Raw genomic sequence first — 142,367 nt, forward strand, 5'->3', positions numbered from 1 at the left:
TAAAAATTGCATTTTGTATTAAGTTGTGTTGTCATTGACTAATATTTAAATTTCTTTGATGATCTGAAACATTTAAGTGTGTGTGACAAACATGCAAAAAAATTAAACAGGAAGGGGGCAAACACTTTTTCACACCATATATGGGTGTCTGGAAGGGATGAATTGAATTTACATGATTTTCTTTGGGAAAAATTGCCTCAGTTTTGGTGTATTTCTGTTTTTGTCTGACCTTTTGGAACAAATTAGTAATAAAAACCAATGTACCACTGTATGTTACTGAACGTCCTTGGTGCTGGAGCATATTATTAGTGCTAGTGTTAAATGACACACAAAAGCTAATAGAGGAGCATATTTGACCAGCACAAACAGCGAAAACAAGAGTGCTAAATGCCATCCTGTTGCCATCTTCCTTCTTTCCATCTAGCACAACTGGACACAGCAGGTGTATTGATTGTATTAATAATAACAAACCAACCGTGGCGTGTAAGAAATGCAAATCAACACCCACAGCTTGCTCTTTCTACCTTTGACTATTTGAAATGCACCATTCCTCTGATCCCTTCACGTACACGTTACCAAACCCCTTGGAGTCCAAAGAATCCTTTTCTATACACATCAGCCTGGAAAATCTTACTTCCCCATCACATGCATGAACATATTGTAAAAGGTGACATTTGGATGTAACATTAGAGATATTACATTATGGCTCACAAAAACTTGGTAGCATAATTTATTGCTGAATGGAAAAAGAATTGATATGAATTGATATTTTTCTAATATTTGTGATACTGAATCAACTCTCACAGTAAGATAAAACTACAACCGCATTGCTAAATTACTACCGCTATATGACAGTATCAATCTAAACTGAGCTTACAAACACAATATGTGAAAAAAAACGTAATACACTTAAAAAGAAAAAAAATCATGCAGCCTTAAGATACTGTACACCTGTTTGCCAATGTTTGCCCGATAGATTGTGCATAATGAGCATATATAATAAGCTGATTATTTCATCACAGGAAGAGAAAAATACTTAATTTAACACTTAAATACCAGATGTTAACGTTTTCATAACTAGAACATAAATTGCATCTGTTTTTGTAACTACAGAATCCAAACGGACTCGCTGCAGTCTCTCTGAGCATTGCGCCACCAAATGGAGAAGAGCGGAATACGAGTGAGTATAAAAGCCTCAGGACGCAGTCAGCATCAGAGGAGACAGAGGAGAGGGCTGCATGGCACACTTGTGAATGGATTCTTCTAGTTAGCCTAGTTAAAATACAAATTGCATTCATTTATCTCAAGATCACTCATTACAAATTACTTCCAAGGCTTAAGTGGTACAAGAAAGGGGTAATGGAGCTCTTTGTGCACGCTGCGCACTCTCGAAGTTAATGACAAGATGGGTGTCAACTTGTGGTAAAAGTGTCTCCATGCAAAGCAACAGCAGCTCTTTAGCGCCCATGGGTGCGCTGAGCGTGTGTGGGGGAGAGGAGGACGACCGCGAACTGTCCAAGTTGGTCAACCCGAACGCAGCGTCCAACCTGGCCGCCTTGAACCTGTCCCTCAACTGCTGGCTCCACATCCTCTCCAAGGAGTCCTCTATGGACCAGCATGGAGACAGCGCCAACATGGCGGTAAGTTTGCCTCCAAGATTGATATTTGGGTTTCATGTCATAAATCCAATTCAGTTTTTTATGTAAATATACCTATATCTGTCTTCATGAGATTTCCCATGTTCAATTTAAAATACTGTACTGCCTAATCCTCAATCTGGATTATATCTGGATAAAACTTTGACATGGCAAATTTTGTCAGTTGAGATATAATTGTCTAAAAAATGTCCAGTCAGTGCTGTTTTGGCAGCCATTTTATTTTTAGTCTTTTGGAAGAAAATGCTCCTTGTTTTAGTCGCACACAGTCAGTTCTATAGCTGATCGTTTTAGTCCCGTTTTAGGCGACGAAAACTACAAACATTCTAGGCTAGTTTTATAGCCAGTTCATCCATCCATCCATTCATTTTCTATGCCGCTTATCCTCACTAGGGTCGCGGGGGTATGCTGGAGCCTATCCCAGCTGACTTCGGGCGAGAGGCGGGTTACACCCTGGACTGGTTGCCAGTCAATCGCAGGGCACATATAGACAAAGATAATTTGTGGTTATGGTGATGGTTACCAACTAAAAAAATAATTTATGTCTTAATATTGGAAATTGGATGAGGAAAAAAACAAACAAAGAGGGGATACAATTATTCTCTCACTGTATACAAAGTACACCTCCTGTAAAGGTCTACGGGTGAATACAAAATCAAATGAAGGTATAGCATATCTTAAAATACATAATATACACATGCGTGTGTGTATATATTATATATATTACACATGTGTATTTATTCTGCACAAAACTTTGACAAAATACTTGCATGTTAAAAAATACAATTGCTTTAACTATCAAACAAGCTCTTTCTGAGCGATGGCCAAAATTATAATGTATCGGTACTGTTGAGTTTCTTTTGCGTGTGTGTTCCAACTTTATTTTAAGCGCACCATAGGGGCTGCATGACATCACTGACATACCCTTGTGACTTATGGCCCAAAGCTAGCAGACTCTACACATGATAAGAAAGCACATAAACCATCCATCCATTTTCTATACCGCTTCTCCTCTTTAGGGTCGTGGGGGCATGCTGGAGCCTATCCCAGCTGACTTCAGGCAACAGCCGGGGTACATCGTGGACTGGTCACCAGCCAATCGCAGGGCACATATAGACAAACAACCATTCACACTCACATTCATACCTATGGACAATTTAGAGTCGCCAAAGCACATAAACCCCACCTATTTAACACATCTCAACGTGCTGACAGAACATAAACACACAAAGAGATGATTTTTGTCCAAGTTTTGTCTTGTCAAGGAAAACTCACACGCGACTTGTCATGTTTTAGTCATCAAAGAGCCATGTTTAGCTTGTCACCGTCTCGTTTTTGTCATGAAAAAAAGCTTCGTCATCGAACTAATTTTGTTATCATCATTGTTGACGAAAACAACACTGTCTACAGTGAGATTTTGTTAACATCTTAAACTTAAAATGGTTTAATGTGAAATCAGGATCAAATCCGGATGAATCTTGGTTTCTGACCTTGTAGGTATACACTATATACATTTTATGTAGACGGGATAGGATTTTACAGGGCTTTAGGCAAAACATCTTATAGCATTGCCAATATTTATTTTGTCACCAAATGTGAAATCTGGATGAGATCTGGATTGAAGTCACATTTGGATTACTACAAAATGTATAATCTGGATCAAAACTGGGTGAAGCTTTACATGAAACTTGTTGATCCTGCATATGTATCACAAATTGAGTTCAAATCAAATGTGACTTGACAGATATATGGAATAGTTTACCCATGTAAACACTCCAAAGCCTCCCCAGTGGAGGTACGTAGGTTCATGTTGTGTTGTATCCTGTATCAGATGGTGAATATAAATGTGTTTGTGTGGCATTCCAGGTGCGAGTCCTCATCGCTCTTGTCTACCTGGTGGTGTGTGTCCTCGGGCTTGTGGGCAACCTCCTGGCACTCTTTCTGCTTCATTTCCGCCGTCGCGGTCACCACCACTCCTCCATTGACTGTTTCGTGATGAGCCTGGCACTCACCGATCTCCAGTTCGTCCTCACCTTGCCTTTCTGGGCCGTGGACACGGTGCTGGACTTCCGCTGGCCCTTTGGCAGAGTCATGTGCAAGATTGTGAGCTCGGTCACCACCATGAACATGTATGCCAGCGTCTTCTTTCTCACCGCCATGAGCGTGACCCGCTACCACTCGCTGGTCACCTCTCTGAAGATAGCCAGTCCAAGGATGGCTGCTGCTCGAGCCAAGTGGGCCAGTATGGCTATTTGGGTAGTGTCACTGGCGGCCACACTGCCACATTCCATCTACTCTACCACAGTTCAGGTTTGTTGACCTCAAAAGCATCCATCCTTCCATCCATCCATCTATCTATCCATGTTCTGTATCTCTAATCCAGTCGGGTTTTGACACTGGGAAGCTGGAGTATATACAGCTGACTTTGGACAAAAAGCTGAATAAAACCTGAATTGATCACTTCTCAATCACAGCAATTAATATCACGACTATTTCTACCACATGGTACAGTTTTGGAACGATTAATATGTTTCCACTGCATAGAATCCGTACATTGTACAGTTACGACATTTTTCATATAGAAGAAATGAAAGTGTTTTTTAATGGCATGGTTTGCGTTCTTGTCATCTTCTCTTGAGCGACCAATCAAAAGACTGCAGGGTGTTTAGCTCCACCCTTTCGGTACTGTACCGCTGCAGTTGGTACCCTCTAAAAAAAATTGGTACAGCACAGATCCATTATTTTGGTAGTCTTCGAGGGACATTTAACTACATTTTGTTGACCAGTTATGGGGAAAAAACAATATGGGACAAAAACTCTCTAAATATTCTGAACTCCTGTTTCCATGCATTGTATTGAGCAGAATAATGCTACCCGGAGGAGTTGCTATATGGTGGGTGTAGCTCTACTTCCATAGCTGCAACAACCAATGGATGAATCGATTAGCCAATTAATTGATAACTATTTTGGTGTTTGATTAATTGTGTTTTGATATATATAAATTTAATTCCAGCCTCTCAAATGTGAATATTTTTTAGTGTCCTTAATCATCCATGAAAGCAGCCCTGTTATCTTTATGTTTTAGGCAAAATAAGATATTCACACACATCAGCTTTGACCACTAACTGTTTGTGTTTGGTTTATATTGCTTTGGTCCATCTAGGGCAGGGTGCCCATTACGTCGATCGCAAGCTACCGGTCGATCGCAAAGGTAGTTTGGGTCGATCGTGCAAACATCACTTTGTAGATGTCTTATAACAGTCAGTCAGCTGACATTAAACTCTCCTCCTGATTCGCTATTGGCAAAGATGAAGTGGTGAACAGATGTCGCAAGCTACACACGGAGATGCAACATTGATCTTTATTATTCCGATTACGGATAGACTAACTCAGCGGTCAGATGCCTATATCTATACCAAAAGTTATCCGTTCACTTGTAGCGGCTAGAAATGTAGAAAAAAACTTGAATTGTTTGATGGCTTTGCTCCGCGTCCTGAAGTCCACTATAGAAACGTGTGTTTTCTGCACTTCTTTTTCTTAAAGTATGATTGAATTATTAATTGGAATATGTGCCCAAAGTGCTGAAACCTTCTCAATGTTGCCTTGACTTCGGCTGCATTGTCTTTTGCATAAGATAATAATCAGTTTATTTTGTTGTATATTTGTGATAGCAAATGCTAATGCAAGAACTGTGTGTCTAATGAACACTGCGTAGCTATTTTGACTGACATACTGTATTACCGGTACTCCGGGTTATGTGCACGACTATTGAGGAATTATGTGTAATTATCTTTATTGCCATACTAAATTGAATTGTGACTTACTGAATGACATCAACTACTTTGATTACCTGTAAACTTTGAAACTGTGAATCCATTCATCCATCTTCTATGCCGCTTATGGTCACAAGGGTCGTGGGTATGCTGGAGCCTATCCCAGCTGACTTCAGGCGAGAGGCGGTGTACACCCTGGACTGGTTGCCAATCAATCGCAGGGCACATATAGACAAACAATGGACAATTTAGAACCTAACATGCATGTTTTTGGAATCTGGGAGGAAACCGGAGTACCCGGAGAAAACCGGGAGAACATGCAAACTCCACACACAGATGCCCAACGGAGATTCGAAACCAGATCTTCCCGATGTCCTGACTGTGTGGCCAACATGCTAACCACTAGGCCACCATGCGGCCCTAAAAACTGTGAATATGAAATAGTAATCATTAGTATTTAGTATAGTAGTTTCAAAGTTTACCATTTAGATTTTATATACAGTCAAACTGGTCTATAACGGCCACTAGAGGGAGTCTGCAAAAGTGGCCGCTATAGACAGGCGGCCTCTATAGACAGGTTGGTGTCCAGTTTGAATGTTGACCAGTAGAGGGAAAAAAAAATTTAAAAAAGGGGGAAAAAAAAATAATGTTGACCAGTAGAGGGCACTGCGGACTGCAGATAAAAGTTGTACAGTACTACGAGGCTTGTTATTATCATGGTTCATGGTTTTAATCCATCCTGAACATGCATGAGTCAAACAGTAGCACATCACATAGTACAATTCACAATTTTGCATGTCCAAAAAGGAGTAGAAAGAAGCAAAGCTTATTTAATCCTACCCCTCATCAGTTTCACATCAGTTGCAATACATTTATTCACCTCTTGTTCTTCCAAGTGTACTTTGTAGGTCTACATGACAATGTAGTGCAATCATAGCCAAGGTTTTTACTTACTAAAAGGAAGCTAGAGGCTTAATAATAACTGATAGAATATATCCACGACCCACAGAACAAAGCTGTGCTAGTAATGTCTTACGCTTGTTTTTAATATTTTATTTTTTATACGGCAGTGTCATTACAGCTTTAGTTCATCAGGGAGTGACGGGAAGTGACGGTGGGCGTCCCGAGCAGGAGAGCTCGGCTCAGGCTCAGCTGTGAGTTTCGAGAGAGTTGGGAAGTGTGTTTATGTTGGCGTGGATGTAAAGTCCTGCAGCGTTCTCCGCTGTTAATAAAGCGATTAAAGTGCATCGGCGACGTGAGTCTCTCCTTCCCCACAACAAGCGGCATTACAGTATTGACACACATTGTGCACATTGTGTCACACCAGGAAATAAACGGTGTCACTTGTTACAGGCATTGGCTGGACAGCTATGTAGTGGGGCTTGTTTAACGGTTGCCTTGTGGGCAAGCAGGAAGGAGAGACGATGCTGAGAGATGTGTGTGTGTTCTGAGCTGCTGTCTGGTGGCCGCGTTCAATAAATAAAGTTGGCAGAAGCAACAGGAGAAGTTTCCTTCTTTGCTTCAGAGCTGAATAACACTGACAAGTTAACAGACTAGTAGCGAACGGAAAAGAAGACGGCTTTTTTTGTGTCGAATACAGAAGATGAGGACTTTGATGGATTTGTGGATGAGGATTGATGAAAAATAACGTGAGTACATTCTAAAATACTTCAATTAAGTACAACCGAACTCAGTTTTGCCCCCGCTGCCGCATGCATGCTCGCATATGTTTTTTTTTTTTTTTATTGTAGCGTCGCTGGGAGCACGTCCTGTTCCCAGCCTAATTTGCGGTAATGTTTTGGTGCAAATGCTCTTAAAGTTACATGTTTGACCAGGAAATAGCAAGCTCAAAAGAAGACGGCTTTTTTTATGTGGAACAACTGACAGTTTGTGTGGATCTTATGAATGATTGTGACTGAGCTAGGACTCAGTAATTAAAGTCTACACACGACGGCTTCATTGATTGAAAAACGAAACTTTTTTCGTGCATGAAGCTTCTACTTGAGTCGGTAATTTGGCCGCTATATGCGGTCAGATATTGACCAAGGGAGACAAAATGGGTGGCCGCTGGCTGCGTTGGACAGGTGACTGCTATACACAGGGTCTATAACATGTAAATTTGCTGGGGGGGATTTTTCAGTGGCTGCTATAGGCAGGTGGCTGTTCTATAAAGGTGGCTGCTAAGACAGGTTTGACTGTATATGTATGTTGTATGCATTATGGTAAGAGATAGATCATGTCGACTTGGAACTTGCATGCTGGAAAAGAGTATGCACCCGTGATATACATGTACAAAGCATATAAATACTCATATTTATAAATATAGTAAATATATGTATTTTCTATTTCAATTTTAAAAGTAGCTCACAGGCTGAAAAAGTGTGAGCACCCCTGAAATAAGGCCTAACCGGTTACTCCATTAATCAAAACAACAAGCTTCAGTATCAGCTACCGACTAAACAAATCGTTAGTGGTGGCCCTACGGACGTCATGTCCGTCTTGTAGTTGAAACTGCATCAACAGCGCCTCTGCTGGTTGCAGCCAAGTGGTGCTCTCAATTTTGTGTCTTCAAGATGCGCTTAAGTGTTCAATTTCACACATTGCTTAATTGATTATTGTATTAATGGATTCTTACCTTTTACATTTTTGACAATGGAAACGCAAAAAAGCCCAGCACACCTAACCAAGCTGGATTAAAGTAGACTTTATATGAAAACAGATGTGACTTACAGTAGGTGACCAATCATTGTTGTGTTCCCAGGTGTCTGCTGATGATGAGCTCTGCCTGGTGAGGTTCTCCGAATTAGATTCCGGTCACTGGGATCCTCAAGTTCTCCTCGGACTCTACCAAATGCAGAAAGTGCTTCTGGGATTTGTTGTTCCTTTGATCATCATCAGCGTGTGCTACCTCCTTCTCCTGAGGTTCATCCTGAACAGGCGTGTTGTGTGCAGCGTGATCGGCGGGGCTGCCGCACAGAGGTCCGAAGGCGAGCAAGGCCGCCACCGCCGCCGCTCCAAAGTCACCCGGTCTGTCACCATCGTAGTTCTGTCCTTCTTCATCTGCTGGCTGCCCAACCAGGCTCTGACCCTGTGGGGGATATTGATCAAGTTTGATCTGGTGCCCTTCAGCAAAGCCTTCTACAACGCTCAGGCCTATGCCTTCCCCCTGACCGTGTGCCTGGCCCAGGCAAACAGTTGCCTCAACCCAGTCCTCTACTGCCTCATCCGCCGGGAGTACCGCACTGGACTCAAGCAGCTTCTTCTGCGAGTGTCTCTCTCCATCCGGAACATTTTCACACATGCTGTGAGGGGGAAGAGAGTGGAGGAAGCACCCCCCAGTTTGGTGATGATACACAAAGACAACGTGTGATTTAGGGAAGGCGCCACAATACATCTCACACATCTCTCAAGGTGGACATATTCTATGATAAATAACATACAGTGGAACCTCCAAAGTTGAACACATCTGTTCAATGACACCAGATGACTTTCAAGTTAAAATCAAACTATTGTTTTTGTGAGTGAACTAAAAAACTATTACCACAATCAAATATTTTATAATAATATGTCAAAAGTATAAAGAGAGATAAATCACTGTGTAATACAACTAAAACAAAGTAAAACTGCTCATTTTTATGGTCACGTTCATGCTAGCTTGGAGCTTTTACGTTCACATCTGCTCAGTTAAATGAATTTGTGGATGTACAATCGGCACTCGTCACTTTGTGGTTCGAACATCGCTCCCTCACCATCGCAGTTTTTCAAAAATGAATGAATGAATTAATGATTGCTGTTTCGTGGTTGACTATTATTGTTTAACAAATATTGAATGACACGTCAGTCATAGTATTCTGGTCACTGGACGTCAGCAATGTTACATTGAAGAGTTCTCTTCTCATTCCGTGTGCAAGTACTGTAGTACGTTTTTGGCTTCTTACTTTGTCGTTCTTCCCCACTCTGTTTGAAACCCTTTCTTCAGTTCAGAATAAATAAATTTGAGACTAACTAGTTAACTAACTAGTTAAGCATGCTGATGCTTAAAGCTGCTGCCGTCTCATGTGTCCCTGCAGTGATCCCGTAGATTGTGATGTAAACAAAGAATAATAGGAGTGTAAAGGTGACTGTACGGGTGTTATATCATCTCTACAGGACTAAAATAATGGTAAAAACTGTTTTTAGAAAGTCATGAAAAGGTTTTCCATGGTCTAACTGCAAAAAATATTCCATTTATTAATATTTAATCCTACTTCATGAAATTCACTTATCGCGATCGGGTCTGAAGTTAAACCAGGGATGACTGTAGTCGATATTTAAAAGTTCCATGTCAGTTTCTATGGTTATCATCATTCTTTTTTTCACTGGTATCTTTCTGTGGCATCATAAGTTGCTCCTGGTACCTGTTGGTACAATACTTTAAAGTGGCAAATTAACTCATGAATGTTAAAAAGTGAGAAAAGCAAAACCCTTTTTTATCCTTGTTGCGAGACGTAGGCGAGAACGGGGTTGGTTGTCGCACTTCTTACTTTCGTGTGAATTTCTCATCATAGAAAACATCTTTCAGCAACCATTCCGATATTAAATTGAAGCTGAAGTTGTTGAAATATGTGTTTGTAATTAACTACAAAGAAAGACACTAACCTTGCTAACAACAAAGCTAACAACAGTGTCGAACCAGCTAGCTAATAACAATCTAAAGTTAAACAAAAGCTTTCCCTTCACACTTTTTCTGTTTAAGTTTAAAACCCCTCAAAGACAAATACCGAGGAGCTGACTATTTACAATTTGACATGAAAAACACAAAAAGTCCTCTCATCTCAAGTTCAGCTTCAGAGAAGATTTTGTAGGTTGGCTCTGATCTCAATTCCACAGATTTTCATACCACAATTTGAGAAGTTTGAACCTCCGTTTGGAGTGCGTGCGTGGGTTTTGTACGGGTACACCGATTTCCTCCCAGATTCCAAAAATATGCATGTATGTTGAATTGGCGACTCTAAATTGTCCATAGTTATGAATGTGAGTGTGGTTATTTGTCTATATCAGTCTATATCTGTATCTATATCACTGTGGGTTCCCTTAGCAGCTCCTTCAGCAGCAGACTGTTACACCCACGGTGTAAGAAGGAGAGGTTCCGCAGGTCCTTCATACCGACCGCTGTCAGGCTCTACAACACCTGCACCACCTGAACCATGTTGTAGTCACGATGCTTTACTTTACTGTTCTCTTTACTTGTCTTGCTTGCTTGCTGCTGTAACAAGTAAATTTCCCCGCTGTGGGATCAATAAAGTACATACAATACAATACAATACAATATGTGCCCTGCGATTGGCTGGTGACCAGTCCGGGGTGTACCCCGCCTCTCGCCCAAAGTCAGCTGGGATAGGCTCCAGCTTACCTGTGACCCTAGTGAGGAAAAGCGGCATCGAAGATGGATGGATGGATTTAAGAAACAGTGTCTTGTGGTGGCGAATATGAGCGTGACAACCATGCCGTGTGGCAATGAATCCCGTTCTGCCTGATGCATGATGATGGTTTTAATACCAGGTTTTGTTCGACTTGTGATGCATATTTTTCCAGAAAAAAAGCTTGGTTGAACTTGGTTGACATTTGAGTTTCAACTATATGTTTTTCTGTCATTTTTTCCCCAGCCTCCAGATAAAAAAAAAAAATAGGCCTAATCAAACAGTGCAATCACTTTTACCGCTTCAACCAATCAATGCAGTAAAACGTGATTTGCTTTTAATTGAGACTTTTCCTCTCTAGCGCCCACGCAAGTAACCACGATGAAAATTGCCTCCCATTGTGCTTTTATTGTGTGACCTACTATTTGACCTCACACTCCTCTAATGCACCATCATTTACTGTAACGCCAGCATACTGGTATGCGCCATGCCCATGTCCCTGCGAGTGTGCAGCACTGTAATTTTGTTCTGTAAAAACATATGTACCGTGACATGAAATAAAAACACGGGACAAAAGCGTGTCGTGATGAAAAGCGATCTGTCACATCAGCAGCCAGTAAATGATGAAAGAGGAGCAAAATGAGTCGAGCCGTGCTCAAGGCTATGATGTTTTCTGCCCTTTCAAGTCAGAATATGAATCATTTTCTGCTTGTACATATAGAGCTTGCGATGTAAATATCACAAATACACGTATCACACCTCAGACCCCCGCATCATGATTGCATGCACCATGGAGGCAATTATCCTGAAAAACAGAAACACGATCATTCAGCACAGGAGAACATGACGAGGGTCACTGATGACATGCAGCCAGCATGGGATTGATTGCTGCTCAGAGACTGCAGATGACGTCTCTACGTGTAAACCGTACAGGGTGTAGTGTGCCTTTTGCTCACAATCACATGGGGTAGGCTCCGGCTTCTCTATGACACTGAACAGTATAAGCATTATAAAAAAATAGATGAATTAATGAATTAAAAAAAAAAACAATGTGCCTCACCTCCCTGTAAAGATACTTCATAATCTGCACAGTTGCAATTTCAATGTCAGAGCTCTTGCCAGCACATGTTTCAATTCTCCACATTATTATTCATTTTCATCTTCAGGGAACTACTTTGTGCAGAGAACCACCAGAGGAAATACATCTCATCCTTTACATGTCAAGTTATAGGACATGGACAGGTCAGCTGACCTGAAAATTTCCCAGGAGGAGCTTGTTGAAAGTGATGAGCATCCATGGAGGCACAGACTGTCAATCACACTTGATGATGAGGAGAAAAAAAAACATCGTTCCATTCATTTTGAGCCACAAAGTGGTTTATTTGGCCCTGACACTTACACTGCATTACGTGGCTACCTCTAATTCTTGAAGTATCTCACATACATGAATATACAATGTTCCTATAGGAAATAATGAACATGGACACATCCAATCTACTAGACCTGTACTAGAAGCACATGCAATGTGTGGATTTAACTGTCAAACGAGTATTTTCTCTGCGACATATTTTGCAATCAAGCAAAAATGCGACAAACACGGCAAAATGTTGGAAGAGAGTACCACAAGCTACCCAGCATGCCTTGCAGCTGGAATATATGGGTGTTTTATAGGCATGGGTATTATGTGTAGATATTTATTTGTATGCCCACATGGTGCAGAAGGTAGGTTACTTTGTGTGTTGTGCGTGTTGTGTTGTTTGGATCGCTTTTTTGTACAAGTTACAGATTGTATCTGACTATTTTGGTCACTCAAGTGTGTCACAATAGCACTGAAAGTCATGTTGCCAGCTAGAGTTTCGATGGTAAAGGTTTAAAAAAAAAAAAAGAATGTGGAAATGCCCGGTGGGCCGGATTACGACTTTTGGCGGGCCTGATGTGGCCCCGGGCCGCAGTTTGCCCACCCCTGATCTAAACTAAACTTACTTCAACAAGTGTTTTGCCACCACATAAGTGTAGCAGTTACTGGCAAAGAGGGAAACAACCCCAAAACAAACACTGACCTATTTCAACTTATTGTGACATAAGAAAACTAGTCTCGTCGCTCAGTACAATACACTCCTGATAAAAAAATTTTGAGACCCGTTGAAAAATTGCAGGAATTCACATTTTGTACTGTTGGATCTTAAGGAGCTTCTAAATAGAGCTTCAAAATGCATAAAGAAGAAATGGGAGTGAGTCAAAGAAACACTTTGAGTAAGCAATTTATTGAAAACAACCATTAAACTGAAATAGGCTGTTGAGCAGCTCATCAAAAGTTCAAGATGATAGCTATAAAAAACCCAGAACACGCTGGATAGTCCAAAAGAGTGACGTTATTCCACTGAAAGAAGTCCTTTGTCAGGTGGACACTGTCAACTGCAGCGTTGTCCTATTGAAATGTCCTTCAGTCATGTGGGATGCCCCCTGCAACATCTCCACATAATCAAACACCGTTTGACACCCCTGCACAACCTGAAGCTCCATTGTTCCATTAAAGGAAAAAGCACCTCAGATCATGATGGCGCCTCCTCTACTGTGCCGTGTGGAAAACATTTCAGGTGGGATCTCCTTGTCATACCAGTAACGTTGGAAGCCATCAGGACCCTCAAGGTTGCATTTTTTTTCCACATTTCAGTGTCCCATGTTTGGTGCTCCTCTGCAAATTCCAAACAGACAATTTTGTGGCGTTGAAAGAGACGAGGCCTTTTGAAAATGTTTTTGTTGTTAAAGCCCTTCTCTCGCAGATGCCGTTTGATGGATGTTGCACTGCACTCGGCCCCAATACCAACCTTAATTTGGGCCGCGGATTGTCCTGTGTCTTGACGGACAGCCAATAGGATTCCTGGGCTCAGGGCCGGTGACATTTTTTTGGGTCTAACACTTGACTTTTTTATTCTATAACGCTTGAGATCTTTTAAGAATTTTACTGCGTCCAACCTCAGAGTTGCGGGAGGCCTTGCTTATGCAGCTCAGGCAGCTTTGACATCAAGAAATGACATTGAATCCTCATTTTTTGCCAAGATTTTGGCTTTTAAAGGCTGTGGTCTTAAACTTGATGAAAATCGTATTTCACTTTAATCGTTGTTTGCAAAATACTGCTTACTAAATTTTTTTTTTTTTAAATCTCACTCCCATTTCTTCCTTTTGCGTTTTGAAGCTCTACTTAGAACTTTCTTAACGTCCAACAGTGCAAATCGTAAATTCTTGCAATTTTTCAACTAGTCTTTAAACTTTTGATCAGGAGTGTATGTGCAAAACAACAATAATTACATGCACAGACTAATTTCATTAAGCGTATGTGACGGTAAATAGCATGTAGCTGAAAGCATAATGGCTAATGGTGTTGATGAACTTTACCAATGACACATTTTCACAGCACTGAAAACCCATTTCCTCTCGTCCTTCTTTGGAGTAGAGCCGCTGCTCCTCCACATTGAGAGGAGTCAGTTGAGGTGGCTAAGACATCTGTTCAGGATGCCTGGGCACGTCAGGGGAAACTCAGGACACTTTGGAGAGAATATGTTTCTCAACTGGCCTGGGAATGCCTTGGGAGAATCGGAAAAAAATAGCCGGGGAGAAGGAAGTATGGGCTTCTCTGCTTAGACTGCTGCACTCGCGACCCGACTCCGGATAAGCGTAAAAAGATGGATGGATGGATGAAAACCCATTTCACCACCAAAGTTTAGGGCTTTTTTTTTGGAATATGGAAGGAAACCGGAGTACCCAGAGAAAAGTTGAGTGGGGATTCCCCCCGAAAATTAGGCTTTATCGTTATTTTTGTACTTCGCATACTGCTTTATCATGATCGTTAGACTTTCCCATTGGTGTTAAATTGGGGCAGCAGTGGCTCAGAAGGTAGAGCAGGTCGTCCAGAAAGGTTGGCGGTTCGATCCTCGCACCCTCCATCCTGTCACTGTTGTTGTATCCTTGGGCAAGACACTTTACCCACCTTGCCTCCAGTGCTGTCCACATTGGTGTGTGAATGTGAATGGATATTTGGAGGTGGTTGGAGAGGCCGTAGGCGTGAATTGTAAGCCAAATTTCAATCAGTCTACCCCAGGGAAGCCGCAGCTACAGATGTAGTTTACCACCACCAGTGTGTGACTGAGAAGTGAATGAATAATGGGTTCACTTCACTGTGAAGCGGTTTGGGTACTTTGCGCTATATAAAATCTAATCCATTATTATTACTATCATTATAAATTAATATGCAGCCTTAAGCCATAGCCATCGTGAGTGGACACAAAAAGTGAAGCTCAAATTCAACCCACTGAAAAGGAAGGATGCCAACATAAGACTGGAATAAAAGATTTGAGTGTTCATGTGAAACTTTATCAAAATGTGACCATGTAAAATACACACTTTTGACGTGGGATTACTATAAAATTAATTAACCATACAATTACAGTATGTTCGATATTTCCAGTTAATTAACATAAAAGGTTTATGTCTTCTGCGATTGGCTGGCGACCAGTCTAGGGTGTTCCCCGCCTGTAGCCCGAAGTCGGCTGGGATGGGCTCCAGCATATCCTCGAGACCCTAGTGAGGATAAGGGGTATATAAAACGGATGGATGGATGGTTTATGTTTTTAAGTCTGCACCAGTAGTGGGTACATGGCTTCAGGTCAAATGTCTGAAGGTGAACTTGACTGTAAAATATTTGGGAACCACTGCTCTAGTATACACCTTTCTAATAGGTAACGTTTAGTCTGTCTGCAGCACTGGATGTTCTTGTCTACTTCACCGGATGATAAGCAGCACTTAGAGAGAATAAAAGTATAAATACTTTTAATATAAATATATATTAAAATATAATATAATAAATATAAATAAATATAAAAGTAGCAGCAAGGTTAATGCATTCAGAGACACTGCGTGCAATGGCCCATTTTCTGTACATGGCAGACAGGTGATTGTGATTTATCTATTTATCTTGGCTTAACGGAACTAAGCATTTGAGATACAGCTGCAGTGCATCGCCTCACACAAGCATCGGTGGTCCCATCATGTTAACGCTTCAAAAAGTAAGGACGTGCTCTACATGCTTTCATTCTCATCATCGGCGCAGAGAATTGTCATGTGATATCAGTGCATAAAGAGCATGTCAACGCTGACCTAAGATGTTAATGAGGTCCCACGGTAGTATAAATCATATCATTATGTAGAATCCAGATGAATAATTTCCTTTATAATGTTGCCTTTCAACTGAAAGTAGGCCACTTCTCCCTGACAATTTACAGCACGGATGTCCAAACTTTTCCCAGCACGGGCCACATACCGTAGAATCAAATGACACATGGGTCCACTTTGATATTTGACATTTTGTAAAACAACGCATGTAAAAGTTACAGTATATATATATATTTCAAGATTCAGTTCCAGATGACAAAGTGTATTAGTACTTTTTCTCCACTGCTTGTTTGTTTTTTATTTGTATTTTTGCTGTTTTTCAATTTGAGTTTTTTTTCATAACACTGTGACTTTATTCCCACAATATTCTAACCTTTTTTTTTTTCCAAGAATTGCAATTTTATTTTGTTTTGTTAATAATATGGCCAAAATTGTTGGGCAAATTATTGTGAAAATTATTTTTTCCCCCTCATACTATTACGACGTTATGCTCATAAATCTTTTTTGCCGTGAACGTTACAATTTTTTACATTAACATTATGGCCTTATCCGAATGCTTTTGTTAGTTTTCTTGTTTAATTGTATTTTTTTTTAAAAGGTGCAGAGCCAAAAAAAAAACAAAACAAAAAAAACTCAGTCACGGGCCACACTTTGGACCCCCCTGATTTACAGACAGTAGGCTGTAAAACAAACTTATGCTACAAAGGTTATGCTTGGAATTATTGTCAAAACACAGGTGTATAAAAAAAACAAAAAAACATTCTCCCTGAGATTTTAAAAAATGTCATTTAGCAACAACAATGGTCTATTTACAACATGAAGTAACATAATAGTACAGGATCCTACTGTGCACATACAGTACGTCATTCATACAAGGAGACGCTGAGCTGTTTCTTTACCAGAGGGCCAAAAACTAGAACGCAATGTTAAAAATATACATTTTAATAACGTACTGACACCTCGCTGCAGCTTATTAAAAGGTTTATTTACAACCATGTGTTCTAGATTTTTAAAACCGTCATGGCACAAGAAACATGCTGGCAGATCTCTGACCACATATCTAAAAATTTCAAAGTTGTTTTCGCCTTGCTTGAGTGTCGTTTTGTGAGGCTTCGAGCTGAGGAGTCTTCGTTTAAGTGGTGCTGCTCAAAGAGTGGAAATCGACAAAGAAGGTTCAACCAAAAAGAAGTCGTGGACAAAAAAAAAGGAACGAAAAGAAGCATCCTCTGTAGCGCCGGTCAAACTGGTGACCCTCTTGTGTAAAACTTTCTTTTTGGAGGCATGACAGTTTTGGTGAGGAAAGTACCTGAGGCTATTTGTTGTCACATATCCCTATTGGAGGATCTGCCCTCTCCCTCTTTACAGACACAGTTTCTTCTTTGATGGTGTCTCGGTCTTCTGGACACTCTGCTGTTCTCTTTCTCCCCTCCTTCATGAGTTCACCTTTGACGTTCACATCCGCAGTAAGAGCGTGCTGAGGCTTAATGTCGGCAGCGCCTACGGGTCCGGCGATGGAGCTCTCGCACACGGTTGGCCCCTCCCACTTTGGGATGTCCAAGCCTAGACGCTCCATGAGCTGCTTCATGACCTCGTCTACATAGCCGCGGATAAGCAAGTGTGCATGCTTGTCCTGCAAGACACCCAATGGGAGTGTAATGAGCACACATTTTGTAACCAATTTCGGATTTCATGCAAATGTCAGATACAAATTAAGACACAAGTTGTAGGACTTTTTTCCAGGATTTTGGAGTGTTTCTGTGGGAATTGTTGTCCATTCAGTCAGAAAATCATTTGTGAGGTCAGAGGTCACTTATGTTGGACCTGAGAGGGGAACTCTTGTTTTATAATCTACGTACTAGTTAATCCCAAAAGGTGTTTGATGGGTTTTAGGGCTCCAGTTCTTCCACACCGTACTGCTCCGACCATGTATTTATGGACCTTGCTTTCATGCTGGAACAGAAAAGGACCTTCCTCAAAGTGTTCCCACAAAGTTGGAAGCATGCCATACATTGCAAAAGTCTCTCCATTTGTTGTTTTAGCAAATCCATCATGACCATGGGTATAGTTATCACAGTCTCTTCATTACAATAAATACTACATAAGTCATGTTCTGTTCACGCTAATATACGTAGATGGTCCTCACATTACGTACAAGTTCTGATCCTACACTGTGATGTAAGTCAAGTTTTAGTGTCGGATTCTATACCTAAATTAACTCCTACATCACTAGTACTTTACACAGAACACATGAACATACAAATACAGTAATAAAAATGTGAAATACAAGAATTAAATTAAACATTAATTTTAAAAAAGGAGAACAACTCCTTACCTTTACTCTGTGGCTTATTGGAAGGAGGAAGTGGAAGAGGCAGGAGAACAAATAAAATAATGAGCCCACTGCGCTGCTTAGTTATTAATGTCGCCTTCATAGGAGCAGATGCTTTAACATGCTGAAGGATGCAATCTTTATCCTTAATGATGGTTGTGATAGTCGAACGTTTAACACCAAAAGTGCTGCCAATATTGGTGTGTGTTTCTCCGCTTTCAGGGGTGTGGTGTTCATTTTCACTTCCATTTTAAAGTGATGTTATTCACTCTTTGTAGATTTGAATGATGCATCCACAGTGCGTGAGATGAACACACGCATCCTTGCAGTGTGCAGCGCGTATTCATCCTCTGTGCGTGCTGAAACTAGTTCTCAAGTGAGTCCAGTCTTTATGGACCAAAATAACGCGTACGTAACCACAAAACACCAAAACTCGGAAAGCCGTAACTAGAGGACCACCTGTAGTATCTTTTATATGACACCAGTTTTTGCAGAAATGCTTACTGCAATGGCTGAAACGACATCAGGATCATTAAAGCTGGACAACAAAACCAAAAAAATAACACCTCTATTGGGTAAATAGTGTCAAATATTTAGTGTTAACTTCCCCAAACACATGCATCTGCCCTACTAATTTTCACTAAATTTCTTCTACGATAAAGTCCAATCTTGTGGAGGGAATTAAAGGTCTACTCCATCATTATTAAATTTGTTCACGCTTTCGTCCATATATTTCCCACACAGTATTTAAAGTGTGCAGAAAGTACAGGAATGAGCATACATGCTTGGTTGGCTGCAGGTTGACAATGACCACTTTCCCGCCTTTGCGTTTGGTGACGAGTGGAAGGTCTCCGCTGGGTTTTATCTGCAGGGAGGTACCCAGCGTCAGTGCCAGGTCTGCTAGTCTAGTGCATACAAAACACAGCAGGTGTTTGACAGAATTCTCATTTAACTCATATGGAACAGCATAGTTGAATAAGCCAACACAGCAACACAGTTGGAACACTATGCAGACCACACACTTCATTTTTATGAACTTGCTGGAGCGTGAATCATCTTCTTCGGCAAGTACAGTAAATGGTAATCAAGTATTTAATGAGTCACTGACTGAGTACATCGAGATGGAACAAACACATAGTTCACTGTGCCCACTCAGCACACAATAAAACCATTACCTGAAGAAAAGCTGGAATGGAAATACAGTATTGAGATGGCAAATGGGGACATTAAAGGACACTTATGTATCCATTAACACCAAAGAGGCTTTTTACAGTAAATATGCACGTATTTGCTGTTGAGTCCCAAGGTGGACTGTGGTTTAAATGCATCTGAGGAAAAACAAACTTTACCTGCTTGCATTGTCTGCTTTGTTCAGATCTCTGTCAGGAAGAGCATCCTCCCAGTCCAGTATAGTACTGATGAACTTCCCTCTGTGGTCATAAAGAACACACAAAACACGCTGATCAAGATGTGAACAGCTTCATTCATAACATAGATAATAATGGGTGTGTGTGTGTTTACCTGCAGGCTCTGAGCCCCCTGGAGCGCACCACATCGCAGTAACGTCCTGTTGGTTTGAGCCCCATCACACCGATCACCTTTTCCCTGACATACTGCCTGGGAAAGCACAAAGCCTCACTATTTATTTAAGATATAACATAAAATCTTCACATTGGAGTACAAAAAGAAATCTATCTGCTATCTATCTAGCCATCTATATGTGTTACACAGCAGCCAAATGACAGATTGTTTGTTTGATCAGTCATATACAGAGAAATTACCCCAAAGAAACAGGGAGTTCTTAAAATTGGAAAAATCTGAGAATGTGTGGTGTGTGTTAACGTACCTGCCACACTTCTCACACTCCTCCACAAACATGTTTCCATGAAGCTCTGACAACAAATCCCTATTAGGAGCAGAGACAACTTTCACTTAGATCAGTGTCTGACATGTACATTGTCAAGCTCTACGTGGACGGTAGGCTCTGTGATAAATATTGGGCCAATAGGTTTCATTACTATGCTCCACATGGCAGATTGCGGCAACCATTCTCACGTTTCAATGACTTTCTCTTGCAGACGTGACAAGGCTGTGTTATTAGAAAGGACAGAACAAAAATGGACTGGAGGGAAGCAGATGTATGGAAGTGCTTCCAGGGAGAGCAGGTCTTCCATTACAGGCTGGATGGTTAGATTGAGTGGGAAATTGGATTTGCTGCTTGGGGTCAGTGCATTGCCATGGCAAAAAAAGTTGGAGAAAATATTTTCCATTTTCCATTTTCCTCTCATCCTTTTTGGCCACTGAAGCAGTTAAATTGAGGAACCGGCTTTGTAAACAAAATAAAAATAAAACACTCTAAATTGCTATATATTGGACTATATATTGGACTCAAATTAAAATTTCATTCCAGTTAAAATCGACAAAGCACATTTTGTTACAATTAAATGACCTTTGACAGATAAAAGATGAGTATTATTTCATTTTTTATCAAGTCTATGACATCATCAATTTTATAACCTAAACATAATGGAAACACCTACTAAATCATGAAAAGGTTTCTGGCAAAACCCCATTTTACGCTGCCTTCTAGAGATGGTATTTATCTGTGTCATCGTTCTGTATGGTACTGCTGTGGAAATATGTACCGCCAGTATCCCACCTTCGGAGGCAGCAGAGGTACACGGTGCCTGTGTAAAACGAAATGGCGGTACAACTCCCTTCTCTTGCCTGTCATGTTGAAAGTAATGTCACAGTCTGGCTGATATGTCTGATGTCGTTGCATAAAAGTGCACACAGATGCAGTAATATCCCGCCTTTGCTGGGTTCTGTGTAACAAGAAAAGACAACTTATTTCTGGATCTTCTGCTATTGGTATGGCTAGTTTGTGGGACTTCTGCTTAAGAGGCTCCTAACAACACTAAAAGTAGTTATTAACAAACATGGATGTCTAGCATAGCCACTAAAACATGATGAACATTACAAGAAAATACAACAAAGGGGACTCTCTGAAATGAGTAAATTACCTACAATATGTATTTTTAAAAAATTGTTTGCTGATCGTGTAGTGGTGCTAAGCAAAGTCACCTTGGGAAGCCGGATCGCACATGTAAGCCGTCCACATTCTGGCTGATGAGATACTTCAGGTATCCGGCCTGCTGGAGGCCGAGCAGAGCCATGTGAGTCAAGCTGGGCCGGGCCTCTTCAAACGTGGTGTCAAAGTGAGGTGACTCGCCCTTTTCCTCCAGTGTCCACACACCCTTTGGACCCCTGAGAGAAAATAAGACTGTCATGATATTTTGCTTATCATAATGATAGTATCACAATGCTACAGTATGTCCCATGAATTCACCAAATCAAATGTTTTGATCTTTTTTTTTTGTCTCCCACAACGTCCATAAAAATTACATACACATTCGTCATGGCCAATTATGGTATGCAAAATCAACAATGACGTCATGTAGCAAGGCAAAACCGCCACCACAAACAGATTGCAGTCCTGTGGAAAACACTGAACTGCGATTCTTTGTTAATCAATAAATCGCTGATTATGTCTGAATGTACAGTATGTATTAAATAACAATTTCAAAATACTATTAGGATTTCTGTTTTCTGCAATTGGGCTTTGACCTATTTTTTTTTCTTTTAACTTCTCTTTCTATGTCTAACAATAGTCCTATTCCAATTTGAGTACTGACCATAAATAAATGAAAGAGGCAAGTGGAATGTCTTGCATTTCAAAGAAAAATGTCAATATTTTGCTGTAGTATATGGATAATTTATGACATATCAATATTTTCTCTCGTTTCTCTCACGTAAGTAATGGGCATCTCAACTGAATACAGTGTACTGTAACATCCCCCGGAGGTGGAATTTATTACAAAACATATCTTAATGCCGCAGAAGAAGAATTCATCATACAAATCCTCAAAGTACAACCCTGTTGATGTCATTTATTACTGCTTGTCACCACAGAAGAAATGCTGCAATGACGAGCTGTGAAGCTTTGCATTCATATGATTTGGAGATTTTAGTAATATGAATCTTGATTTGGGTCTGCTACAGCAATGTTTATTAAGTATTTATTAAGCCAAGGCACATATGGTGGTATTTGACATTACAAAAATCACACAGCACACCATCAAGCGAGCCTTGACTTATTCTCTTGTATATAAATCCAATACATTTAAATTCTGTACATACTGTACATACTAGGGGTACAACATACCAGGTGGAATCACTGTGCTAGAGTGTGTGTCTCCCCATCAGCAGCAATAGGAATCTAGACTATCATTAGACAACCTGATTGCTTTAATAATGATGTTGCCTTCCAAAAGGTTGATCCAGCAAGCAAGCAAACAAGTCATATTAAATGGTCCAGTTTGAGCATTATTGGTGCACGAAAAATGGTAAAATATGAATAAATGAGTGCAGATTCATTACAAATGCACATTTTCAAACGTAACAGAGGGGTCAATAAAATGCCCTGGTGGTTTAGCAGGTATTTTCAATCGATGATTTGTGTGAATGTGTGCTTCCTTATCAAAGCGGTGCTGGTTTTGAAAATCTACCACCCTCATCTGTTCAAACTATTGCACTACAAGAGAAGACATAACTCATTTTAACCACAAGATTTTTGGTTTTCTTGCATTGTAACATCACAATCAAACACATTTAACATTTGCATGACAAAAATGTTGTGTTAGGTTTTAATTCTACAAAAAGAAAAACAATCTGACAACTTCATTACTACAAATAGTTTAAATCAATTATTTCTGGCAATTAACTGTTGTAAATGTCAATGTCCAAACATGTGAAGCTGTATACATAATTGCAAAGAACGTGACAACAGAAAATTATTTTTAGTGCAGTCAAGAAATTTTACAAAATAAATGATCTGTAATAAATTGATTTCATTAATCTATTTTAACCTCTCCTAAAAATGGCCAACGAAAGCCCGAACCTTGACGCATTTTTATTTAAATTCATTACATTATTGTGGCAGATCAAAATATTGATATATAAAAACAAATGTGGCTTTATAAAGTTTCGACCAGCAGGCGGGAATATTGCTGTGTTCTTCTGTCAATCTCCAAATTAGGTTAAAATAAGTAAAACATTAAGTCCTCAAGTTAACCCATCAAAAAGCATTAAGAACACTTTTCTGAGCAGTACAAGTATCCACTGACCTCCGGTTATAGCAGTGGTTCTCAATTATTTTTTGGAATGCAACAAAATGCACAGCATTTAAGCATACAAGTGTATTCTAGAGTCAAAGCACTGGGTTATAGCAACACAGCTGGGCGAATTCTCCACCAAAATCTTAAGTATGTTTTTCTTTTCACCGTTGCACATTTTGCCGATTATGGTCATCGCTGTTGTCCTGCACATTGGTTTGTATGATGAGTCTTTGGACGCAATTTATCCCCTCGTCTACTGCCATGTTTATTGGCCAGCAGTTCACCGCTATCCACTTGGTAAGAACATTCGTCAGCCCGTCCGTTGCGGACTTGCTGAAACGCAGGGCGTGCTCTTCGAGTTTAGCTTGGCGAACAACGTTGTTATGGGTCGCAAAATTTCTAATGTTTTCGCTGTTCATGTTAGTTGTGGCTGCACTCGTGAGTGGGTGCTTTGCGTTGATGTGGCAGGCCAACGCCTTACGAAGATGTACTGTATCACTCTACTCTATGTTGCAATCGGAGTGTTTTTGAAATGTAAATTTCCCATTCATTGGTCCAACAACTCCCACATACTAATCCATTTCCATGTCTCATCTGAGCTGAGATTAAAAATTCAATTAACAAAATAAAAATACAGTCAAACTTGTCTATAGCGGCCACTAGAGGGAATCTGCAAAAGTGGCCGCTATAGACAGGTGGCCTCTATAGACAGGTTGGCATCCAGTTTGAATGTTGACCAGTAGAGGAAAAAAAGGAAAAAAAAGGGGGGAAAAATAATAATGTTGACCAGTAGAGGGCACTGTGGACTGCGGATAAAAGTTGTACAGCACTACTAGGCTTGTTATTATCATGGTTCATGGTTTTAATCCTGAACATGCATGAGTCAAACAGTAGCACATCTCATAGTACAATTCACAATTTTGCATGTCCAAAAAGGAGTAGGAAGAAGCAAAGCTTATTTAATCCTACCCCTCATCAGTTTCACATCAGTTGCAATACATTTATTCACCTCTTGTTCTTCCAAGTGTACTTTGTAGGTCTACATGACAATGTAGTGCAATCATAGCCAAGGTTTTTACTTACTAAGAAGCTAGAGGCTTAATAATAACTGATAGAATATATCCACGACCCACAGAACAAAGCTGTGCTAGTAATGTCTTACGCTTGTTTTTTATATTTTACTTTTTATACGGCAGTGTCACTACAGCTTTAGTTCGTCAGGAAGTGACGGGAAGGGACGGTGGGCGTCCCGAGCAGGAGAGCTAGGCTCAGTGCTAGCTGTGAGTTTCGAGAGAGTTGGGAAGTGTGTTTATGTTGGGGTGGATGTAAAGTCCTGCAGTGTTCTCCGCTGTTAATAAAGCGATTAAAGTGCATCGGCAAAGTGAGTCTCTCCTTCCCCACAACAAGCGGCATTACAGTATTGACCAGTGCACACCGGGAAATAAACGGTGTCATTTCTTACAGGCATTGGCTGGACAGCTATGTAGTTGGGCTTGTTTAACCTTTGCCTTGTGGGCAAGCAGGAAGGAGAGACGATGCTGAGCGATGTGTGTGTGTTCTGAGCTGCTGTCTGGTGGACGCGTTCAGTAAATAAAGTTGGCAGAAGCAACAGGAGAAGTGTCCTTCTTTGCTTCGGAGGTGAATAACACTGACAAGTTAACAAACTAGTAGCGATGGAAAAGAAGACGGCTTTTTTTGTGTCGAATACAGAAGATGAGGACTTTGATGGATTTGTGGATGAGGATTGATGAAAAATAACGTGAGTACATTCTAAAATACTTCAATTAAGTACAACCGAACTCAGTTTTGCCCCTGCTGCCGCATGCATGCTCGCATATGTTTTTTTTTTTATTGTAGCGTCGCTGGGAGCACGTCCTGTTCCCAGCCTAATTTGCGGTAATGCTTTGGTGCAAATGCTCTTAAAGTTACATGTTTGACCAGGAAATAGCAAGCTCAAAAGAAGACGGCTTTTTTATGTGGAACAACTGACAGTTTGTGTGGATCTTGTGAATGATTGTGACTGAGCTAGGACTCAGTAATTAAAGTCTACACACGACGGCTTCATTGATTGAAAAACAAAACTTTTTCGTGCATGAAGCTTCTACTTGAGTTGGTAATTTGGCCGCTATATGCAGTCAGATATTGACCAAGGGAGACAAAATGGGTGGCCGCTGGCCGCGTTGGACAGGTGACTGCTATACACAGGGTCTATATTATGTAAATTTGCTGTGGGGGATTCTTCAATGGCTGCTATAGGCAGGTGGCCGTTCTATAAAGGTGGCCGCTAAGACAGGTTTGACTGTACTCACTATGACTGTAATTAATTAAAATACAATCAATGCTTTAATTGGACATCCCTATTTTTTAATTTCTTAGTAAAGAAATAATAAAATCTTATAATAATGGCCTAAATAGATGGGGGCATGTAAAAAAAAAAAAAAAAAAAAAAAAAAAAAAAAATCAAATTATCAAGTACTGTTATCCAGTATCTTATGTCGCAAGTCTGTAACAAATTCCCTTCCTCTCAATTAATTGCAATAGGTCTGTCATATTTGCAGCTACACCTTCTATGTTTTTTTTTTAATATTCATTGATAAATGTCCAGCGGACCAGATTAATGGGCGCCATCCACAGGAGGTATCGCCTCTACTCCATTAATTTTCAATGGAACCTGCGCGACAGGGCGATTATCGCGTCACTTTCCAGCCAACTGACACGCAAAATTTGTGCGTGTTAAAGTCTGTGTTCGTGCGTCGCTGGTTTGCGATGCGATCTCAGAATGCTGAAAATTTGTTTAACTTTTCATTGCTGTCGCACAGACGAGGACCAATCAGCGGGAGTTTCATTGATCGACCAATGAGCGGACAGGATGCTAATCAGTTTGCTGTACTTTCGCTATTTGACATTTCTAAAAAAAGAATATAGAGATATAAAGAAAAAAGCGGCATGGGAAGTCGGCGGTACTAGAGTAAACATATCGGGCAAGTTTACATTCATTTTACACTGACATTTATGTAACTTTATCTTCAATACTAGTAAGATCCGGTACTAGCAAGAGTACTCAATCAACACCATCCCTTCCACATCTGACAACCAATGAAAACCGTGGGAGACTCGTACAATTCGCTCTGGATGTGAACACGTTGCTCTCGGGTGTCAAGGGTCACAGACGCTCGTCGCCTACCGTGTGCATGGTGTGCTATGCGTTGGGGATGAGTTTAGTCAATCGGAGTCATTTGTCGCTTCCCACGCTTGGCAGGGCCGATGTTCCCCGCTGGCAGATTGCCTACTCCTGAAATAGAAATTTAATAACTAAGGTGATTATTTCTTACCTGAAATCAGGAATGCCTGCTGAAGTGCTGATTCCTGCTCCAGAGTGCACAACCATATACTTTGACTCTTTTATAAGCTGAGCGAGGATCTCCACCTTTGCTTTCAGCTCCTCGGGGTTATCAAATACCTGTTATAACGTGATTAAAAAAAACATGGCTTTGGTCACAGAAGTGGTGTAAAATGTTAAAGACTACAAAAGAGTCATGACAAAACTATGTAATGTTTTATACACATATCGTTTAGAAGCGGGGTGCAGAGTACAGCACCGCGCCAAAAAAACAACTCAGGAACGTTCTGGTGTAGACAGGGTCTAAGCCTCCCCTCTGAGAATAATACAACAGGGTTGGGCCACGCTTTCTCGCTTTTTCTGATCATCCCAATCTCTGTTTCCGCTATCAATGTAGGAATTTACAGTAATAATCACTTATTTGACTTTGGGTTTAAAAATAACCGAAGTTATTTTAGAAAGTTTGAACAATGGTTTTCTTTATTTTTTGGATATCCAGTCTAAAAATAGTACAGGGATTTTATATGTGCTTTTAAGATTTATATTCATACTACACCGTATTTTGTAATACAGAAAAGTAAAGTCATTAGGGCATAAACTGTAATCCGAATATATGTTGGAATACTACCTTGTGTACAACATTATTGTTTCACAGGTTGGCTCATTCGAAACCGTGAGATGTTAATGTGCACGATGTTAGCATCCATAGTCACCTTCTGATTGTATCCGTTTTGGCCTCCCCCCCCGAGTATATACATTTAATTTTAAAGTATTTATCCATGACAACTCTGACCCAGCATAAAGCCAAGTTGCTAATGCTATCTTGCTAGCTAAAACGGATCGTTAGGAAGCTAACGACCCGCAAGTGTGGTAGAATATTACCTCTGGAAGTCCGCACACGCCCTTGTCTGCGTACGGTGAGAGGCCAGCAGCATAATTCACAGACATAGCAGTTTTTTTTTAAAAGGAGCTTCTTTGTTAAAATCTATTCGGAAGACAGACAGGGATTTTCCCCTAAACGTCGCTTCTACTGACGTCATCACTTTGCGCCAAACAAGGTGCGTTAATACAGAATGGAGAAAATTGAAAAACGATGTTAATTCTTTACTCCACGTAAACTTCGTTCCAATAAATCTTTATTTTTCCACTTTTAAATAGCCAAAATAATAAAAAATAAACAGGTGAATAAAATAAGGTGATCATCCATACAGCTACATGTGCATATCAATCATGGTGTCTCTAACTCTGAAAAAGATCCACTATGTCGAATGCAATTGAATAATCCTGAGAAATTCAGTGTGAAATCCAATTGAGCAGATGGAACAATCAATACTGGTGATGAAAAATACATACGAAGAAACACAGAACACTAAAAAATATATCAAAATACATCAACTCACCACTAACACAAACAGTAAAATAAAATATGGTGGCATTGTTCTTTTTCACATCCAGACTTCCAAGGCTGAATATCCTTTATAGTCCTGACTGACACTGCAACATCATTGCTTGGACATCTTTTCTACACAAGATGTCAAACCTAATAATCTCATTACATAAAACATTCTCAAGCAAGGCTGCAGGCATTAAGTCTAACCACAAAGAAATCGACTAATATTGCTCGCAAAAAGCAGAAATCGAAAGACAAGAAAACGACATACTTCCCATGGGCATTAAAAAAAATTAGTCAGGCGTTTCACCCGAGGAGAAACAACTGTGATCAGTAAATACTAACCCCTCCCGCAGAACCTCGGTAATCCTACACAATCTTAATCTGGTGACTGTAAATGTAATTCATTCCCCACTCAAAATGACAAATACTCACCCAACAGTAACCAAGGGAGACACAGCAAAGATCATTTTCTTGATAGTAAAATTGTTAAACGACAGTTTGACCCAGCCAGCTAGTTGGTCTGCTGTCCACTTTGCTTGATTCTCTAATCACGCGCGTTGTTACGGTCAGACGATTGTTTGCAAACTGTTCTCCCGTAAAAGAGACAAAAAATTATTCCAATGTGCTCTGGCATGCAGACTATGACGCTTGGGGAACGTCCAAATCCATGTATTATTTGTAGTCCACTTTACCAGAAAGTCACTGAGACTAAACACTGGTAAGCAAAAACCACAATCAGGAAGGGAAAATCGTTGCAATGAAAGAAGTTGCAAATGTGTTCGCATCAGTGCAAAGTGGCATCAATCCCACATGACCTTTTACATTAGAAGTGATATTTAGTTTGTCTTTTTGATTCCATGTGAAAATGAAAAGATTACATTTTCTTGCTGGTGCAAATCCACATCAGCCCATCAATTCAGCTTTAACAAAGAGAACACAAGCTAAGGTAAAATTAGCTCATTTCATTGGTTTACAAACAGGAGGCGTCAAATATTTCTTCTCACTTGTAGACCTCAAGACTTCTCAGATGACCCTGGCAGTAAAAAGGGACATCGCATGTGTCAGCAAAGATTGGTCAAGCTGGAGAAAAGGCATGTCATGACTCCTCGTTGCCCGAGTCATCTTCATCATAGCAGCAGTCGCCATCACCATCCTCAACATCGTCATCATCGTAATAATAGTCATAGAAGAGGTCAGAGCCCTCATCGGGAGGTGGGGCACGTGTGCGGACGCAATACTCTGCCAGCGTGGTGGGCACCTTCACGCCGTCGCGCTCGGCCTCAGCCTTGGTGGCCAATACTTGTTTTCTGCGGGATATTAAATTACATTGTTAAAAGAAAATTGCACTTTTTTGGGGAATTTTGCCCATCATACACAATCCTTATGTGAAACATAAACACACGTCTTTCCCTTTTCTGTGTATTCTAAACAGAGGAAAAACAGTTAGCATGAGGGAGCTAACAATGCACTTAATGGGACACACCTATTTCGACTATAAAGCCATTTCAAAAACCTTCCACAACGTTTTAGTTTTATATACATGCTGTGACTATGTCCTAACAGGAATATTCATGACAACATGCAATACTTAAAAGTATTTTGCCATATTTTGATCATTTTAAACATTAAGGAACTTCTGTTTTTTTCAGGTGTTTTTCACTCTTTAGAACAGGGGTCGCCAACGTGGTGCCCGCGGGCACCAGGTAGCCCCCCACGACCACATGAGGTGCCCGCAAGCCTGCTTTTCATTCAGGTTTTCAGTTAATCATGAAAGAACAGTAGAAAGAAATGCATTCTGAAATACAAAATGTGAGTTGTGGACACCAGCATTTTGTTAATGTTCTGGTAAAACAAGCATATTCGCTTTGTTTGGGTTTAAAATAAGCTCTGAAAATAAATGTTACAAAAATGAGTAGCTCTTGGCCATTTTCATTTTGTGAAAGTAGCTCTCACAAGGAAAAATGTTGGTGACCCCTAATTTAGAACGTGCAGAAGAGAAAGACAAGTGTGGTCATGTTTAAAGGGGTAGTTCGGATTTTTTGACATGAAGTTGCATGACAACAGTGTACTGTAAATGAACTTTCACTTGTATAGCGTTTTTCTACATTTAAAAAGGCACTCTAAAAGCGCTTTAACACCGTTACCACATTTACCCACTGATGATGCAGCATCAGGAGCTACGGAGGGTTCAGTATCTTGCCCAAGGATACTTCGACATGGCCATGGGAGGACGGAGGATCGAACCTGCAACCTTCAGGTTGGGAGACGACCCCCCCCCCCCAGTGTAGTGCATCAACAGTTACTTCCCACATGATCCATGAGCACAGTTCTGATGGAATTTCAGTGAAGAGGAACAATGTTCCGGTTAGTTACTGGGGCCTCTTCAGTAAAGAGTTTGGCTTCTTAAAACAATGTGCGTTCAAAAGAGCAATACATTTACATCACAAAAATGCTTCCTCGAAAAAAATCAGACCTCACAAATCGCTCTGCATTACTTTTCTCTTTCGTCATATCACTGCACACTGTCGCCTGTCTATTGTTGTGTATGTGATGAAGCTGGCTGCGACACGCTGCATCTTCATTCGCTGCGCGAGCATCGCAGCCCTCTTTTTTAAGTACGTGTTCCACAGCGGATGAAGATCTGAGCGTCATAGCCATCTTCATCATATACACAAGAATAGACAGGCGACAGCGCGCAGTGATGCGACAAAAGACAAAAGTCACGCCGAGCGATTTGTGAGGTCTGATTTTTTTGAGGAGGCATTTTTGTGATGCAAATGTATTACTCTTTTGAACGCATATTGCTTTGAGAAGTCAAACTCTTTATGTATGTGGCCCCACCAACTAACCGGAAGTACGTTCCTCTTCACTGAAATCCGACCAGAACCGGGCTCACAGGACCAAATGAGGGTAAGTCACTGTTGATGCACTACACTGCTGATGGGGATGTCATACATCTTCATGTCAAAAAATCCTTACCATCCCTTTTGTTTCACAGAGTACCAGTTTCCTGTGAGAAAATTCATGCCACAAATGGCAATTCCAGAACTTTACACAGTGTACCAGATGACATATTAAAGAAAATCTTTGTTATTTATCGTTATTATTATTATTATTATTATTATTATATATTATAATTACATTAGCGGTTAATTTGGTCTCAAAATAATGTTAATGCCACAAACAAAACTCAGTCGCCTGTGAGTGCCCATGTATGGGCGAGCGGCCCACAGCAGCACTCGCTGGTCGTTGAGAAGAGCAATACGTGCTTTCATTTCAGAGTCTCCAAACAATTCCTCACTACATTTGTCACAAGTCGCTTTTGTGAAAAAGAGTGTCTAAAGAAGGGGTCCGATTACTCACTAAATATAGCGACAACGTCACTAAGTTGGCAACAGCAATCTCTCCTGCTCCGTCGTCCTCTTATTCTCTGGCAGACCACATGTGTTACAATGTGTTTATGAGCGAGGACAAACAGGTTGCACCAAATCTATTTGTGACTTCTAAAATGTATTTATGTTGGGTCTTCACAAATGAATATAAGGGAAACACCGTGATAATACAGTGCTAAGACATTCAGGTTTTCTCTATTCATTTTAAATGACTGACAGTGTAGCTGTTTACCTGATGATCTCAACATATTCACGGTCTTTGCCCTTACTATCCCTCCATTTCCGGTACATGACGGAGGCGTCCACGTTGGCAGGAGAGAAGGTATTTGGCTCATTCAGCAGTGAGATTACACTCAGCAAAATAGTCCTAAAAAGGCACAAAATGGGGGTCACACAATCAGAGACTGCTGCACAAGCTTATAGAATAATTTAAAACACATTGCAAGCCTGCAAATCAGGTATCAAAGAAAGTAGACAGCAGTTTTTGAAGACAAATCCTACTACAAACTATAAAATGACACATCAAGGCTGTGGGGTTCTACACAAAATGACAATGAATGGACATGCGTTATGGCTCCTCTGTATGATATTGCTAGTAATAAAAGAAGCACAGAATCCACATTGCATTGTGTGTGCATTTAATTCTAAGGCCCTTTTTGACCATAATAATAATAAAAATAAAATAATGGTATGTGCACCACAAAGGCAGCTGTGTTTGACTAAATTGCCATCAAGTAATTGTTATTTTTTGAATGTCATTTTTAAATGCTGAATGTTTTGAACTCCTTTTGCGGTCTACAGAGAGATGTGCCACAGTTTGGTTGTACTCAGCTCTCATAGCTGGTGAGATGTTGCGCTTCTTTAGACAGCCAACTAGTTGAGACTGAGTCATCAGCACCTTTGCTGGTTGTAGCCAAGTAGTGTACTCCATTTTGCCTGAATTGCAACATCAATTCCACACAACGGTTGACTGACATTTAGACTTGCGTGGCAGCTCTGAAAGTTAAGATGTTACTCAAAACCATTGAACAATATTTTAAGATTGCGACGGCTTGACTCTGGAACAGACTATTTTTTAGTATAATATAATAATTGATCCCTATGGGAAAATTTGTTTTGAAACCAGAATCCCACAACGGATTCTGTTCAACTCAGGAAGTTCTGATGTATTGTGCAGTGAAATTGAAGAAGTTTGCTGAGAGACACAGATCACATTTCGGCAAATGGTGTCGGGTCAACGTGCGCCTCTTGAGAAAAAAACAATGTCATGTGATAAGTGTATGAGTCAAGATGGCGACAGATATTGAAGACGACTGCTTACCGGACATTCTGAGTGGGATTCCATCTCTCTGATGGCAGTTCTCCACTTTGTGGGTCGTCCACTGGAGGGTGCAATATAGAAATACACACATCTCCGTTCTGAAAGAGGAAATTTATCATTGATTGATTTGTCATGTCACCTTCAAAAGCTTGATAAGCTTGACACATTGTGGTGCCTGCAGAGTCAGGAGATCAAGTGTTCCTATCCCGCCTTCCTCATGCATGCGTGTATGCATTTTCTCCAGAAGCTCCGGCTTCCTCGCACATCCCCAAAGCATGCATGTTAGGCTAATTAGAGACTGTAATTTACCCATAGTTATGAATGTGACTGGTTATTTGTTTGTATGTACCCTATGATTGACTGGCGACCAGTCCAGAGTGTACTCTGCCTCTCGCCCAAAGTCAGCTGGGATAGGCTCCAGCTCACCTGTGACCCTCAGTACAAGCGGTATAGAAAATTAATGAATTAAATTAAACGTGTTTTACTTCACCTCATAAATGTTGGGATGCCACATTTTGGTGAGGAACCTGAAGGAAGGTGGGGAATAAGGGTAGTCCATGGGGAACTTGATCCGAGCCTAGCACAAACACACCAAAATAGGACAACAGTCATACAGTTTTTCTGCTTAATGCCCTACAATATTTGGTACCTTAAAATAGCCACCCTCATAGTGAGTATTGGGGGGTCCAAAAATGGCCACTTCCCAGTTGTACATATCAGCTTCGTCCACCAGTGTTATTTTAAATCCCTCGACGGGTTCCTCCTGAAGACTCTTCATTTCCAGCATGAGAGCTTTCTGTGAACTGGCGACATGAGAGCAATCGTGCTGCGCCATTATTGACACTTGGCTTCCTGAGGTTTTCTCCAATCGACAGCTGACTCGTTTGTTTACAGCAACGCGGCTAAATTTGACGCACTCGTCGAACAAGCTGACACTGAGTTTGTCGATGTACGGATACAATGAAAAAAGGCCAAACTAGCCACGCTCGCACCGGAGCCAAACGCGGCTTGATGAGTTGCAAAAGCTTATCAATTATTGTGTCTCCACTCTCTCTGTGTCGTAAACTAAACAAACCATTGCGGCAATTCAGCAGCCGTAGTCTACCTGGCAAAGAAGCCACGGATATAAGCCGAAAATCTACTGATAGCTGCTGGCTAAATAAGCAAGCTAACGAGGACTACCTCCCAACCAGCTGGAGCCGACTTTACCTTGGCGCGAACAGATTACAACGACCCGCTGCTGGGAAACAAGTGACAGGTTTAAAGAGAAAACGCAGCAACAAATTTCAAACTATTATAAACTACATAATAAACGCCCAGAGCCGTGATGTCAGGCGTCCAGTGTAAAGAATGTTGTTGAATAAGTCCTTTCTCCCCCTGAAAACAGGCAATTGTGCAATGTGCTGCAGTGGGATTTGTAGTCCAGTTGTTGTTTGTAAACATTGCCTTCATGGCGACAAGCAATAAACAATCCAAGTACAAACACCAAGAAATTGGCATGTTATATATCATAAAATGAAACACATTTAAAGCGAGCGGGGTTTGCTTTGTGTTATGTTTTTTTTCAGCAGGGGAAAAATGCATTGAACTACATTCACCAGTATACGCTACGTCACACCAACGCGAGTGTTGTTTGCGTTTCCGAAAAGCCGCGCTGACCTAGTTTCACAATGAAATCCTTTTAATTTTATAATGCCAATAGATGTTGTCGATTTGATTTTGGGCGTGTAATGGTGTAAAAACACAACAGCAGACGAAATAATAATTTTAATTTAAATAGTGAAGCTCTATGTGACGTATATATTATGAGCCACTATTAGAAGTAGTACCTCTTTAGCTGCCCCTCTTTTGCCTGAGTAAAACACGTAACACCGCATGTTGCGTAAAATGAGTTTTTGCATTAAGAATGTACATTTGTATTAGTGTATTAAACGGTGCTATATCTGCTTTAGCTAGAACAGACAGAGTGGAAAAAAACATTTGGTACATCCTATTCATGCGACATAGTCGTCCCAGGACCCCGAGTAACCACAAGTTCGTCATGGGTTCGAAATCAAGACGAAGGTCTCGTTCCTTGTCCAGAAGTCGGACTCGGGACCGACGAAATAAATCCAGAATAAACAGGTCGCGATCCCCAGAGGGAAGAGCGCATTGCCAACTATCAGACACAAAACGATCCGCTCGGGGCCGCGGACGAGCCGATAGCCGTGACTCCGGCAGCAGCTCTCCAGACAAACGGCGGCCTCAACATCGGGGCCGTTCAAGTTCCAAAAGTAGCTCGGAGAGCGAAAGTGGACGAAGATTACACCGTGTCAGGAGCAATTCAAAGACCGCGTCATCAAGGTAACGATATCAGTGTCCTAGTAGTTAATATCATCTCCTGTTGTCGACTAGGCATTTCTGCTAATAAGCATATCGGCTACCCCCTCATTGTTTTGAATTCCTACATTCATGAACGTATCGATAGGTTGTCAGTTGTCTACAGATAATGTTATATGAAACAATAAGTAAAATAAAATGAAATAATAAATAAACCTAACTGTAAAGGTAATTCAATGTTTTCTCCAGTTCGGATTCAGATCATCATAAAGAGAGAGGGAGAAAAAGCGACATGCAGGTCCGAAGAGGAACATCTCAAGACAGAAGGAAGGGGAAGTCGTCTTCTTCAGACTCTCGGGATGGAAGCAGTGAAAGAGAGAGAGGAAGACAGAGAAGCCTCAGCCGAGGCAGAGACAGAGACAGAGAAAAAAATTCAGAGAGAGGTAGAAAAAGGAAGAGTCAAGAACGAGAGCGAGGGAGGAGTGAGAAAGACAGAAGCAGACGTCAATCCAGTTCAGCAGACTCCTCTGACAGCTCAGGCTCCGATCAGGGGAGCCGAACGGTCAAAGAGAAGGAAGACAAGAAAAAACAAAAGGAGATGATGAAGGCCCTAGAAACACCAGAAGAGAAGAGGGCCAGAAGGTTGGCAAAGAAAGAGGCGAAGGAGAAGAAGAGGAGGGAGAAGATGGGCTGGAGTGAAGAGTACATGGGATACACTAATGCAGACAATCCTTTTGGTGATAATAACTTATTGGGCACATTTAAGTGGCAAAAGGTAAGTTCAACACTCGATTAGTTTCAAAATATTGGTATGTAATATAATACAAATATAGTAAAATATAGTCAATCGTGTTCCTACTTTCGTCAGGCTCTGGATAAGAAAGGTATTGGCCACCTTGGAGAGAAAGAGCTCAAGGACAGGAACAAACGCATACAGGAGGAGAATCGCAGAGAGCTCCAGAAGGTATGAGCAATGATATATAAGTATCCGCGCGTTAAACCAGTGAGCAGATGTATTACATCGTGAGAAAACTGTAATTATTTTTCTATTATAGGAACTATATTTTAAGAGTATATTAACAGTATATTTAGTTAAATTTGCAAGCTATAAGTCAACACAAACATTCTACTATTGTAACCACTGTGTGCGTCTGCACTGTAGGTAAAACAGCTGCGACTGGAGCGTGAGCGAGAGAAGGCAATGAGGGAGACGGAGCTGGAGATGCTGCAGAGAGAAAAAGAAGCGGAGCATTTCAAGACGTGGGCCGAACAGGAAGACAACTTCCATCTGCATCAAGCCAAACTGCGGTATGTGACTGTCAACACAGAAGGAAAGTGTACTATTTTGACAAAAGTCAATTGATAATGCGTGCGTGTGTGTTTGTCCAGGTCTAAGATTAGAATCCGTGATGGCCGTGCAAAGCCTATCGACCTTTTGGCAAAGTACATCAGTGCAGAAGATGATGATCTTGCTGTTGAAATGCATGAACCGTACACCTTCCTCAATGGGCTGACAGTCACAGACATGGATGACCTATTAGAGGACATTAAGGTGCGTGCTTACGGCAGAGTTTCGAATGAGTGTGTTCGTGTTCCAGATGTACCTCCGGGAATATCGACTCATCGGCGCATGTGTCGTGGTGGTGTGCGTATCGCTTTAAGAAAAAGTCCCCTGACCGATACAGTTGCTGTTTCGCCAGTCACTGAGGCGCCAAACTGTGTTTACTTGTCTAAGGAAGCGAGTCTGACTTCTGTCATCGGGGTGCAACGTCTCTGCAATAAGAACAAATCTTTTGAAGCACAATTATTCTATTTAATCCAGTGTGACACTGCAACTAAAAGAAAAGAAAGATTTCCGCCCTGAGATCCATTTTGATCTTATATTGGCAAATAAGCTATTTGGTTTTATTTCCTTTAATTCCTTATTTCATCCTGTTCCTCTGAAACAGTTCATCTCCTCTTGAGCTAACAGAATTCATCTGCATTTCAGTGACCCTTAGTTGAAAATATTTGGTTTATTTTCTGCAGATTAAATGTCGTATTTTACTGAGTTGTCCTACGTAAAGAAAACATCTCATCAATAAAGTATACAAACATTTAACTACTTTCTCACAAGTAGTTGATATTAAATTGATTTAATACTTTATTTCAATATAAAGTATTGATTTGCTTTTGATTTTACTTGGTTTGAATGCCAAGACACTGGAAAAACTTATTTTTGTGAAATAAAAAAAAATCATATAAAAAAATTCCCTGCCTTAAAGACAATAGGCGACATCACATTCACAACACGATCGTTTTGATTTCCACATTACGACACGCCTTGTCATTATGTATTGACTATATACCGTAATTTCCGGTGTTTAAGCCACACCCACTAAATTTATAGAGAAAAACAGATTTGTGCGTATACTGTATGTAAGCCGCACCGGACTATAAACTGCACATGTCCGTGTCATACAAAGACATATTATGGCGTCCACGAGGACCAGGCAGCTCTTTATTTGACAGGACCCGATCACGAGCTATGAGAAAACTCACAACAGAAATAGAGGTCAACAGAGGTCATTACTCAATATAGCAGTCTGACTCATGGTGTCATCCTACTAAGAACGCTAAAATCATCACACAGTAACTTAACACTCAAAAGGTAGCTAAGAAATATACAATACAAGTACTAATACAAGTTTAAAATAAAAAATGAATGATCTCACAGCAGGCACAATAATAACAACATACAATAGTCATTGTCATAATAATAATCATTGTGATTATTATGGGCTACCGTTGCGGCCGTAATACAGCTAAAACTCAACTGAGAACCCCTGATGTCACTTCCTGCCCACATGCCCGGAACGCATTTATTGCAACACATGCAAGCATGAGTGATGATTATATCTACTATATTGGGTAATAGGAGTGTAAAGGTGATTGCATTTCCTGTCTAGTGGGCTCAAGTAATGTTAAAAGCCGCATAAATAAGGTCGTTAACAAGTTTTATATGTGCTAACTACGAAACTATTCCATTCCATTCTTAAATAAGGAATCCCACTTCACAGAAATTCACTTTTCACGGTTGGGTCTGATACACAAGAGATGATTGTATTGCATTGGTAACAGAACCACCCTAGTCATTTGACCACCAGCAAGATTTTAGTTTTAGTTTTCTGTCTTATTGATAAACCACTAAAAGGTGCAACGTTAAATGGAGTATTTTCTTTCTCATAGATACAGCGTCAGTTTTATTACAGCTGACAATAGATGACTGTCACTTATAGTCTCTTATGCTACAAATAGGTTATAGCATACTACACTCTTGAAGAGTCAAGAGTTTTATTGTCATATTGTCATGGCATTGAAGGATGCTTGGTGGGATACATTGTGGTCCTCTGTAACCATGAATTTCTAATTTTGTTTACATTATCAAGTCAAAATATTGGGTCAACATATGCAAATAAAACTGTAAAACACTAATAAGATTCAGTGCACAAGCTGTGTTGGCCTTAATAATGATGATGATGATGATAGTAATGTTGAGTTTTAATGTTGAGATGTATTAACGCAGTGTCCTTCTATCAGGTTTATATGGAGTTAGAACAAGGCAAGAATGTGGACTTCTGGAGAGACATGACCACCATCACCGAGGATGAGATAAGCAAGCTGAGGAAACTTGAGGCCACCGGAAAAGGACCAGGTACATTATTTTCTCCTTTTTTATCCACTATTTTACCTCTACATGGACAAACGGAGCCTTATAACAACCTAAGCGTGGCAGTGGAACCGGAAGCTCAATAGAGTCTGTTTAAATTATCTTCAGGTGACCGCCGCGACGGCATCAACACAGCGGTGAGCAGCGACGTCCAGACCGTGTTCAAAGGAAAGACGTACAGCCAGCTGCAGGCGCTACATCTCAATATAGAGACCAAGATTCGGGCCGGAGGATCCAACCTTGACATCGGTTACTGGGAGAGTCTGTTGCAGCAGGTGCGAGTCTACATGGCGAGAGCAAGGTATGATGAGATAGTATGTTTTATTCACGTAAACCGCAAAGATGACGGGGTGTTAGTTGGATGCAGATGATAATTGGAGAGAGGCTGTTATTTCCATTTGAAAACTCAGCAACCTAGCATTAATGCCGCCGAGTTCTTGTAAACAACAGTACGGCTAGGGTAACATGTACACCAGCAGCTGAGTAGTGCAACCACCATTTTAAAGCGCATGTAGAGGTAAATAAAGCCGACCACCCAAGATACTTCAAATGCAGCTCCATCCATCTTGTGGCATTGATACATAAATATAGCAGGTGGTTGCCTACAGCCACATGCACACATGGTGGTTATTTGTTTCTTTAGACCAGACACCCGGCGACTATAGGAGACGGCGGTTAATTGAATAGAGGCGTTAAGTGGAGCATTTACTGTAAACACCTGGAATAGTGGTGGATGTGTACTTAAAAATGTTTTGTGTGACAGGCTGAGAGAGCGACACCAGGACGTGCTGCGTCAGAAGCTGTTCAAGCTGAAGCAGGAACAAGGCGTCGACAGCGAACCTTTGTTCCCCATCATTAAGGAGGAGCCAATGAGCGATGACATGTAAGTCACTCTAAAATAGTGAACCTCTGAGGTTCAGTACATTTCGGGAGGTAGGTAGACTTCCAATTGTCCATATTTTAAGACAACAGTATAAACATTCTGATGCAGACTCAAACAGCAGTCAAGTAGTATTTTAACATCCGAAACGATCATACAGGTGGAATATAAGTTAGCCACTGTCAATATTAAGACAGAAAAGCAGTCTTAACGTACAGGTGCTGCCCCTCTTTGACTGCAAACGATGCTTGTTTTAACCAAAAAATATAAGAACATCACCGGCTAGCATGTGTTACCAATAGTGGTTTAACAGAATGGACTGAGCAAATGAATGTCTATATTTGTCATAATTGTCGGCCTGAATGAAATGATGAGCGTTCAAGGGTTTCACTCACCTCAATGCAGTCTCAGTGAAGAGACAGACAATTTGGAGTCATTTTTTGGTTATGATAGCCTATAGATTCAGTGATAGCCAACGTTTGTTGCCAACCTTTGCCAAAATGTTATTGTTTGCTGACAACAAACATAACTAAAGTGTGTGCGTGTGTTATACGTGAGTAATAGTGTCTTTTTTCAAATTTTTATTTTTTGTATCATCGCTTCCGAAAGTTCTCCACGAACCAGCACCGGGTCACTGCCTCTGGGAACCCCTGTTTTAAATTAAACTATGCTTGAACACAACATATGATGTTAATGAAAATGATTACGCTGTTAGGTGTGATGACAGGCTGGTGGTTTCTGGTCTACAGTAAATCTTGGATGAGTAATAAATAATTGTGCACAACAATCATAACATGATGTGATTTCATTTTAAGATGTATTTGATGCCGCCAAAGATGCCTTCCAGAAGCTAGGGACAGAAACGGGGTAGTTAGAGAAGATAGTTGCCATGTATTTAGGTATTTATCAGTAATTCAGTGAAAATGAGAGGAAATGTGAACTTTTGTGAACGCTTCCCTTTTCAAACTTGGTCTTTTAGTGTCTTAAAAACACCAAAAAAAGAAGAAAATGGATTGATCCTGTGCTTGCTTAAGTGTGATTTCACACGATGCACTATGCTGACCTCTCACAGTGTGTGACTTAAGAAGTTTTTTTTCCCCACACACAGTAAATTTCGGTCAGATTGTACAACCTTTGGGGCATTTGACTTTAGAGGTTCCTAAATATCGGAGCTTTTGAAAGTGTGAGGTTGGCCTTTCCTGGGAGGTGTCAGAAGACACGAGGGGCAGAGCAGTGGAAAAATTAATACATTTTTACTTCCATGACTGAAAGTCAAGAGTCTGAGTTGAGCATTAAAAAAAAAAGGGCTTCCAGAAAACTTTTTTTTAGGAGAGGAGGGGGCCTACAACCATTGTATATTTTTTGAGCGCGACACTGAGAAGCCCGTACTGTACTATACAGTACAATGACATTTGTGGAAATTAACTATGAACTATTTTTGTAATAGTGGCAACAGAGCAGCAGGCCGATCAGGAGAGTCGTCATCAGAAGAGCCTGGCCAATCATGCTCTTCCACGTCCATGCAAAATATCAACAAAGGAGAGGATGATGGCCCATCCACATCCACATCCACAGCGGAACGCAGAGACAAGGATGGAGAAGAAACCGAGGATAAGAAAGATGACGAGAAGGCCGAGGAGGCGGAGGCTGTGCTGACCGAGGAGGATCTGATCCAGCAGAGCCAGGCGGAGTATGATTCGGGTCGCTATAGTCCGACACTGCTCACGACCTCTGACCTGCCACTAGACACGCACACCATCACCCCTGAGGAGGACACACACAGGCTGCAGCTAGCCCGCAGACAGCTGCAGGTTACAGGTACCCCATCCTGTCCTCTCCAAATCACAAGACAAATTAGCATTACGCAGTCAGCATTTATACAAATTGTGCACAAAATTCATCGTGTGAATCGCTGTAAATCGTTGATCATTTTTCATCAGGGGACGCCAGCGAGAGCGCCGAGGATGTTTTTGTGCGTCGGGCCAAAGAAGGAATGGGCAACGATGAGGCCCAGTTCAGCGTGGAGATTCCCGTCACGGGCAAGATGTACCTGTGGGCAGACAAATACCGACCCAGGAAACCCCGTTTCTTCAACAGGGTCCACACTGGTTTTGAGTGGAACAAATACAACCAGACCCATTATGACTTTGACAACCCTCCGCCCAAGATCGTGCAGGGCTACAAGTTTAATATTTTCTACCCTGACCTGATAGACAAGCGCTCCACCCCTCAGTACTTTCTCGAACCCAGTCCTGATAACAAAGATTTTGGGATTCTTAGGTTCCATGCAGGACCGCCATACGAGGACATTGCTTTTAAGATAGTAAACAGAGAGTGGGAGTACTCACACCGGCATGGTTTCCGCTGTCAGTTTGCTAACGGCATCTTTCAGCTGTGGTTCCACTTCAAGAGGTACCGCTACAGAAGATGAAGTCATTCCAAATCTCTGTTGGGGATGGGTCCACTCAATAGGAGCTGTAAGTGTTTCATAATGCAATGTGTTCTTAAAAAAAAAAGAAAATGTACATTAAAGACTTTTCCTTCTTTTTAACAATTGCACTTGTTTTGTGTGTTTGGCACACCGTGCTAACTAAACGGTAGCATGTCTGAGACGATGCATTTAATCTTAATACACCAGCATGCTCGTCAAATGAAAAAGCATAGATCTTTTTTTTTTTTTTACTGAGCTGCAAGGAATGTCCCGAACACATTTCATAAAAACCAAATGTTTGACAGAATCAGGTTGGGAGTGACCAAGTGAAGAAATTTCAAAACAAGATTTTGTGTGACTTGAGAAATACATCCACATCTGTTCTTCACATTCTTGGCAAGTCACATCTTGTTGAAAACCCTTGAGGCTATAATGAGAAACCGTTGAACTAGACGAGCCAGCTAATAATTTTTTTAAAAATCCCTGTAACAAAACTAAATATCTATTAGCAGTTAACATGGAGATGCCTCAATGTATAAACCCATGTTAGTACACCTTTATTTTTATACAGTACATCACAAAAGTGAGTGAGTACACCCCTCAGCTATTTAGACAAAAATGGCTGTTTTGAGCCATTTTCAGTGGTCAGTAAGTCTACACTGCCATACAAGTGTAACTTGTCTGGTTCAGTTTCACCCGGGCTTGACCAGAGAGCCAATGGCGGTAGGCATCGAGCTATCAACTGAATAAGGTGAGGTTAACTAACACACACTTGCACAGCTGCCGCTACTGGCACCCCTTACACTACACTGACTAAAGTATATCCAAGTTTAATTACTATGGCTATGTCCCTTGAAAAGATATTTTTTCAATCGTTGAAATGTGAGAGGGTGTACTCGCTCTCCTGAGATACTGTACTGTCGTCTTTGCAAGATGTCCACATGGGATTTCTGATTGAGGAGTTAACAGTCTTCCATTAAAAATGTATGAACGTACAGTACATCTAGCTTCGTCTTACATACACTTCTGTATATACTTTGTAAGTCACATGGGGATGTTCCCACAGCTTGTTTGTAAATGCATTTAAATTTCAGACTCATCGTCAATAAACTGCAAAGAGGGAAGAGTGACCCTGGTGGCGTCATCGTCCTCTCCAGAACTGAAGCCGACCTCTCTATCGGTGTGGTTATTGTTACTCCTGCTCTGCCCGCTTCCAGACACCAGCGGTTTGCCCTCCGTCAGGCCGGACATCAGTGCAACTTGATGGCTACCAGTGGATGTGTGTCCTCCCTGGCCATGTGACCCATTAGATTGTCCTTTCTTCTTCTCGTTGCAGTTCCAGGGCAGAGGTAGATGGCCGTTGTAAAAGTTCCACGCCAAAAGGGCCAGGAGAGAAACAACCAGAAGCCCGACGGCAGCCTGCAGTCCCACCACAGAGGGTCCTCTTCTCTGACTCTGAGGAACTGATGTGGCAGCACGTTTCACATCGAGCTGATACTCAGCGACGCGGGTAGTGTACTTGTCCACTTTGGAGTGCTCCACGGAAAGACAGCGGTAGCGGCCCACGTCAGAGTCTGAGGCGTTGAGGATGAGAAGTCCGTCTTGGAGGAGCTGATGACGAAGCGAAGAAGTCACATGGCGACCGTCTCGTTCCCAGCTGGTTGTTGCCAGGTTGGACGGTGAAGGACAGAGAAGCTTCACGTTCCCGCCGGGCAAGATTGACTGATTCACAATTGGCACGGGGGCTGGAAGCAAAATGGAGGTCTCCTTACAATCATATCCAACCACAAAAATCTCTGTAATATATGGGCTGATGTGAGCTTTGATTTCCATTTAGATTTTCTCGAAAAATATGCTTAAAAAGTCAGTCAAACCATCATTATGCATGACGTCATGCAAGGTTTAACGCGACAACAAAAGTTCTGCTTTTTCTTTGCCTTTTTTTTAATGTGTACCAGAGGTGGTAAGGGAAAAATATATGATAACCGTGGAAGTAGAACTACAAATACACAGTGTCTCCACAGTATGCGCAGTACAGCTGACCCTCGCCACTTCGCGGTTCGAACATCACTCCTTCACTCTATCGCGGGTTTTCAAAAATTAATAATAAACCATAATAAAATAATAATAAACGATAAAAATGTTGAAAGACATGTCATATGTAGCATTCTACACTGGTCACTAGCTGTCAGTAGTGTTACATTGATGACACATTACCTTACATTACATTACCTTGACTTGCACTTCATGGAGTCATCCATGTAGAAGTGGTAAGTTTTTGGCTTCTTACTTTGTCCTTCTTCCCCACTCAGTTTCAAACCCTTTCTTAAGTTTAGAACAAATAAATTGGAGGCTAACTAGTTAGCTCAGTAGCTTGCCTTGCTTAAAGCGGCAGCCGTCTCTTGTGTCCCTGCAGAAATCCCATAGCCTGCGCCACAGTGCTAATGCTGTATTGAAACAGTCATAGTTATTAGTGGTAACAGTAGTAATGAAAATATTAACCATAATAGTGGACAGAATGACAACATGAAAACAACAACCGGCAACATGATAACACCATGGATAAATCAGTGAGTTGTGTGGGGAAGTACGCATGTACTGTGAGTGTGTGTATGTATGCGTGTACTGGTATCTCTGTTGATGTGTATGTGTGCATGTCTTCATGTATATATACGTGCATAAATGTGCGCACATGTGTGTTAATGTGTAATTGTTATTATTTACTAGGGCTGTCAAATGATTGCAAATTTTAATGAGATTAATCAGTTTTTAAATTAATTATGATTAATCACCTTTATCAACTATGCCTGAAATATGCCCTTTTTTTTTTTTACTGTATTTAATGAACAGAAAGATAAATGAAAGGACAGGATATACACCTGTATGTATGTATGTATGTATGTATGTATGTATTAACAGCTCCAAATGAACTGAATATGTCAGTCAAGCTGAAAGATACCACGCAAGTCCAAAAATCTATTTGTCTAAGAGTAGCCTCTTTAATAGTAGCAGAACATTTGAATCACACTTTAAACCATGTCTTTTATGAGCAATGAGGGGTTGCGTTCAAAGACATCACGTAATTTAATGTTAATATACTTGTTTTCAGTGTATTTTCCAGCATAATTAAATGTAGCAAATTGTACATCCAACGTAAGAATTATGAAGTGGGTGATAATAATATCCGCTTCATGTCTTACCTTATCTTCCTGTTTATTTGCACACACACACACACACACACACACATTATAAAGCTTGTTTTGTGATGTTTGGAGTGTCCCTGAATGCATCTCGCGCTCTTGTAATGACAATGAGGAATTGTCGTTCCCAGGATGAACGGACTAGAGACGTGTGTGAGTTGGAGATACATACATTCTATGGTGTTGCAATTGTACTGCTGTGTGTGTTCAGGTCAGAATGAAGTTAGAAAAGAGTGTCAGACTCTGTGTGACTGTGTGGGGACGCTATAAACTGTGCTTCACTGTGCTATGTGCTCAGATGTGCTCATGATAACCGATCCGTCTGCCATCATAACAGAGAGGCGTGCTTGCTCTGGTGCGCGTGCGTTAATTACACTACAAAACGTAACGTAATTCATGAAATAAATTAGTGAACGAGCTTGTTTTGGCTTTGTGAAGAGAAAGTGGGCGGGAGACGGCCGCTATTGGCTGGCTGCTGCATTGGGGGGGCAGAGCTGATCGGCGTTAAAAAGCAAGTATCGGCATATGCCGATACCATGCATTTTCACGGAAATCTGCCGATACTGATCGGCGGCACCCCTAATCACAAGACTTCATTAATTTCAACAATACCTTCAAAACAACACTTGGTGCCAGTATTGCTCTGCAAACACCTTCCTGATCTGCGTCTCGAATGGCTATTTTCACTTGTTTCATTTAGCTTAATTATACATATAATTATTACTGTATACGTGTATGACACTTAAGGGTGTTAAAATGTTTTGATAGTACAGCTAGAGGTTTCTTAGTTTAAAACAAATTAATTCACTTTCTATGGAAACATTTGTTTTTTTTATTTTGAGCAACAAAGTCAACTAGTATGACAGAATGGATTGTGTTCAACTTTAGAGACAATTTTAAGGCATTTTGGGAATAGTTTTAACACTTTTGTGGCCCAGTGTACAAGGTCCATAAAGTCATGGTTGGATGTGTTTGATGTGGAAGAACTTGAGAGGCCCGGCCACAAGCTTATCAATCTGGGATGAACTAGAACACACATATTCTTACATCTTAACCTGTTGTTGCCAAATATTTGTGTGCATATACAGTAGTGTTCTCTTTTGTTACATTGTGCACCAACTCACCAGCTTTTGGGCAGAGAGAGGCGTCTCCATCCCTCACACTCTGGATTAGTTCTCTGAACGAGACCACAATCATCATTCACTTTGTACAATAGCCACTATGCTCTTCACTTGAGGAACAAAAGACTACCTTTGTGTACTGGAAAGGGCAACGCAACTCCCGGCGACCTTGTCCCATCCACAGTATGGGTCTCGGGCTAGAACGCAGTCCATACAGGACAAGGATCTCCCACAGGTGGCTACAGGCACCTGTACTACGCCGTAGTCTGAGCCTGCATAAAGCTGATCCTGTAAGCATTGGACATAAGCATTGGAATTAAGGCACTTAAACTGTCACACACAAGGTGCAAGATTGATGATTTAGAACAGTACGCGCGCATGAACATTGTGATTGTGACGAGGCTCCACATTACACGGCATATCATACACAAACTCTGAATGACGGAGCTGAGTATTACCGTGACATTAGAAAACCTCAGTATCTTAATAGACTGGGGGGATTGGAAAAGTTGAACTTGCTCGATGATGAACATCTCTCCATCATAATTTGCTGCTTTCAGTAGGCTGCCATCCTCTGCATAAATGCATGGAAAAAGATGTTACTGACAGGCGAGAAAAGAATATTCAACAATATTCAAAATATTCAAAAACACAATGATCACAAAGTCAGAAATGTTCTGATTATGAGAATCATGTAATTACGAGAATAAAGTTTAATATTTTGAGGATAAACTTGTCAACTATACAACTAAAAAGGCATATGGAAATAATGTCGAAATTTTAACCCAAAAAAATAATTAGAATAGCAATATTTAAAGATTTTTTTTTTAATACACTTTTATAAATACAATCAATACAACGCGTCTGTGTAGGCTCTCAGTCGTACAGGAGTTGTCCATCGAGGAATTGTTAACAGCAGGATAGGATTATACCACTACTCCGCCCAGGCTTAGTGTAAGGAACCAATAGTAGGAGGGTGTTGGCACACCAATTCCGCCCACTCTTACTGTATTTAAGGCCTAAGTTACCAGCACTTATTAGTTCGCTGACGAAGCTCTTCGGATGAGGAGCGAAACGTCCGACACCTTCTTCACAGAAGTACAGATGACGTCTCAAGAAGCCTTTTCCTCAATCAATACAACATAATAAGGTCGTAGTATAATGGGGGAAAATATATTTAATTTTACAAGAATGAAGGCATAGCATTATAAGGCAAAACTTTTTGAGAATACATTTGTATTATAAAAAAAAAATCATTTATGAGAATAAAATTGTAATACTACAAAAATACTGTTGTAATATTTCACTTTCATGAAGAAAAAAAAAGTCATAATATTAATGGAAACAATGTGGAATTTTACAGAAATGAAGTCGTAATATTTCGAGCATAAACATATGACACATTCTCCGAACCTGCTGACTTAAAACCTGGCAAGGGAGTAAAAATGTAAAGTTGATGTGACTCAAAACATACTTATTTTTTGCAGTGTTCAATCACCGCTGCATCATAAAAATCAAATAAATAAAAAGATAACTGTACAATGTTTAGTTAATGAAAAATAGTGGCAAATAAAACCTTGCACTCACCAAAAAAGGTCAGTGATAACAATTGTGATGATTTGGACACCACATTCTTTTTTAGATATCAATACACAATTAGTTTTAGTCACGTGGAGTAATTTGGCCCCATTGCTATAGCCTAGCATCTTGCTTTTTAGCTGTAGCGCTTTGAAGACAAGCCGTAAGTATTATAATGATAAGAAGAGAGCAAGATTGTTAAGTGCCACTTTCAAAAAGTAAGTTAGCATGAACCTGATAGCCACTTGTAGCTTGCCCGTGGGGCAAAAATGAGCTAGTTAGCTGCCACCAGCCAGGCAAAATGTGTAAACAAAGATACCGCAAAGTCGAATGAGACTGAAACGTGAGCGATCACACACATTTTATGGACTATTTTTCATTCTTACGATAAGGAACAAAGTCAACATCAACACAAGATGCATACTTTTATCTGGTCACACATGCGCAAGTGCCAACACGGCAGACAGGCGATTCCGGTGCATGTTTACCAAAATAAAGCTCAGTGAAACATTTTTATGACATTTTCAATTGTTTTCAAACTAATTGTGGTCAATATGTGCAGAAATAATAAGCTACAGTATATATGTATCTATATAGCATATACAGTATATCCATTCATACATTACTGAACATTGTTTTCAAGTTTAAAAAAAATCATTTTTAAGGTGTGGTGGCTTTTATTTTGTAGTGGTGGTGTGCCACCATCAATTGCATGTAGCTGAAACCCTGAAGCCGTGCTAACTAATGCGCGTGATGTTGTCGGACACAAAAGGCATTTTTTATTAGAATTCCAAAGTTGCTGTTCTCTGTCAATATTATCTGTGTAGCGGAAGTTGTGTGCGTGTTTTGCAAACAGCACATCGATAAGGGATTCCACTGCAAATCATTTTACAGGATGCGATTACAGTTCATATCACGGCCACTCAATAAAACCATGATATTCCTGTCAGGTTTTTGCGTCCTTTTTTTCCATTTTAGCATCACTATACCTAATAATATTACAATTACAACCATGCGATTTCCATTTCACCATTACAAAACATATATAGAATAGAAGATCCTTGGAAAGATCCCTGCAGGTACGGAGAACATGTCCTATACAGTAGCCTACATATAGTAAAATCAAACATACATGCACATACAGTGTTAGAGCAGTTACATGCGTTTTTTGTCATGAATTTAGTTTAGTCACTAAAAAAAAAAAAAAAAAAAAAAAAAAACACAGCCGAGTGAATATAACTTCATGCAGGAACAGACTCTGCAGACACAAAGACACTTACCTGTGCCAATGAACATCACATGGTACTTGTGGCCATCTGCGGCCTGCACGTGGTTGACAACAATGCACGTAAAGGTGGCTCCCCTCCGCACCAGCAGCGGTTTCTTCCCTATAGGCTGGATGGCCTGGTCCATGAGGGGCCTATCTTTGACGAACTGAAGGGTTCGGTCTGGGAGGTCCAGAGACTGAGTAATGCCTGCTTCACGAGCCACCTTGTCGATACACTGATGCAAGGGCAGAACGGAGCAAAACACTTGTGTAAAATAGGCTTCATAAGGCTTTTCTTCAAATTAGAGGGCATACTCACAGCACCGGGCCGAGGGACGGGGACATCTCCGCTATACATCACCCACTTAACATAGGACGTCTCCACGGTAACCGGCATCTTATACTTGCCCTCGGCAAACACCCGGCTAATGTCAGACACACGGTAAGCGCACACAGCAGACAGGTCGGATGTGTCACTGTAGAACAAAAACACACAAAGACATTATAAGCCAAGCCCTGAGGTGTGTCAACAAATGCTGAAAACAAGCAACATACGCCTGTGGTGTAAAGATGGCGTAGAAAAAACAACTCTTCCAGTGCTGATCGGGGTCACACCAGCGGTATGTGTCCTGGATAATGTACGGTAGCTGCGAGCCCAAGACAGGACATTCCAGTCTGGCCTTCAGGAAGGATGTCCACTTTTTTTGCAACGTCCTCTCACCACCAACATCTCCCTGTAAAAACGGAGGCAGCTCATAGTAACACACAATTCAATCACATTTAATGTATTCTGCTACAAACAAACTCTGTTGCATAATGATGCTTTCTTATGAAATGAAACGGTTTTATCTTGAAATTTGTGAGCTTTTCCCCACATTGTTGTTTTGAATGAAAGAAATAAAGAAGGCATCAAATTTTGAGATGAATGCTTATCATGAGACATTTTCTTGTGTTTTCTTTCTTTTCTTGGGAGAATGAACAGAATAAGAATGTCATTGCATAGTATAACTGCCTGTTTTACTATGCATATGACAATAAAACTCTTGAATCTTGAAATAAGCTAACCATTGTTAATATTAAGATGTTAAACAATTTAACACTCGCATATGCCCTTCATGCATCTGGCTTTTTAACATTCTTAAAATGTGTAAAAGAAAGTTAAGCAATTAGACCTTAACTTCACTTTCTCTTTTTTGAACCAAGTGTTGCAAAAAATCTACAAAAATCCAAAGAAAAAGCACAGGCACTATTTCATGTTTGCTGTATGTAGAAGCTTTGTGCAACAGAAAACGTTGGTCAAAATTGAGATTTACACGGCCTGAAGGGCATTCAACCTTTAAGGTTCCACTGTGTGTTGTAAAAATCGTTAGAATTTTGAAATTTCTTAAAGCTTTTCATCACAAAATGTATGCCTATTTCAATCATTTTCACCGTGGGAACCCTGCACTCCAGCAAGTCGTGGAAAAGTGGAGAGACTCAGGTTGCGCAACCAAGCAGCTGAACTAGTTGAGGAAGTGTAATGAGGCAACAAGAACTGTGGTTAAAGGAGACACAGCATGCAGTTTTAGTTTAAAAAATTACATTTTTTTTAAAGAAATAAAAATACTTCCTCTATCGTGTGCTTCTGTGAAAACACCCAGAGGATCAGGAACTACAGCACACTTAAACCCTCTCTAAACAGGGGGGGGGGCTGTCCAGAGACCCAAATACAGGTGGGTCTTGAGTTACAGCGTTGAGAGTTGTGGTGTTTCGTGGTTACATATGCGCCCTCATAAATGAAATGAATGAATGAAAAACTTAATTTTGGTCTGTAAACACCGGATCACTGGAATGGATGAGTGTCTCCCATAAGGTCGGCTCTTCCGGTGGAAATGTCACCAAAAAAAATCACCATGGAAGTGAATATGAACATCGTAGCTATGAGCGAGGATAAGCGGCACCTATATTATCTTGGTATTAAACATTCAACGATCACGACCATCATTAAAGGAAAACTTCATTTTTAGGGGGAATTTTGCCCATCATCCACAATCCTTATGTGAGACATGAACATACATATCTTTCCCTTTTCTGTGCTAAAACGAGGCAGCTAAGAATGCACGTAATTGGACACAACTATTCTGCCAAGAAAGCCTTCTGAAAAAAACTCCAAAAACTGCCAACGACGCTCCATTTACATAATGTGACCTTCATATTAACCAATTTGCAGCAACATTGTTATTATTATTCACACTGTTACCAAGAACTTTGTTACTGGCGTAGTGAGACCTCGCCACACCACACCAGGTAGCTATTAGCCGGCTAGCAACTAGCTTCACCACACGCTTGCTCACAACGCCTCAGGCCAATACCAAAAGGTACATATTAGAGAATGTTCTTCCTGTGTTCTGTGTACAGTGTTAGTAACCTAGGAGTTAATTTAGGTATAATTTAAATATAACATCCGACACCAAATCTCGACTTACACTAACACAACAGAGGAACACCTGTGTGTGTGTGTGTGTATATACGAGCAATTAAAAAAAAATTAATTCAAAAATGATTAAAAAGTCCCTTTTCCATAAAATGTCTCATATGGCTTCATTTTTTAAATTTCACCTTGCAGACACGGGCTACGCGGGAAACCACCAGTTTATTGTAGCAGTCGCACTCGACGGCCGACTCGCTGAAGAACAGGTAGACCTTGTCATCATCTCCTTCGTCGCTTTGGTCGCTCTCTGGCATCTGAGCCATGGAAACAAAGTTGGGCTCTGCAATGAACAGGAGATGAGGAAAAACTTGAATTTTCTTGTCAAATGCATCCAAGAGGCCCAAATGATCCTCACGTCACCATTGAGCCAGGAGCTTTTGAACTCAGTGCGAATGGAGGAAGGAGAGCTTCGCATCAGGACAGGTTCAGAGCCCAGGAAGTTCATTGAAGTGGCAGAGTACAAGTTATCATCTGCCAAAACAGACACATTAATTAAAAAAACATGTTGTCATGCTTAATGCCCTTGTCTCTCCCTCCTCTACAATGTCCACTCACCAACCATGATGGAGGCGTATCTTTGGATAGGATCAAATGGACACTTCCCTTTCCCATCCTCTCCCTTCTTCTCCAGAGTCAGCTTCCCATTAGCATAGGACTCCATATATAACCACATAACTTCATTAAATACTTGTCGTAGTCATTTAGACATACCTCATTAATCCCTTGAGAATGGAAGAGTGATTGGGTCTCACCATGTAATCACACTCTGGATTAAACGCATTGGTTCCACACACATACATCCTGTTATCATCCAGCTTGTGCAAAATCCTGATGTAGTTCTTACACTGTGTCTGTTTTGAAAGAAGTAAAAACAAATGTGTCAGGTTGTAGAGATTTTCAATACTAAATACTACCGTAAATTCCGGTGAATAAACCACTACTTTTTCCTTAAACTTTGAACCTTGTGGTTTATACAGTGGTGCGGCTAATCTACGGCTAAATTCTGTCATGACATTTCCTTTACTTCAGAAGTACTACTAATTGTTTAAATACTGTACCGTGAACCAGTGAAGAAACGGAAACAGTAGCTCTTTCTTTGGCAAGAGCCAATCACAAGCTATCAGTGCACTCACAATGAGCTTGTCGACACATTGGAAATCGCAGGAGGTCATTCAGTATATAAAACAGTATAACAACATAACAGTCTGACTGGTGTCACCTTACTGAAAAAACTAAATTCATCACACAGCAACTTAACACTCCAAAAGTATATATCAGAAATATGCAAACATGTACCAATACGAGTTTAAAATGAAAAAAACCCCAACATTTTAAAATTTTCCCATAAGGCATTGCATTTGAGCAATGCATTCATTGGGACGCTGCAATGGAATTAGCATCCCTCAAGGCTCTATGCTCCCGGCTAGATGATACTGAAGTATAGGGTACCTGTGTGAGCCACATTAGCTTGACACAGAAGTTGCCTGTATGTATGTTGATTAAAATTTATTCCATATAACCGTATTGAATGGTGGCATTTCTTTTGCAATGTAGCAAGCCACACTGTCGCATACATGCACGTCAATTTATTGAGGGCGTCATAATTATTGACCTGTTTGTTTTTAATCATTCGATGAATCAATTTATCGATTATCGTGACAGGTCTAGTTACTGATTTTAATGTTGTTTGCAAGATGACACCGTGAGTCAGACTGTTATATTGAGTAATGACCGCTTGCAATTTCCAGTGGTTTTTTTTCATGGCTGCTGTCAAATAAAGAGCTGTCTGGTGCTCACGGACTTGTGTGCGCCAGAATATGTAATTTTATGACGCGGACACGTGCGGCTTATACACCGGTGCAGCCTATATATGAACAAATCTGTTTTTTCCTCTACATTTAGTGGGTGCGGCTTATAAACCAATTTACGGCACATTTACTCACCTCAGGCTCCTTTCCTTTATTGTGACAGTCATCCTCTTGCTGTTGTGTCACCTCCCATTTCACCTTAAGCAATATGTAAAAACATTCTTAGTATCACTCTATTGAAAATGAGTTTTATGCGCGGAAGGTAATATAAGCTTTCTATGTCAGCAGTGACCATTGTGGACTACTGTTTATAAAGGCTGTTCCATAAATGAAGGTAAAAGAATGCAAGTAAAGTATCTAAGTTGTGTAGCAAAATATGGCAGCACATCACTAAAATTATTCAATTTGAGATACAGTTAAATCCTCAAATTATACATATTCTGGCCAAATGTTAACCTTTTTTTTAGTGAATGAGTGTCTTTTAGTTGGAAATGACACAAGAAAGAGATACACACTAAGTTGTGTTAATACATTATTATTATTACAGAGTCTGGTTCTGTTCAGGTTTGTGCTTGTTCAGTTGGTTTTCTTTCATGTATAAGGAGCGTGGTTGAAGATCTCCATGTGTAAAGTACTGTACCTTGAGATAACACTTCTGTAGTGAATTGCCGCAAATAAATTTGACTTAAGTAACTTAACTAAACCCCACAAGTGGGTCACGAACAGCTAGTCAAAAATGACATTAAAATATTTATTATACCGCTGTTTGATTTTGTTGTTTAGCTTTTAGAATAAAAAATATTTGGGGGCCACACGGTGGCCTAGCGGTTCGCATGTTAACAGCACACTCTGGAGATTGAGAGTTGAAATCAGCTGGTAGAGGCTTCAGCTTACCCGTGACCCTAACGAGGACAGGCTGTATTGAAAATGGATGGGTGGGCATATTCCTCCTTGATATATAAGTGAAATATCTGATTTATTTATTGATTTAGTGCAATTTTTAGACTTAATTTGACTTTATTATTTTTATGTAGCTGTCACTTTCCTCCTCATTTTGTTAATAATGTGCTTCGAAATGCACTTTGCACATGTAATTATGTGTATTATTTATGTTTATGTTTAAAAAGATTAAAAAAAACAACAACCTTGGTTTGACTTCATAAAAGTACATCATGACCATGGGACACAAGCTGTGAAACCCTACTCTTCTTTTTTCTATAAATTACCAATGGTCCTTTACAATGTTGCCAAAGATTATGGTAATTTCGTTAACGAAATGGACATTAAAATGCCAAATATGTAACACAACTTCTTCCAGTCTTTTGGTACTTCCTTGTATTATTTGCATTCAGAAGATACACATTAATTGGCTTAAAAATTCACTTTAACGCAAAATGTGGACATTATATCATGTGAATAATTTGGACTTGGTAGCTGTTTTTCCCCCATGTTCTCCATCAAGATACTTGAATATCAAGTGTGCAGGACAAAATATCTATTGTTGTTCCATTGACCAGGTAAAGGTAACTACTAGAACCTTATCTCAAAGGCTAATGTTGCCCACCTGTATTCATAAAAAGGCCTTTTCTTTCTTTTCAGGCTTGAATGCCAATGTGCCATAAAGTCAGTGATTGGAATTTATGGGGCAGGGTTTGCAAACAATCTACGAGTGTTTCTGCAAGGCGCGGGAGGTCTTCAATGCGTGTATTGTTCTTACAGAAGCTCGTTTCTTGGTTATGTCGTTGAGGTCAAGAGCGTACACTGCCTCCTTGGCACCCAGCAGCAGCAGGCCCAAGTCCTCTCGCAGCAACATGGTGGTATAGTTCGACATCCCCTCCTCATGAAAGAGGTGAGCGTTATCACCTTTTAGAAACACAGACTGTTAGAGTGGATGAACTCAGACACATTTACAGTGCAACCGAAATCAATCTATCGTCAATATTTTCTGGAAAAATATGCCTCAAAACTCAAGTCATCAAGTGTGATGTCACACAAGGCATCAACAAATTTCAAAAAAGATTAACTACACAAATGTGTTTAACTAGCTCTTCTGGGCTTTTTTGTTACTTTGTACCAGCGATGGTAAAGTGTGATGATAACCATAGAACTGGAACAAGAACTTATTGCGACATAGGAAAGTATCTGGCTGACTACAATATATAATATATAAGCCAGCAATTCTCAACTGGTGGGCCACGACCCAAATGTTAGTCATAGAACCATTTTCAGATGGTCATGGTTGTTAATCCTGCACTTTTATTCTGAAAGGGATTAGATTACGCAGTGTGGTGTCGTCTAGTAATAGTCGCTGTAGTGCTATTTGAAACCCGGTGTCATAGAAGAAGACTAAGAATGTTTAATTAGGACACAGCCTTTGAATGTACCAAGTACTGTCTCTTGTTGAGTCTTGGAAAGTATGTTATGCTTATTTTATATATATATATATATATATATATATATATATATATATATATATATATATATATATATATATATAAATCTTACATACCATATATATATATATATATATATATATATATATATATATATATATATATATATAAATAAATAAATAAATAAATCTTACATTGTAAAATAAAGAAGCCGTTTCTATAAAAATGCCACTCTTACAATACTTTCAAATGTGCAAAAGAGCACATATCCCCAAGCATGCTGGAAGGCAGGGGTCCCAAACCTTCAGGCATAATGATTAAATAATGATTAAAAAAAACACAGAAAACACAGAAAAAAAGTGGAAATAACTACATAAAAGTTTATGTAAATGGTTACAAAGTTTAGAAATATGGGATATTATTTTATTTAAAAATAGTATAATAATATACTATTAGAAATCTGAGTTTTGTTGACAGTAGCAACATGTCCCACATTGTTCGACGGTCCTTGAACGCACCATCTAACTTTATCCCACGCTACACAGACTATACTATATTTTTCCCCTTTTTCTTTCACCTCATATTTCTTCCCAAATGCTGACACTATGTGGGAATGCATAAAGGTTTGTTTGGTAGATTTGCGCACAACCTCAAGTTAATTCATGCTAGCAAACAGCGACGTGTAATCTTCTCTCTGCAAACTCCAGGCTCGCACTGGTGGATGGTGGCTCTATATTCATTGAGTGCTTTTAATTTGATGTTGTTCCTGTCTTAGTTTTCCACAATACGTAATATATGATCAATTACATCTCTACATTGTACGCATTGTTACTATTTACATCCATTCTTGTCTTCAGTCACAATAAACTACAATGAATGGACAACAACGCTTTCGCCAGCAGCCCAAGCGCTTGTGTTTAGAGACAAGCTGTCAGCTGGTTGCTAGTCTTGCGATACCGGTGCATGTTTCTACAATCAATTAATCTAACTATTTATGGCTGATTCTTATCGATCCATGAGGCACCTACTGGTGCAACCGTATCTCTCGCTTGTCAAACCGGATATCTGGTCGCATCAGTTTATCGTTCACAACCCTAGTACTGTATGCATACGCATATGTGTATATCCTTTTCGAATGGTACTCTGTTATTTCATTCATATTAACATGATTCTTTTTGGCTTAAACATTTTTCTAAAAACTGCTCCAATATTCGGGGTTGTCTATCGTAACTTGGAAGTCAACCAGCATCGGCTCAATTTTGGAGTTGTGAATGTATTTTGTAAGCAAGTGTTTCACACGGCAACAACACTCACTGTGATAGGGCACAGATCTGCGGGGGACACAGTCCAGTGGTGAGTCATCATCCAGTACCAAGGCCAGTGGTAGGAGCCAAAAAATGCTGACACAGAATAATGGATGCATGGCTTCTTTTGTGTGAGGGCGACTGTATTGTATAGTTTCTGAACTATAGTCATACGGTGGTAAAGGCAACTAGTGTCATCTGTGGCTCAATGACGTCTGTACTGACTGAAGGGCCCCTTTAGTGGCCCGGCTCAGCAGGCGGTCCATGGTGCGATGGATGGCACAGACCAAAAAGACAGACCACAGGAGGGCTGAAAAAGACAAAGATGTATGAGCATCAAAATGTATTCACAAAGGAGCTAGAAAATTATCTATAACACAACACGTAAACAAAGGAGATGAAAAAAGAGGACACAGAACCAAAGAGAAAGGCGGCAGTGAGCTAAAGTCAGAGCGGCAGTAATTCTGTCACTGCCATAGTGATGTTAATGCAGGCCCATGAAAGGCATTCAGCAGGGTGCAGGGACGTCAACTTCAGCTCTCCTGCAGCACCAACACACAAGAAGAGATTCACAATAACCCAGCCAAGGCTTGGCAGACACGTGAGGGGAGAGTTTGCAACAGCACTTTTGCAACCCTGGTTTCACATACTGTGGCTTTCCTTCCGCTTGAGCGTACAAGCCCAAGTTCCATTCTTGTTCACCTATCTGAGTACAGTAATCAGCCATGTTATTTCTAGTGTGATCACTACAACCTGCTGAGTGGGTGTGTGCACTGGCATCTGTCCTGAGAGGTGTGCTGATGTGCTGTAGCATGTCGGAGAATGTAGTCCTGATAAGATGGTTTGCATTTTTCACCCCAAGGCCAAAGCCAGCGTTACTCAGCACCAAAGTGCACGCGCACAAAAGGCACACCACCTCGTCCTCCACTGAAAATGCCCCCATAACGCTGTGATTATTGTGTAAATGCTGCATAAAAAATTGCACTAATATAGTGCGACAAATTACATAGTCGTCTGTCACCAGTTTGTGGTTCAAATTTCGTGGCTTCACTCTATTGCGGTTTTTCAAAAATCTATGTTTTGTGGCTGAATACAGCCTATTATTCGTCAAAAATATCCATATTGAAGCAAATTTGACATTTTAGTTTTGCCTAAATTAAGCATTTTCAAGCATAAAAAAGGATAAATTGAGTCAAATAAGTAACATAAATAGGGCATTCAGAAAACACATTCAAAGACGCCGCAAATCATATGTAGTATTCTACACTGGTAACTAGGTGTCAATACTGTTACTGTAATGTTCGATGAGACACAAACGCCAGACATGATCGCCGGGACAAGAGGCTTTCATTGCAGGTTTGTATGATCATAAAAGCACAAACGTCCCTAATAAAAACACATGCTACTGTTGCTGCAGTAACCCACGCCAAGCTAAAGCTCAACTCAGACATCACTTCCTGTCCACCCGCCACTCAGCTCCCTGAGAGAACACATTTATAGAAACACACAACTGCACGAGTCTTAGGAGCCGTCTGCACCGAAACCTTTTCAGGTGAAAACGTATTTTACCTTTTCAGCCTCTCATCCACACGAGAACGGCGTTCTGGGTGACCAGAAACAGTATTTTTTGAAAACGGCTTTCAGAGTGGGAAAACGCCGGCTTGCCGTTTCCATATGGACGAGCAAATACGTCGCCATCACGTGACCAGAAGTGAGCTTTGACGACAAGCCAACATATTTCGAGTGTCATGACTCACTGCAGTTGACATTCCCCAGTATTTTCTTGTCTTATACCCCCAAAATGACACACATGTAATTCCACGGGCCTTGAAAAGCTGAAGATGACGAACCTATGTGCATCCGTTCTCTCTTCTTCTATTGTTTGGTGTGTCACAGATTTCCGTCCGCATATCTGTTCACAACGCCACACATAGGTGTGCCTTGTGTACTACATCATTTTCACTCAGTTATCCCTTCCCGTCTGGATGCAACTATACTGCTCAAAAAAATTAGAGGAACACTTCGAAAACACATCAGACCTAAACTAAGGGAAAAATGAATATCTTTCCTGATAATAAGTGGGTGATGTATTAGTAACAAAATGATGCCACATCATTTGATAGAAATGAAAATGATCACCCTATAGAGGGGGGAAATCAAAGACACCCCAAAAATGAAAGTGAAAAAATGATGCAGCACACTGGTCCATTTGGCTAAAATGTCATTGTAGCAACTCAAAATGATTCTCAGTAGTTTGTGTGGCCCCCACGTGCTTGTACGCATGCCTGACAACGTCGGGGCATGCTCCTAATAAGACTACGGATGGTGTCCTGGGGGATCTCCTCCCAGATCTGGACCAGGGCATCACTGCAGTACCTGGACGCATGCAGAAGATTCCAGGAGACAGGTAGTTACTCCAGGAGAGCTGGACAGGGCTGTAGAAGGTCCTTCAACCCTCAGCAGGATCGGTATCTGCTCCTTTCTGCAAGGAGGAACAGGATGAGCACTGCCAGAGCCCTACAAAATGATCTCCAGCAATGATCTCTCAAATTTTGATAAAGACTCTAAATTGCCCATAGGTATGAATGAATGTGAATGTTTGTTTGTCTATGTGTGCCCTGCGATTGGCTGGCAAGCAGTCCAGGGTGTACCCCGCCTCTCGCCCGAAGTCAGCTGGGATAGGCTCCAGCATACCCGCGACCCTAATGAGGATAAGCGGCATACAAAGTCGATGGATGGATGGAAATTTTGATAAATGTTTTACATGAACACTAATAAATAGGTAAGTATTCCTCCTACGCATCTTTCATTCCAGCCGGATGTTGGAATCCTTGATACTTGAGCTTCACGTTTGTCGGCTTGCAATCGCTGTGATTTTAGTCTGAATATTAATTTATACTTTTGGTGCTTTTCAATTATTATGAATATAGTCCTACCCATGCACTCATATCATGAAAAAAAAAAAATCACAAAAATGGAGAGTGACTTTATTTAAGTGTGTTTATCTACAAAAAACTAGCAGTGTATAATATTATTGGCAGTTTCAGTGACAGTGAGCAGTCAAAACTGTCAGGTATGAAAAACTAGCTAACTCTGGTCTGAAAAAAGAACTTTTTAGAATGTATTAATGATAGACCAAATGAACCTCATTGGATTAATACAAATGTGCATCAAAAGTAGAAGTAAACACTAAAAGGGCTAAGCATTCATAGTAATACTATTGTGCATCAACAACATTGATGTGAATGCTGATGAGGTAGGCATTAACATGCATTGATAATATCCTGTATGTCAATGCTGAGACAAGCATTCACACTCATGCTCATGTGCATCAAACGTGTGAATGCTGCAAGGCAAGCACTTATAATACAATAGTGCAATTCAAATATTCACGAGAGCCATTTATTTACCACTAATACAAATGTGCATGAAAAATATGGTGCGTTGAATTAATGCTAAGAGGAATGGATTTACACTGTTGCCATTATTTGTGTACAGTAAATGCTGACATTTAAATCCATATTATTCATCTGCTTATTTAACGGTGTTTGATAGCCCTATTATGGACTCAAAATCAGCTAAGGAAGCCAAATGTGTGGATGGTCAAATCTTTTATTTTAGAATGGTTCAGGAATGGGCCGCACGGTGGCTTAGTGGTTAGCATGTTGGTCACACAGTCAGGAGATCAGGAAGAATCTCCGCCTGGGCATCTCATGGAGTTTGCATGTTTTCCCCGTGCGTCGGTTTTCTCTGTGTACCTCCCACATTCCAAAAACAACCAATGTTAGGTTAATTGGCAACTCTAAATTGTCCACGATTGACTGGTGACCAGTCCAGGGTGTAACCTGCCTCTTGCTTGAAGTCAGCTGGGTTAGGCTCTAGCATACCCTCGACCCTAGTGAGGATAAGCGGCCAGAGTACTATTCAAGTAAAAGTACAGTTAATTTTTCTGACATTTTTTGTCACATCAAGTGCAAGTAAAAAAGTAACTGATTTTTATAAAAATATTGAGTGACTTAGTTACTTTTAAGTACAATTCTCAAACCAGATGCTCTTTAATTTATTTGTATGAATTAAAGTGCATGGTCCTTGCAGAATTTACCGGTTGTTGTGCTGCCCATCATTCACGACTGTTTCTACTCTATTTATATTTGTTCTACTCAGTAATGGGTAAGACATAAAATCCATCCATTTTCTATACCGCTTCATCCTCATTAGGGTCGCGGGTAAGACTTAAAATGTAGCAAAGTAATAGGAGTCATTTGTTCCTGTCCACTGCTAATGACAAACAACGTATTTAGCATCCCTTTGTTATGTCAGTCCCTATACTGCTCACAGCCTCGTGGGGGCATGTTTGCGCTGCATTTGGTGATTGCTATGATATACTGTGATGTACTCACCAGCCTGATGATCTTCAATGAATGTTTTGGCTCTACATTGAGATTGATATACTGTGATGTTTAATGTATTTCGTGGCTCCATCTATACGCAGTGCAGTTCTTTAAGGGGTGAAGTTTAAAGAACAAATGCCAAGTTACTTACGTCAATAAGGCCAATAGTGTTTGTACTTGGCTAGTTTAGTGTTTGACAGATTGACCCACATACAGAAATACACAAGGAGGCGCATTAATCCAAGCATGTGAGCAGTCGCCATTAACTTAATCACTTACCTGCGCCTCGACACGCCCAACACCACCATCCGCTTCCACTGGAAAATAAAAATAGTCCCCAGCACCTGTTTAAGACTTTGTTTCACACTCCAAAATCACCATTACTAAACATATTCCGGTACTTACGGTGCGAATTGGCACACAACGCGGAAAAAAGTACAGGAAATGTAACAATACCAAGATAGCGCGCGCAAGGCGATGCAAGGCGTTGCTATTTCCTGTCAAAACACAACGTAGAAAAACTACTTCTGAAAAAATCTTCTCTTTACAATCCCCTCAGTAATCAGCTGGTATTCGTCCTTGTGCAAAGAGTCCATTACACCCAGCGTAGAAAAAAACGCTTGAATAGCCGAAGAGCTCCACCGTCTTCTTTCTTCTTGTCAAAGGAGCATTAAGGCGGTGCAAGGTGGTGGACTCTGGGCTCCTTCAATCCACTCACACACTCTCACACACCGTGCACTATTATTGGGCGTGCGCGTGTCTGTGTGTGTGTGTGTGTGTAGAGGACAGCTGAGAGAGCATTGGGGGAGGTTTATGGTTTGGCTCTGCCCCACCTTCTTGACAAAACATGCCCAAACAGGCGTGACAGACAAACGTTAGGACTGTGGGAGTGTATCTGTACTGTGCAAGTCAATATGTGTTGTTGCATGCATGAAAGTATTCTTGTGTGCAATGCAAACTGATGCTATGTACAGTAATATCTCAAGTCACTGGCCACTTCATTAGGCATACCTGTAGCTAATTAGAAGCAATACAAGAGCTGCATGCAAATGTATTGTCAGAGAAGTATTGAGCATTAATTTGTGATTGCAGTATGCAAGACAAATGTAGAAATGCAGTGAATTTGCATTTTTTAAATAATCATTATATATAATAATTATGATTATAATTATATATATATATAATTTTTTTTTATTTTTTTTAAGGATAAACATGCTTATTTATTATATGCAAAATATAAAAACATTTCTTTTTGTTGGGTGTAACTTAAGTGAAAAATTCAAATGAAGATGTGTGAATTCTCTAGCAGTTATAATCAAACGTTCTTTAAGTGGTGTGTTATTATATGCAAATGATAACTACAATTTTCTTTTTCAGATATTTTTTGTTGAGTGTGAGTTATTTCTTGAGTTTATTTCACACCTCAATTATTTACAGGAGCTTGCCAGGTTAGGTTGATAACTCTGCATCAAAGAGGAATAGCATCTAATTATCACTAAGACGTTAAAGACGTTCACCAAAGGGTTGTACCTTTCCAGGTTACGAGTATGCTTGCAGACTGAGCCGTAGCTGGTGTGCCACCAGCAGGGGTTTGGTGATGGTCATCTACAACTGACAGAAACGAGGTTGCCAATTCGTGCTTACAGCCTCCCCAACCACCACGCTACGTTCATTCACATTCATACACCAATGTGGGTCGCACTGCAGGCAAAGGGGAGCAAAGTGTCTTGTCCCAGGACACAAAAACTGTGACTGGGATAGAGAAAGCTGGTTACAAACTACCAAACTTTCAGTTTCTGGACAACCTGCTCTACCTGCTGAGCCACTGCCACCCTCTGCTTCAACTTTTTCAATTTTATTTCTACTTATTTTTTAAAGTGTTCAATTCCGACATTATGCTGCTATTTCATGACAAATTACCACAAAAGGTTGGAGACCCCTACTTGAAAGCCATGGCTGTAACCTGACATGAAACCAAAAGAAGATGATTCAATGCATCGTCGACTCCTGCCTCACAGACATCACATCTCCATGCTAGGATGGATCTTATTGATGCAAACTTCCCATACATCCTAACGAGATCGCCGTTCTTGAATTCAGTCGCTGCTGTTGTCTTTGGGCAAAACACTTCATCCACACATGGATGCTTCACTGACCCATGACCCAGATCCAGTCCCCGGGCACTACACGATGGTCGCCCACTGCTCCTCAAGAGGATGGGTTAAATGCAAAGAGTATTTTACATTTTTTACAAGAGTTGAATTTTAATGATCAACCTAGGAGGTTGGACACATAGGAATTATTAATCGTGACTCACGGGTATTTCACAGCCTCTCTGACCATGCCTCTTCGTCCTGGCGCTGCTCCACTGTAGCGTTTTTGCATCCTTGTTAAAACAGTCGTCAGTCGTCCTTAAGCTATTTTCCTCCTCCTTTATGTAACAAACAGAAGATTAATTTATTCTGTAATGGTGCCCTATAGCCAAGTAACTTCTACCTTCCTTCAGCATGTCCAGGAGTCCAACTTTTTGTGAGATGGTTAGCATCTTCCCCTGCCTTTTGGGCAGCGCGCTTCTTAGACATTGTGGGTTTTGTCGTTGAGAAAACTTGCAAACACAGAGTTCAGAGTCACACTGCTAGCTGTTTCCTAGCAATTAACAAAACTGGAGACACACCACGAATGAGATTGGGTGACAATGGTCAACAGCCAACCAGGACGCAGAACACAATGCTCGGGTTCTCTCTTAGCCAATCAGGATGCAGAACACATTGCGCGGGTACTCCCTTAGCCAATCAGGACATTGAACACAATGCGCGTTCATACGCTGTAAAAAAAAAAAAAAAAGCATGCAAAATTGCACTAAAAACAACTTTTTTTCCAGGGATTTTTTTGTAGTTGCAAGAATGGAAAAAAAAAATCCAGCTTTCACAAATACAGGATGAGAAAACAAATCTTACCCATGCAAAACCATTTAATGCTCTTAATAGCTCACAAAAACAAACTTTGTACAAACTTTGAATTGTAAAAAAAAAAACATTTTCAGTCATGCCATTACTAGGCTATTCAGTCACACACTTAAGATTTGCAGGTACTGCCCAATTTCTTTTGTGCAATTAAATTGGTCATGTAGACACCCTCTGATGTATAAAAAGGTTCCAAGGTCGAGTTAGGGCAGAGGAGAGGGTGTGGCATGAATAATTCACACTGCAACAAAGTCCAAAGGCACACCCAAACGTTTACTACTACTGCAGTGCAAGTTTGTTCATAGTAGTTTGTTCCACTAGGAGGCGTTCTTGCATGTAAATGACTTTCTTGAAAGGAAGTACAGTTGGAGTCACCTGGGATTTTCAGGCACCCTTGGTGAGTCACAGCAGAACACACACACACACACACACACACACACACACACACACACACACACACACACACAAAGAGGAAGAAGGAAATGAAAAATTAAAGGTGTCACACAAACACAGTAGGTTTTCTTTGCTGTCTGGTTATAGTGCTCTTCAGCTGGTTGGATTGCTGAGCACACAAACACTGGCTCTTAGAAGTAGCACCAGGCTCAGTTGGTGGTCCCTACTTGTCAGGAATTATTATTGTGCTCAGTAAACAGTACTTTGTGCAGTTCAAGTATGAAGTCCAGTGTGTCCACACCATCACAAAAGCCCAACATCAACACCTATGACAACTATGAGACAGTGGCTGCTTGTAGCCTTTTGCGTTCCACCTTACAAGGCACAGGATGAATACATAGTTGCAATGAAAACGGGTTTGGCACTGGAGTCGCGTCATTTTATGTTACTCCTGGCTGGCTCGTCTCTTCTCCAGCTTCATTTTCAGCTCCTCGTTGAGGGCTGCAGGATGGACAAAAAAAAGGAAGCGAGGGTCAGACTTGAACAAAGAGTGGACAGCGACTGCAGCACTCACTTTGTGCAAGAGGGGAAGGGGACAGAATGAGTCGTCTCATGGGGTTGGTGGGAGAGGCAGGCACTGATGAGGTCAGGATTCGGCGGTCCGGGGCGGGGGATCGAGACAGGGGGCTGCTGGGCCAGCGATCTGCACCAGCAATATATTTGAAATGTCATTGCCCCTCTCTGTGTTTGTACTTAGGGTTGATTTTATTTGCACTCAACAAAAACATAAACATAACACTTTTGTTTTTGCTCCGATCTTTCATGAGTTGAACTCAAAGATCTAAAATGTTTTCTATGCACACAAATACAGTAGAACCGCACATTTTGGAGTGGCCTTTTATTGTGAGCAGCCTAAGGCACACCTGTGCAATAATCATGCTGTGTAATCAGCATCTTGATATGCCACACCTGTGAGTTGGATGGACTGTGGTAAAAATTTGAGCTCTTTGAGTTGAGCTCGTGAAAAATGGGAGCAAAAGCAAAAGTGTTGTAGTCATATTTTTGTATGAAAAGAAACACACCTTGCTTTGGGGGCAGTGCAGGAGCCTTTGGCAGGGGGCTGGTGGGTGCAGTATGGAGGATCCTTTCTCCGTTCTCATCATTGGCAGATACGTACGCTGACGACACAAATAATTCTACTTAAGAGAAAAAAAAAGCAACCGGGTAGCTATATTGTGATAGTGTATATATACACTCACTAATATTCTCCTCATAGGGTTCCTCAAGGAGAAAAGGTTGCAGCGTTCCAGCCGTCTTCTCCACCAGGGCGTCAATAACATCATGAAGTGTTGCACAAGGAATCTGCAGAAGCCAGTAGAAAATTGGATTTTATTGCTCAAGCCCCTTTTACACTGCCTATAAATGCAAAAGCTGGCATTTTTCGTCATTTTTTTCTGCGTCAGTGTTCTGTATTAACAGCACAGATAATGCCTTTAAAAGGGCATTTTACCATCTGCTTTTGTCACTGAATAATACTGGAACCATTGCATTTATAGGGCATGGAACCATAAATGGTAAGTCAAAAAGGCAATAGAACAGTGTGATTTCTCCTAGCCAGTAGACCGAAAAGGCAAACTGTAACTACAACATTTACAACTAAATCTAATAAAATAAAAGTAATGTATTGTGTACGTTTATGGCATTATCATAAATAAATAAACATTCTAACACTTATCAATGAGCAGTTCTTTCTGAAAAGGTCATTAAAAAGTAAAGAAATAGTGTACTTTTGTTTTTACAATTCAAATATTTCATTTGTAGTCAAATTCATTTTTAAAACAGTGATAATAAAAAATATTGTAACGTACTTTTCATTTTTAAGAGTAAAATGAGCATTTTTTAAAATAAAAATATTGTGTTATATTGAAATTATGACTATAATTGTCTTTCATGGCATGAAACTCAACTCTTTATAGATTTTTTTCTTTTTTTGTTAATTATATTTTTAGTTTGTGAGTTATTAAATAAAAAAATGTCATGTTCTCAATGAACACAAATACGGTATTAATGAAAATGAAAAATGTCCAAGTAAATATGATGCAAGAATTAAAAAGTTTAAAGAAGTACATTATATAGTGTTATGCCCTAATCTCAACCTCAATTTACAGATTACAGTACTTGTTTTTGTCCTAAATTCTATTATCTATTTTATTATAAAAAAAATGTTCATGTCTAGCTACAATTCCAGCTTTACAACAACTTAAACTTACCGGATTTTCTACGTCAATCACATAGCCACCCTGGTCCCTCTGTGTTACACGATAGTGTCTGAATACAGACCTTGATGGAGCACAAAAGTCAAGATCATTGAAATGCCTTAAGTTGTAAGAGTTGTGTTTTGTTTGCACCGCAGATGTTCATACCCGTTGAGGTCCTGTCGAGTGGTGACAGCCAGTGAGCATCCATCTCTTCCAGGTCGCAGCAGCATGTTGCCACAGTCAGGGTGTCTCTCTAGGAGGACTTCGGCCTCTGTACGAGACACGGGGCGAAAACACCTGCGTTCACACCCAACCCATGCGTGTCAATAAACACAGCCATAGTCATGGTAGCATACAGGAGATCACATTAGGTACACTGGCACAATCTAGTGAAATACAACGTATGAGAAAAAGGTAATTAAAGAATACTGTCATCCCTCGCTCTATCATGGGTTTTCAAAAAAATAATGAATATATGATCAGTGTTTCGTGATTGACTATGGCCTGTTATTATTTTCCCTTGTTCTTGGGTCGATCGACCCAAGAACAAGGGAAAAGGAGCCACATAGACGCCTGTTTATTGGTGAGACTGAGGTGGAGAGGGTGAAAACCTTCAAGTTCCTTGGCACACACATCAGCGAGGACCTCACCTGGTCTCACAACACCCAACAAATTATGAAGAAGTCCCAAAGGAGACTGTACTTCCTGAGAAGACTGAGGAAATTTGGCATGTCCACCATAATCCTGAGTTGCTTCTACAGATGCACTATCGAAAGTGTCCTTACCGCCTCCATCACTGTTTGGTACGGTAACTGTACAACACGTGACAGGAAGGCACTCCAGCGGGTGATCAAGACCTCACAGAACATTGTTGGGGCAGCCCTCCCCTCACTGCAAGACATTTATACATCTAGAGTCCTACGCAGAACACACAACCTCATCAAGGACAGCACACATCCACAACACTCATTATTCACACTCCTACCGTCAGGCAGACGCTACAGGAGTTTGAAGTCCAGGACCACAAGGCTGGCAAACAGCTTTTACCCACAGGCCATCAGGCTTCTCAATGAAGCACTCAGACACGCCACACGCAACACACACTCATAGCACTTTATTTATTTATTTATTTATTTGTATTATTTATTTGTATTATTTATTTGTATTAATGTCTCCTCTGTTGTTGTTGCTTAATTTCTTGGTATTTATGTATATGTGTTTATGTTTCTTATGTTCTTATTCTTTCTTGTGTTTTCTTTCTTTTCTTGGGAGAATGAACAGAATAAGATTTTCATTGCATGGTATACTGCTGTTTTACCATGCACATGACAATAAAACTCTCTTGAATCTTGAATCTTGAATTAGTAAAAAAAATATTGAAACACAAGTCATATCTTATGGCTGAGCCCGATACTCGTTTTAGACTAGTAGCCGTTACAGATAGTGCATTTTTCCCCGAGTACAAGCATGAAACGAATAAAGCTCGTCATTATACGTAATCGTCATGAAGGAAAGTCCTCATTGGGTAACAACGTATGTATTCACTCTTCACGCTCTGTGATTGGCCAGTCACACACAGCGACCGCCCCTCCCGAGACAGACTCTATGCCGAAGAGAGAAGCCATGCTTTGTTTCGTTACGTACGCGGTGCATTTGACAAGACAGAGCTTTAAACGGCTCATGTTGCGTTGGTCAAGGCCTCCACTCCGTACGTTTTTTTTTTTTTTTTTTAGGTTTTCCTCAGCTCAGCTTGTATCTAAAGTTACTTGGTAAACTTGTTTTGTTATGTATGCGGCGCATTTGACAATTATCTCATAATCCTGTAAACGGCTCATGTTGCGTCGGTCGCTGCCGGTGTTTTGTTTTTTTCTTTCGTCTGCTTGCTTCTGATTTGGCTGGTGATATAAAGTCAGTTGGAAAACTTTTGCCATCACTGGATGTTTGCATGAACCACCACCTTCACATAGATCATTAAAAAATAATTAAAGTCTTACAAATTACTTACACACATACACAGTGTACATATAGATGAATAATAAACAATAAATATAAAACTTCTGATCAATCCATGTCAGTTTCAGACTTAAAGCAATGTACCAATGTACAATGTACCAATGTACCAATGTACCCCATTTTCAGTTAAAACAAACACACTTTCTGTTCATGCCCCACTTACTCCAAGTACCAGATACAGATAATTTAGATGGGTGAACAGACACAGATACAGATAGATACACTCATCCCTATCATATGTAGTATTCTAGTCACTAGGCGGCAGTAATGTTACACTAATGAGACATTAACTTGGATTACATTCTGTGTGGAAGTGGTACATTTTTGACTTGTTACTTTGTCCTTCTTTCCCACTCCGTTCCCCACTTCCCCACTCAAACAAATAAATTGGAGGCCAACTAGTTAGCTCGGTAGCTTGCAATATGCTATGTGTGGCGATGGTCTCTCATGTCCCTGCAGTGATCCTGCAACCTGCGCATTAGTGTTACGCAATGTGGTGTAAACAAAGAATCCTTCCTTCAAAAATCTATCAATAAATGGTCGCTGTTTCGTGGTTGACTGCGGCCTATTATTAGTGAAAATACATTGAAAGTTATATGTAGTGTTCTGGTCACTAGGTGTGCGTAATGTTTTATGATACATGACGTTATACTACACTACCTTCAGACAGCCGTGGCATGTCCGACATGATAGAGTGAAAACAAAAATATTCCCTTTACTAATATTGATTTATTGAAATTCACTTATTGCGGTCGGGCCTGGAACCAATTAACCGCTATGAACAAGGGACGACTGTAGTGGCATGCAACTGCACTGGTTTTCTGAGTACCGGTACTATATTTCATTGGAATGAGTGGATGCAAATTTAAAAATCAAAGGAGAACTTACGGGGGGATCTCTCCTACTAGAGGGACAGAGAGAGGTGAAGGTGGTGCTCGAGTTGGGGTGCGACTTCTCCGCCTGGACCTTTCCTTGTCCACCACCTCCTTCAGCATCTGGAGCTGGCCAGGCAGCAACGTGAGGCTTGACGGTACATTCAGCTGTGGTTCGACAGGAGTGAAGAATGAGTTAGACAATAAAATACGGATAAGCTGTAAAATTCATTATAAGTGAAATGGATGTTTACATCTGTGACAGAGTAGAGAAACCCCTTCCACAGCTCCCTTGATTCCAAATTGGGTGCCTAGAAAAAAAGGAAAAGATAAACCTCCGAAACCTCAGAGGTTCCACAAGAAAATGCACACTTAGAACCCTTGGGATCCAATTGTGTCCCCTCAGAAAACCATACAAATCATGATTTTCCTCTCACTTTCAGTGCTTAAATATTTAATCAGCTTTATTCCTAGTTTGAACTACATTTTTTGTTTAAATCATGAAATATTGATTCAAACCAGTAACTATTGGAATGCATTAACAATAACACAAGCAAAAATACTTAGAATACTTAAAAATGAAAAAGTGGCTAAAACTTCCCAGGTGGGCCTCTGGAGGCGTAACTCAGGAAGTAAATATTACGTGTGTGTGCAATATTGATGACATTACTGTTATTCTGGTTTCTCCATCCTTCATGCGCAGGATTAGTCTGGCTGCCTCCAGGTTTTTGTCCCGGCTGCAATCGTCCTTCAAGGAAACAAACCCATTGAGGTCCAGCTTCTCCACATACTGCAAAACACACCAATACGTCATGTTTACATTTGAAAGAGGCTTTGCCAAAGTGTTCACCATATGCATCTTACATGAGCGTCCTTGGCATTATTGAAGAAATACAAAGCATTCCCACAAAGACATGTCCACAGTCGCTTGGGTGCCTATCACATGGGGGGATGGGGGTGGGGGGTGGGTGGAGAGTAACATCTGATTATTAGAATTTTTATTCCATTCATCTAATTTCCTGCCACAAGGCATGGATGTGGGTGGGCAGCAGCTGCTGTCAATGGATCCCTGCATTAGCCCGCACCTGAGCCTGGCTCAAATGACAAGTCCTTAGGCTGCAGTAAAAGCAACTTAATGAGGCACTGGGTGTTCACTGAGGGGGTGGGTCCACCCTGTCTCATCATCATGCACGCACGGTATCATGTAAAGCTTTAAGATTAAGATATTGAAAGTGCTCGAGGGAGCGTACTGTTAAAATGGCTAAAATATTCTCACTGAAAGCAGACAGGATGGGATCCCTTCAGACATTTCAATGTATCCAGACAACAATTAAGGTACAGTTGTCAGCTAGCATGATTTAACTTGAAAAACACGGATGGCAAAACAAGGAAAAATCCCTGCTGTTACCAGCGCTAAATCGCCGCGAACATTCCAGCACAATGAGGTTGGTTGACAGCTCTGTGCAGAATGATTAGGATTCACCGGTACGCTGACCAACACCACTACCGAAGCACGACATGCACCGACAACAGCCAACATGGCACCTGGAAGACACGAAGAGGCCGAGCCTACCTTTTCTTTAGGTCCTTTTTTCTCAAGGTAGCCTTCGTAGTAGCAGGGCGGGAGCTGAGCGCGCGATCCCCCCGGCCCAGGGCGCTGCCTGACGGGTGCAGCCGCCATGAGTTGTCGCTGGCTGAGCACCACCACCAGAGGACAAAGGGGCGCAGAGCCCGGCCAAGGGACACGCCTTCCCTGCCGATAAGATGGTACTGTGGCAATAAACCAACAGCTGGCTGGTGAGGCATGCTGTGTCTGGGAGAGGTGGGGGTCACACAGATGGGAGGCTGTGCAGATTATACATCGATTTGGAAGGAAAATATGTTCATGCGCTGCATCCTACAACTGTAAATAGATCCATTAAGTCAACAGACAGCATACAAATATTACATAGCTTGCATTGTAAATTGCCTCCTAAGATAAAAACAAAATTCCCCAAAACAGACACACCAAGAGTATTATATGACACTACATTTATTTGAAGAAGCAAACATACACATAGTACATAAAATAAACGCCCAAAAATAAAAAAATCCCAAAGAGGTAATTCACATATCCTCAAGATAATCCAGGACAAACCCACTTTTAGTGTCCCAATGTGTCACAGTTACCAAATGAAGACATTTCTTGAGAAAGACAGATAATGTAATAAAGTTGATGCATGCAAAGATGTTAAAGTATGATAAAATAAAGCTTTGATAACACTTCCTTCATTAATTCTGACATGGGTATTAATGACATGTCACACAATCTAGTGGCGCAATAAAGGCCGGTCATACCATTTAGACCACTATGATTTAGCACAACACAAAAATTGATCTAAGCCCTTTGTTCCAAGACATTATTGATCTTCAACATCTCCTCATCAATGTCTTAGATTTAGTGCAATGAGGCATGTAAACACACACCTGAACATTGTAGTTACTACACTGCACAGATGACCCTCCCCCCAACACACACACACACACACACACACACACACACACACACACACACACACGCATAAAGCAAGGGTCATAGGAGGCATGCAAACATAACATTGAGATGCATATACTACTACAACAATGAGGAGATTATTCCGGCGATGGACGCCAGAGCTCCAAAAGGCACCATGGGATTGGGATGGGGGCAGATAATGAGAAAGAAGGTAGAGGTACAGGGGGGCAGGTGGCGAATACTGAGGAGAGGGGGAGGGCAATAATCCGCTGCCATGTGTCTTTCCCTGCTGAAAAGACCTGTCGGTTCCACTCAAGCTTCAAATAGAGATGGTAGAGTTGAGTGGGGCGGTCTAACAAGGGGATCATCATTGTGAAGAGGAGAAAGTTGGCATTTTGGGCAAAAGAGACAGACCCTCACCATCATAGCCTGCTGTAATGGGTGTAACCAAAGTGAAAACAACCATTGTGTACCGCGCTTGCTTAACCCTTGAAGAGTTATTGTCCATATTTTGGACAGTGAGATTTATTTTAAAGAGAAAAGCATTTGGGGAAAAAACGTTTGATTGCTTCAAGGTCTCCCAGGTTGGAAATAGATGAAAAACAAAAAAAATGGCACCATGCCAACATTTGTAAAGTGTTGCATCTCTGAGCAAAATAAAAATGCTCCAGAACGTTACAAAAGTCCAAGTTTTGACACATAGACTCCCATTATAATGTCTATTTTTTGATGCACTGAAAACCTCATATTTTATCATGCATTTCCCGTGATTTCCGCTTCAATCCATTCAGTGGCGAGTCGAAAAACAGCAGAGAGGGATTTTTTTTTTTTTTTTGAATTTACACCCACAATCCACTGGATGGCGACACAGCCTAACTAATAGCGTCTTTGCAATGAGCGCCCAATCGTGCAAAATGAACGTCATGGAAACTGTCCATCTTGCTAGAATAGGTGCGTGTGTGTGTGTGTGCATTGCTGGGTGAAGTTATTTTGCAAAATAAAGTGTTATTTGCAAAATTGTGCATGTATGCACGGAGCATGCGTGTCTGTGGTTGCAGCGTCAGCGGCGCGTCAGCGGCGCGTAAGCGGCGCGTCACTCCAACATGGCGGCTCTGCTTGGGGGAATGCTGGGAGTTGTAGTTTGATGTTTCTATTGGTCCAGCGTTTGAATCTGACCCCCCCCCTCCCTCTTCCTATTGGATAGCGGTGTTTTGAGAGCATTTCCCAATGCGGCTCGCCTTGGAAAACAAGCTTTTTCTCTGCAAAACAGCTTTTTGTCGATAAAACAGCTTTTTGTCTGCAAGACAGCTTTTTGGCTTTTAAAACCTTGCAAAACGCTTTCTTGCATGCTGCAGAGGCCACACCTGGACCTTCACGAAAGAGAAAGCAGTGTGGACTTTGTGACACACCCACTGAGAGCGTCCAATGTCTGCTCGAAATGCGGCGTATCAGTATGACGAAATCATATGAGGCCGACTTGCATGAATTGTTCGAAAAAAAAAAAAGTTGTTTATTGTTCATGTTCATTCACGTTCAAAAATAAATAAATACAAAAAACTATATATGCATGGATAGGTCTGATGCCACTGAATATTTTGAGTGGTTGAAAGTAAAAAAAATATTCAGAAATTATACACTTCCAAGGGTCTGTCAATATTTGAACAAAAAAACGCGTTATGGGGTAATTAACATAAAATTGCCATTGTCAAAAAAATGTGCATGCCACAAAAAATCTGTTGTTGTGATTTTTTAACATATTCAAGGCCCTAATTATTCATATCAAACATTCCAATTTTAATTAATTTTTTTATATAGATATACACATAATTGTTTTTTGCTGAAAGCACATTATTGCTTTTATTGTACATAGAGGGTATCAAAAATAAATAAATAAATAAAAACTATATATGTATGGATAGGTCTGATGCCACTGAAAATTTTGAGTGGTCGAAAGTAAAAAAGTATTCAGAAATGACTGAGTTATTACATTTTAAAGACAGAGCCAAATTTGGGCAAAAAAATCAGTTGTGGCATATGTGTGAAAAAACTCTTCACGGGTTAAGTTAGTAAACTCTCTACACAATAGATGAGGGAATGCATTTTCTGTCAGGTGGTACAAAAAGGCCCCAATACACATCAGATGAATTTACATGATTCTAATTAAAGGTTAAATACAAAAAGACTAGCTTACTCGACATATTCACAAAAAAACTAATCACGGGCAGAAAATTCACAGAAACACATGGTTAGGAGCCCAGAAAACATTGTAAGCGACACTGCCAGCAGCATCAATAGAGCCTGAGAAAATACAGGAGCTGAAGCATGGATGCTTTGGCTTTGGTGATATGCTTTTACAATTTAACCTGAATATTTTCCATGCCTGCATGCATTGTAGGCAAAATCTAAGCATGTACCTTCTTTAGAAATAGCATTAATCGGATACTTAGTGGAATTAATCTTGCAGCATTGTGTTGCACTTTTTTGTGGTAAACTGTGCCTTTTTGGCATCAGCTCAGATATGGGAGGCAGAGTTATGCAAAAACTGTTTGAAAATAACAGTAAAACGTGTTTTATATGAATTATTCCGCCTACATTATCATTAGTGTTTGTGTAAATAGGCGTCAATAGTACAGCTATAGTACAGCTCGTCTCATGAGACAGCGGTTCAAACCAACTGCATAAACAACACTGCCACCAGGTGGCAGCAGAGGTCTCGCTCAAGTGGCTGCAAAACACCAGTCGCCCATGTGAGGTGAAGAAACATAACTTAAAATAAAACAAGATGTCTTTAAATCCAAAGTGTACATAATAACAAAAAGGCCTTCAACACGTTGTGAATATTCAGATTTCAATGAAAGTGGATGCACTTATTAGTGTTGAGGATACTGGGAAGCTTCCAGAAAGAATCAAGTGAGCACGTAGTCGTGTAAAAAGTGCACAGGTGCATATGGGTTGAAAATCTGGAGTGTGGGAAGTGCAGCCAAATAGCCTTTGGTCCTTTTTCTTTTTTAAAAAAATTAATTAAATCTTCCTTGATAATTTAATATGTTATATTAGACCAAATGGGTTCTAGATAGCGAGACAGGCAGATGTGATATAATGAGATGGGTAGTTTTTCAACAAATATGTCGCTTGTTGGGTTAATAATCCTCTTACATTCCCCGTTTCATCCTGTGCACTGTGTTCACTGTGACAGCGGAACGACCACTTCAACATAGTTGTTGGGGAAGTATCCCGTCTTGCCACGAAGCCTTCCCTCAAACCAGTTCTCATCGATTCGACTGACCAAGGTGATGATGTCGCCCTCGCGAAAGCCCAGCTCACTCTCGTTCTCGGGGTCAAAGTCGTACAGAGCTTTACAGCATGGCTCATCCACTAAAACGTGACAAAGTGGAGCAAAGTGAGGCAGGAGAATATATCGACAGTTTCCCCGACAAGGTAAGTATTGACTAAAATAAGATTTCATTAGAAGGTGTGCGTGACCAGTATGTTTCCATCAGGAGTCTGCAATAGAAAACAGGAGCTGTTTCAACCAACACTGCTGTAAGTGAAACAATGTGAAACTCAACACCTACACCAACATGTTACATAAGGACTTGTTTTGTTATTACTTCCACCAAGGAGGTTATGTATGCATTGGCTTTACAAAAACTACACCAAAGAGGCCTACATCTTTACATAGAAGGAATTAAGTAATCAAATTTGCATAGCACAATGACATCAATGGAAGGAAATTTGCTATGCAGGATGAGATGCTGTATTGTGACACCAAGTTTCATCTAGATGAGATCTAGATTGGCAACAATTACAGTGGACGCATGTGCCTTGGTGGAGGTTTTGCTAATAAGAATGTAATGACAATGCACAGTTAATTTCTGGTGAGGACAATTAAGTGATGAGAAAGCCCAGAACTTTCAGCGAAGAGGCTGTCAGATGCATGCAATGAAAAAACAAGATCTTTGTTGAATTGATGAATTTATGGTCTTGTAAAATCGGAAGAACGAGTGTTGCATTTAAAAGAGTACTTGTATATGTCTATGCAGCCTTAGAAATAGTCACCATTTGACAAGCCACATCCTTTTGCAAGGGCTTTGACAAATTGAATGCAGTTGACCCAACGTTATTGGAATAGCTCCCTCAGACTGGAAAAAACTTTTCTACTTCATAAATATGCAAGAGGGAGCTCAATTAGTAAGTGAAATTCTTGTGTGAACAACACATCATCCTTTTTTGGCGCACTCACACGCTCTGTTCTTGATCGAACCTCTTTGGAAGGACGAACCTGGATGTGGTGGAGGTACTTTGTGTTGCAGAAGGAAAGACTCATCAGTCACATAAAAAAAGAGGCGTAGGCGTATGTATTGCATGTGAGCATATTTACCTGGGGTGTAAGCTGGAGGGCTTGTCACAGCTGATGTGTAACCTCCGTTGGACTGCTCAGTCTCGCCATAGTCAAAGGATGGTCTTGGTTTGGGTTTGTATTCTCGCCTGGGTTGGGACTGACTCTCAGTCACCCTGCATGAAATGTAAACAAGGAGACCGCTGTGAGCATTGGTCATTTATAATCATTCGCACATTTCATACGCCACAAAAAATTCACTTCACGTGTATAACGGCCGAAAAAAGTTAAATCAAAATGAGTGTCAAGAGTGTGATAACCAAATGCAATTAAAAAAAAAATTATATGTGAGCTCCTTTATGTTGTTCACCTCTTGTAAATAGCTGGTAAATGAGAGGAGCCCTGCTAAATTATGTTTAGCAAAACCAGTGTCCAGAAATAGTCACAGGACTGACCTTTTTCTCAGGTTCACAGAAAGGCTCTCCAGAATTTCTGTGGCAGCCTTGTGGTACTGCAGCAGAGACTCTACAAAAAAGGACAGCTGGGTCACCTGCTCCACCTGCAGATTAACAATTACAAAGATTTACACATCTCTGTGAAGCCAAACACTGAAATAGGCATAATACAAACTGTTTTTTCAATTCCATTCTCCAATATGTCAGTTATTCACAAAGGCTTGACTTACAAAGTCTGGAACAAACAAGCTATCCTATCCTCTTCCATACTCCTTAAAGATACAGTTAAGATGCAAGGTGAGTAGTAGCTACAACCAATGTCACACGTGAATTCATACAGCTCTAATCTACACTGGCACACAACAACAGCGTACAGTTGTTATAGTAATGCCACATATTCGCATATTAAAAAAATAAATCAAAACATTACCTTATTTGTGGGGAAAACCCTCAATTTTTGCTTAGAATCTCCATAAATAGGCTGTTTATTGGTACAAAACCCATGTCATTTGCCCTAAATTGGTATAGCTTGTGTTGGACAGACAGTAAACCAATGCAAACTTAGGGTTCCTATGGATTTGACATTTCAAAATTCCATTCCTTTCCCAGACTGAGTAACTTGATGTGTATCATGTAAATAAATTATGAAATTATCATTTGCTTTCATTATTCTGAATATGTACGCCATTATGTCGTTACCAAGAGATTACATATAAAGTAAGATACATTGATACAGATACATTGTCGGACTAGGTCTCATTCTGGTTCGAGTCAAAAACGCAGTGACAGTGCTTCTTGCCCAGCATATGAGACACAACCGCTGCCACCCCCATGTTGGAGATGTCAAAAGATTTAACAGAAAGTCTGCATTTAGCTTTTTGTGTCCATTTGGGATTGTTAGCCAACTCGTCTTTATAATTGGGCTTTTTAAGCCAGTTGTCAGAAAATCTACATTTCCCGATTATGAGTTCTGTCCAAGATGGGGACAATTGAGTGCAGACATCACCAGCAGTAAAACGTGATGACATCTGAGCAGGCGTTATCGTGGGTTGGAAGAGGATAACAGCCCATTCAGCTTGTCAATCTTCCTAAATGTTTTCTGGGATGCGTCGCCTACTGTGTGATCTCATATAAACATCTTAGCTGCCATAGCAAGCGCCTAAGAAAAACAGGTCAGACCATTTCTTTATTTTTTTTTGTCATTCATAATTTTATCTTTTAGAAAACATAACAGTGGTAAGAGTTTTGAAAACATGAATGTTTCCATACCTGACTTTCCATTTTCTATACTTTTCCTGACCTGAAAATTTATAAAATCCATACTTTCGATACTTGCGTAGGAACCCTGCTGATATTTACACCTTTGCTCACACATTATAAACCAACAGGAGCTTATCAAAAGCTAAAAGGCACGTTTCAATTTGACGCAGTCCAGTTGTGCACCACTGAATACCACAAAATTGTTAAATGCACACATCTCTTTAAGTGCCAGTCACAACTGAGTATTATCACCTTTGTACACTGTGATACTCTACGTGTACATAATGTGGATTTCATTGACTGCACTGACCTACTGCATTGTAAACTTGTCAGAGTCACTTAACATTTAAAACATTTGTAAAACAGTTCAATTCAGCCATCAGATAAATGAGATATAACCTACCACAAACAGTAGATTTTGTTTACAAAAATATGTAGAACAGTCGTGCCTTGTTTACCGCGGTTAATTGGTTCCAGACCCGACCGCGATAAGTGAATTACCGTAAAGTAGGATTCAATAAATACACAGAATATTTTCATAATTAAGAGCGTAGAAAACCAGTTTATGACTTTCTAAATACTTCTAAAAATACTTCTACATATATGTTTTCTAAATTTCAATATTATTAGAGCCCTGTAGAAATGAAATAACACCCCATAGTCACCTTTACACTCCTATTATTCTTTGTTTACACCACATTGTACAGGTTATGGGATCACTGCAGGGACATACTGTAAGAGACGGTCACCGCTAGCAGAGCAAGCTACTGAGTTAACTAGTTAGCTTCTCCAATGTAATTGTCCTAAACATAAGAAAGTGTTTCAAATGGAGGGGGGAAGAAGGACAAAAAAGCCACACCTAACACTTCCACACAGGATGGGAGGAGAACTTTTTTCATCATATTTGACTTGCCATGGCTGACTCCATGCAGTGCGAAGGTAATGTAATATAACGTCTCATCAATGTAACAATACTGACGCCTCGTGACCAGAATACTACATTTAACCTGTCTTTCAATATATTTTCATTAATAATAAGCCATAGTCAACCATGAAACTTTGATCGTTAATTAATTAATTAACTTGTGAAAAAACGCGATGCAGTGAGGGAGCGATGTTCGAACCGCAATCCGGCAAGGGACGATTGTACTCATACAACATGCTCCTTTCAACCTTGTGAAAACACCATATGTGCAACCATAAGTCAGTCAACTGGCCACTCACATCAGTCTCCAGCAGATTGTGCATAGAACTCTCAGCCATCTCTTTGGACTCGTGGAACTTCTCCAAGGCCTGCCTGATTTCTTCATCTTGTATTTTACCCTGGCGTTTCTTTTTATAATCATAGTCCAAGCGGCGGCCCTCCAGTTTCTTCAGTTTTTGCTGATGGTGTAAAAAGATTAGAAATTGTGAGTGATGAAAACTTAATTTCAGCTTCACATGTTCACATTATGACCACTCGTTCATTTTGTTCAGTGTTCATTTTGTATAAAAACCTTCCACCTCAAGGCTGCAAAGCATTTTCTTATGCTACTGTAGCACACAGCTTTGACATGCATCACCATGCTTACCCGGGGTTGAAGGTTGAATTGAAGCAACTGAATTTTACTGAAGAAGTTTATCTTCCGTCAAAAAAGGCTTCAGTTTAGGACTGGGCGATATATAGATATTATTAATATTTCTTTTAAGCACAATATTATATTATATTTTACTTCTTCTATAATTCAAAAAGAGAACGGTCTATTTTATTTTAGTGGCTATTTTTATGCTGTATAACATTTTTAAATGTGTATCTTGCATGGAGCTTTACAATTTAAAAACAATTTCATGCTAAGTAATTGTTTTAATAACAACTTGACACAAATATTTGGCTTTGACTTTGTAGGAAAAATATTGGGAATATAAATATTCAACCTAAATATATATCAGCATGTGAGGTTTGGTCCATATCGCCCAGCCCTATTTCAGTTGTAAAATTTTTGGTGTAGAGTTTCCCTATTGATGCTTCTAGTGAACCAGCCACGCCGTGACACAATAACTACAACATGTATAGTGTGACCAACCCCAGGAGACACACCGACCAGGACAGCAAAACTCCACACCTAAAATTTTTGAACTGAAGAAGCCTTTTGGACAAAAAACCTCTTCAACAAACAAGAAGAGTCCAGTTGCCTCTATTCGACCTTTACGGCTTACCATGACCTGGGTGACTGAGAATCCACACAAACATCAGCATGCTTACTCCTCTTCTGCTTGTACCTGGATATCCTTAATGTCCTTCTCAACCACTTCTTGCATCGGATCAATGACATTCTGCTTAACATCAACATCCAATCTGCTCTTGACCACAGCCAGTTCCTTCATTGACTCGCCAATCTCAATGAGAGCACCACCTGCAGGAGACATATTCAAAATATGATCTTCATTAAGGGCTGGTTACTGTACGTTATGTAAATAATAATTAGCATCCCGACAAGAAAGGTGACATTAAGAACAATGTACAAATATAAAACAAATTCATGTCTACCCACAGGACAAACACTCATGCGCAATCACATTTCTGTTTTGCTGCATTACAACTTGAGATGCTTGATATTGCTTTTCTTACCGATATGCTGATATTATCCAGCACTTAATTACCAATACAGATATCAACCTATACAGATATTGGCAGCAACTCTTCCCTCAAACTAATGCCAGGTCGTATATCATGTAATGAATGAACACATTAAGCTTCTTTTACCGTGATGCCACAAGATGCATTTCCCAAATTTTGTCCAAAATAAGATAAGTACTGCAATATGCAATGTAAGTTATAGAAAAAGTGCCATATTTTGTCTCAACAAAATAGTCATGACCAATAGTCAACTATTAATACAGGTACATGCCGTCGTACTAGGAAGAGCAATGACACAATTTGGAAAGCTGCACATTTCTATGTGGCACAAACATCTGTATAAGAACAAAGTGAAGCTCAAAGTACAAACGCTGGACTATACAAGCCATGAAATTTAGGGCTGTCAAATGATTAAAAAGTTCTATCAAATTATCACAGTTTTCAAATGAATTAATCCTGATTAATCACCATTTGCAACTATGTGTGAAATATGACAATTTTTACTGTATTTTATGAACAAAAAGATAAATGACAGGACACATATATATTTGAATGTATTAACAGCTCCAAATGAACTGAAATTTTAACTCAAGCTAAAAGACAGCACACACGTCTGAAAATGTATTTACCTAACACTAGTCTCTTTAATATTATCACAACATTTGAGTCACACTTTAACCGTGTTATTACGAACTATGAAGAGTTGCGTTCAAAGACACCACGTGACTTAAGGTTGAATTCACATGTTTTGAGTGTAGATGTATTTTCTGGGATTTCTGAGCATACTTAAATGCATCAAATTGTAATTGTGCAGTAAGAGTGACGTTAGTGAGTGATAAGAATGTCTATTTATTGTTTTTCTTTGTCTTTCTGTTTATTTAGACTACAAATACACGCATAATAAAAGACGTTGTGATTTTTAGAGTGTCTGTGAATGCATCCCACGGCTGTTTAATGACAATGAGGAAGTGTTGTTCCAAGGAGGACTAGAGACGTGTTTTTGAGTTAGAGATTCATATACAGCAGGGGTCGGGAACCTTTTTGGCTAAGAGAGCCATGAAAGGCACATTTTTTAAAAATGTATTTCCGTGAGAGCCATATTATGTTTTTTTTTAACATTGAAAACAACTAAATGCGTGCATTTTAAGCTAGACCAACAATTTTAGAATAAGTCTCTGAATTTATTCTTTTTATTAACATTATTATACTGAAGCTAATCAGTAATAAATAAAATACTCCTTCTGGTGGCTTCTGGTGCTGCATGGTTTTGCAATGTACTCCGTATCTTTCTTTCTTTTCACCATCTTCTTTGTCGAAAGGCTGTGCAGAATTAGCTAGCTGACTATTTAATTAAAGGAGGGAAGATTACTTCTTGACATCTCAATAACCCAGGTAGGCTACCGCTTTATCCAGTAATAATAAGGTTTTGGTGTCTGACCCAGAAAATATCGGAAGGACAGCTGGCATTGGCTCTGGCCACCCGCATTGCAGTAGAAATTGGATGGATGGATTAAAACGCATAAGAAAGTTTTATATTGTGAACATTATTTTTTTACACTGTGATTTCTGTAATGTTTTACTCTAAAATGCCAGCCAAAAAAAAATGTTAATAAATTTGATCATGTTAAGACATGTTTGGGAGCCAGATGCAGTCATCAAAAGAGCCACGTCTGGCTCCCGAGCCACAGGTTCCCTACCCCTGATATACAGTATGGTGTTGGAATTGCACTTCTGTGTTCAGGTCAGAATAAGGTTATTAAAGAGCGTCAGACTCTGTGTGACTGTGTGGGGACCACCTACATACTGAGCTAGCAAGTTTTGTTTCTCTGTGAAGCATGATGCAGTCTGATGAGGTCTTGATATTAATATCGGCAGAAAAAACAATACTGATATGATCACATAGCTAATATTTATGCCAATATCATCCCCAATGTTAACCTTAAAATAATGATGTATTTCTTTACCAAAGTTGTTGTTGTTGCCCATGTATTGTCCATATTTCATCATGACGTCGCCTAGCACGCCCTCAGGCTGCTGATAGCCAGGATTATCGTTCACCTGCCCGCGTAATTTAGACACCTTGTTGAGCATGACCAGTTTAGCTCTGGTGGCTGGGTTGGGTTGGAGGTAGTCTGCTGTTTTGTTGACTACTTCAATGAAGGCTTTGCTGGTAACATCTGCTCTCTGAAGGCACAGTTTAGGAAGACAAAGCATTGAAACATGTCCATGGATAATATTCAATCACACGTTTATCTTAAAATGCATGCAGTACCCTTTCAAGGTCCTTGAAGTCTTCATCCAGCTTGGTTCCCTCAGCACCGCCAACCTTCTCGCTCACCATCTGAGAACATAAAGAAGACAAACTGTAAGCTTGTTGAGTTCTTCCACAAGTAGTACTGAAAATGCTAAACTTGCTGTTCCTCATGAGATATAAAGTGGAACCTCTACAGTTGAAATAGGTCCTACAATTTAGAGTTGAACCCAAAGTAACATATCAAATCTCATGTGCTTTGCTTTTTTCTGTGTCTTTTTATGCTACTACAACAAGAAAAACAAGAAACAAGACAAGGGAAAAAGTGATGACAACCATGAAATCTGAACTGGAACTTGTAGTTGTAGTAAAGTGACGAAACAGTACACAGTCCTGCCACAGTGCTTACACCCAATTGCAAGCACTAGCTGTCTCTTTTCTTCCTCCTTTTAAGCACTGCACCGTGCACTGATGAGGCGTTCAAGGACGCTGCGTATTTTTGAGTGTTTGAGGAATCTGTGTTGTTATTTTTTTTATTTAGGATGCCTGCAAAAAAAGTTGCAAGTGCCAAAACTTTGATAAAGAAGGTGAGAAACACTACTGAATTCAAGAAAGAACTCGTAGCAAAGTACAAAGATAGCGTCTGTTACAATATGTTTGTAGATCTTGAACCACTCAAAACACTAGCCAGAAACCTGAAAAAAAAAACTGCGGGAAAGAGGAAGAGATGTGTGTGCAAGCTGAGCTGCATACTGTGTTGGAACTGAGTACTACTGTTGGCTTTAAGGTTGGCAATAAAACTTAAGAGTGTCAGTCTCTGTGTGACTAGTAGGACACTACAGCACTTTGCAACACAAACATCAATGAATGGGACTTTGACATGTGGCTACCAACACCATCGTATAATGTCAACATCTTACTTTTAACTTTTAAATGCTGTTTGCATTGATGGACAACGGGATGCACATGCAGGTGAATAGCAGCAGCAGCAAAGATGATGGGCAATTCCGGCTTGCTTTGCGGCGTTGACTGAAATGAAGTGAACTCTGTATAGTACTTGCAAGGAGTGGCAGCTGCAGGAGGCAATTATAAAAGGAAGGGCTCTGATTTGCTGACAGGTTGTCACTCCATTTATGCGCTGTGGCAACTCAAAACCGAAAGCGCAAAATGCAAGAAAATGTGTACCTACAGAGCAGCGAAGCATAATTAAGGGTTAAAATGCATGCTGAGTACGAAACATGTATGTGTTAGTACAGGGGTCGGGAACCTTTTTGGCTAAGAGAGCCATGAAAGGCACATTTTTTAAAAATGTATTTCCGTGAGAGCCATATTATGTTTTTTTTTAACATTGAAAACAACTAAATGCGTGCATTTTAAGCTAGACCAACAATTTTAGAATAAGTCTCTGAATTTATTCTTTTTATTAACATTATTATACTGAAGCTAATCAGTAATAAATAAAATACTCCTTCTGGTGGCTTCTGGTGCTGCATGGTTTTGCAATGTACTCCGTATCTTTCTTTCTTTTCACCATCTTCTTTGTCGAAAGGCTGTGCAGAATTAGCTAGCTGACTATTTAATTAAAGGAGGGAAGATTACTTCTTGACATCTCAATAACCCAGGTAGGCTACCGCTTTATCCAGTAATAATAAGGTTTTGGTGTCTGACCCAGAAAATATCGGAAGGACAGCTGGCATTGGCTCTGGCCACCCGCATTGCAGTAGAAATTGGATGGATGGATTAAAACGCATAAGAAAGTTTTATATTGTGAACATTATTTTTTTACACTGTGATTTCTGTAATGTTTTACTCTAAAATGCCAGCCAAAAAAAAAATGTTAATAAATTTGATCATGTTAAGACATGTTTGGGAGCCAGATGCAGTCATCAAAAGAGCCACGTCTGGCTCCCGAGCCACAGGTTCCCTACCCCTGTGTTAGTAGCTCTGTGATTGTAACATAAAGTTTCCTGAGTTAACACAGGTTAACGGAGACACATGACAGATAGTGAATCGGGCCAATGTGATTGATTGTACCTGTTGCTGAATTTACAAGAAAGTGATCTGTTGTAGGGCTGCAACTCGGGATTGCCCCGATCTGATCTTCAGAATCCGGATCGCTGCCGACCCACTGTATTTTGAAGATCGGATAATATCGGCTTCCGCCATGAGATCGGGTTGCTTGGAGATTGGTTGCTTTATTTTTAATGTTTTGAAGAGCTATTTTCAGAACCATATTCAATTCCACAAATTCATGTTTGTAACAAAAGCTTAATATTAAAAAAAAAAATCGATCGATACTGGATCGGATCGGCAAGTCTATTAAAAAAAATCGGATCGGAAGCCAAAAAATGTGCATCGGGACATCCCTAGCTGCAACTAATGATTATTTTAAATAATTGATTAATCAATGATTCAGATTAAAAAAAACACTTTTAATTTCCGCCTCTTACCAGCAATCCTTTTAACAATGCATAAATGGATTTTTTCCCTCCCCAAAATCATAGCAAAGAGGGCGAGGAAGAGGAATGTCTCCAACACCAAAATTGAAGTAGAGATGTATAAACAATCAACTGACAAACATCACAGCACTCGACTGCAAATCAACGAGTCACTGTCACAGACTGCTACATGTGCATCACCAATAAATCAACAAGAAATAACAAATAAATAAACTTTAGGGGCAGGCTTTGCGTTTGGCATCGGCTAGTCTGCTCTGGGAGGAGGGGCGGTGCCTTGTTTGATATGTTAGTGAAGTTGTGAAGCATGTATAATATGACGTGGCCTGCGCTGGACAGGCACAGCCATAGCTACTTGTAGTTTCACTGTTCTACCACTAGATTTAGTGTGTACACATTGTCCTACGCAAAAGTAAAAGTGTCTCAATCCCATGCTTTGCGTGGGAATGGTCTTGCGCACGCTCTACACCCACATCTCACAGTGGTTTGCTTGGCAAAATATCAGAAAGAGGCAAAAATCTCGATTGCTCTTTTCCAAAGTGTTAGAATAATGTACATACATGTTATCGTATATTTGCGCCATCTTCCTTTTTAGCCAGTATACAGTTGCTGAACTGTTATAATCTTGTGCTGTATGCGTGAGCTTGAACAGGATGACTCAAGGACGTTGGAGAAGAAAAACAAGAGAACATCAACGATTTGCTTAACTTATCATGCTTTGTTATGTCTTTTATTGTGTAGTCTTAACCATAGCACATTGCAGCTGTAGCCCCCCACCCTTTAGAGTTGCAATGCCCCATGTAACTAGGAAACTCCCTAAGGAAAATAAAAAGGGAGGAGACGGAGAGTGTCTTCAGAGCGGCAGAAGGTTGTATGCTGAGTACATTTCTTCCATTCTCCTCGCGAGTAAAAAGCAATCTCGTGCTGTCTTCTTTCTTCTTTCTCATTGTGCTTTGAATGTTTTAGGTTGTTTGAACCTGACAAAGCTGATGTGTGTGACTACATTGTTTTGCTTGAAACAAAAAGATAATAAGTCGGCTTTCATGGATGACTAAGGAAATAAAAAAATTGTCACATTTGAGATGCTGAAATCAGGATATTTACATTTTTAAATGAAACGATTAATCGATTACCAAAATAGTTATTTGTATAATCGATAAATCATCGATTCATTGATTAAGCTCTAATCTGTTGTGTCCAGTGCGGTTAGCCTGCAACGGCAATATTTTTAGTTAACGCAGCATTTTACTGTTGACCGGCAATTTGTGTTTGGTCTGTGTTTCGATATATTGAAACCACGGCCGTGGGCTGTGTTGCCAAAAATCCAGCAACTTCACCGCCACCGTTGCAGCATAGATAGCACCGATGTTAGCTGCCTTGTTATCATGCAATAGCACGGCTATGTTTGTCATTCAACATAATGCTCATGTCGTGGGTCACCAATGTACAGTAGATATGTGTTTTAAATGTGGCAGGAGTCGAGTATGAGTGCAATCTACAGCTTTACTCTCCACTTAGCAAGTAAACACCACCACCATAGCAACAACTCAATTGCTGCAACAAACACACAACCTGGAACGGGAAGCAAAAGGTACCAAAGTTACTTTTTCAAACATTTTTTTTGTATTTTGTTTTTTAACTTGACACAATTAAGGACTTTTTGCACTATAGTCGTCTCAACATTACAACATCAAAAATAATTAATAAATGATCTCTGTTTCATGGTTGACTATGGCCTATTAGTTGTTTTTTTAATGCATATTTAAGCAAATTTTACATTTTTTTTTTCAAGCATACAAATGACTAAATGCACTAAAAGACAAACACAGTATGTGCCATTAAGACCACAACTTGTGAATGCAGTATTCTACATTGGTCATTAGGTGTCAGTTATTTTTCTGTTAGACCACCACCAAGCACCAGAATTGAACAAACAGATTTTATTGCGTGTTTAAATTATCGCATAACAGGCAACAATAACATAATAACAATCATAATACTCATAATAAAAACACGGGCTACTGTTGCGGCCATAGCCCACATCAAGCTACAAATAAATTCTGAACCTGACATCACTTCCTGTCCACCATCCATTCTGCTCCCCTACAAGGTAAACTGTCTTAAATGGCTTATTTTCTCCGATTATATCTACTACATTGGTAATACAAATGTAAAGGGGACTATATTGGTGCTATTTCATGTCTAGATGGTTGTAATAATGTAAAAAAAAATTAAACAGTAAACAGGTTTTCTATGCCATAACTTCTGAAATATTCCATTCATAAAGAAGGAAACCTACTTTGTGAAATTCACTTATTGCGGTTGAGTCTGGAATCAACTAACTGCGGATTACTGTACTTTTAAGTTAAACTAAAACAGTACAAAGTTACTGTAGCTCTTATAGTTTTTCAGTTATGATAACAGCTGCCGGTCAAGGACTTTAAAGAATGTACATGAATGTTGCTTGCTAGTAAATACATTTGGAAGCAATTATTTCCGTTTGTTTTCATTCGTCATCAAAGTAATAGCTCTTAATGTTTGATGGGATCATGTAATTTTTTCTGTCATGTTTGTTTGAATCAAATCGAAATCGCAATATCTGCCTGAAAAATCGCAATTACATTTTTTCCTAAACTTGTTCAGCCCTGGCTCTAAACATCCTCTCTTTAAAGGTATGTTTGTAACATACTAGAATGAAACAGTGTCCATGTAGCTTCCCTCCCCTTCTACTCCCTCTACTCATCACCGTGTTCATCAACAAGTCTTTAATAAAAGGTAAAAGCCATGTTAAATGTTAATTTATTTATTTCATTTATCATTTATATGTATTTCACTTTGTTTTTTGCATGTAAAAAACTTTATCCTCTATAAAATGTCCTTTGTGTTAATGTTTTTAGGTGTCTGGAGTGGATTAATTGGATTTACATCCATGTATTATATTGATAGATTTTACTCAGACACATCCTTATCATGTCACTGCAAGTCACGCACACGTCTGGGTACAACTTCCATCCACCCATCCATCTTGATGAGACTGAGGTGGAGAGGGAGAAAACCTTCAAGTTCCTTGGCACACACATCAGCGAGGACCTCACCTGGTCTCACAACACCCAACAAATTATGAAGAAGTCCCAAAGGAGACTGTACTTCCTGAGAAGACTGAGGAAATTTGGCATGTCCACCACAATCCTGAGTTGCTATCGAAAGTGTCCTTACCGCCTCCATCACTGTTTGGTACGGTAACTGTACAACACGTGATAGGAAGGCACTCCAGCGGGTGATCAAGACCTCACAGAACATTGTTGGGGCAGCCCTCCCCTCACTGCAAGACATTTATAAAACTAGAGTCCTACGAAGAACACACAACCTCATCAAGGACAGCACACATCCACAACACTCATTATTCACACTCCTACCATCAGGCAGACGCTACAGGAGTTTGAAGTCCAGGACCACAAGGCTGGCAAACAGCTTTTACCCACAGGCCATCAGGCTTCTCAACGAAGCACTCACACACGCCGCACGCAACACAAGCACACACTCATAGCACTTATTTATTTATTTGTATTATTTATTTGTATTAATGTCTCTTCTGTTTTTGTTGCTTAATTTATTGGTATATATGTTTATGTGTTTATGTTTCTTATGTTCTTATTCTTTCTTGTGTTTTCTTTCTTTTCTTGGGAGAATGAACAGAATAAGATTTTCATTGCATGGTATAACTGCTGTTTTACCATGCACATGACAATAAAACTCTCTTGAATCTCTTGAATCTTCTACCGCTTATCCGAGATCGGGTCGCGGGGGCAGCAGCCTAAGCAGGGAGGCCCCGATTTTCCTCTCCCCAGCCACTTCGTCCAGCTCCTCCCGGCGGATTCCCAGGCCAGTTGGGAGGTATAGTCTCTGCAACGTGTCCTGGGTCTTCCCCGAGGCTTTCTACCGGTCGGACTTGCCCTGAACACCTCCCTAGGTACAACTTGCTTTTCTTAATTTCTTTGAACCACTCTTCTCTTGACGCTTGCATGTATGGCTGATTTGCTATTCTTGAATGACGTGCATACCATGAAAATTCCTGTTTACCAATATGAGCTGATGTAACCTTGATAGTTAAAGTTTGGTTAATGACTACGGGTGTCACAAGATCTCGTGAGATGAAAACGGGACAAGATTTCTCATTCAGAAAAAAACTGCCTCATAGACACTCAGGCTGGGATGAAAATAAATTAATTAACTCATTGACTGCCAGCCATGGTCAGAGCAGAGAGCTCCATACAGCCAGTTTTTGGGCATTTTTGCTGAACTTTCAAGACCCACAGAACATTGAGCTTCAGGACAACATAAACATTGAAACTATCTAAAGAAACTTTAGACTCTCTTCTTTCATCAGAAAAAAAGTTTGTTTCTAGCCTTTTTGGGTCTTTGTTTGGATATTGGCGGTAGAACACAGGGTAGTTTCAGCAAAACGACCTGAGAAAATGGGCTTTTTTCTGCAGAGAAGCAAATTCAAGCAGAGTGGCGCTGGGGTCTGCTGGATGTGGGGATAAAGACCCTGCTGCACCTGTCACCTACATCACCCATGTGTCCTATATATTTCGCAATCGCGTAACTACCATAGGCAGATCCACTGTCAGACAAGCTCTGTGACATTGTTAGCTGCCTGTATTTCTTGTCTCAGCTCGATTTCTGCATGTGTTTCGCCATTTTCCTCTCTCAACCCACAATACATCTTCTTCATAGACAATCTGTCACTGCCGGTTGGAGGAAAAGAGAACTGTTGCCCCCAGGAATTCATACACAAGATGAATAAGACTTTGATCTGTAGCTCCCGCGAAAAAAGTAAAAAAGTACTTTTTGAAAAGACGTCAAGAAATGTTTTTGGCAGTGAACGAGTTAATCATACAATAATTTTAAATGAAATCAATGTTTTTTCTGGCCTGGATACACTGACATGTGCATGCGTGTCTGGTTTCCTCACCTCTCGCCTCCAAACAGGCAGGAAGAGAGTTCACTCTGTGCATTGGTTTCAGCACTCTGGTGTGTTTGTTTCATAGAACAATGACATGAACGGAGTGAGTCTTTTTATCAGTCATACAGTCTTTGTCTCGGTGGGTCTCGTGTAATGTCTCGTCTCGTGACACCCCTATTAATGACTCAACTGTGGGGGGGAAAAAAGACGCGTTATCTAGGCTTACAATACTGACTTTCAATATTTTCCCTTATCACAACTTTTTGACCTAGCCCGAAATGAAACGTGATCATGATAGCTTTCCTTGGGGTAAGAAAAGGAATCAGACATCATGACTGGTCAGAATTCTGCTCCACATTTCCATTAAACTTTGCTTTAAACATTGCAATATATTTTTAAAAAGATTGTTAAATGTCATTAAATGTCATGTCATTTACATGTCTAAAAATACATTTGGCTTCTTAACCAGAAGCATGCATTTTTGAAGAACGTCATTGAGAGCGGAACACTGACAATAAGTTCAACTGGTGGAATGACATTACACAGGCATGTTGAGGCTTCTGTTGTTCAGTGCTGTGACTATTGGTCCTGGTTTGGTTTTATTTCTGACAAAGCATATGCCCACTGGACTGTGAGACAGGTCTGGGTGGAATATTGACATAAGTAAGATTCCAAGTTGCCATAATGCAAGACACTCCCACTCCCAAGTTCTGTGCTTCTCCAATCACATTTTGTTTCCGCCAAAGCAGCCACTTGCAAAACAACATCACGGGATACTGGTTTTGCCAGTTATGTCATGTTTTTGTTTCTAATAGCAAGGAACAGCAACACAAACCTGACACAATTGAGTGTTTAAAATGCCGTGAGATATTTGTTGGACATTGATTTCAGGCAATTGCTTACATATTTTATCTAGAATGATGTTATCAATCCTAGTGAGAAACAAGGTCAAAACACTCATATACGGCAGTGAATGCTTTTCTTGAATTAATCTGACTAAATACCAATTATCCCCCGTCTACTTTGGACAAATTTTGGACAGATGGTCAAGTATTCTGCTAAATCTCTTTAGCATCTGTTCTCAGAATAAGCGTTTTTTCATCTCAAATCTAATAGAATTTGTCTTGGCATAAGATTAGAAGGTACCATTATCATCACCATTCTAACACATGGACATCATCTAGTTTCAGCGTGAGTCAACATAATGTCACATGAATTCACAATGACCATTTGCTCTCAATACTAAAGGTGAACAAAATAAGTACGAAGGAATCGGAAAAAGAAACATCCTTTAAAATTCACAAGAGTAAGTATACACAATTAGCCACCAAAAGTTGCGAGTCCCAACGTTGACAGCCCAAAATTGAAGTGCAGTCTCCTAGCTTGAATAATTAATTTATCGTTTAAGCCAAACAACTTAGCAAACATGTTATAATGTCATTAACTTGTGAATTTCTTCTATTATAAACTTGCCTCAAGATAGCTCAGTTTTCCTCAGCAGCTAGCTTGAGGGTACCATAGACTTACCATCAAAATGACTGCAGTGCTAACAAGCTAGCTAGCTAGTTGGTAGTTAGCGGCTAATTAAAGTTAGAAAAGTCGCGCTTTTACCTGACTGGCTTTGTAAAATTGCTTCCTAATTCCAGCGACGGACATATTGCACAGTCTTTTTTTTCCACAGGAGAAAATGTGTAAGAAGCGAAGAGCCTGTGGGGAGCGCTCCAAACAGGACCGAGCGAGCAAGCGAGTAGTACCACGTCTTCAAACTTTTGACGCAGCTGTGGAACTTCCTTGGCGACCACAGCTTCCTGGCACCGGCTTGCTGTGGGAGGCTCCACGGCCCAGAAGTGGGTCACAAGTTGCTCGACATACCGGTTCGTCTTTCCACAATTCAACAAGCTAAAATGGCTTTATTCATAGTGCATTCACTTTACCTAAGTTACTATAAACTAAATTAAGAATTCATTTGTACGCTCAACCTTATCACCGAATCAGAACCCTGTTTTGACAAATGGCACACAGGCATCAGCTACAGACAACCAAAACACAGTATACTCAACCAAACTATAACGCAGCACGATTTTTTCTTCCATTTTTCATGATCTGATATCAAAGATCTAAAACATTTTTATGGAATCAAAAGGCCTGCATAAAGACTGCATAATTAATTTATCTCATAGGTGTGGCATATCAAGCATGATTATTGCACAGGTGTGACTTTGGTTGGCAACAAAAGATCGACGTCGATCGATATAGATATCGATATCATTAATACCAAGGTATCGATATTGGATCAATACTAGCGTCATGAGATTGATATGTTTCGATATATCAAAACATGCCCCTTATTTTCAAATGCAAATGACGGCAGGTATGTTGTCACATTTTCACTTTTCTGGTTGCCAGTCAATCACAGGGGCTCATATAAACAAACAACCATTCACACTCAAATCAATCAATGCATTTATTTTCTATCCTGCTTGCCCTCGTTAGGGCCACGGGTGAGCTGGAGCCTATCTTAACTGACTTCGGGCAAGAGGTGGGTACACAGGGAACATATAGACAGGGATGGGGAACCTAAGGCTTGGGAGCCAGCTGCGGCTCTTTTGATGACTGCATCTGGCTCTTAGACATGTCTTAACACGATAAAATTGATTTAGAGAAGCGATTGGCTGGCAACCAGTCCAGGGTGTACCCCGCCTGTCGCCTGAAGTCAGCTGGGATAGGCATGCCCAGCATGCCCCAGCATGCCCCTGTGACCCTAATTAGGAGAAGCAGCATAGAAAATGGATGGATGGATGGAAGTTCAGAGTAGAACCGCTGCTCCTCCACATTGAGAGGAGCCAGATGAGGTGGTTTGGGCATCTGGTCAGGATACCCCCCGGACGCCTCCCAGGGGAGGTGTTCAGTGCATGTCCAACCGGTAGGAGGCCTCGGGGGAGACCCAGGACATGTTGGAGAGACTATGTCCCTCAACTGGCCTGGGAACGCCTCGGGATCCACCGGGAGGAGCTGGAGGAAGTACCCTCTGGGCTTCCCTGCTTAGGCTGCTGCCTGCGTGACCCTTGAGAAGTACAAACTGAGGCACAATGACACATTTCCAAAGAAAGAAACCATTTATTACATTCTTAAAACCACATATGATGTATCCCAATGGACAACAATATATATTGAGCTGTTTGACTCACGTATTCTTGAACTAATATACCTCTTGTACAAGGAAAGAAAAGGGAGACAAACTAGTCTTTTTTTTGTCTGTACTGTTTCCTAATCTTTCTTCAATTAAAAAAATAGATTACAGACTTTACAAGACAAAAGTGGAGACACTTAAAGAAATAAGTGGATAAAACACAAATAAGTGAAAATCACAGCAAAAAAATAAAACCCCAATATTAAAATTGATCTTTAAACTTAGTTGATTTTTTCTTTAATTCCTATGTAAATTCTCATAAATTTTAATGTTACAATATTAGGACAAAAACGGGAAGGGCTCTGACAGTTTTGTGAGCAACATTCACAAAAATAGAACTTACGTCCACAGTGATTATGGTTGTGGGGTGCAAAGGTGTACACGGTGAGTACAAGGCTGGTAATAAAGGGACAAGAGATCACAGCTAGCTCCCTGAGTGGCAGGCGGCAGGCCCTCAGACTCTGCCCAAAAAAACTTCACAGCTCCCAGAGTAAGACATTATCATCTCAATGTCAAAACAACTCGCAAAATTTGGACTTTTATGCTGACATGAAATGAGCTGAAATGGCCTTGAGGGACCTTGCTTGACAGAAAAATAAAAAGATAAATGAGAAAAGTCTGACTAGCATTGAGGCCCTACTCAGGGGGGCAGCTGGTCGCTCTGTCTGGCATTAGACTCGTGTCCAGTGAGAGAGGGAAGTATAAGTGCTTCTCATTCAAACAAGTGTTGGGTTTGGGACTAAAAGGGGAGAGGAACAGCAATTGCACAAATAATACAGTTGCTCCAACCAGCAAGGAGGGGTTATGATACAAATTGTGGACCACCAGGACCTTTAAAGAAACGAGACTAACAAGAATGATTCAATTATACTACAACTGACTGCTGGTTAGAAAGAACTGGGGGCACTGTGTGTCCCCCTTTTATGCAGTTCATGAAGTATGCATTGCTTGATCTTTTTCTTTAGAGTCCTTTTTGTCGTCTTCTCTCTTCAGGCAGGGGCCAGGGGTCATCAGCATCAGAGCTCAGTTTAAATGCCAAACAAAGGCCATTTGTTTCCTCCATTGCGTGGACATGCTGCCTCTGCTTGCAGTTGCAACAAGTGTTTGTTCACTCTCCAAACTGCTGTCAAGGGAAAGGGTGCAGGGTTGTTGTCATGGAAACCTGAGAGTACTATATAGAGAGGAAAAAAAGTCGGGAGTCCAAATATCAGCTTCCTCTGGGTACATCCTTCTATCCACCTTTCGCTCAGAACTAATCTCACTCACTCTTAACACTCTCCATAGTCTCATAGAGTCATCTATTTACATTCTTATTTAAAATATTTCTATATAAATGTTTATATAAATTAAAGATAATTTCATCTTGCCCTGTCTCCAAGTGGCATTTGCAAGGAAAGGGGGACGTGTGGGACTGAGGTTTCTCAAGAGCCTACTCAAGGCAGCACCGAACACAGGCAAAATGTGTGTGAAAGAAGTGGCTGGAGGAGGTGAAGCTGTGAGATTGATGTATCATCTTGGTCCCTTGGTCCCTGTCAGTACATGAATAGGGCGATGTCATTTTGTATGAATATGTGAGCATACCATACTGAAATCTTATTTTCTATGTATAAAACTGTCTAGGTGTGACAGGGTTATACATTCACTTTTGTTGGGTTCTTGCTTGTGCACTGGTGCTTGTCATTGAGGTACATTCATGACTGGTTGGGTGATCCACAGCGGATCGGATGTTGAACTTGGATATGTCTCATGCGTCTGCTTGTTGGTGCTGCTACAATTCGCAGATGAGCATAAGAGCATGCATGGTCTGTAGTGTAAGGTGCTTTGCCTGCTCGGAAAATGGAGGACTACTTTGGAATCACGGGAGACTGAGTATTTAAAGTCATGGATTGTCTTTTAACTGCTGGTTGTTGAGCTTTAACATCTTTGTCCTACTCTGTCACTCCTTTGGCTTCCCTACACTCCCTCCATCTCGTTGTCAGTCTTTCTGTCTGTCAGTTTGTCTGTCTATTGTCTGCCTAGCTGATGGTGGAGTCGGGCAGCGACATCTCGCTTCCAAACACTTCCCGGTACAGTGGTGGAAAACTGTACGCGGTCTCTGGGTGGACCAAACGGAAAAACTCCAGTTTATCAATGTGGAGGTTGCAGATTGATTTCATGGTAGGTAGTTTAGACAACATCTGCAAAGAAAGAAGAGATACAGTGTGCATAATTTGTCCACGTTTGCATAAGTACAGTATATATTCACCAAGCTTCATGGCGGCATTGTTTACCTTGTCCAGTTTCTCTTCAGAACCATTCTTGTGAAGACTGTGCTGCAGAGCCAGGTAGACTTTCTCCTGGAGCTTCTGAACCTTTTGGCCTTCTGTCAGCCAGGGCCGATCTGGAAAAATGACCATAATTGCACATTATTTAATGTATCATGACATTATTTTTACTGAGCAACTGATAAGGTAAATTGGGTAGCAGGACACACTTTGGATGTATTAAGGTCTTATTATCTGAGTAAAGCTTATACTGTATAAATGTGTTATATCCTCTCACAGATGTCTAATTTCCTGATAGATGAGGCAAGATGCATTTAGCTTATTACCCAATTTTCGTAATCAACACTAAATACATTAAATAGGCCTGCATTAATGTAATATGAGAGCTACAGTATAAAAATAAAAGAGGGCAAATAGTCACCAGGGGAGAGAAGGACAACCCCACTAAACAGCGCCATCTCTTCATCAGACAGCTGGAGCCGGCAGAGTCCTTTGCCCAGTTCAAACACTGCACTCACCAGGTCATCACAACCTGAATAAACCAAAAATAGATATAAATTGTCAAAAAAAAGAAGAGAAGATGATTGCAGATATAATACAATGCCGTGTCAAAGGCTTTTACTCTATTTTCGTATCTATAATCTACTTGTTTATGTGAGTAAGTGCAATAAAGAAGCAGTGCAATAATGTCAGACATCTGAAGGGACAAGAACCCCTGCTTTGACGCAACAATGACGCACTGTACTGCAGCCTCTTCTATTCCTTTTCATTGAAAATACAAATGTAGTACCGCTTATTACTCGAGAGGGCAGTGTTGAGTCACAGTGGCATCTAGTCAGCCCTCAGTTCAACATGAGGATGTCATGGGGCTGCCCAAATGCAATACAAAGGAAGAAAATAAGCCAAGCTAAGTGACTTTGTTTGAACCATTTACAAAAGATAAAATATAGATGGTTAGTTTAACGGTGGCAGATTTTCTTGCTACAAATGTAGTGTTGACCTAATGGCCTTGAAAAAGGTAGATAAACCTTTTGACTCTTAAAATGCACCTGGATTGTAGTATTACTAGTATTACTGCAGTACATTGAGTAAACATGAAACATCTCCACCACTAACTTCTCCTAATACTATTTAAGGTGTATATATGTTGAGTTTGGATTGCTCTTGTTGTATCTACATTATGTTCCTTTAACAGTGTACTACTCTACAATTGGCAAGGTGTTGGTCTTTTGAAATGACCAGATTTTAAGGATAGGACGCAGCAGACGTTGAAATACAGGGGTGTCCAAAGTGCAGCCTGGGTGCCAATTTTGACAGGCAGAAAATACAATTAATTAATGAGAAATATTATTAGATATTACATTAATTTGCTTTGTCACCATAGCTAAGATGTGGATGTTTTGATCAGATACAGTGGATTGGATTGGTTTTAGCATCCTTAATGTACAAAATGTTCAAAGTGGCTGCCCGCATCCATCATTGTGTCTGTATACAGTCCTTGGTGGAAAAAGTTTGGACACTCCTGTTCTCAAGTGTGTAGTGGGGGTTACCAGAGTTTAATATGAATGTGTTGGACCTTTTGTGACAACATTCCCATGTGATGCTCACCAAGTGCTTTGAACAGCTGGGCTGAAGCAAATTTTCCGCTGAAGAAAATAGTGCTGTTGTTGACATTAAAAGCCCGGCACATACGGATCAGCAGAACCTCCAGGCATCCTGAAAGGGCAGCCATAGGGGCAAAGATATGGAGAAATGCACAAAGAGGAGGTGGATGGAAGGAGGACAGAGAGGGACCAAGATACTCCAACATGAACAACAGACACAGATGTAAATTTGCATTTAGATTAATGTTCAGCATATATGTGACAATTTGAACCATTTAAATATTTATATCCACAGATATGTTTTTTAAAGAGTTCAAATATTTACAGAATGTAAATACATTGTCAAATATATGTTATTTTTCCCCACACATATAAATATATATGTATATATGAAGAAAATGTTTTACAATTTTTTTTCCAGAATAATGTTTTCTCCCCATTGTCCAAAGAAATGGGGCAAAAGAGAAGAGAAGGTTGGAGACAAAAGACAAAAAGGAACTCAAATTAGCAAGTTTTTCTTTCTTGTTGTGAACTGGATTTATAATAGTACACAGTCTGGAATGTACACTGACCTGCTTTCAGCAATATAATCTGGTCATTCTGACAAAGATCCATAAAGCCAGCAATTCGTTTGGCAAATTCCACCACGTACTGGATGGCATTGGTAATGTGGTGTGCACACTGCTGCCACATCCATTCAGCTGACTGATAAACAGAATAAATTTGACGTATCAGAATCTCGTCACCACTTGAATGTTGTTTCAGTGGATCACCACATTAATTCACCAACTTTTAATAGATTCATCTCATAGTCTTTTACAGAGATGTTATTCAGGACATGACAAATAAACATACGTGACAGGGAAATAGTATGTACCTTGTTCTGAAAAGAACGTGATTCCTCAGGCGTGTATTGCACCCAGGTGAATCTCTTCATGTCCTCAGCACTGTATTGACATGTCTCTAAATGAGACTTCACAATATTCTGAGTGATTCGGTCTGCAAAACAAACAAAAAACGTACACACATATTTACCACTCAATGGATTTGAATGGAATCAGGTTTAAATTTGGAGAACATGCGTGGGTGACAGTATGTAACAGTGATTTTTTTTTTACCTTGTCAATTATTAAGGCAGAGTGGCCATGCGTCAGTACCAATCAACATTCAAAATCAAATCAATCAAAATTTCAAGACCAGTTGAAAAATTGCAAGAATTTACATTTTGAACTGTTGGATCTTAAGGAGGTTCTAAGTAGAGCTTGAAAATGTAAAAAGAAGAAATGGGAGTGAGACAAAAAAATTCTGAGTAAGCAATTTTTTGTAAACAAGCATTAAACTGAAATAGGCTGTTCATTCGCTGATTAAAAGTTGAAGACCACAGCCTTTAAAAGCCAAAATCTTGGCAAAAATGTGGAAAAAACTGTCATGATCGCTTTATGGCAAAGGCAAAAAAGCTTTCTCTCTTTGAACGCTGTCGGATTGTTAAACTGCGTAAGCAAGGCCTCTCGCAGCGCGCCATTGCTGCTGAGGTTGGATGTAGTAAGACAGTCATTTGAAACTTCTTAAAAGATCCTGAGGGTTACAGAACAAAAAAGTGAAGTGGTCAACCCAAAAAAAATCACCGGCCCTGACCCGGAAGATCCCTCAAGACACATGTTGCACGGTGCATCCCTGATGACTCTCGTTTGTGTGGTAATGACTGGGTTTTTCAACAGGTCAACGCTGCAGTTCACAATGCCCCTGACAAAGGACTTCTTCCACTGGAGTAACGGCACTCTTTTGGACCAACCTGTGTTCTCCCCTGATCTAAATCCAACTGAGAACATTTGGGGATGGATGGCAAGGGAAGTTTACAAAAATAGACTTCGGTTCCAGACAGTGGATTCCCTCCGTGAAGCCATTTTCACCACCTGGAGCAACATTCCCACTAGCCTCCTGGAAACACTGGCATCAACTATGCCCGAACCAATTTTTGAGATAATTAACAAGAAAAACAAGAATTTTATTTTAGTTTTTTTTTTTTTTTTTTTTAGCTATGGTCTTTTACTTTTGATCGACTGATGAACAGTCTCTTTCAGTTTAATAGTTGTTTGCAACAAATTTCTTACTCAAAAAATGTTTTGTCTCAGTCCGGTTTCTTCCTTTTGCATTTTGATCCAACACTGCAAAAATAAATTCTTGCATCTTTTCAACTGGCCTTAAAATTTGGATCAGGAATGTATGTGTTTGTCCATTTGTTTCTTCAGTTAGCAAACTACTTCCTGGTTCATGGAGGAGGATAAACAGATGGGTGATGTCATTATGATTGTAGTGGGTAGATTTTTATCCATTTGCTTTACAAAATGTAATATAGTGGTGGCCTAAGGCTTTTGCAGGATATTGTAAATGAAATAAAATAGAAATTTGACCTGCTAATTGTCCCATTGAAACAATATTTCCCACAATACACACTCACCAGACAATTAATTAATTATTTTTGTATACTATAACAACTACATACATACTTGCTCAAGGACTCAACAGCATTTAGCCAATAGCACACCTAGTGTGGACTATGGGCACTCCCATACACCCACAAGGTCCTTTCTCATGTTTGTTTGCTTAGAGTTCACTGGATTGACGTCAAACTAAGACAATTACTTAATCCACTTAAAACGAATTTCAGTGTGTTGTAACCTGTGCACGTAGCGGCGTTAATTGCATTCAAGTAAGTAATTATGGTCAGCATAGAAAACCTCCTGTGAAACTAGCTTTGCGGTGTCAAAATCTGCACGTACTTCATTATGCGGAGTCAAGGTCAAACATGTAAGTCAAGTAAGGGAAAGTACAGCATGTCTTTGTGTCAAGGGGGACTTCAAGGGTATTTCAGCCTAGAGTATTTGAATTACTGGAGTCCAAAGTGTGTTTTTTGCGATACTGTCACTACTCACCAAGGTCTGTTATTGAGCAGTCATCAGGTAACTGGTCCAGCAGTGCGTGTGTGTCCCCAAGCAGTGGATGTGTGTTAGAATGTGTGTGCAGCAACTGGATGCTCCCGCTGTCTGCCCCATCCAACATTGTCTGCTGTGGAGAATTCTGATTGGACATGGATGAGGAAGAGGAAGAAGCGGACGATGAGTTGGAGGTGTTTCCCGTGCTGGTCCCTCCGCTACCGCCCAGGAGCTCCAGGCTGCAGTACTCGCTGGCTTCCTCAGGGGTCAGTGGCAGGTCGAACAGATCGGGCAGTGCTGCAATGTCATCAAGGTCGCTGAGGGTGGAGGTAGAGCCCCCGCTGCTGTAGGAACGGCTCAAACCTTCCTCGCCGTCCTCTCCGCTACCGCCACATGCACCGTCCTCCCTGGGTAAGGACAGAGTGGTGGAGCCCCCACCTCCAGAGCCCACACATTCCTGGGACTTCTGGTGTTTCTGCACCTCAGCATAGAGGCTATCACGCTGCTTTTTGGACATACGACCAAACTTTACCGCTGTTGAGAGAAAACACATTTACCTTTAATAAGTATACATATTATACATATTACAAATACATACTGTACATTGAAATTTGGCTGCAGCCTAACATACATAATATGGAAAAAAGTACAGGTGGTCCTCGATTTACGACATTCCATGTTACATCGTTTCGTGGTTACATATGTGATCCCATAAATTAATTAAAAACGTAAATTTGGCCCATAAATACAAGTCTTGCTCGAGACCTAGCTAAAGCGTGGTGCACCGCGGAAGAATAAAATATGCGCTCACTATTGGCCGCACTTGTTTGAATCGTTTGACTCTCGAGACCGTCATTAAGGATGAAGATCGTATTGTAATGTCTACCTGGACGTTGTATGGATGAGAAAGAGATGGTCGATCAGCAATCTCTTCAGTGCAAAAGCTAAGCAGGCGGCTGTCGGCTGAACCACGCCAAAACAGCATCAGCAAACTCAACTCAACCATCCTCCTCGCGCAACCACGCAGGATTCATGACACATTCACATCCCACAAAGCTCTTTAACACTACACATAACTGCCAGGTTGCTAATCCTCTGAAAGCACCAGCAACTAACTAAGCACTGTGGTGGTCTTGATATTGACATGGACGGTTTCACATGCTTTTGCTTTTATATTTTGTATTACTGTTTCATTTAATTCTTGTATTTAGTGTTTTACTCTATATGTCATTCATGTGTTCTGTGTACAGTGTGAGTGACTGAGGAGTTAATGTAGATTAGATTTAGAACTCGACTTACATCACAGTCTAGGAACGGAACTCGCACGGAACCCGAGGGGCACTTATATTACAACATCTGGACATTATCTATAAGAGGGGAAAATACGGAGCAAGTGCCGTTTTTGCAGCTATAACATGAAGCACTCAATGTAAATTGTATGCATGTTTGAAATAAATTAAACCATAACCAAAACAGCATGCGTTCTTCTGGGAAGACTTTGTGTGAATTTTTCCCCATCCATCTGGCCATCCAGACAAACGTTTGTGAGTTCAAAGGCCACTGAAGTTTGACCCGAGAGAGGGCCTGTTGGCTCACAATTCTCTGTTGTAGTTCAACCCAAAGGTGTTTGAAGGGATCAAGGTTATTTTGTTCAAAGATGTGTATTTTGTCAGAATGGTGTTCTTATTGATGATGAGCCATGTTTCCACCAAGCAATACAGTTCAGTTCTGCTCTCCATGCCGTGATCAATCGTGTGACATAACACCAGCATGACATAGTGTAACCCACCATTCATTTAAGACTTTAATGTACTTTGGTGCTCTGGTTTTTATCTTTTGACGAGGAAAACATAAAAACTGTACTGCTCAACAGAAACATATCCTTACAGGACTGTATGTTCCAGGCAGGGTATCCAGTTTACCTAATGACAGTCTATACACTGTTTGTTTCCTCTATGCAGCCCCCCCAAAAAGAGAGGCGTCTTCTAACAGCTGATGTGGAACATTAACGGTGAGGACTTTAAATTCTCATGGTATCAGCTTCAATTTAGAGGAATGCAGGACTTGGCTGCACAGTAGAAGCACACCTCCTCATCTTCCATTTTGTAAGCTTTAGCTGGACATCTCACAGCTGTGTTACATTTTGAGTACGCCACAGAAGATAATCATAACGTTATATAGAGGTATGTTTGTTCTCTATCCTATTTACCATCTCGGCTCATGCCCAAGGCCAGACACTTCTGTAGGCGACAATGCTGGCAGCGGTTGCGGTTAGTTCGGTCGATCAAACAGTTCCTCTGGCGGGAGCAAGAGTACATGGCGTTGTTCTGCTGGCTGCGGCGGAAGAAACCCTAAAGCGATGCATAAACACATGCCCAATTACCACATGCACATTTGACTTATGACAGGTTGTTCAAAGTGTGATTGGGTTTCTTCTTTACCTTGCAGCCTTCACAGGTGATGACCCCATAGTGGATCCCCGAGGACTTGTCCCCACAGATTTTACAGGGGATGACCTCGATCTGAGCTGCAGGACCAAAAGCAAGATTGAGCAGGTTAGAATGTAGAAAATAAATGCTGGACTTGACAATGGGAAGAAAACATCAGTCAAGTGGTTAGCATATACAGTGGAGATACCCGCCAATTGCTACAACAAGTCAACAAAGGAACATACCCCTAGAGCCTGTGAGAGCGGGAGTGCAAGATGGCTCGACAATTGACGGCACGGCTTCAGACCCCCCCTTCAGGTTTTCTATGGTCTAACTACAAAAATGTTCCATTTATAAATAAGGAATCCTACTTCGTGGAAACTCACTTCTCACGGTTGGTTCTGGAACCAATTAACTGTGATAAACGAGGGACGACTTTTCTGTGCACACTTCTTGTTTCAGAGTGTGTGTGTGTGTGTGTTACGTTGCATTTTTTAAAATGATGGAAACTAGATGACCGATGAGGCCTCGCTTTAATGCATTTTAATGTGTTTTGGTATTAAACTTTCAGTAACAGTTAAGCACTAAGTTGGAACAGCAACTGTGTTTTATGCTCTCTGATAAGCACAATTTCTGTTACTTTATGGTACTCTTAAAACGATGTGAACTTTGGCTGTCTTTTTGTTCAGGTTATCTGTGCTTTGCTGTCTTGTTCTTTCCAGGTAAGAATCTTGAACAAAATAGAATCCTTTGTATCTTCTGTTGACCTAGAAACGGCTCGCCGTGGCCTTATCTCGTCACAGTTAGATGGCTGTAATTCTCTGTACTCGGAACACTATTAGAGGGTCATCTTTCACCTCCAACTGACACGAAATGCAGCTGCCAGGCTTTAACAAACCTTAAAACTCAGCATATTTTGTCTTTATAAGGCTAAAATAGCTAAAAAAAATGTCGGCTAAAATAGGCTGAAAAGTTTGTCCGGTGCAAATCCCCTTTGACAGGAGCCTGAGACACTAAGTTTAGGCCGACATTTAAAAGAAACAAAAACAAGTACCCTGTAAAAGAAGTCCCACAAACTGCCCCACAATGTGCACACTCTCATACAGGACTGGAGAAGACAACTTGCCTTGAGCAGTGTTTGTCTGCACCCTGACTGTGGCCCCCGTGAGGGAACATAGTGCACAAACAGATAGGCGATCACATGACTGTTGCACAGTGACATGAACAAAGAGGCCTTCTTTCTTGGTAGAGGAAAACAACAATATGATAAGATACGGCCTAAATTTTACACCGTTCTCCCATGCATATTGTGTACAGTGTACAGTAATGGATATATCTGAGGAGAGATTATTATGCTCCAACAAGAGTAAAAAAGAACCACAGATCCCCACTGTGTTTGCCTGCTCGGTTCTTAAGCTGTTGACTAAAATACTTCAACTGATCGGGGCAGCTGCAGGCATGTAATGGAAAAAAATACCCTCCACCCCCCCCTTCTCTTTCTGTGAGGCTCTCCTCTCCCCCGCCCTCATCTCACGATTATATAACTCTCGTCTGTGAGCATTCCTCACAACACTCATTCAGCTGGCTCACTCTAGCAACACCGACAACCCGCCCTCCCTGGGTTCTCATCCTCCCACTGGCTGAGCGGCAACGGCAGCCGGCTTGGCATTGGCTGAGTCACCCATCGCTCGGGCGCTGTAGCCTGTCAGCCCATGTGGACATTCTGTCCCACTGACACACTTTCCCACTGCAAGGGGAGGGAGGAGGAAGGCGGGCACAATCACCGTGCTCCACAGACGAGTTTTAAGGTGGAGTTCTACAAAGAGCTCGCCTACCATATTAAAAACATTTTCCAAAAGGCCTGGAGCTTGCATCAGAAAAATGGTGTTGCATAACAGTAAAATAGGTGTAATTGCAGCAATACTAGAAAAACTGGCCTTACCAGTTCATTTATTTCCAATAAAGACAGAGACTATTTTCCTAGTCATAAACACCAGATCATGTTTGATCATGAAGATATCACTTCTAATATGACCAATCTACTGTACATGGCTGTAGTACAGACATAGTAGGAAACCTGAATGCCAGTCATTCGGTTTTCCACCCCTCTCCCCAATCTTTGACATTGAGCTTCAGTGCAGCCGCGTCTATTCTTGTCCAGTGCTAAGAGCCAGAAATACAGTACAGATGCCAAGCTACCCATCATATTAGTTGCAATCCCACATGTATGTCTCCAGTCTCTTGTCCAAAAGCGGTAAGGGATATGACACAAGTCCAAACTTGGGGAATTGTTAACAATGAAAGCAAGACCTTACAGTAAAGTAAAAAAAGAAGAAAATAAATGTTGACATCCATTTCTTGAAGACGACCTGTCTGTGATATGTAGAAGGCAACATTTACTTTTAACCCAGAATATCACAGGTGACACATGCAAAGCGTGACAGGTGACAAAGCACATGCAGCGCTCGACATTTCTCATTCACCAATACATTTACTTGGTCACAAAATCTATGAGGGAAATTTAACAAACGAGGTGAAAAGACACACACATATAATGTTTTTCTCATAGCTGGTGGATGAGCAGTATATTGAAAAGCCAAACCTGTTTAGGAAAAATTCTTTTAGGGGGTGGAAGAATAAGGGTCTGGACAGCGACTTTATTCTTTCCAACATTCTCTTTTTGGTATCCAATGTGGAACTGCCAATAATTGTACAACAGTCCGTGGGCCAGTGTGTCGAATAGTGAGTGTGTAAGTGTGTCAGTGAGTAAAAAATTAATTTTGACCGGCCACATGTTCTCCCTCGCATGCACAGTCACATGTGTGCCAACAACCATAACCCATGTCAATACTTGCGCAACTAGTTTTGATGGCAGTCCAAGTTGTTTCATTGGCACATCATAAGAATTGTCGGTTGCCCTACAGCACCACCTTGATTGAGTTTTTTTGGAAGCTGTATTCTTTCCATTGCCTCAAAGCAAAATGAAGAATCATCTTGACATCACTGCTTTGTTCTGATTTGCGCTAATTGTCTGTATTATTTAGGCACACATTTAGAGAGAAAATTGGCACTTTGCTATGATGTGCTTGCGACTGAACAGATGGGTTGACAGCATTGACAAATTGCTTTTTGTTTAAGCAATGCTAAATGCACCATCTAGACTGATGGTGCAGCACAAGCACAGTCGTCTCACCACAACCGTCTGCATGCACCCTAGCTTCCTCTATTAAAATAAAGTAATTTTTATTTTTTCAAATATTACTTACCACACCTGAACTGTACTCAATTGGTGCCATGTACAACCCAGAATGGAAAAAACAATCAACTAACTGCTAAGAATTTGATTGATGATGTGGACTGGATTGATGATTAATCGTGTTTTGAAGCACATGAGGCAAAATATAGTGAACGACTTTGCTGCTCTGTTGACTCAGTCTTATATAGTCAGCATGCAAAAACAATTTAGTGATATAGCAGATATGCATGTGCTTAAGCTGGGATGTAAAGACTAGACGATGTTTTTTCATCGTTAACAGGTTGAATGACAAACCTACATATTCAGTGCTGTGTGCTAAGAAAGGGCTCCAGTTTGTTTACATTTGGATATCCTGCCTGAAAGGGGAACCTCCCAGCACCAGGGGCCCTCTCTCTGCTTCTTCTGACACCCCCACCCATCACCTCATCCCTCCCACCACTGATTCCCATCCCTCCTTGCAAAAGATCCAGACAGCCAAAAACAGCCTAGCTCATGTCGTGCAGAAAGTCTCCTTTTTGCACAGGACACGACTTTAGCAGACGTGAATGCAAAACACACTTATACAATCAATCAATCAATCAATCAGCAATCAACAAGCTGTCAATAAAAGATAACGTTATTGAATTTTTTTGCATTTGTTCAATTTGAATTTGTTGCATTGGTTAGAAAATACTGTTATACAAAGTGATCTTGACGAACCATATTGCCTATATCTTGCTATGCTATGTGTTGGCTATGCTGGTCAAGTTCAAGTGCATTGACGAGCAGTAGGAAGACATGTTGAAGGGCGGGTGTCAGTGCGCGCCTGCACATGGCGCAGCACTGCCGGCAGGCGCTTCCCTCAGCCGCGCCCCCTCCCTCTGCTGCTCATGCTGTATAATGTTGGGTGACATAACTAGGTCAGTGGAACAGCCAGATCCCTCTCCCTCCGTACAGTCACACAGCCGGCCATGCTGTCACGGCCATGCCATCACAACAACACCATAACCACCACCAATAGAGAATGTTATTAGACATGATAAATTATATTTTGAGAAACTACTTCCTAAAAAAAACAACAACAAAAGACTTGCATTCATACATATTATATTTTTGATAGTCGTAACCAGACACAAGATACAATTTGACTATTTCTGTGAAATGATGTTCCCCCTTTGGAGTTGAATAACTGCTTAGCAGTATACAGAATCAAAAAACATCTCGATGACATAATTCTAGCTTTTAGTTAACAGCAACCCCCTGCCATGCCCCTCCCTCTTTGTATTGCATAACTCCAACATGGATCCCTAACCAAAATGTACATATGGTCTCCCAGGTGAGATATGAGTCATATTCCACTTGCAGACAGATTTAGCATAAAAAAGCATAGTTATTTTAAATTTAGACACAAAAATCTGATGTTTTGAAATACTGTTGATATTAAATACCATTACATGTTCTTTAATTTTGAATACATTCTTATACAATTCATGTATTTTGGGGCAAATAAATAATTTGTTGGACAAATAAATAATTTATTGGCCAAGCAACAACTCTGTAGTTCTTCCTCCCTGCAAGTGAATTTAAAGTGAGGGCCATAATCCCGTCATGGGGGGATTAATGCGCATTTGGGAGCAAAACACGCGCACTCCAAATGACTTTGCGCACACATGTGGCAGCTTCACCACTGTTAAAACACGCCACCTTTCTCTGACCAACTCGCTCCAAACATGCATGAATTAACGTAATACACTTACCTCTCATTTTGACGTCTTCTTGTTAATCAATCGATATGGGAGCTTGGCTACATTTGGTTGTCCTGCAGGTGACAGGCTCGATGGAAGGAAAAGCACCGTGGAACCAGCACAAAGTGGCTCGGTAAATATTAACTTCGCCGCTACCGCAGTCAGGAGCTCGTAAAACGCGACAAGGAGAGCAAAAGACAAAAAAGTGTCCTCTACCGCTCGGTCAACTCCGATCGAAATAACGGAGTGAAGAAAGTCATCCTAAACGCCTGTGAATGGCGTGTGTTCGGCTAGAATAGAATAGTCCCAACGGTGGCTTCCTCTCAGTCTACCCTGCTAACCTACTTTCTCCAAGCGTGGACTCTCACATGATCTCACCGCCACAAGCTCCTCTCTCAGCAGCGGCGGGGGCGCGCGCTCGCGGGGACGAGTTTAAGGTGGCTGAGGAAGTTACAAGAAGAAGGAGCGCGCGCTCAACATCCCGTCACATCCAAGCTTTAAGAAACGGTTGCAATTGTAGTCCACTGTGCCGTCAGTTAAGAATCATGAGGCGGTTTTTTGCATTCAATATTGTTATTTATCATTATGTCATGTCATGTGACTTCAAGAGGTACATCTGAACAACCTAATGAAATCCAGTGGAGGAGCTGATTAAAAAATGTTGCCTTTACATTGACAATAATGCTACATACTACATGTGATAAACTAAATATTAGTTTTGCAACGTTTTTAGTTTTTCTATGCCGCTTATCCTCACTATGCTGGAGCCTATCTGAGCTGGACTGGTTGCCAGCCAATGGCAGGGCACATATACTCCTCCAGAGTACCCGGAGAAAACCCACAGGCAGAACAATGCATGAGATGAGATGGAGATTCGAACCCAGATCTCCTAGATCTCCTGACTGTGTGGCCAACATGCTAACCACTTGTCCACCATGCAGCCTGTAAAACTTGCAAAAATGTCTAAATGTAATGTCTGGTCACACAGGTCACACACTTTCTATTTCGTTGAACAGCCTCTAGCGTTGATTATGGCACACATGTGCTAGAGTTTCATTAATGTTTTTTTTTTTCTTGTATTGTATTGATCGGACCACTGCTCAAAGTCTTATCCAGCACCAGCTCCAGCATCTCGCTTTAAACCCTGTGCAGTGTTAAGGAAAAGAAGAAATAAAAATGGAAAAATAATAATAAAATAAGATTAAAATGTAGTAAAAGTGATAAAATAGGATTATTAAGAATAAATAGGAATAAATTAGAATGAATGGAGACTTTAAATAAAACAAATAAATCAAAAGCATTGATGATAAATACATGAATACGGGAGTAAACATTTGGACTGAACTCACAATTTTAGTTCATTTCTGTATATAAATTGAGCAATAGCTTATTGGTGATAATCAATAAATTAAATGCATTTCTTAATATTTGAATTTGGCATAATCTATGTTATTGGGGAGACGTTATTGTTGATTGTTTTTAATCGCCAGCAGCATCGAGTCTTTGTGAGTTGTGTCTTTAATGGAAAACCGCACTTTTTTTGGAATTTTGCCCATCATCGACAATCCTTATGTGAGACATGAACACAAAAAAAGATAAAAAGAGACAGCTCATTACTGCACGTAAAGGGACACATCTATACCACCTACAAAGACCGCTATTAAAACACCTCCAAAAACCTCCAACACGTTTTTATGGTTTTCTAAATATGCTGTAACCATGTAGTAACAGGGACATTCATGATTACATGTAATACTTACGTTATTTTGGTGGGCGCATGAGTTCATATAGCAACAAAGAACCGAACGCCTACACCTAGCGTTAACTTTTCTAAACTGAAAAATAAAAACACAGCCAAAGTAGCAGCAGCTTCAGCATGTAGCCTTACCTTTTGGTAGTAGTCTGAGGATTGTGAGTGCGGCGCTGACGCACTGAGGGCGAGTGTACGGTGAAGCTAGTCGCTAGCCGGCTAATAGCTAGCTGGTGCGGTGTGGCAAGGTGTCAATACGCCAGTAAATAGTTCGATTGGCCTAACAATGTTAATAATAATAATAACAATGTTGCTGTAGCTTGGTTAATATGCATGTCACATTATATGTAAATGGAGTGTTTTGCTGCTTTTTGGAGTTTTTCTCAGAAGGATTTATAGGCGGAATAAGTGTTTCCAATTAAGTGAATTCTTAGCAGTGTCCTTTTAGCTGTTTTTATATCTTTAGAACACACAGAAAAAAGAAAGACATATGTGTTCATGTCTCACCTGAGGATTGTGGATGATGGGCAAAATAAAAAAAGTGCAGTTTTCCTTGAATTTCCTTGCAGTCGAGATTATGTCATTTTCAATGTTTGTCCAGTTTCTTGATTTTTTTGATGAGTAATTTGGGTCCTTCATTTAACTTGATGTCGATTTTGCAGTCGGTGCTCCAAGTGCCATGAATTTTCCCCTGCTTCCTTAAGTCGCATGCTTTCTTGGCGATGTCAGCGTTGCTTATTGTCAACGCTGTTGTACCTTTCAGCTTGCTTCAGCTTCAGCTTGGTGAACTTGATGACATGATGATGACAGGTGTGGTGTTGTTATTCCTGCCAGACACTGAAATGCATGTATCGATGTGGTTGACGTCCACATCCACACCCTTTGATTACAGAAAGTTGGCCACCTGTTGTTCAGTAGAAGCAACATCATCTTGTTCTCCTCCTCAAGGTTGCCCAGGAGGTTACATTGTGATCATCTACGGCTCTACATTCCTAGTTAAACTGGTGAATTGGTCAATAAACATTGCATGTGTCTAATGATACTTTTGCATGCTTTGTCATTAGATAATGTTTCTAAAGGAAGGTCAGCTTCCAAATGTGTGAAACATATTAAATGTAGGTTTGCTCAGAACTTTGAGACTTTAATCATTTTTATTTTTATTCAGCTTTTTTACTCGATTGAATTCTGTGTGCATGGAAGGTTAGATAATATGCCTGGGTGGGTTTTCCCCCAATAATTGCTCACAGTATGTCAATCCCCTACAGAGAAGCTCCTGAGTTTACACCCAGTGACCTGGTGAAGTCCGATTCTGCTTGGTTCCTGTTTAGTTTCATTTTCCTCCATGCCATGACGTTTTTAAATAAACCGGCATAGTTCCGTACATTGTAACGGTTTCGCTTATCCAACTTACAGTACGTGATGGCTTTGTAGCACAGTACCTGAAAGAAATCATACTGATCATAGTTGTTGTTTTTTGTTTTATGCCGTTGCAGCCAAGCACATTCTGCTTCATTTGTAGGCTATTGTAAACATGTGCGTAGGAAATACCGCGTCAGTGGTGATGAGGAGGTGGACAGTGATAATGGGGGGCGGGTGGGGGAGGGGGGGGGGGAGGGGCTTATGATGCAATGTTCTGGCAGAAGTGTTATGAAACAGCATGAAGGCAGAGATTACTCAAACTAGGTTAGTAGAGCAGCCCAGCACAGAGCAGCTCCAGTCACGGCTTCTTTTTCTGTTTCTGTTCTTTCTCTCTCACGCTCTCTCACACATGCACGTACACACATTTACACACAGGCACACACATTCTTTTCCCTCCAAACCCTCAGCTTTTTTTTTCTTGCCTTGCAATCTTTTTGTATCCATTCCACCCTCCACACTTTGTCTCACATATTTTAATCTTCCAATGCAAATCCTCACTTTTTGCAGCCATTGCTGACAATTTTCCATTCAGCCATTTGCTGTTTTTCCCTTCCTCTCACCCTGCACACACACCTCCTCTAAAGACCCTCTGTTCTATGTCTCCCTTGACAACAGCAGCGCCACTTTGACCTTAGCGCTTATGTAACTGCGGTGCAGATTGGTTAGACAGCAGGGAAAGGAGAGGGAGAGGGAGAAGGGAAGGTTTCAGCAAGGCCGACATTTTGTTGCCTGATGAGAATGTAAGAGGTGAAACAAGAGGCAAGGAAGAAGGAGAAGAAGAGCTTAGAGCTGGGATATCTTTGGGAGGTTGCCAGCAGCTGCATAACAGGATGAGGGAGCGGATGGGGGAGGAAGGCTAAAATGATGCAAACATGAATGAGTTTTTAGCATTATAATTCTTCTGACAACAAGTAAACCCATCCATCCATCCATTTTCTATACCCCTTCTCCTCATTAGGGTCGCGGGGGTATGCTGGAGCCTATCCCAGCTGACTTCGGGCGACAGGCGGGGTACAAGAAGTAAACCTGCAGAAAAAAAAACACAAACAATGTTTTTGAAATCATCTGGATAATGTTGTGCTATCCCATTGTTTGTGTTCATATGTACACAACACACTTCATGAGGTACACTTGCACAATCAAGTAAGATTTGATACAACTTCAGACACTGTCAGGGTGCTATTCATTTGATATTATGATCATTATTATGGTTGTTTTGCATATTTATATATGAATATTTGCAACACATCTAAGTAGGAAGCAGCAACAGGGAACTACAGCAATACATGTAAATTAATATCAGTTTTAAAACAGTGGAGGGGACGCCATCATGAATTGGGGTGCTTTTTCCTTCAATGGCGGTAGTGTAGGGAGCATCCTTCATGACTGAAGGCCCTCCTCTGTGTGGTAATGACCGGGTTTTTCAACAGGCTAACGCTGCAGTTCACAATGCCTGCCTGACAAAGGACAGAGGAATAACGTCCTGCATGTTCCCCTGATCAAAATACAATTGAGAACCTTTGGGGATGGATGGCAAGGGAAGTTTACAGAAATGGGCATCAGTTCCAGACAGTGGTTGAACTCCATGAAGCCATCTTCACCACCTGGAGAAACATTCCCGCTAGCCTCCTGAACACACTGGTATCAAGCATGCCCAAACCAATTTTTGAGGTGATTAACAAGCTACTGATTACTGAGTCCTTTTTTGAAAATGTAATTTTTATTTTCGGGGGGAGTTTCATTTTTTTGAACGATGGTTTTAAACTTTTGATCAGCTGATAAACAGCCTATTTCAGTTTCATGGTTGATTGCAATAAATTGCTTACTCAAAAAATGCTTTGTCCCATTCCCATTTCTTCTTTTTGCGTTTTGAAGCTCAACTTAGAACCTCCTTAAGGTCCAACAGTGCAAAATGTAAGTTCTTGCAGTTTTTCAACAGGTCGGAAAATTTTGATCAGGACTGTGTTGCGTGACAAATCACGTTGCTAACAAGGCCACACATTCAGTGCATCGTCTTCATGAGGTTGTGGAAGTTAATCAGCTCTCCAGAGCACAAAAGCTGTGGTTGTTGAGAACCTCTCAATATACAGTATTTATGTTATACTCTACATATACTGCAAAGAAAATGTTTACAATCGTACGTGATGCTCTGCTCGATTCATTTTATTGGACTGGTCAGGTCGTCGTGGAGACAGATTGTTGTTTGCCGTAGGTGTCTCCTGCGTCAGATCAAAGCTGGTGCAGCCCTGTGACTCTGCAGGGTTACATTTAAAGGCCTCGCTCACATCAAAGCTTCTTTGTAGGGATGACAGTTCGACTGTAACTGATTGGCTGCACATGGTTGCAGATGGGGGCCCAGTCAGTCTCGGTGCCTTAGCCACATCAACTCTGTGCATTCCTGTCTCGCTTCTCCCACGCTAATTTTGTGAAGCGTTTGCATGTTCAGATAAGTTGTATAAAAATAATAATAAGTATAAAAATGTCATATACTACACAGGTCTGCAAAATTTGATGAAGTTGCAGAAACAAGAATGAAAACCATGCTTAATGTGCTTAAGTTAATTTGAGGGCTCTGATTTAAAAAATCACAACGGCTTTATTGCAACAAGTCACATTTTTTTGGAAATGTTATCTTATTTTTTTACTGTTGCATGCTGAAATGTATAATGAATGTGAAGCTGTGAAGACAAAAGCAGGTGCTAAGTGATGGATATGGCGTCAGTTAAGCACAGAGGAGGAAATAAAATTACTTAGAATATAATTTTATGCTAACAGCTTCCTTCTTTTAGATTGACGGGAGTGTTCAGCATCCGAAGATTCACGTGTCAAACTCCAGCAGTGTTCTGCTTTCATACTGACATTCCATCTTGCCTGATACCTTTTTTACATCACTTTTATGTCTTGGTGAAACCTTCCCTCCAAAAGGCAGATTAGAAATTGGTTTGCTTTGGTTTTTGTGTATGTTGTATGGCATTTTTAAGCTTTTTAGCGGGAGTGAGCATAGGATTATGAAAAATGAAGGCTGATACGAAAAAACGGACATCAGATTGTAAATCGGCGTCCCAAAATTAGCCAAGGGGACATAGTTTCTTCTTTGTTTAAAAAATTGTGTAGACCAGTGTGATAGATAAAATCCACAGCTGCGTGTTTATTCCTTCACTTCACATTCACAAAAGCTTACACAAGCATGTAAACATGCACTGGACTGTGCCAGATTATGTCAGCATCCTCCCTGTGCTGTAATCCTGTGCTGCGACTTTTCTCATTCGCTACATCTGTTTGTTTTCTCCTCTCAGAAGGTGCTGTAATCCTCCCCTCCCTGCCTACAGCTATAGCCGGTTCAACTGGAGCTTGGTCTTTGCTGCGTCACTAGGTCAGTGTGCCAGTTCCCTCCTGCCACTCATCCCTCACCGAGTTTATGTTTTATTTGCTTTGCCCTTTCTTTTATACCTTTTGGAAGCCATTTTGCTGTAGCTCTACAATCAGCTTCTTTTGTCGCCGTACAGTGTCACAGTGTGATAAAGTCTATGGTTGAAATAAAACAGCAGCTCAGAACTAGGTCAATAGGTACAGATGATCTTATTGGGCAAATACGTCCCAACCCCGAGTGAGATGGATTGATGGGAGATGAGCAAACATACAATGTATTTTTATATTGTCCTTGACCTGATTTTTAGTAGAGGTTTTTAGGTGCTTGTCAGATATTTATACACCTCGCTTTCTTTCCCTGCCATGTTATTAAATTCTCCTATTTGTTGTCCTCTCTCATGTTCAGACACGGTGACACAAATGTTTCAATGTCCATGATATGCCCAGACATGACTCAACAAACACAGTCAGTAACATATTTCTTCTTCCGTCACTCAGTCCACCCTAATGCACAGGCCTATCAATTGCTTTGTTCCCTTTCCACTCCCACATGCACTTGAATAGAGGAAGGCCTGCTAGTGTTGACACAGTAATGGTACTGAGACTCTGAATTAGGTAATACATTAACTAAAAATGAGATGCTCTTGAGCGATTAGAGTGCCAACTTGCCCATAATGCACATATGTGAGGTCAAGCCGTTTTTCCTGCGTGTACACAAGCTCGGATGCAAATATATGCCATGCAAATATCTGCATAAAAGAGGTTGCCACGGTAACGGGATTGTGTTTATCGCCATTGTGATTCAACATGCTTTGCCATATGAACTCGACCCAGTTAGATGCTGTTGTGAGTGTGATTCCCCCCCACCTCCGTGCACATCTACAGTGTTGTGATTTTTGTTTCTATTTTGTAACCAAGGCCATCAAGCGTTGTGAGGAGGAAACAATTAGCCCAATATCTTACATATTTTCCACAAGGGAATGCTTTCAGCTTTTCCGTATGCTTCCTTCATGTTTAGCCCAATGACCTATATCTTTTGTTGCCTGTTTGTGTCATCTGGGCAATCATATCCTTATCGCTTGCCTTTTATCCATCCATATACTCTTCGATTCACTCGTCAGCCTTAATTTCCTTCAGAGCCAAGCTGTATGTTTGTTTAAGCCTCTAACAGTCCCGCATTATCTAATCACGGACGACTGGAACAAGGGGATGAGTCTTTTGAAATGAACTCATCAAAAACAAACGTGATTTTAATTAAAATCACGTTTGTTTTTATTCACCAGCCCTTAGGTTAATCGCATTCACCACCCACTGGTTTTTGCCTTTACAGAGATCTGGCATGCATCACCCCAGATTTTGTGTAAATCAACACAGAAACGCTGCATTTGATAATGAGTTGATAAGGCAGTTCTTGCGCAGCTTCCCTGATGACTCATAGCAGCAAGGCCTGCACAGAGACATCTAGTGTTGGCACCCGGATACCACAGGACGGCCTTATGTAATAGTTGGAGTTTGCTCTAGATTGTGCATATTGCATGATTCTCAGCCCATTATGATCAGAAGATTGCAGAGACACATGACAAGTCACAAGCTGTTATGCATCTGAAAACTGCGGTGAATGCAGTAGCTGTTGTTCGGCTTGCATATACTGTTAGAAATAGGTCAAAATAGCTGCTTTTTAAAGCAACTTTATGTAACTTTGCCAGTGCCAAAAGGGCACTAGCATGATCCTTATATGTACAGGTCAAGTGACACGGCATTTGACATATACTATAATGTACCACACACGTGCAACTAAGGGGTTCGTCCTGTAAACACATTTTTGATAACTGTGCTTGAATTCCCATCTGAGTGTGGAAGTGCAGATTGGTAAACATTATGCAACGCTTGAAAATGATGTAATCCACTTTTGGATCAAATGGTGAAACTAATTAACTGAATCATCTCATTTGGCCAGAAATCTACAGCTGAGCCCGCGTTGTATGGACGCCTGCTGATGCTTATAAGAGAGAAGGACGTGTGAAAGAAGTGCGAAATTCTGCATTGCGTCACAACGGGAACAGGAGCGGGAGAGGGTGGTCAGAGGCTCTGGGAGGGGACAGAGGGGTGTGTCTTAACTGACCTAGTTACAGCAATAGAAGCACCCCCCTCCACCACCACCACCACCACCACACCCCTCCCACAGCCCTTCATCCACCATCCATGCCTGACTTTGTGATGTGTAAAGGGCACTTTCAAACAGTACCAGACAGAATGGAAGTCAGGCAGAGGCAGACAGAGGGGCGGCAAAGTGAGACGTGTGGACGGGATGCGACACAATTAAGGTCGACTGAGACTTGCAGACAAATATATCCACAGTGATATACAAGACCTGTGCAGAGCTGGGAAATATCTCTGCACAAACAGGAAGAGCCTTGAGGGTCTTGCAACAAATTGATAATAACAACAGGCTGCATTCTTTATTAAACCCCCACACATCCTGTTTTATATTAGATTTTTGGCTTCATTTTGAGGGAAATCAAATCTTTGACACATAAAGCAGGTTTTAATAAAATCACAAATGCAATAACACAAGGCTGTGATTACTTATAAACATCCTCTAATCTCACATTTCCTGTGCTTCTTAGGGCGAAACTCAACTTTTACTGTCTTTGCAATGGATACTCTGATGTTAGGAGTTAAATATGCAGAGTTAATGACAGATATTTGACTTTACAAACAACGACACTATACCTAACCTCCAGGCTCCTGTCTAACTCTGTGGCCCCTGTGCCTTCAAGTAGTGCACTAAGAGGAACAAATTAGACGACACTGTAAACTTTCCTAAAACACACTCCATATCATCTTAAAAATAGTTGTAATCATCCAAACGGGCAACTTAAAGGGCAACTCATTTCTGCAAAACTTTCTGCTCTGTCATGTGTTTTTGTCTTATAAATGTTCCGTTTAGCCTGCCCAAGACTTTTTCCAGATTTTTTCCTCCCAAATTTCCATCCTCCCCATTCTTTCCGGCCCCTCTCACTCACCAAGCAGTCTTTTCCTTCCCTTGCTTAACAACATGTAGCAGTTTTAATGCTGAAGTCTGCCTTGTAATGACTGATATTTTTTATTATCTCTGCCTCTTGTGACATGGACCTGAGGGAAACAGCCAGGTTCAAACCTGTTTCTGTTTAACCATCACGGCAGAGAGTTCTTAGAGTGTCTCACAAAAGTAAGTACACCCCCTCACATTTCAGCAACCCTTTTTTATTACAGGGTATCTTCTCCAGGGGTAATATTATAAACATGAAACTTAGTCGTAGTCAGTGCACAGCTTGTATAGAAACATAGATACTATCCACTAAAAATGAGTCCACATAGAGATTTTGTTATTGCATATTGGATATCTCAGCAAAAAAAAAAAGTATCAGATTATATCGCCCTGCATCTAAAATCTCCGATATCAGCACTACGACCCCACGTGATCACAACAACAGTGCTAACAAAGTGCTGACAAAGGAGCACGACGACATCAAAAAGCAGCACGTAAAACAGCATGAGGATCCTCGCAAGACCACAGAGGTGAAAAAAACACAACGCGGCACCCCCAAGCAACCAATGCTGTCCAAAACATAAACATGACAAAGTGAATTTTTCTCATATTTACTGTTGCTGACTGTTGTTCTCTGTTTGAGTAATATCCCTTGATCAAACCTTTTCTAACATTCCACACTACAAAATAAGTAATAAAGGTATGTATAATTTGTGCTGATATTGGATCAGATTGATAATGGTATGTCTTATACTCAAGGCTGCAATATCGGTATTGGAAGTGAAGAAGTTGTATAGGAACACCACTGTTGTCTATAGCTGGCAACACAAGTGAGTGTAGCAAGATACTGTAACTGCGTCTTGCCTACAGTCAAGCATGTTGGTGGTAGAGTGCATGAGTGCTGCTGGGACTGGGGAGCTACAGTTCATTGAAGTAAACATAAATTACAACATGTACTGTACACTGACTAGTGTAAGTTATATCCACGTTTCATTTCGATAGTACCACTACAAGCAGACATTTTCTGTAATGTTCCCAGTACCTGGAATTTGAATGTTCTTCAGCACTTCATGCTGAATGTAGATGTATTGTACAGCGACAAATAGGACTTCCCCATGTTCTTATTTGATTAGCAAAATACAAGTAAACATTCTGAGTTGGGTGATGTCCTGTCTCAGTGTCATGCAGTATACTTGGGGCCTTAATAACGGTGAAAATAGGAGGCCACTTGCTTCTCTGCCATAAACAAAAGTATCACAATATAGTTGAAGTACGAGTCTGCTTCTAAGGGACTGCACCACAATGAGAAATAAAGTGTGCGATAGAGAGACTGCTGACACACTGACATACATTTCCAGAGGGGGAAAAACTCATTTTGGACTCACATTAGTCGTTTCTTTTTCCTTTCCTGCTAAAAGAACAAGTTGCTGACCCATTTCTCTTCACAATCCAGCTTTTGAGTGATGATGTGCTCTAAAATAACACACATTTCTTTATTTCTTTGATGACACCCCGAGGGATAGTCTGCTACAAACAGATAGGAAAACTGTTTTCATCATTACAAACAGAATGCTCCAGACATTTAACTAGGTTTCAGTATGATGCAGCGCATTTCTACCCAACTTCAAACTAGAATAATCCACATATTGTTAAAATTAATAGAACTGAACATTATTGCATAATAATTGCATAATTTAGTGATACAGTGCATGGATGTTATTACAGTACACTACGCAAGTCTGCCTAATGGTGTGTCTGATGATAGTATTAATATAAGATATGCTCTACACATGATACTGAGATGATCGCTGTTTGTGGTTGCAGTCTGCACTTGCTAGTAAGTACCAAAGGCATGCCCTTTTCCTGTGTTTCATTTATAGACGTACTGTATGAGGAAATAAACTCACTGTGTAGACATATGCTGGTGAAGCTGCTTTAAAATGATTTCAGCTAATGTGGTAAGTTGTTGGTTGATTTTTTTTTAAAGGCAAGTTAAAATTTAAGACTATACATTGGGTATAGATTGCCTCCTGGTTTAGGTAGTAAGATAAGAAACGGAAACAGCATAACCGTTAAGACGTTAACATTATAAAACAAAATAATGTAGAACTTCTGCAAGGTCAAAATATGATGTGCAGTAAGGAACGTCTCAAATTAATTTACAGTCAGCAGACATGTTCACTATTTACAAGTTTCAACACTGTACAAGGCCTGTAAAAACTATATTATTGTGGTTGTGAAACTGCAATGCATTTACAGTGGTGTGGAACGTGTTTGCCCCCTTCCTGATTTCTTATTTTTGCATGTTTGTCACACTTAAATGTTTCAGATCATCAAACAAATTTCAAAATTAGTCAATGATAACACAACTGAACACCAAATGCAGTTTTTAAATGAAACTTTTTATGATTAAGGGAGAAAACCAATCCAAACCTACATGGCCCTGTGTGAAAAAAAGATTACCCTCCTAAACCTAATAACTGGTTGAGCCACCCTTAGTAGCAACAACTGCAATCAAGGGTTTGCGATAACTTGCGATGAGTCTCTTTCAGCGCTGTGGAGGAATTTTGACCCACTCATCTTTGCAGAATTGTTGTAATTCTGACACACTGGTGGGTTTTTGAACATGAACTGCCTTTTTCATGTCACGCCACAGCATCTCAATAGGATTCAGGTCAGGATGTTGACTAGGCCTCTCCAAAGTCTTTGTTTTTCTTCATCCATTCAGAGGTGGACTTGTTGGTGTGTTTTGGATCATTGTCCTGCTGCAGAAAACAAGTTTGTTTCATCTTAAAGTCACAAACAGATGGCCGTACATTCTCCTTCAAGATTTTTTGGTAGACAGCGGAATTCATGGTTCCATTTATCACAGCAAGTCTTTCAGGTCCTATAGCAGCAAAAGAGCCCCAGACTATCACACTACCACCACCATATTTTACTGCTGGTATGATGTTCTTTTTCTGAAATCCGGCGTTACTTTTAATTTTGGTTGGCTGGCCACTCCTGGGAAGGTTCTCCAATGTTCCATGTTTTCGCCATTTGTGGATAATGACTCTTACTGTGGTTTGCTGGAGTCCCGAACTTTTAGAAATGGCTTTATAACCTTTTCAAGACTGATAGATCTTTAGATTTTAACAAGGGGGCAGTCCCTTTTTCACACAAGGCTATGTAGGTTTGGATTTTTTTCTCCCTTAATAATAAAAAGTTTCATTTAAATACAGTATTTTGTGTTCTGTTGTGTTGTCATTGACTAATATTGAAATTTGTTTGATGATCTGAAACATTTAAGTGTGACAAACATGCAAAAAATAAGAAATCAGGATGGGGACAAACACTTTTTTACACCACTGTAATATTTTGGTTACCTAGCAGGTGAGGGGCAAAATATTACAGCTAAATGAAGTAGTCATATTCACTCATGGCAATAATAATAAATTATAATACTTTTGTATATTCATACATTATATTATACAATATTTTTATTTATTTTTTGTATAGGCACGCTTTTGTATTTTGTCATAGCCAAGCCAATACTTCCATACTTCTCCACTTTAGTGAATGATTGGTATTACTTTTTGGACCTTTGCTGTTTTGGTCACTCACAGCCCCTTTTACTGCTTGACTTCTTTTTACAGACAAACATGTGCAGCATCTCCGATGCTAACTGTACAGTGGACAGCCTTCTGGGCCTGGCTTACTGTCCCTTGTTTGTCCTGGGGTTGCTTGTCAATGCTGCAGCTCTGTGTGCTTTCATACAGCAGGAATCTTGGACAGACACCCACATCTACATGTTCAACCTGGTTATAGCTGACTCTTCCCTCATAATCTGTCTTCCCTTTAGGATCTACCATTCTTTCTTCTGCTTGGACAAGACTCATTGGTGTACTTTTTTTATTTCCACACATTTCATTAACATGTATGCCAGCATTATGACCTCAATGGCCATCAGCATCCATCGCTACTTGGTTGTAAGCTTTCCATTGCAGGTGAGGTCATGGAGAAAAAAGAAGGAGACAGCCTTCGCTGTGTGTTTGCTCATTTGGGGATCTTTGGTGACAACAGCCATTGTATACCGAGAGGAGAATTACCCTCACAAACTCTGGACATGCTTTGAAAGATGTAAGGATCAACCTCTTCGTTTAAACTTTATTGTGATTCTGCTACTTCTCGGCTTCATAGCTCCGTTGTTGACAGTCGTGTTTTGTTCAAGTCGAATTATCTGTATTCTGTTAAAGACAGAGGGTGGTGCCTCATCACCGCTGCAAAGAAACATTGTTGGCATAGTAACAGCAAATATGCTCGTGTTCATTGGCTGTTACACGCCAATCCATGTTGGCTTTCTGGTGAACTACTTTTACAATGCACCTGCAAACTGGCAGTTTATACGCCTACCTGTACATGAATATTTACGTGTGTCGGAGTGGATTGCATCATCAAACTGCTGCTTCGATTCAGTTGGCTATTATTTCTTACTGAAAAAGGTTTATCCCTAAGTCACTGAACGAAGAAGAGTTGCCGCTGTTACTCTGGATAGCACTTGTTCAATTGCCCACAATGGAAGCTACAGTACAGAGTATGTAAGCCCAAAAATATTCATACCCTGACCATTTTTTTTTTTTTTTTTATCTGTTCATAAGCATCTTCTTGCTGGAAATGACCCAAACATAGCAAAATACTTTGAGATGTTCTTTTTACATTAAAAAAATGTAATTATTCATATTCATATAAAGAAACACATTTTGTGCACTACTCTCAAGTGTCCTCATATAAGCAGGGGTTTTCAAAGTGCGGGACAGGGAGCCTCCCGCCAGCGAATGTAATACAGTTCCTGGTAATACTGCTCCTCGAAAAATGTTATGGTAGACTCTGTTTACTCTAACTAAAAATCAATTCATGTTCACTGAAGTTATCTTAAAATGTTTGAATTTTTTTTTTTTATTGTTCTGAAGCTGCTGTGCCACTCCTGAAGTCTTTTAGCTCCCCTTAGGGGAGGCCCAATCACACTTGAAAAACCACTGATGTATAGCATTCTAATCAGCTATAATTACAGAAAATGTTGACTATGCCTGTATTTTGAAAGATTATGCATAACTTGGACATGGAACATCATCATCATCAAAATGTCTTTACAGGCTAAAAGACACCCATTCACCAAACGAATATTAATTCGACCTCAAAATGTGGTGATGGTTATGAATTATTTTGAGGTTAACTGTACATTGCTAACGTATGACAAAAGAAACTGAGCAGATGTTGTGAGTAAGGATTTTTTTAAGCATTATTCTGGGATGGCCATTCTCAAATGGTTTTCAATGTACATTACACAATGTTGCCATAAGTAAAAAGAGAAGCTGTGGTTTTTAGTTGCTCATTATATGTGTGAATTGCATATTGAGTCACAAAATGAGTTGACTTTAGAGCCCCCTTCTACTTTGCAGTGGTCACTAAGCTGCAAATTAAATTTTGGTGGATGTGTTGGATACACAGTTACGATATGCAAAACAGTCATGTGATTAAAGTGTAGACTCTCAGCAGTAATTTCAAAGGTTTCACAAAATGAATGCATTTGCCATTCAGGAATGATTGCCCTGTCACTTTTGGACCTTGCTGTAAATGTCTTTATAATCTCACTTTTTGTTTTACTTTTTATTGAGGCTTATTGTTGTTTTTGATTGGGAGCTTAAATGCGTCACAAAACAAACGATTTTCCTCTAACAAAAGAGTGCAATGAATTCATAGGCACCTATGGGAGTTCCTGTCTAACTTTCCATTAAGGCCATATCAGCTCAGACAGTATCTAGCGCTCTCTTGTGGTGAAGAAAATAATTACACACACAAAAAAATTTGCCTCTGTTGAAGTTGAGCTCCACCTAACCTACCTAATCTTGCAATTTTTCAACTGGTCTTAAAATTTTGATCAGGAGTGTATGCACATTCAGCAGTAAGGGTGTCACGGGGCACCCAGCTCAAAAGATGAGACGATACATCAGATTGGGTTCTCAAGAATGAGAAGAGACACGATTTTAACATTAATTTTAAGAGAAGTACAATGAAAAAATATGACTGGACAAACTAAATTTCTTATTTAATCGAGTCACAAAATAATGCAGGTGCGTTTTGAAATGTTTGTTGTCCCACAAAATGACACTTAACAATATTATTGTCTACATTTTTTGAAACGAAACAAACCACTAATGTTATGATGATATATAATAATAATAATGTCATAATAATACAATATTTCCTTTAACATGTCATCTTTTGCTCTGTAAAGTTTTGGAATTCCCGTTTGTGATATATTTTCTCACGGGCATTTCGTACTGTCTGTCGAACATTTGCAGCATTACTTGAAATGCTGGCTTTTCAACCGTATTAAAGAGCATTTCTTTGGCAATGTATTAAACGACACTCTCTGTGAACACACACCATTTTGCACTGTTCTGTTTGCATTTCATTTATTTGCCAATCAAACGTCTTAGTGAGTGTTGACAGTCAATGTGTTGTTTTTTTTCTCAGATGGGGAAACTAGGTTGGGTGGATATGTTTAGGTGGGCAAGTTTTGTTTTGTTTATGTTGCCACCACTTTTGAACAAATTCGACATCCTGGCTCGTTCGCGTTGATGGGCTCACCTTGCTCATTATTAATATTCCCACATTGGGGCTGTGGCATTTGGCTTTGCAGTAATCATTTTTCCTCCTAATTTCTACTGCCTTGTATTGCTCCTCAAGAGGCTCCACTCTTTTGCTGTGTGTATGCTAGCAGCCCCGTCTCCCCCCAAAGAGACAAAGCGACTGTATGACTGTTCTATGAAGCGTCGAGATGCTGAACCAATGCACAGAGTGAACTCTCTTCCTGCCTGTTTGGAGGTGAGAAACGACGAACACAGACACACATGCACATGGCAATATATGGAGTTATCAGGTTCATTTGCACTGTTCTGTTTGCATTTCATTTATTTGCCAATCAAACGTCTTAGTGAGTGTTGACAGTCAATGTGTTGTTTTTTTTCTCAGATGGGGAAACTAGGTTGGGTGGATATGTTTAGGTGGGCAAGTTTTGTTTTGTTTATGTTGCCACCACTTTTGAACAAATTCGACATCCTGGCTCGTTCGCGTTGATGGGCTCACCTTGCTCATTATTAATATTCCCACATTGGGGCTGTGGCATTTGGCTTTGCAGTAATCATTTTTCCTCCTAATTTCTACTGCCTTGTATTGCTCCTCAAGAGGCTCCACTCTTTTGCTGTGTGTATGCTAGCAGCCCCGTCTCCCCCCAAAGAGACAAAGCGACTGTATGACTGTTCTATGAAGCGTCGAGATGCTGAACCAATGCACAGAGTGAACTCTCTTCCTGCCTGTTTGGAGGTGAGAAACGACGAACACAGACACACATGCACATGGCAATATATGGAGTTATCAGGTTCATTTGCATTTATCACGTAATTAATTTATTCATTTTAGTTTTTTTCTGAACGAGAACTCTTGTCACGTTTTGATCTCGCGAGATCTCGTGACACCCCTATTCAGCAGTAAATGCAACATTAGCAGCAAGTTATATATTTCCATTTAATAGCAGTACTCCAAAAGTCAGTGGTTATTATCACAGCAGTATTTTTAACAACTGCAAAAACTGAGGAGGCAGGCAAATGTGAAGGCTCAGCTCTGTCTGAGATCAAGTCTACTCTACAAACAGGAGACAGCTGAAATCAGCACTCATCCAAAGTCACGTAAATACTTTACATACATCTTATTCACACCATTGACACAGAAGAATAAAAATAAAACCCCTCACACTTGAATGCCTCTTTGTCCAAGGAATGAGCCATCTGCCCTAAAACCAAACACGGTACCATCCAGATGATTATTTACACTATTCACAAATGTTACAGCTCTTCAACTGCAAAAAAGAGAAAGTCCTTGTGCTTATCAATTACTGCACGCAAAATGACAATAAAAACATTCTCTCTCTCAGGATGCTGACAAATATATTTAAGATCCTTCCGTATGGCAGTTGAGTTGCAAACAGACAACCACTAGACTAAAAAACGTGATGACAAATGTGACACAAAAAGAGATACACAATAGTCCCTCACAGCATTTTCAGTCCATTTGAGATTTGCATCATTATTACATTTTATCGCCACATTCCATGTCATAGCATCATGTGGTAGCAGTATGATCATTAAGAGCATCACAAAGTGTCTGTATTCTTACAGTACATATTTACAGTACATTACAGTTGTAGTACGATCTTTAAACACTGTTGGTTCCGTCATTGCGGCTGCAACAGTACAGGCCTACACGTAAAAGAAAAACATTCAGCATGTAAGGTCAAAGGCAAATATTTTACAAAGCATACTGCAATAAGTAATATGGAGCTTTTCAAACAGCAGGCGCACTGCTGACTGAAATAGTCGTCATCATGGCACTTAAACACAAGGTTTTTTTTTTGCTTCTGTAAACTGGCATCAATACAATACTCCTAAGAAGGTTTTTGGCACACAGATGTGAATGAAAGTGAGTGGGTTGGTCATTTCATTCTTATTACTGCAGTGTAATATCCAACCACCTCATAATCCTCCTGTCATGAGAGTAATACACTGCTCAAAAAATGATGGGAATACTTAATGACACATCCTGTACTGGTTAGTGTAATCTGTCATAACATTTAATGGAAACCCACATTTTAAAGTATAATATGCTAGATCAAAGTCGAAAAATGACAGGCTCATCCAACTTTCGGTTATTAACATGTCTCAGTAGTGTGCATGGCCTCCACGTGCATGTATGCACTCTCTACACTGTCTGAATTGGTGATATTATCTTTTGGGGGAACGTTCCTCCCAGACCCGAATCAGAGCATCAGTCAGCTTCTGGACATTCTGCGGTGCAACGTGAATGTGACAATACGTTACAGTTGGGTTCAAGTCTGGGGAATGGGCGGATCAGTCAATTGCATCAATGGCCTTGTCATTGCGGAAATGTTGGCACACTCCAGGAAATGTTCCCCTCCTACGTTTCTGGTGTGCTGGCCCGTCTCCTAGAATCTCCTTCACGCTCTTGAAACTCTACTGGGGGAGCTAACAAACATTTGGTCCATAGTGCATATGGATAGTCCTCATGCTATTGCTAGTGAGGGAACTGGTCAGGGTTCAGCCAGAAAAGGTAGAAAGCCATCAACACCATTCCTTCAAACAGGTTGTCCTATTTTCCTCTGTTTTCTACATGTTGTCTCTCCAGTTTGCATATGTGGGATTGATTCGCAGTTGTTCTTTCTTACTGATTGACATGGAGTTACACTGCAGTGATTCCCTTTATTGTTTTTGAACAGTGTATTTCTTCAACTGATTAAAGTCTCTTGAAGGACCAACGATTGAATTGAATAAGAACCTCTCAGATTCTGACTATTGTAGACTTTATGAAAGGAGGATTTATTATGGCTGTATTGCTTGCCTTATGAAAAGGCAGGTGAGCACATGTAACAACATATATTTTTCTACATTCATAGTTATAATGACATGATCAAATGTTATTGTTTGCTTTCAAGCTCTCTGATGGATAGCATCTTAGTGTTTGTTGAAATTAAACCTTACTATGTACATTGACCATAGAATTGGTGCACACGACAAAGCAAATCTGTATTAACGAAGCACATTGTTATCGTTGCTGATGTCGGTGGCTTTTGCTTTTTTATATGACATCCATCTCAATGTTGTGCTGATCTAAATGCTGACTCTCATGGCACTCGACATGTCGATGGTCGATGATTTATGTGCCCATTTGCCTGCTTGGGGCATTTCCATTACACCTATTGGCTTTTGAGTTTCCATCATCGCCTCTGTAACTGTCACTTTGTTCTGCATCACTTCTGTGGGACCTTGACCTTCTGTGGGCTTTCCAGGAAAATTCTTACCCATAAGAGCTGGACGGTGTTCAATAATACAGCTTGAATGAATATGTGTGGAAAAAGACAAGGCATTCCCAATTACACCTTTCTCCCTCTCTGGTCAGTTTTCTGGTGCAAACATTTCCAGAGACATCCTCATGGAATTATAGGCCATTAAGTAGTACATGGGGCGGAGGGGGTGAAAAGAGCAATGGGCGTCAGTGATGGCGACAACGTCATTACAGAGAGCATGCGGCTGGCAGGAATACTGCTGACATTTCAGTCTTGCTCTCCTCTCTCCAAAGAGTTATGATCCTGCATCGCTATGAGAGAACTTGGACTATTGGGTGCATTTAACACTCACGCCACGCTGCCTGTGTACACTGAACAACTTGCATGTATAAGTACAACAAAGAGGAAGCAGATGAGCTTCTTCTTTTGTTTCCTGTTTATAGTCACACCGACTTTTGATGAGTCACATAAAGCTCATTATCTTCACGAAACGTGTGACGTGAACCATAGTCAGATGGCAGTCACACCAGCAGGTGGAGAACAATGGACGCTTGATTACTGATTAGGGATGGGCATAATAGTCAGTTGTGTGATGGTTGATGAATCGAGTTTAAAAAAAAATGAGTGCAGTACTTGACTGCAACCAGCCGAGGTGCTGTTGATGCAGTCTTGGTTGTGGCCACTGGCATGAAAAAAGGAGTTCGAAACATTCAGAGAGATTCTCCCATCTATTTAAAAATAATTTATTAATTGAACAAGGAAATTTTATTAATATGCCCATCCCTATGCCTACAGAAAGTGAAAATGCAAAATAATATGGAGTTATTCCTTCTGTTGCAGCGTTTAAAGATTCTACTCTTCCAAACTTTAATTTCTACAAGGCCAAAGCCCATCCCTAAACTGTTTTCACATTATTGGAAACACAGAATTGTCCAAAATGCCTCAGATAACCAAAAGGTGTGTCCCAACAGTTTTGTCAGTGAAGAAAATAGCATCCTTGTATTAGTCTTGCTTCACTTCCACGACAGCCACTAAGTGCTGTCTTTTCTTTCTTTCCTGTGCCCTCTCCCTGCTGCCTTGGAGAGCGCTGGCAGGCGAGGCAACTCTGCAATGCAGACACAGCAACAACCTTCGTCCATCTGACCAATTAGTGCGAGCCAGTAAAAGATCGGCAGGCGCAGCAGCCAGTCGTAACGAGAGCCTCGCCAACACGGTAATGGAGGGTGGGGAGCAAGGGGGGTTGCCTGAGACAGTCACAGAGGAGACCAGAGGGCTTGAATGACAATGCACAAAAATGTCCAGAGATGGAGAGGGTTGGGGGTGTGGGTGGGTGGGTGGCTGAGGCTAAAGACAGGTCAATGCAAAGAGACGTGGAAAGGCGCTCATGCAGGCCCTTTATTTCCTCAGCAGTCAGTGCCCAGCCGGAGTCCTGTCATTGCAATTCTTCTTACTCATTAGCTGGCTGAAGTCCATCAGCTCGCCAAGCTCCCCTCGCTCCAGTGCCCCTCTCAATAGAGCCCTGGTCAGCGCAGGGGTGTGCTGTTGGTATGTCTGGCTGCTGGGGGCGGCCATTGAGGGAGGAGGCAAGGGGACGGGCACCATGCCGTGGCTGCTGAGGATGTAGCCTTCCTGGGCTGGCCAGCGCAAAGGCAGAGGTTCGCCGTACTCCACGGGTGCGCTGGGCGCTGACACCACCCTCCGGCGCTCAGGTGAGTCCTGGGGCGTCATGGGGTACACGTATTCCCCTGCGGACTTCCTTAGGGGGACTTTGGGAGTCCCCTTCACTCCTTTCTCTTGCTTGCTCAAACAGACATAGTGCTGTCGGGGAGTGTCACTTCCCCGGCTCTCGCCACTGTGCCGGCCGCCTCCCGCCTGCTGAAACAGTCTCGTGGTCAGGTACACTGAGGGGGGAATACGACAAGGGGAGCCCAGACCCACAGAGCCTCCCCCCAAGTAGGTCTGGCTTGTGTCCCATCCCCCAGAGTTGGAGTCAGACAGGCGCAGGCCTCTGCGTTTCTGCTGGGGTGTGTGCTCCGGGGTGGGTAGGAAACCTGGGTCAAGCTCCCCGGATTTCACCCAGCCGTTGGGCATCACAAACAGGGTCTCCCCGCCCTGAGTGCAGGGGCGCTCGCCACCTCCCTGGCGCGTCACGCTGAGCACAGAGCCTCCCATTCCACCAGCATTACTTAATAGGCCCCTTTCACGCCGTTGGATAGATGACTGGGTGGTGTTGCTATGGCGACGGTTGGCGGGCTTGTGAGCCATGATCCAGCAGACGGCGAGGCCCGAGAGCGCCGCCCCAATGGTGAATGCTGAGACTGCAGAGACCACCAGTAGATTGAGGGAGACAAGACTCTCTGGCTCTATTAAAAGGCTTTGCTGCAGGATACCTAAAGATCAGAAGAAAAAGTTATTAGCATGACGGCAACACACATCTTATCTACTGGCACACTATATACAGTATATATATATATGTATGTATATATATATAAATTACATATGTTGTGTATGTGTACTGTTAATGCATTTCCTATCTTGAGATTGAAGATAGAGCTATGATAGTGTACTGCAAACAATAGCTTCTCTCCAGTGTGGCCTTGAGGCTCCATAGGCTCCAAAGGTTTGGAGAAGCCTGCACTTGTCATCAGAGTCGAGCTCAGACCCAAACAGCACACACACTCATTTTTCTTCTCTCCGCTCCTCACTTTTTCCATTGTGCAGCCCTGTTAGAGAATCTCTCCACAGAGCATACCATGACTTCAGTGTTTCCACCCAGCTCTAATCACTCCCATCTGCGGCAACAGCAGTGCATGTTTGTCTCTGTCTCAGCTGGTGCTCAATTTCAGATGATCAGATTTATATAAAATGAGTGTGCCGAAAGCTTGAAAAGAAACTCCTTTGGAACTTTAAGGTCTGACCTAGCAGCACTGACTTTAAAAGGGAAAAGGCTTTAGCCTATGTGGAAAAGGAGTTCTGCTTTTCTCTAAGTGAGTGAATTTCAGAGCAAAGCTGGATAAGAGACCCTCTTGGGTACTGCTGCAATGACATGTGAGTCCCTCAACAGAAGTGAAAGCAGCATATTATGCTAAGCTCACGCCCTCTGTCATATTGAAGACAGAAAAGAGAACAAAGCTTTGCATGCCGTAGGAGGCTGCATTGATGTTGTTCCTCCTTGTGCAGTCTGGAGTTGTCTGTGTTGGCAGCTACATCCCCCCTAATTAAACTGTCACACCGGGACACTTCTGACCCAAAGCAAGTGAGGCAGAAGTAAAACAAATACCAGCTGTACACACCAATCAGCTCTGACAAAGACGTCAGAACCATCAACGACAGGTGTTGCGGATGAATGGATCTTGCTGAGTAGGAAGTAAAAATTGTATTGCACGTAACATTACATCCTGCATGTAATGGGTTAAATTAAAAAAACGCGTCATGAATAGTCTCTTATTCACAACAGCTCCTTTCACCCACTTTCATACACTCAGAGAAAATAAACAGTGGGAGTATGTAATGAGGGATTGAGCCACTAGGCGGAGACTTCCATTAGTTACTTGGATGTGAATAGAAGCACGCAGTCCTGGTGCCGCAACCTACCATCACAGTCTCCTAAATGGGAGCTGGTGTTTCCGTATTCCACATCTTGTTGGAAAGGCAGCCTACAGGCACATACAAATCACACATTAAAACGTCATAGATGCATCATATTCAATGCAATGTCATACAGTACGTCACATATCATGAACCACAAAAAAGCGCACTTGGCTTTTAATACATTTCTTAACCCACCACATTAATAATAACAAAATAATCTCTTTACTAACAATTATTTACTTAAAAAAAACAAATTGAGCGCAAGTGTTGCTTAAAATTTAGCTCCATACATAGGCAAGGTGCAGCTTTGCCTCTACAGTAAGTATCTTTGCACACAGCCTTTGCTGATTATCAGTCAGCAGGTCTCTTTTTATGGATGTGTTCCCCTCACCTGGTTCCTGGTCTCAGGAAAGAGCAGGTGCTGCCTCTGGTCCAGCCACAATACGGATCCCTTGAGGCAAGGCAGCTCCTGTGTGCACAGGAAGCAAGATAGGTAATCTCGTTATATGCTTATTCCCTGTGGGAAAACAACAGAACATGCAAACACTGCTATAAACATAAAAAGGAAGCAATTAATCTGCTTGGCTGTACACTCCTCAAATGTCAAGTATGACTTTATTGAAAAAAGGTCAAAGAAGAGATGGATTTGTTATTTGTTCTATTTGTCAGGTATTCATTATAAATCTCAAGTGAAATTTGTTTTCAAGCTCAACATAATAGTGATGCATGTGACAAGCCAATCATCTGCCTGAGGTTGGCAGGATTGACACAACATACCAACTGTAATACGGGTATGCACGAAAGGGCCACAACATTACGTATGACGGCAGTCTAATGCGATAATAGACTATACAATACAAGAGTTACATTTTTAAAAAGTGTATTTACAAAGATAACACCATGTGGATCACAGCTTTCAGCCACTCTGCTCCCAAACTCTGGAACTCATTACCATCTGACATCCAAAATATCTACTCACTCCAACTCTTCAAATCCAGAATCAAAACTCATCTGTTCAAGACTGCATACTCCCTTTGACTGCTTCCGCGCTGTCCTTCCTTCACTTGTTCATGCTGATTTAATCCTTTGTTGTTTTGTCTGTATCTTGTGCAGTGTCCTTGTTTTTTTTGAAAGCCGCTACTAATTAAATGTATTATTATCATTATCATTATTATTATTATAACAACAGTGCAGCATCATGACTGCCAGTAAGATACTTTATTAAAACAGCAGTACCTCAGTTTTGGTTGCAAAAGGTCCGATCAGATGAAAACCGAAACGTACAACAAACATAGCAATTTTTCCCATGTAAATCCAACCTGTTCCAGACAATGAAAAATGTTAGCAAAAAAATAATTTTACCGAGAATAATTATATTTTTATGTCCACAAAACAATGCAAAGTTATTATAAATGGTGAATGAAATGGACAAATGAACATTTAACATCACTTTTACCTTTATTGAAGGAGGGCTGGAGGGGACGCCATCTTCACGCGATATTGTACCATAACCGAGACAGTGTAAAAAAATGGAGGCAAACTTAAAAAAAAAATTATCATCAAAAACCGAATCATACAAAAATTGGGCCATTCAAAAACTGAAGTTTGACTGGTCAAACCTTGTTTTTTTGGTATATTTGTATTTTATTTGTGTTGTTGTATTTTGCAGTGTACAGCTCTCTACCATTCCCTGAGAGGTGTTTACAACAAATAACATCAAATGAATTTGTGTAACTAAAGCAGCGGGTGTCCCGATTAATAGAGGCTTTCAATAAATCAAAAAAAAAGCTAACGTATATTACTTACTTCATGCAGCGGGAATGCAGGTGGCAGCGGGACGTGGGCACACGGACCAAACAGGACGGGAAGGCCAACAGCAGTGTGTGGCTGGTACGGTCCAACGTTAGAGACAGGAGCTGGCGAGCCTGAGGAGAGTCCTCACCACATCTGAAGAGATAAAGTTGAGAGTAAGGAGGTGGACACGTTTACAACTGGGTCACATGATAAGTCATTCGCTTTAGCGTCTTTTACACAGAGATTCTACAAAACAGAATGCAAGATCCAGCATTTATCTGCTTGTGCCTTTTATATAGAACCAAGAAACGTCAGCTGCAACTGTGTGCTTTCACACAGTGACACAGCATCCTCCAATGAGGATAATATATGATGTACTCGTGAAATACTTGTCGGACAGTGACGTAACTTACAACACAACAGGGCTTCTGTTCTTGCATTCGCTTTTACACAGATGCCGTCCTGCCTTTGTTAGGGCTTTGATACTACCTCAAAATGTGGAAAACTGTTGATTGGATTTCATCCTCTAATTCTGTGTCTGCCCCAATTGTACAGAACAGCAACAGAGAAAAAAGGCACAAAAATGTCAGGTTTCATGGCTGTGTAAAAGGGCTAAATCTGTAAATGCAATGAAACAGGAGGGAGGTGGCAGCCGTCAGTGTTAAAACCTCTTCTTAAATAGAAGCGATCCATGTGGTACATAATGGAGCACAACGCCAATAGAGGTCATCAATCAGAGGTCAAGGACAAAAATCTATTTACTCCTACTCACTTTTCTGGGTTGAAGCCCTCTACCTCCTCCAGGAAGACACTGCTGTGGGACACTGCATCCCCACTGGGAATCATTAAGAACTTGAGAATGGTCCCTCGGGTTGAACCTAGAAACAAAACTGTGCGGTTTCTATGGGGGCCGGCTTCTGTGTCCACTACCATAGCTGTCAACTGGTACCTGCAAAGACATATCGACCATGAAAACACAAGCGGCTCCAATAAAATCTATTTCCTTTACCCCCTCTAAATTTTTTATGACATAAAAGTTCCTGAGCTAGAAAGCATTTTGTCACAGTACCGTCCCATAGTCTTGACCACCCAAGGTCTGTGCCCCAGCAGCGGTACCGTCTCATCCATCAGAGGGTGGGTTTTCACAAAGTTTAATACCTCGTCTGGCAGAGTAGTGGATGAACTAAATCTGGAGCCCTGGACTGCACATCCTCCAGGCCTGCAAAAACAGAGAAAGAGATTGTAATGGAAATGTTATATTTTCCCATTAGGCCATTTTATCATAAGAAATATGTTACTTCTGCTAATATAAATTAATGTCAAACTGATCTGCTGGAAGGGCCGCACGGTGGCCTCGTGGGCACAAAGTCAGGATATCTGGGTTTGAATCTCCGTTGGGCATCTATGTGTGGAGTTTGCATGTTCCCCCTAGTGCGTACATGGATTTTCTCCCACATTCCAAAAACATGCACATAAGGTTAATGGGTGACTCTAAATTGTCCATTGGTATGAATGTGTCTATATGTGCCCTGCGAATGGCTGGGTACACCCTGGACTGGACCCTAGTGAGGATACTTGCATCAGAGAGCTATGGGTCTGTTTCAATTGTCTTCCCCTCTGATCAGAATACAAAAGACAAATTTGTCGTTTGAGAAGTTTCTTTTCTCTACTGGTGCTAACAGGGATTTTCCACCACAAGATGGATGATGATGTTTCTGTGCAAGCTCATAAATGTTGCATAAGCATACCTAGGTTTGGGGACTGCCTCTTCTGGTACTGGAGTCCAAATCGACTCTGGGGATTTCTGTTCCTTGAAGCGTCCCTCGAAGGCATGAGCCAGCTGCTGCATGTCAAACACACAGACGGCAGAACCAGGAATGCTGCCGGATTCAAAGGACGAAACACACACATAAGAGACGGGAACAATCTTTGTGGATGTGTGTGTGCAATGTGCTTGTGCTGGTACCTGTTTGGAGGCGTGGAGAAGAGACCCAGGATGACGTCTCGCCCTTGCATGTGGATGATGCCGCTGGTGGCGTGGAGGAGGTTGAAGTAAAAGTGCGAGTCTCCAGGGACAGAGCAGTTGAGCCGAGCTTTCAGAAATGTGGTCCACTGTTTCTCTAGAACACGCTGCGAGCCACCCAGGTCGGATTTACACACACGGGCCACACGGGACACCATTACCTGGAATAACACGGGACAGCACATTCCAATAGAGGTGTAATAATAAATGGAGAGATGGGAATAAGAGGATAAATAACCTTCTCTAGATGGTGAAACTCCATTGCCATTTCTCTGAAGAAGAAATAAATATGAGGCCCCCACTCCATGGCGCTCACAAAGTAGGGCTCTGCATTAGGAGAAAAACAGTGTGAGGCTCTCATAGCAACACCATGCCAATTATAACACTCACAGTCAGTCAAATCAAGACAAGCAGCCGCTGTCCACCAACACACTCATTGAATATTCATATCCGCTTTAATGTATCATCATGGACAAGAGAAGGGATATTATTTGTCATTTATTCATCCAGCACTGATCTGCATTTGACCTGCTGGAACCTTGTTTTTCGCCTTTTTAAAGAACAAGCATGACCACAAGCCTTATTAGAGACATAACCTGCAGATTACAATAACCTAAATATGTCACTCTATCTGTGCGTGCTCCACTTAAAAATAATAATGTAGCTGTATCACATGTAGGTCTAGCTGCATATGAGGGTTTCCACTGTGGAAGTCATTATTTAGTCATGTTATGGAATTATGGACACAAGAATTGGGACGCCTAATCATTGAACCAGAGCCAGCTGTATAAAAAATCTATATAAAAATACTATATTAAAAAACTGTATGCAAAACTTACCAAATCTATCTCAGTTTGGCTATTCTTGCATCTTTGTTTACACGCAGCAGTTAATCAATTTAATCGTTGTCGGTTTCGGCCAATCTTATTCATGGATGATCGGTATGGGAATCGGCAGCATAAAACCCTGATCGGAGCATCCCCTAGTTCATAGTAATAATAATTTTACTGTAATTATACTGAAGGTTAAATCTTTTTCCCGATTTTGTGGCGCCTCCTAGTGGCTGTGATGCCCATAGGATGTGCCTATATTGCCTAACGGCCCAGCTGGATGGAACTTAAAATTAAGTGATAACATTCACTCTTTCCTGCAAGTTTTTGTGCTTCAGTACAATTTTGTGCATTGATCCAGAAAAAAAACATTTGTGAGGTCAGAGTTCACTGATATTGGACCTGAGAAAGGGCCTGTTCGCTCAAAATCTTTGTTTTAGTTCATCCCAAAGGTGATCTTCTACACCAGGCTCATTCTTGTACGCCGTTATGGACCTTGCTTGTTGTACTGGGCATAAAGTCATGCTGGAACATTTTGCATTAATTTATTATTTAAGTGTTGCATCCATGGCTGAATTAAATATTCAGTCCATGTCTGGACTTTGCTATTTTTAGGATTTTGTAGTTTATTTTCTCCCCAGTGATTGACATGGCATCAATGCAGGAGGTAAACTCCTGTCTCACAAACCTGAACAGGAGAGGCAGTAATAGAAGAACTGATGTTTTATTCAGTGTTGGGAGTAATGCTGTAATGCAATTAATTACTGTTTCCAACTTACAAAGCCGTTCATTACAGACAGTGAAATGTAGCCCATTGTTATACACACAAATCTACCAGGTGTTATCCACACACCGGATCAGTCAGTGCACAGGACAGAAGCTGAAAATAAAAATGTTTGTTTTTTTCTTATCGTCCTTCTTTGGTGAAGGGTTAGGGATGACAGACGCATAAGGAATGATGGCTAAAGGTAAAGTACAATTTCATGGTAAGTCAATCACTGCCACAGTTGAGGTTTGGTGGGTGTTGTTAACAAACCTCAACGCGCAACACAAGAAAACTCGATGCAACAATGGCCAGTTCGGAGCGGTCTGTCAAGTTACGTCCGTTGTAACTCTAACTTTTTTTTTGCATGTTTGTCACACTTAAATGTTTCAGATCATCAAACACATCTAAATATTAGTCAATGACAACACAAATGAACACAAAATGCAGCTTTTAAATGAAAATTTTTATTATAAGGGAGTAAAAAAAATCCAAACCAACATGGCCCTGTGTGAAAAAGTGACTGCCCCCCTGTTAAAACATAACTTAACTGAGATAAATTGAGATCTATCAGTCTGGAAAAAGTTATAAAAAAACATTTCTAAAGCTTTGGGTCTCCAGTGAACCACAGTAAGAGCCATTATCCACAAATGGCGAAAACATGGAAGAGTGGTGAACCTTCCCAGGAGTGACCGGCCAACCAAAATTACCCCAAGAGCGCAGCGACAACTCATCTAAGAGGTCACAAAAGACCCCACAACAACATCCAAAGAATGGCATGCCTCATTTGCCTCATTTAAGATCATCCAGTATAAGAAAGGCACTGGGCAAAAACGGCCTGCATGGCAAAGTTCCCAGATGAAAACCACAAAGAACATTACGATTCGTCTTAAATTTTGTCAGAAAAGATCTTGATGGTCCCCAAGACCTTTGGAAAAATACTCGGTGGTCTGACGAGACAAAAGTTGCGCTTTTTGGAAGGGGTGTGTCCCATCACATCTGGTGTAAAAGTAATGCTGCATTTCACAAAAAGAACATCATACCATCCATCCATCCATCCATCCATTTTCTATACCGCTTCTTCCTCATTAGGGTCGCGGGGGAACATCATACCAACAGTGAAATATGCTGGTGGTAGTGTGATGGTCTGGGACTGTTTTGCTGCTACATGACCTGGAAGACTTGCTGTGATAAATGGAACTATGAATTCTGCTGTCAAAAAATCCTGAAGGAGACTGTCCGGCCATCTGTTTGTGACCTCAAGCTGAAACCAACTTGGGTTCTTCAACAGGGCAATTATCCAAAACACACCAGCAAGTCCACCTCTGAATGGCGGAGTGGCCTAGTCAAAGTCCTGACCTGAATCTTATTGAGATGCTGTGGCATGACCTTAAAAAGGTAGTTCATGCTGGAAAACTCTCCAATGTGGCTGAATTACAACAATTCTGCAAAGATGAGTGGCCCAAAATTCCTCCACAGCGCTGTAAGAGACTCATTGCAAGTTATCGCAAGCGCTTGGTTGCTGCTGAGTGTGGCCCACCCAGTTATTAGGTTTAGGGGGCAATCACTTTTTCACACAGGGCCATGTAGGTTTGGATTTTTTTTGCTCCCTTAATAGTACAAAGTTTCATTTAAAAAATGCATTTTGTGTTCAGCTGTTGTCATTGTCTAATATTATATACTGTAAAAATATAGAAATTTGTTTGATGATCTGAAACATTCAAGTGTGATAAACATGCAAAAGGGGGCAAATATTTTTTCACACCACTGTACTTGAAGGTTTAAAACACTGTTTTTATTATTTTGTTCAATAATAAATCAATATTGATAGTGTGAGTGGTAAGAAAATACTGCAAATGATAAGCAGCATAGAAAATAGTTGAATACAGTAGATGGAAAAAAAATACAGAACTATTTTTGGAGGATCAGCATTTTGAGTTTCCCTTCACCGTTTATATTTTGTGTAATGTACCTTTATACAGCCTTTATTACAGTTTTTTGAATACCTTGGTATGAAATATAGTTTGTTGACCTTTGCACTGTGGTGGACTGTACTCAATTTCACGGTACACAGTACAATTGCAGTAAAGATATAGCACGGTATTGTATTCTATTATACATCATGTCTCGTCTATTCCTGTTTTATTCAACTTCTTTTCACTTTACACCAAAGCAATGACAGCATATGAGCCCCCTTTCAAAAGATAGTTTACATTTGCTTTCTCTCTTGACATTTGGGGTCTGACGTCTGGTGACATTTGTTATGTGTTTGTCTCCCGAAAAGGTTCTGTACCTCTGAACCATTTGGAGTCGTGTTTGACCGTGCGGAGGGCGGGGCTGTCGCCGAGGCTGCGATAGATCACGGCATCGATTGCCAGAAAGTCTGTCACGGTGCCAGTGAAAAGACTTCCATCTGAGAGCATGAGCAGGGAGAGATTAAGAAGACGAAGCGGAAAGGTAGGTGATGGAGAGATAGCACAAGGTCAGGAAGATTAAAACCAAACAAGCAATTCAGCAAGATGTGTGACTATAAATCATGTAAACGTTATGTTGGCAGCTTGTGTGCTATAGAAATTGAGGAAATTCACAATACTACCTGCAAATAAAGCCACATTGGCATGCCGTGGATCATACGGGCAGCGTGCCATCCCACTGACAGTCTCTCCCACCATTTCGAGAGTATCCCTCTGCAACAGGAGGACATGAACACGTCTCAGGAACAAGCAGATAACACAGAATGACCAGCTGACAGATCAATGGCTACTAACAGTATAGTTTGCACACAGCGGGTTGAAGGCGTTTGTTCCGCACACAAACAGGCCTCCGTGCTGCTGGAGCAGAACCTTGACGAAATTACGACATTCTCCCTGTTGAAAACACAGGAAACACAATGCAATAATAAACAGAAAACCATCACAAGCTAAGAGGATGACTTCCAACCTATGAAAGCAAGAAGACAGATGGTAGAGAGGAGGTGAGAGGAAATAACACTCTCAACTACACTCTTGCCGTCTTTAAAGTGGAGCGTGGTGATGGAGTCGAAATTAATGATGCGACCAGGGAAGATGAAATTTGACACGTCTAACCTCTGTGATTTTTACAACACTATTAAAGGACTTGTAGGAGCAGTGGAGAAAAATTAAAGATTGAACATGTAGACACTTGCAGACTAAGATGGCTCAGAAAGCATCTATAAGTGGGGATTGAACCCGCAGCCTTCAAGATGAGCGACAACCACGAGACCACCTGAGCTAAACTGTAAGGATGAAGGGAGATTAATAATGTCAGTGTCTATCGTTCCAAAGTTGGAACGGCTCGCGCCATCTGTCAATGTCTATATACGCCATGTAAACCACACAAAAACGAATAAAAAAAAAAATACACCAAAGAAAAAGTACGCCTTAGTTTCTCAGACTTCTAGTATCAACATAAGGAAACACCTCTCAGTATATGATGTATGTAAATAAGTAATCACAAAATAAATACACAATAAAATGATCGAAACTCAGCAGTATTATCTTTGTAACTCCAGAATCCCGTTATTAGTACATAGGGAGGGATTTTGGGGCCAAAATTAAATAAATATAAATCCAAATAAGTAGAGAATAAAAATAGCAATAATTCATTCTATGTGAAATAATGCATTAAATTGCCCATTAGTTAATTCAATTTTAAAATACAATCTTAAATAACATTTTTGAAAAGATTTTCCAAATAATTGAGTTAATGGTGGATTTATATACTGTATTTCATAGCCTTTTAAATTATTGAATTATGTTTGTTTTTATTTAATGCCATTATTTATTTCAATTCCAAATTATTTAATTATATTTTAATGTAATCAATTAAATGTGCTTTTATTTTTTAATCGCTTATTTGTTTCATGGCCATGCAGCACATTGGAAAGCGTCACAAAAAGTGCCATGGAATGCAAAACAACCCCTTCATAAGTACATACAGTCATGGAAAATAGACCACCCTTGTTTCTTCAGTTTCTTGACCTATTTTAATGCCTGGTACAACTAAAGGTACATTTGTTTGGATAAATATAATGATGATAACAAATACAGCTCATAAGAGTTTAATTTAAGAGTTGATATCTAGCAACGTTTCTTGATGATAACCAAAATCATTTAAGTTCCTACATGAATAGCTCTAGCATTGTACTGCCAAAAAATGTAACTCTTTTGAGCTATTTTTGTCATCACTGTTATTCTTGTCCAAACAAAGGTACCTTTAGTTGTATCAGGCATTAAAAGAAACAAGAAACTGAAGAAACAAGGGTGGTCTAATATTTTTTCTTTGACTGTAATATGTGTATACATACTGTATTATCAAAGTGTATCATAATAGCTGTGTACTATTTATCTAATAACTGTAACAAGCCAGTGGAGAGGCCTAAGCAATACTAAATCATTGAATCATCTTGTGCTTGCTGCTGTGCTTGTTTTGACTGTTTCTGTGCATAAAGTACATCCAAATACAGCGCAGCTCTTCCAATATATTATGAGTGACACACTCTCATCTATCCTGAGCTTTATTTCCTCTTCTTTCCTCAGCATGTATCTACACAAAAACAATCATTTATATCTCCACTCTCAATCATTTTTTTTTTTTTTTAGAAAACTGCTGCAGACGCTATCACTCAAAAGGAAAAAATACCAACACGACTCCTGACAAAAGCTGCCTCGAGCATCTTGGATCAAATATTGGTTTCAAAATCAATAGAGATTCTTCTCTAGGAAAAATCTTCCATCCCGTACTCTTCCTATGTATTTGATCAATTTGTCCATCCAGGAAAACAGACTCAGCAGACTGCCTCACTCATTTCAAATGCTTCCCACCGAAGCTACGTCTGTCTCTTTCTCTCTGCTTTCGCTTAAACTGTTTACTTGATTGGGTTTTTATGTTGGAGGCAAACTTTTAATGTGACGATGTTTATAGTTTACTATACACAACCCATCAGCCAAGCTACCAGAGGCGTTGGCATAAATATCTTTCAGGCCTATTGGCTGTTTTTTCGGTTCAGGTAACATTTGATTAATTGAATTAAGTGAAGTGATAGTTGTTTAGTAACATGAATCCACATGCAAAATAAAGAAGGCAACAGCTGTTGTGTTTGTCCATGCAGATGGCATTCATATGTGTCGTATCAGTTGGCGCGACCACCATACCTCGTGTTTGCCCTTCATTCGGCACACTCGAATGTCATTTTTGTTGGATTCCCATGTCCGTTTCTGCCAAAAACACAAACAACAGTGAGGAATCGTCAAGTCATCATGATTATTAAAATTAAATGCTGGATGTTTTGCGAGCGTTACCTTGCTGTAGAACATCTCATCA

At 40.6% G+C, this 142,367-nt stretch overlaps 10 protein-coding genes across 15 annotated transcripts in view; 3 read left to right on the forward strand and 7 right to left on the reverse strand.

The window, feature by feature from the left end:
* The first annotated feature begins 1,277 nt into the window (after nucleotides 1–1,277).
* On the forward strand, nucleotides 1,278–11,251 carry LOC129177878 (relaxin-3 receptor 1-like). The gene is made up of 3 exons (XM_054769454.1): nucleotides 1,278–1,640; nucleotides 3,522–3,965; nucleotides 8,190–11,251. The coding sequence occupies exons 1-3, from the start codon at nucleotides 1,398–1,400 to the stop codon at nucleotides 8,796–8,798; spliced, it is 1,296 nt and encodes a 431-aa protein (XP_054625429.1). The 5' UTR covers nucleotides 1,278–1,397; the 3' UTR covers nucleotides 8,799–11,251.
* Nucleotides 11,252–14,937: 3,686 nt separating this feature from the next.
* On the reverse strand, nucleotides 14,938–27,892 carry sirt6 (sirtuin 6). Of its 2 annotated transcripts, none has more exons than XM_054763836.1 (8): nucleotides 27,725–27,892; nucleotides 26,835–26,962; nucleotides 21,410–21,592; nucleotides 20,172–20,231; nucleotides 19,847–19,942; nucleotides 19,675–19,755; nucleotides 19,107–19,230; nucleotides 14,938–15,405 (listed from the first exon to the last, which is right to left on the reverse strand). In XM_054763836.1, the coding sequence occupies exons 1-8, from the start codon at nucleotides 27,788–27,790 to the stop codon at nucleotides 15,253–15,255; spliced, it is 891 nt and encodes a 296-aa protein (XP_054619811.1). In that variant the 5' UTR covers nucleotides 27,791–27,892; the 3' UTR covers nucleotides 14,938–15,252. The 2 variants fall into 2 exon arrangements, with proteins under 2 accessions (XP_054619811.1, XP_054619802.1); XM_054763827.1 differs by lacking the exon at nucleotides 14,938–15,405 and adding an exon at nucleotides 16,764–17,626 and having other exon boundaries at nucleotides 27,725–27,891.
* Nucleotides 27,893–27,961: 69 nt separating this feature from the next.
* On the reverse strand, nucleotides 27,962–34,339 carry LOC129173187 (ubiquitin-conjugating enzyme E2 R1-like). Its single transcript, XM_054763850.1, has 5 exons — nucleotides 33,598–34,339; nucleotides 33,439–33,525; nucleotides 32,949–33,046; nucleotides 31,860–31,994; nucleotides 27,962–29,542 (listed from the first exon to the last, which is right to left on the reverse strand). Exons 1-5 carry the CDS (start codon nucleotides 33,781–33,783, stop codon nucleotides 29,332–29,334), a joined length of 717 nt encoding a protein of 238 aa, XP_054619825.1. The 5' UTR covers nucleotides 33,784–34,339; the 3' UTR covers nucleotides 27,962–29,331.
* A 538-nt stretch (nucleotides 34,340–34,877) lies between these two features.
* Nucleotides 34,878–42,377, forward strand: cactin. The gene is made up of 10 exons (XM_054763800.1): nucleotides 34,878–35,291; nucleotides 35,517–36,042; nucleotides 36,136–36,231; nucleotides 36,430–36,575; nucleotides 36,657–36,819; nucleotides 38,847–38,961; nucleotides 39,085–39,277; nucleotides 39,740–39,859; nucleotides 41,304–41,674; nucleotides 41,797–42,377. The coding sequence occupies exons 1-10, from the start codon at nucleotides 34,945–34,947 to the stop codon at nucleotides 42,285–42,287; spliced, it is 2,568 nt and encodes an 855-aa protein (XP_054619775.1). The 5' UTR covers nucleotides 34,878–34,944; the 3' UTR covers nucleotides 42,288–42,377.
* Nucleotides 37,816–62,613, reverse strand: sema4e (semaphorin 4e). The gene is made up of 17 exons (XM_054763813.1): nucleotides 62,225–62,613; nucleotides 62,099–62,136; nucleotides 59,805–59,910; nucleotides 57,439–57,738; nucleotides 55,449–55,594; nucleotides 53,867–53,929; nucleotides 52,676–52,774; nucleotides 52,479–52,578; nucleotides 52,284–52,394; nucleotides 52,052–52,203; nucleotides 50,009–50,187; nucleotides 49,773–49,929; nucleotides 49,467–49,689; nucleotides 47,067–47,182; nucleotides 46,739–46,896; nucleotides 46,612–46,664; nucleotides 37,816–44,032 (listed from the first exon to the last, which is right to left on the reverse strand). The coding sequence occupies exons 4-17, from the start codon at nucleotides 57,545–57,547 to the stop codon at nucleotides 43,371–43,373; spliced, it is 2,328 nt and encodes a 775-aa protein (XP_054619788.1). The 5' UTR covers nucleotides 57,548–57,738; nucleotides 59,805–59,910; nucleotides 62,099–62,136; nucleotides 62,225–62,613; the 3' UTR covers nucleotides 37,816–43,370.
* A 1,510-nt stretch (nucleotides 62,614–64,123) lies between these two features.
* On the reverse strand, nucleotides 64,124–72,140 carry stap2a (signal transducing adaptor family member 2a). 2 transcript variants are annotated; one of them, XM_054768024.1, is made up of 11 exons: nucleotides 71,892–72,140; nucleotides 71,183–71,254; nucleotides 70,989–71,108; nucleotides 70,573–70,629; nucleotides 70,335–70,486; nucleotides 67,599–67,730; nucleotides 67,446–67,515; nucleotides 66,435–66,537; nucleotides 66,258–66,353; nucleotides 65,750–65,878; nucleotides 64,125–65,676 (listed from the first exon to the last, which is right to left on the reverse strand). In XM_054768024.1, the coding sequence occupies exons 1-11, from the start codon at nucleotides 71,997–71,999 to the stop codon at nucleotides 65,621–65,623; spliced, it is 1,095 nt and encodes a 364-aa protein (XP_054623999.1). In that variant the 5' UTR covers nucleotides 72,000–72,140; the 3' UTR covers nucleotides 64,125–65,620. The 2 variants fall into 2 exon arrangements, with proteins under 2 accessions (XP_054624001.1, XP_054623999.1); XM_054768026.1 differs by lacking the exon at nucleotides 71,183–71,254 and having other exon boundaries at nucleotides 64,124–65,676.
* A 1,874-nt stretch (nucleotides 72,141–74,014) lies between these two features.
* LOC129177184 (endophilin-A2-like) lies at nucleotides 74,015–92,947 on the reverse strand. 2 transcript variants are annotated; one of them, XM_054768022.1, is made up of 9 exons: nucleotides 92,768–92,947; nucleotides 83,756–83,824; nucleotides 83,448–83,667; nucleotides 81,126–81,259; nucleotides 80,091–80,249; nucleotides 77,607–77,710; nucleotides 77,194–77,327; nucleotides 77,056–77,112; nucleotides 74,015–76,187 (listed from the first exon to the last, which is right to left on the reverse strand). In XM_054768022.1, the coding sequence occupies exons 1-9, from the start codon at nucleotides 92,810–92,812 to the stop codon at nucleotides 75,997–75,999; spliced, it is 1,113 nt and encodes a 370-aa protein (XP_054623997.1). In that variant the 5' UTR covers nucleotides 92,813–92,947; the 3' UTR covers nucleotides 74,015–75,996. The 2 variants fall into 2 exon arrangements, with proteins under 2 accessions (XP_054623997.1, XP_054623998.1); XM_054768023.1 differs by lacking the exon at nucleotides 77,056–77,112 and having other exon boundaries at nucleotides 74,028–76,187.
* Nucleotides 92,948–94,250: 1,303 nt separating this feature from the next.
* rorcb (RAR-related orphan receptor C b) lies at nucleotides 94,251–108,977 on the reverse strand. The gene is made up of 10 exons (XM_054767954.1): nucleotides 108,569–108,977; nucleotides 103,589–103,674; nucleotides 103,357–103,498; nucleotides 101,148–101,681; nucleotides 99,092–99,213; nucleotides 98,787–98,919; nucleotides 98,219–98,326; nucleotides 97,032–97,142; nucleotides 96,617–96,726; nucleotides 94,251–96,523 (listed from the first exon to the last, which is right to left on the reverse strand). Exons 1-10 carry the CDS (start codon nucleotides 108,573–108,575, stop codon nucleotides 96,362–96,364), a joined length of 1,515 nt encoding a protein of 504 aa, XP_054623929.1. The 5' UTR covers nucleotides 108,576–108,977; the 3' UTR covers nucleotides 94,251–96,361.
* Nucleotides 108,978–114,072: 5,095 nt separating this feature from the next.
* Nucleotides 114,073–122,782, forward strand: gpr35b (G-protein coupled receptor 35 b). The gene is made up of 2 exons (XM_054768731.1): nucleotides 114,073–114,083; nucleotides 121,775–122,782. The coding sequence occupies exons 1-2, from the start codon at nucleotides 114,073–114,075 to the stop codon at nucleotides 122,616–122,618; spliced, it is 855 nt and encodes a 284-aa protein (XP_054624706.1). The 3' UTR covers nucleotides 122,619–122,782.
* A 4,898-nt stretch (nucleotides 122,783–127,680) lies between these two features.
* sema6ba (sema domain, transmembrane domain (TM), and cytoplasmic domain, (semaphorin) 6Ba) overlaps nucleotides 127,681–142,367 on the reverse strand; it is a 36,500-nt gene continuing 21,813 nt past the window's right edge. For all 3 annotated transcript variants that reach the window (XM_054767784.1, XM_054767783.1, XM_054767782.1), the window contains 14 exons: nucleotides 142,346–142,367; nucleotides 142,199–142,261; nucleotides 139,793–139,891; nucleotides 139,621–139,711; nucleotides 139,318–139,437; nucleotides 135,670–135,758; nucleotides 135,375–135,592; nucleotides 135,157–135,288; nucleotides 134,478–134,627; nucleotides 134,181–134,357; nucleotides 133,421–133,561; nucleotides 132,006–132,083; nucleotides 131,618–131,679; nucleotides 127,681–130,413 (listed from right to left, as the gene is read on the reverse strand). The exon at nucleotides 142,346–142,367 is cut by the window's right edge and continues 39 nt beyond it. In XM_054767784.1, coding sequence (XP_054623759.1) covers nucleotides 129,434–130,413; nucleotides 131,618–131,679; nucleotides 132,006–132,083; nucleotides 133,421–133,561; nucleotides 134,181–134,357; nucleotides 134,478–134,627; nucleotides 135,157–135,288; nucleotides 135,375–135,592; nucleotides 135,670–135,758; nucleotides 139,318–139,437; nucleotides 139,621–139,711; nucleotides 139,793–139,891; nucleotides 142,199–142,261; nucleotides 142,346–142,367 — 2,422 coding nt within the window. In that variant the 3' untranslated portion in view covers nucleotides 127,681–129,433. The remainder of the gene's footprint in view (nucleotides 130,414–131,617; nucleotides 131,680–132,005; nucleotides 132,084–133,420; nucleotides 133,562–134,180; nucleotides 134,358–134,477; nucleotides 134,628–135,156; nucleotides 135,289–135,374; nucleotides 135,593–135,669; nucleotides 135,759–139,317; nucleotides 139,438–139,620; nucleotides 139,712–139,792; nucleotides 139,892–142,198; nucleotides 142,262–142,345) is intronic.

This window comes from Dunckerocampus dactyliophorus, chromosome 2 (genome assembly GCF_027744805.1).
Source record: "Dunckerocampus dactyliophorus isolate RoL2022-P2 chromosome 2, RoL_Ddac_1.1, whole genome shotgun sequence".
Taxonomy (NCBI): Eukaryota; Metazoa; Chordata; class Actinopteri; order Syngnathiformes; family Syngnathidae; genus Dunckerocampus; species Dunckerocampus dactyliophorus.

Excerpts from the sequence above, each read along its gene's own strand:
- LOC129177184 (XM_054768022.1), bottom strand. The coding sequence starts at position 92,812 with ATGTCCGTCGCTGGAATTAGGAAGCAATTTTACAAAGCCAGTCAG. Across the intron at positions 77,711-80,090 it reads ACAATCTGCTGGAGACTGAT|GTGGAGCAGGTGACCCAGCT; the intron begins GTGAGTGGCCAG and ends GTTAATCTGCAG. Across the intron at positions 77,328-77,606 it reads TCTGTGAACCTGAGAAAAAG|GGTGACTGAGAGTCAGTCCC; the intron begins GTCAGTCCTGTG and ends CATTTCATGCAG.
- stap2a (XM_054768024.1), bottom strand. The coding sequence starts at position 71,999 with ATGGCGGCTGCACCCGTCAGGCAGCGCCCTGGGCCGGGGGGATCGCGC. Across the intron at positions 70,630-70,988 it reads ATGGAGAAACCAGAATAACA|GCACCCAATTTGGAATCAAG; the intron begins GTAATGTCATCA and ends CTTTTTTTCTAG. Across the intron at positions 65,677-65,749 it reads CCCTTCCCCTCTTGCACAAA|CCCTCAACGAGGAGCTGAAA; the intron begins GTGAGTGCTGCA and ends TCCATCCTGCAG.
- LOC129173187 (XM_054763850.1), bottom strand. The coding sequence starts at position 33,783 with ATGGCGCAGCACGATTGCTCTCATGTCGCCAGTTCACAGAAAGCTCTC. Across the intron at positions 33,526-33,597 it reads ATGAGGGTGGCTATTTTAAG|GCTCGGATCAAGTTCCCCAT; the intron begins GTACCAAATATT and ends TGTTTGTGCTAG. Across the intron at positions 29,543-31,859 it reads GAATATGTTGAGATCATCAG|AAAACAAGTATTGGCCACCA; the intron begins GTAAACAGCTAC and ends AATATCCCGCAG.
- sirt6 (XM_054763827.1), bottom strand. The coding sequence starts at position 27,790 with ATGTCTGTGAATTATGCTGCTGGCCTCTCACCGTACGCAGACAAGGGC. Across the intron at positions 20,232-21,409 it reads GTGCGATCCGGCTTCCCAAG|GGATTTGTTGTCAGAGCTTC; the intron begins GTGACTTTGCTT and ends TGCTCCTAATAG. Across the intron at positions 19,231-19,674 it reads AAAGCAGACAATGCAAGCAG|ACTAGCAGACCTGGCACTGA; the intron begins GTAAAGTTTGTT and ends TGTATGCACTAG.
- LOC129177878 (XM_054769454.1), top strand. The coding sequence starts at position 1,398 with ATGACAAGATGGGTGTCAACTTGTGGTAAAAGTGTCTCCATGCAAAGC. Across the intron at positions 1,641-3,521 it reads GAGACAGCGCCAACATGGCG|GTGCGAGTCCTCATCGCTCT; the intron begins GTAAGTTTGCCT and ends GTGGCATTCCAG. Across the intron at positions 3,966-8,189 it reads TCTACTCTACCACAGTTCAG|GTGTCTGCTGATGATGAGCT; the intron begins GTTTGTTGACCT and ends TTGTGTTCCCAG.
- cactin (XM_054763800.1), top strand. The coding sequence starts at position 34,945 with ATGCGACATAGTCGTCCCAGGACCCCGAGTAACCACAAGTTCGTCATG. Across the intron at positions 36,232-36,429 it reads ATCGCAGAGAGCTCCAGAAG|GTAAAACAGCTGCGACTGGA; the intron begins GTATGAGCAATG and ends TCTGCACTGTAG. Across the intron at positions 39,860-41,303 it reads GAGCCAATGAGCGATGACAT|TGGCAACAGAGCAGCAGGCC; the intron begins GTAAGTCACTCT and ends TTTTTGTAATAG.
- sema4e (XM_054763813.1), bottom strand. The coding sequence starts at position 57,547 with ATGCATCCATTATTCTGTGTCAGCATTTTTTGGCTCCTACCACTGGCC. Across the intron at positions 50,188-52,051 it reads GCGTAGCCCGTGTCTGCAAG|GGAGATGTTGGTGGTGAGAG; the intron begins GTGAAATTTAAA and ends CCGTTTTTACAG. Across the intron at positions 47,183-49,466 it reads TGTGATGTTCATTGGCACAG|AGGATGGCAGCCTACTGAAA; the intron begins GTAAGTGTCTTT and ends GCATTTATGCAG.
- rorcb (XM_054767954.1), bottom strand. Across the intron at positions 99,214-101,147 it reads CTGCTCAATAACAGACCTTG|ACCGAATCACTCAGAATATT; the intron begins GTGAGTAGTGAC and ends TTTGTTTTGCAG. Across the intron at positions 96,524-96,616 it reads CTGAAGAGAAACTGGACAAG|ATGTTGTCTAAACTACCTAC; the intron begins GTAAACAATGCC and ends CTTTCTTTGCAG.